Genomic DNA, 144179 nt, shown 5'->3' on the forward strand with positions numbered 1-144179 from the left:
ACTCACAGTATACAGCTTGCTAACTCAGTAGCACAAAGCACTTCAGCCCCTGAGCCAGAGAACAGAGCTGCAATGGCAGCAACAGCCCCATTTAGTGGCTAACCCAGTAGGCGCAAAGCACCCACCCACAGCAGTAGAGGATTTTTCATACCCTGACAACCGGATTCCCCCGGAAAGCAAAGTGTTTTTAAAAGTGGCTGCTGCCGCGGTCCAGGGCTGTGATGACAGGTTAGTGCTTCTGAAGACTTAATAACAACCAGATGCTTTTTTCCACCTGCTTATTTATTCGTTTTGTAAAGTATACATCCTTGCTAATCTTATATGTGCAGAAAATAAGTTGTGAGAAGATTTTGAAAGTCCTGTCGTGTGTATACAAGGAGCGGCAGCAGGACAATAACTGACATTACCAAAGATCCCTACATATTAGGCAACCAGTCATCCCTAGTTTGGTGGAAGTATTGTCCCATGCCCAGTTTTTCTTCAGGTTGTCCTTATACGAGGCTAGCCCCATGTTGTACAGCCCCGGGTACTCAGACACCATTATCAGCTCATCCATGTTTGCTATTTCCGCGATGCATGCTCCCAACGCCAGGCAGCTACCACCAGAAGTTCAGCATGGTGAACTGTGAGTGGCAGAGCAAAATCTGTGTGCATTCATGTGGGCGGCAACCACTTCTTAGTCCAACCACTGCTGTCCAAACCGTTTCTCCTCTGCTGCCCTTCCCTAATTGAAATGACCGGAGGCAGCGAGTTACTGTGCAGCGGTGAGAAAACCTCTTGACGAGTAACTGTCATTCATTCATACAACCTTTATTTAAATCTCAAACAATCATTGAGGGCAAGCCCTCATTTTCAAACTGTCCCTTTTTCAAACTGAGTTACGCTCATGTAGGCCATTTTGCTTGTGTTTATACAACAGTGGCATTTAACAGAGTTGTTCATTTACGTATTGACAGTAGCAAACTAGTTGCTACCACATCTCCCCGCTGGCCAGCGAGCGCTAGGAGGCTCACTGACAGGCGACGGATGTCAGTACAGTCAATCAGTGTGTGTTCATGTGATCTGGAGAAGTTGCTGTGGTCTTAAGGGAGGAGGTGGGATTTCTTTGGTTGTCTACAATCTTACCAACCTTAGCTTCATGATACCTTAGCTTCTGTCCTCACCAACCAGGCAGCTCCAGCACTGCACCGATGAGGACTTTGGTGAGGGTGTTCGTTTTGGTACATGAGTTCTTGCCAGCCCATATGAAGAACACCATAAACAACCTGCTTAATAAACACCTGCTGATTTTGACTGGAAATAGCAGCTGGAATGGCTGTGATTCTGACAGGCTGTGGCTCTGGGCGTAGAGACATGGGCTCCACTGTGGCGGTTATGATTACCTAAGCTGTGAGCAATCACTGTGAGAGCATCTGGTCATATTGGTCATGATTCATGCTCATTTGATAATTTCCTGGTTGTTTTTTTTATAAGTCCACTTTCCCCATCCAAGTTTCAGTTTTAGTTTTACGCTTGTCTTTGATGTTCTATTTTAGCCTGCCTGCTCATGTCTTTTGCTGCTGTTCAGTCATATTAAATGTCCGCAGGTTTAAATACATAAGCTGTTACTAAGCTTTGCTTCCTATGCTAAAAGACCAGACAAGTAGCATCATGCCAGCGCCCCCCCATCCCTCCTGTGCCACTGCAGTGAGATGTGAGGTGACAGCCAGTGACGCATTTGAAGCCTATAGATGGCAAAAGAAACAGGTTCCAACTTTGCAGCTAATAAATGTTACACAACCTTTTCTTCCCCTCCAAACTTAAATGACTCACATTTCAGCTGAGTCGGCATTTTGAGTTTGTCAAAGAGTTCCTTCTTTAGAAATGTGCAGAAAATAAGTGTGCAGAGGGAGCTCGGGCCTCTGCAGCTGCAGCGACTGATTCAGGCAAAAAAAAAAAAAAAGCCTCTGAGAGCACAGACCGCTCCAAGTTCACGCTGCTGGCAATTTGCAGCCGTCGCATGAATAGAAAGCAGCGGAGGGCATTCTTCATACAGCCATTCTGAACACATATTTAACATCTTTGTTCATGCGGGTCTTTAATCCCCCTTGAACTGAATATCAATTAACAGCCAACTCTATAGTCAGGTTTGAGAATAGCTGATGGTAAATTGCTGCCTGTTCACTTAGCACTTAATGGTGCTTTCTGAGAGCCCTGCCCTCGTTGGGCTGTGTTTTACGGTCAGATAAAAGTTGTGCAGGGAGAAAAATGCCATCTGGGCTCTGTGCCAGTGGCTGGTGTTTCACAGCAGCCACTGCCTCACACCGGGATGTGATGAGAAACTCGGTGGAAGAAGAGGTCTCTAAAGGTGCCACCTCCATGGAGACGCAGTTGGGCCAAACAAGACTTCCATCGGTGGACAAACAAAAGGTGAGGTAGCTGCCTGACTGCCTCATTACTGGAGGCCCAGCAGCCGCCACCAAACTGCTGAGATCTGCTTTTTCGTGCCGTCAGTGAGGGCAACGCTAATCAACATCTTGTGGTAGTGAGTGATGTCGAGCATAAATCTTTTCTCATGGGACTGGCTGTTGTTGTGGCTGCTGGCTCAGTTGCCTTGGAAATAAGCATCTCGCTGTCGGCAGCAGGCTGCAGTCTGTGTGCGCCTCTTCTCAAATGTTTTTCATTTTTGAGTCAACTCCAACCTCAAAACTGGGCATACTTTCTGTCACTTGCTTTTGTTTTGTTTAAACACATTTTCTTGCCTTGTTGACCTTCTGTCTCTGTCAGCTCAGCGCTGTCAGAGCGCTCTGTTTTCAGCATGCTTCTTTAGGCAAGCTTGAAGACAAGGCACTCAGGTCACCTCATACTTGACTGTCCCTCTCACCACTCCTACTTCTCTCTAATCATCAACATCGGGACTCTTGGAGTGTTGGCTGAAAAAGCAGAAAGTGCCACCAGTCTCCTTTCTAAACACACAGTGTGGCACTGTGTTCATGATCTGCATTCAATCAGCACATGTGGAAAGAACCCAGCATGTGTTTGCTCTGATAAGACTGCAACAGGATGAAGCATTGACATCACAAGATGGTCATGGGGGACTGTGGGATTGTGGTAGTATGTAGACTGTAAACCTGTTGTGACTCTTTATTTGATTATTGATGAACATGTCATAATATTTTTAATGCATAATCAATGAAGAGACACACATTATTTCTGATCTAAATAAATTGACAGCTAGTAACACAACCCTGCGACCAAACCCCTGAGCTGTTGTTTCCTAAATCGTATTTCATCAGTGACTTTGCAAAAAAGTACCTCGAAACTCGGCCTCCATTTTGATCTCAACTACACACTGTGAAGTTTCGTGACTGCCTTTTTGACACTTGTGATGCTGTCATGTTGACAATATCTGTCAACAGGCAGACAGACAGACGGACAAGGTGCAAACAATAACAGCTGCTCCAGAGTGAACGGGAATGGTTGGAACTGTGATACACTGATCTGCAACTAAAAACAAATGTGGGCCAGGGGCGTAAAGTTGGGGCCAATTGCCCCCATCCTACTTCCTACAGCACGGCACCTTGCTCAAACCCATTGACAGTAACAACAATGACCCATAGGTTTTTGAAGAGCCAGAATAAAGCTTAAAGTGGGTGATACTGGTCTGACTCCACCTCACTTCCAGCAGATCAAAAATGGGCAAAGAGGTGGAGCTAAAGCGAGCCTAGTTAAATAAACAAGCCCACCTAGCTGGATGCTACCTAGCTTGCTAAGGCTAACAAGCTAACTGTATTATTTTTCCCATCTTCGCCATGTACTTTCACGAAGTAGAGTACATCCCCCCTCCATTCAGCAGTCAAATAAGAGAGAATTACACTACATTTCATTTTCATCACACACCTTTAAAGTGACTTCATCCTGCACGACTGTGATGCTATTGGCTGACAAAATCTGTCCACAGACACACAAACAGACAGACAGACATATAAACACCTGCTACAGAAGGTGTCTCCAGAACCACACTATGCCATGATGTCACACACACACACACACACACACACACACACACACACACACACACACACACACACAGACTCACAAGGTGAAAACATTACTAGCCGATGCTGTCGCGGCGGGTAATAATGGCGTCCTTTTGCGTGTTTCTGAACATTTTCAGTGTGGTTTTATATCTGCAATAAAATGCATTACTGCCTCTTTGGTTGATCCTTTGTAATACGTTCTTAATTAGTGTTGATGAAGTAACTCCTAAGTGCTATTGAATACTTTTCTTTCAGAAGCAGCCAATAAGAAATGAAGTCATGGACACAGAGTGAAGGAAACGAAGCAGGAGCACTAAGCACTCGCATGAAAAGCACTCAAGACATTCAGCGTTCAATTTCCCATTTGGGCAAAGTCACAATCAGCAAAAAGAGTGTCTTGGCATCCAGTCAATGAGGAAAAGGACTGATGCATTTAATATATGAAGAAACATTCACTGAAACCCAAGGCCATGAATCATTACCTTAAGTCCTTTCAGCCCGCAGTTTTCTTCTTTAATTTGCACCCCACCACCACCACCAGCCCCCTACCTCGTGGCCCAGATCACTGAGGAACAGCATTGTTCCTCCTGCCAGCTCACTTGGCATAACTAGTTTTATTTAGAACCCTCTGGCTGTTTGGCAGGAGGAGGGAATAAGCGGTGTTAAAGGTATTTATGAGGTTGTCCTTAAAGAACCTTCCTTTATATCAACAGTTTGACTAATGCATGTGACAGTAAACTTGATGCTGGCAGCAGCTATGAAGAAGTTGTCTGCATGACTGATGGTGGTTGCGGTAGCTGCCAAGCCAACATGTATAAATTATAGAAGCTTTTAAACAGTCAGATTTTCATGAAAGACAATGTTTGGGGACTATCTTAATGACCTGGCTGTTAATGATTACAATTCTCCAAAATGTATAACTGGAAATCCATATTCTTAAGATGGATTACTGTCAGCAGCAAGTAGTTGAACCAAGTCTCAGATGGGAGCAGGACTAAAAGCGTTAAAGAGTGTCCTCGTGGGCCAGTGCTCTGGGACATACCACATGCCGGCCTAACACGGTCTATGCTGCATGTTGTTCCCTTTTTTAAACAGTGATGAATTCATGTATTTTTGTTGGATTTCTTTTTCATTTTCTTTTTCTCAATGAAGAAAGTAAAACAAAGAGAAAAAAAACAGTGCAACGTGTCAGTTTTTTTGTAGTCCACAAAACATTTCTTGACATTCACAGCAAAACAGTGTTGCAGCATTCTCCTGAACAACTGAGGAGTGTGGGACCCCAGATTTATTTGAAAAGACATGATTAACAATGTTTTTTAAGCCAATATCTTTCAAAACTGTAGCTGCTAAGTTAAAAGCATTAGCAAGCACCCTGTCTGAAGTGGGAGGGCAAACCTGCTGCACGTCGAGGGTGTAAATAATGACGTCTTTTCAAATTAATTTGGGATCTTGAGGCTTCTGGAGACTTGGGTTATTGTTGCATTTTTTCTCGGCTGTTTTGTGACGTTTTCAAACAAATCCTCATCGAGGCTACTTCAGTTGTTCAGGAGAATGCTGCAACGCTTACAGAAATGTTTTATGATCATAGAAACTTCACCCGACTTTCCATCAGCATGGGGGACAGTAGATAATGACTGAATTTTGATTCTTGGGTGAACTTTCCCTTTAAAACATAATGAAGTTCATAATGAAGTTCTTTGCCATCGTTCTCCTCAATGTTCCTGCTAGTTAAACCAAGCTTAATAGCCAATAGCATCCATTTTCAAATTTAATCCACTGTGGGAAACACTTTGTTTTCAATATTTCCTGCCATCAAAAACTCAGTAGAGTCAATGATGACATGAGGAAAAAATCCAACTTAAAACTGAAATTGGAACTCTTGAAACTTCAGTCTGCCAGGAGACCAATTTAAGGCACGCAAACCAAATGTCATGCAAATCGATCAAAAGTTGAGAACATTACTGCCACAGTGCCTGGTCCAGTAGAATGCCTGTCACAATGTAAACTGCTGCAGCTCTGAATCTTAACATTCCCACGCTGACGTCTGTCTACTTGGATAAAGTCTCACTGACGACCTTCGAGATGGAGCCATGCAAAAATCACAGGAAAAGGAGGCTATCAGTAAATCCTTGGGATGAAGTCAAACTGTGGCTTTAACCGTGAAGACGTAACTTGGTAGACATGCAGGAGGTCTATCTGATGAGAATGAGGAATGTCAGAGTAATAACTACCAGCTTTACAGATACCTCAGACATTTATTTTAACATTTTGAACAATTCCCCACAAAAAACTATCCCACAATGCATTGCGTTTCCGTGCAGTTACAACTATTGGCACCTGGCGGGACATCTTTCCATCAAGGCTCTCTGTGTAGCCCTCAGACTGATGTTCGGACACAGTTTACACCGCGTTCAACTGCTTTTACCCTCATTTTCTTGCATGCAATTATGACATGCCTGTCAGTAGTTTATGTTTCTTAGGTTTGCTTTTATTAACGGTAAAATTAACGATTATGTTTATTATTATTATTATTATTATTATTATTATTACTATATGTTTATATGCGTCGTTCTATATGAATTTTAACGTTAACTTTTTAATTCGCCTCATTTGGTTGTGATGAACTTGCTAGCTAGCTTAGTTATAAGAGCTTGTAAGCTAACGTTAGCTGACGCAGTTGTTATTCAGGAAAATGAACACTAACCGTTCTCTCATTTGGTTTAATTTAAACTACAGTAATATAGAAAAGGGTTAAAATACAGTCAGTTGTATACATTGTTATCGCCCTGTTTTTCTTTTGACAGAAAAAATCCAGTAGCCAGGAAAATTTTCGTCTCAGCCAACAAAGTTTTGGATTGTTCCTCTCTCCCTCATTTGGAGCTGACATCCCACTAAAACAACAGAGGAAACCACAGGGTGAGTCCAGTCAAGCATCCGCTAGCAATTGAACCTCATTTTCATCAGAGGACTAAGATTCAGGCGTTTTCCATTTTTCTGCCATTCCCTTCTTTTTAAAGAGCCTTTCGGTGGATTCCTCTTTTGCTTTTCCTTTCTGTTTTTAACCAGCTATAGAGTTATTCAAACACTGACTGGCTGCTTTAAGCTATTTTTTCGTGTGTAAGATGAATTGCCTTGTTTTTCTGGCCATTAACAGAGCACTAAACATACCAACAATAATGTGTGCCCCAGTAGAGGTTTCTCCTGTTGTGTGTGTGCGTGTGTGTGTTTGCTTCAGGTGTTCTCAGTCATTTTCATGTCATATCGACTACTCTTCTTGGGCCACAGAAATCCTAATAATATTGATAATATTTCAATAATGTAAATACACTCTTTGACAAAGATTAATGAGAGCCAAACCTCAGATTGTAGAAGTTCCTGTCATACACTGTTAACTGGGGGCGACCTCTTAGGTTTTAAATCAGAGTGGAAAACTAACCTTAGGAAAAGGGAATCCCCATTGAATATGCCTGTGGCCATTTTGTTTCTTTCTATGAAATGTAATATGCTTATATTAAAACTGGATACTGTACAGCGTGAATAATGAAATCTTTTTCTGATTGGCAAGTTGTCAATCAGCAAGTTGACGACTTAACAAGCTAATTAACTAACTAAACAAAGAAGCTAGAAATCATGATAAGTATGTGCTCATGATGCCACTTCTTTGACCTTGAATCATATTTTCTTGTTTCTGTTTCTTCCTCAGTCCGTGTGGAGGGAGGGAGTGCAACATTGGGATATTGGTAAGTGTATTGTATCTCTGCTGTATCATAATAACTAATTCAATGTAAGTTTTGAATTTGGTGGCATTAGGTATTTTTCCATTGCTTTTACTTAAGAGAGTTGATATGCTGGGCCTCACGTACTCAGTGTGATGATGGAGTCTTTTAATCACGTACTTTCTGAACTTGAGAACATTGCTTATATTAATATATCACAGTGTGCATAGTAAGTGTGTGTTTGTGAGAAGGCAGGGGGTGGGAGGCAGAATCTGTGAGGGAATCCAGACTCCATGGCACTCATGTCTCATGTGTTTACACACTCCTCTGACTGTTTTGTGAGTGTAGCCTTGCTGTGCATGTAGTATTAAAACATGCAATTTCCCATCAGTGCTGGGAACGTTATCAAAGCTTTGAAGATCTGTAATCTGCCATTAAATCGAGCAGTCGTGGCGTCACACATTGAGAATCAAGTAAACAAATGCTGTGACACCTTTCCTGTCCATTAATTCACAGGAAATATTTTTTATGTTCCACAGAAAAAGATGATATGATGATAAAAAAAAACAATACAAATCTGCCATTCTTTCTCTTGAAAATAAGCATATAATCGATCTAATAACATACTGAATCCCATTAATCATGAATCAAACATGAATGCAGCGTTAGTTTCTCTTACTAATGCAAGATCGTCCAATTATGAGTACAAACTTTTTTTTTCTCCCAAAACAGGTAATGTTGACTGAAGCTATTTCTTGCTGTTTTTAATAAAATGTAAAAATGCCAAGGAATTTCAACTGCTTTGATTTTCTCTCTCTTACTTCCACTGATCAGTAACTGAATAGGTATGTCTCATTATTACCTGTGGAGGGCAGCAGCAGGCTTGAGATGCAACTAGGCTGCTCCTTGTGTTAAAAGAAGAACAAGAATGGGAAGGAGAATAACAACAGTCCAGCCCATTTGAAAACCTTGTTGCATATGTACTGTACTTAAGCTAAGTCCTCACTGACCGGACCTTTAAAGTTAAACTCGTCAGTTTTCAAATTACTGCTAAAGCAGATCCATCTTGAGATGACTCAGCAGTGGCAACTTAAATTTAACACAAACATCTTGATCTAAATGCAGTTTAAAAGGTGTGGCAGAAAGAAACAACTTTTGGACCAGCGCTCAGTAAATAAAACAGTGTGAAAATAAAGTGACAAACTTAAAAGAGCAACTAAATAATCTTTTGTTTAGTTGTGATGGAACTGGACCTGGTCACATTCAGGTATAAAACATAATACAGCAACAACTGCTGATACTTTTGTATGTGAAAAAAATAGTTGTATGTATAACTCCCAACCCAGTTCAGATTGTAAATCGTTTGTCCTACCTGTAAAGTAATAATCTTAAAGATTTTCTTGTAAATAAATATCTGTTAAGTCACTAGCTATCACCATCTGAGGTAACACAATGATGATTGAGCCTGTGGCCCACTGATGAAAGCCCTTGCGTTTGCTGTAATACCAAAGATGTACACTGGCGATTTTCCCGGAAAATATCTCAGTGGCGCGTTCACCCAGCAGTGGCTGGTCAGCCAGAGGGAGTAGGTGGTTCGCACGCGACAACAGTTTTGTTTGTCCTGGTCTCTGCTAGCATTGGGAGTAAGCAGTAACGTTACTGTTAATGGCCATGGCCGGACAAACAAAGAAAAGACTGATAACAGCGGACGATGAAATTGAGGAATGAATGGAATTAAATGTTGTGGAGGCGTGACAAAGCTGGCAACTGCCAACTGACTGATGTCACACAAGGCAACACTGGATCTGGAAACCAGTGAGGTCCAAAAATACACTTGTAATTGCCGCTTCGGGAAATCTTCGAGTTTGCCACTCTAAGTAATTTTCACTGTCTTGCACGATGTGGTCAGTGACATCAAGTTTAAATGGCGACTGATGTATTTCGAAAGTACTGTAAAAATGTTTTTTTACTAAGGGTGATGAGAAAAACATATCGCAGTTATAACAATATTGAACAAAGTCATCAGTACATCAATATGAGGAATTATCAAATTTTAAGGGCTCTTGAATTTCTAATCTGTCAACATTAGACCTGGTTAGCCTCAGTTGATCAAAAGTAAGACTATATTAGAGACCATGTTACAATTTAAAGCAAAGACATATACATTAAACTACATTTATCCTTGATGCAATATTTACTGATATCAACTGACCATTTTTGCAGCTGACATTTTGATTTGTTATAACAGCAAAAGCACAGGTATAGCTAATAACATGGAAGATGTTACCATCAGTGTCCAAATCCATGCCACATATGCATTATTTAATATTTTTTTGATCTAATATTTTTTCACAACTGACATTTTGTCATGTCACAGTATGGAAAGCATGAGTTAATATTAAGATGAATAATTTCTGAATTCCATTTATCTTCTTCAGACTCATGGTCTGGGCTTTGTGCTTGCCCACTGCCACACTGTCATGGCTGACTGCTACACTGGAATAGAAAGGAGCCGTTGTCCTCTGATCCCTCTGGCTGAGGTAGGTTAGTTCACCCAATAATACTGGATTTTTGAGGCCGATAGTGATCAATATTTGGGAGTTTCAAAATCAACCAACCAGTAATGTTTTTACCATAAATACATAACATAAAAGACATTTTTTGTATGGATCCCTCAGATTAGTTTTGTCAAAGAATTGTGACTGAAATACATGCTTAAGTGACACCTTTTACAGCTGAATAGGGCTGCAACCAACAACTATTGACATTGTTGATTAATCTGGTGATTATTTTCTTGATTAATCAATTAAATCTATAAAATGTCTGACAATGTTGAGAAATCTTGTTTGAATTGTTTGTTTTGCATGAAGTCCAGACAAGTGGCTCTCTTTTCCAAAGGATTCCCCAGTGTGATCTGAGTGCAGCTTTCACTTAAAAGAAAACAAACACCATCATCTGAAACGTTGATATATCAGCTCATATTCTGCTTGAATGAGATATAATTTTTTAAGGCTTTAAGTTGGGTTTACCATGTGAATATGCTCATCTTTAACATTCTGAGGATTGTGGCAGCAAATAACAATTATTTTCATTTTCTATTAATCTGTCAATTATTTTCTCAATTAATTGATTAGGTGTTTTGTCTATAAAATGGTAAAATGTCAATCAGTGTTTCACAAAGACCAAGATGACATCCTCACAGTCTTGTTTTTTCCACAGCCAAAATATATTCAATTTACTGTCATTAGAGGAATAAATAAACCCGGAAATATTCACAGAAGAGGCTTGGATAAGAGAAATGTGACTTTTTTTCTTTAAAAAATACTCACATACATTCATCTATTATGGAAATAGTTGCCGATTAATTAAGTAGTTGACAACTAATTGGTTAATCGATGCAGCTCTAAAGCTAAAAAAATTGACCCGCTCTCTGGTGGACAAACTATGTAATGGTGACACTTCCGACAGGTCCTTATGCTTAATTTGGCATTTCTGTCCTACAATTTCTTGTTACTTATTGGTCAACATATATACACTGATACGGATATATCTGCAATAATGTAATTTTGGGCAGATGAAATGTCCTAGATGATTTTTCAATATAGCTCTATTACGGTCATATTATCCTATTTAAGGTGTAACGAATGCTGTTAATCACACCTGAACTTTCGTGTGATGACAGGTCAAAATTTCAGCAGTGAAAAAGGCCTATAGATGACAGGAGAAAAACTTGAAACTGAGCTGTTTCTAGCAATGCTTTTACAGTGAAATAGACCTAACGTTATATATTAGTGTGGTGAGGTCTATCCATAATATAGTGATAAAATAAATAGGGTGAACAGTATTGTTGTGGTCAGTTGTTTGCTCACATAGTTTGCAATCCAAGTTGTGAAGTATTTACATGCTGAAAAATCAGGAACTAAAGCTAGTGGCTTTCCTAATGACAAGTTTAAGAATAAGTAAGTTGGAGTTTTTTGTTTTTTTTTAAGATTTCCAGTAAGAAAATTTGCACTGTAACAAGCAAAGCATATTTGTAAAGACATTTCCATCTGTAGAGATCATTCCAAAGCCCTTTACCAGAAAGAATGCACAGCTTTGTTCTTGTTCAGTATAGGTATGAGAATCTGACCATTCATCCAGTGTCTATGGTTCATGGCTGTCAGTTTGGCTTATTGGGGAATAGAAGAGGCTGTCAGCAGGACAATACTGGAAAACACATGCTTTTTGTGAATAAAATAACCCAGAGGAAGCAGCTAAAGTCAGGACAGAAGGAGGCCCAAGATGGAGCCCTGAGGCATTCCGCCCTTCTCTTGTGCTAACTCGGGTACAAACATGGTTTCTAAATGAATTTGTAAAAGCTGATCTGGGAGATTCACTAAATTGGACATGTGAGCCAAAATATTCCAATTAATCCTTTTTGATCAAGAACGCATTAACTACTCGTAGAATATAGGTTTAAACGAAAAGGGCACGTGTATTTATTTGAAGAATTGGACATTTTTTTCTGAAATAATGATTAAACAGTTTTGAAGATTCATCAGCAGCTGTTCTTATAAAATTAAAGGAGTTTGTTCTTGCATCACTAATGGTAAGCTTACATTTATTACCTAAGTATGGCCACAGACTTATTCAGCATGACAAGTCTTCATGGTTTTGACAACTGGTAGAAGAGTGTAGTGTGTTTAATATCTGTTATAAACTCTATGGGTAATCAGATAATTACTTATATTCAAAGACTCGAGTGGTGATAAGAGCAGGCTGTTCATTTTTACCAAAGAGATCACTCAGATTGTAGTGGGATATGATAAATCATACTAACATTGCTCTTAGAACCAATGAATTTTGAAATTTCATTATAATTAAAAGAACAGTTATTAATTTACTGACAAGCAGCCCTCTGTAACTAATATCAGAGATTCTTTTTATTCCCTCTCACTCCTCTTTCTAAGTCATGAATGTCTTGAGAGAGGTCAAAAACATGAAAATACATTTGTTTGGTATAATTTTAGAAGCTCTGAATCAAGTGTTTTGTATTTTTTGAATACTAAAAAGACATATTTAAACCATTTTCCTAATCTCCATCACAAAAACAACGTCTTACTCACTGTGTTATGCCAGCTTAATTAAAAATGCAAATATATGGGACTTGAGTATTACATAAGCAGTTGAGTGCCCAACTCGGCAAGGTATTATCTTTTATGTGGAATCTATAACCTCATTATAACTTGCTTCATGATATAAGCCCAGCTGGGTCCTGGGAGTGGCTGCATAATGTATATTATTCCTTTAACAGGATCTTCCTGTCAGGACTGCCCTGCTAGCTGCAGCAGAAATATGAACTTCTGTCTGGTAAGTGATCTGGTCTTTCTGTTTGCTTTTTACTGTCATGTTGTTGACCTTTCAACATGTATGTGAGAGGGTGTTTCTGTTTTGCTAAGGTTATTTTTTGTCACAGAATCCATGCCTTTCAGTGATGTCAAAATGCCTATATAATTGCTCATAATATTTCAAATACTGGTAAGAGAAAAACTGTCCATAAGTCAGGCTGTACTGTTTGTACCTCAGTATAACTGTTAGTGAACTTGTCCTTGCTGAAAGGTATGCACTGATGGGGAGTTTGTGTGTGTGAGGGGGTGAGACAGAGAGACAGACAGACAGAGGGAGTGAGGGCAGGAGGGACCCGTATTAGCTGGGACACTTGAATGAATTTGAAGAATAGGTTTTTACATGCAGAACAGCCACAATAGTGGGCCCTGACTGGCAGAAAGTACCAGCTTCTCCGATTCAAATGACGCAAACCTGCCTGATTGGAGGGATTTAAAAACTTGTTTCAGCAGAGCGTCCAAACAAAACAGTCCAGTTGTCTAACTTTTACCGCCACTAATCTGAAATCTGACAAAAAAGAAAACGTTGGAGAGCTTTGTAACATCAGTTCTAGCTGTGTAATTTTGCTAAAATGGACCCCATAAAAGTTCTGAGAAATTCCATCCATCTATAAGTTAAATTCCATAAATAGTTGCAAATAAAACTCCTAAACAAAGCAGCACAGTTATTGTTATTTTCAATTAATCTGACTAATATTTTCTTGATTAATCAATTGGTTGTTTGGTCTATAAAATGTTAAAAAGGTAAAAAATGGCGGTCTGCCAAAGCCCAAGATGACGTCCTCAAATCACTTGTTTGTCCATGTCCCAAAGATATCGGAGTGAAATAATTTTTACTTTTTTTCCTTCAAAAATTACTCAAACTGATAAATTGTTTATCAGAATAGTTACTTGAGAATAATCGATTAATCGTTGCAGCTTTAGTTGTCATACTAATTGGAGATGCTTCTATAATGTGATTGTGGATTACACATATAACAACTTCTGCAAATTCAGTAAATTAAACATCTGATTTAGCAAATCAGACAAAATAAATCTCCTCAAGCCACAAAAACTGCAAAAACAATTTAAAAAGTGAAGAATAATGTTCAGTAGTGTGATATTCTTTCCACATATAAACCAGCTAAATACAATTACTCTTGCAGAGTGAAGGCAGCTATTGTGTGCATATAACAACAGTCAGTGTTACATTGATTGTGACTTACTACAGCGGTGTAAATGTCCGACAGTATTATCTCTGTCAAGTGGCTGTCCGGGTACGGTTATGTGATCTCGTGAGGCAAAGCTGGCCCCACGAATTTAAGCATACACAGACACAACTAAAGCTCCCCAGCCCCTCCTGCACACACACACACACACACACACACACACACACACGCACACACACATACACAGTGCGTCTGACCCGGGGGTCAAGGTGCAGTGACTCTGAGGGTTGTCTAACTGGGCCTCTTGAAACTCTTGCCTTGCATTCCAAAGCCCGGAGGAGGGGGTTGTTGCAGCCAGGCTTATTACCAGAGAGAGAGAAAGAGTGATAGAGAGTGAGAGAAAAGAGAGAGAGAGAGAGAGGGAGGGAGGGTAGGAGGGAGAAGTGGGGGTAGAAAGAAGCTGGAAGGTATTATGCACTATTTCCTCGGCTTCCTAGAAGCTATTCCCTCCCACTCGGCCGGCAGAGTTCTACGACACAGTAGAGGAAACGCTGCAAACTTGAACCTGCTATTCTTCAGCTGCCTCGGCCTTCTAGCTCACTTGTTTTCTTTCACCAACGTTTCCTCACTATGTTTCTCTCTCTCTCTCTCTCTGTCTCTCTCTCTCTCTCTCTCTGTCTTTCTCCCTCCCTCGCCCTCTCCCTCTCTCTCTTTCTCTGGGCTGTGTGTAAGAGGATCACTTTGTGTCCGTTGCCTTTTTCCGCGGTGCTGCAGACACACATGGAGGAGAGAATTGGATTTGAGGAGATACTGACGGGGGTGCACAGCTGCAACAGTCCCCTCCATCTCCACACCAGGACTAATGCTCCCCTCTCTCTCCCTCTCTTTCCCTGTGTGTTTGGCTCTCCCTCTGTCGCACTCTCTCTGCTTTCTGCCTCTCGGAGGGGTGGGGGGTGCCATATGTGAGCTCAGAAAAATGGAAGTGGATCGGAGATAGACAAGAGAGGAATCTGTCATTCTTGGGCTCGGATGTCGGGATCTATGTGGTAAGTGCTTTTCTCTTTCTCTTTCTTAGCACTTTTCTGAAGTTCTGTACTCCCCAAGAGTCTCCATATGCATGAATTCTCAGCAGTTTGTTTGATACCACTTTGCTTTTGATTCATATGTTTCCAACAGTTACCTATTTTATTCTTGGACTTGTGGTTTTGTGTTTGAGCTTCGAAACTGGGCCTAATTATTCTTCCACTTCATTTCAGTTTGTCCAAGTTCATGTTCCATTGTTACAATTAATTTGTGAGCTCTAGTGATAAGACGGGCTTTGTGCATTTGAATTTGGACCAAGTTTTGAGGGTCAAGGTAGAGTGAGAGGGGAGGTGGAGTGGAGGCCGACTGGGGGAAGGGAATTTGGAGGGGTCAAAGAGAATGGCACTTGGCCGAGGCAACACAATGGCTCTGAAAACTTTTTTAGTTACTTTTTTGACATTGTCACTATGAATCATGTGTCGGCCTGGAAACCTGTAAACTGCTGCATGTCTCAGCCGACTTGTAGGATATCTGTTGTATTCATTTAAGGATGAAATTGATCAATTGCTCAGAGTTTTCACTTTTCATGAGTATTTTTTATTTTTTAGTCAATGTTTAGTGCAGTTTTGAGACAATGAGTATTGAAGTTTTGATACACTCATCATCTGAACTTTTATGCATTGTTATGTCTTGTTGTATATTTCAAACTTAATCCTTTCATAGAAATGATGTTAAAAAAAGCATTGACTAACATTCAAAGATGAGAAGTGCATTTCTGACTTATTTTGGAAAAAGAAATCAGACAGAAACTTAAGATTTCAAGATCATTATGTCTCTTGTAGACTAAGCCATGTTACATATTTCATACACAATGCTTAATGAATCCAGATTGTGTTGATAGTGTTTGGGAAATGGAGGTTGTTGCAGATTATTTGCAGTTGGTTCACCTCCGTAGAATTTTGAGACAAGGTCACGGTGGATGTTGCTGCCAGAGCAAACTAATGCATTACTGCAGGCTGACTGAATAACTCCATTATGTGATAAATGGAAGTGATACCTCTGGAGCACTGGGCTTCCACATAGCTGTTAAAACTACAATTTGACATTTGTTTCTGTTTAAATATTTATACTAGATTTGACAGTCATGTTGGTGATGAGCAATTTTTGCAAGTAACATTCTCCATTAATCAGATAGTTAATAGTATTGATTCAGCAATGTTATTTAATATCTTTATAACATAATGATTTTGACAAGGTTTGTATAGATCATTGCCTGAGATAAAACTAGGCAATAGAAAACAACGTGCTGAAATAACCGACCAGTCTGCTTGTCCTTTACTTAATTTCAGACAAATCTTTAACATGAAATATAATCATCTTGACTTCAAATATATTATTATATTTCTGAGGGGCAAAGGTTCTGTACAAGTAAGTGGTACTAACTCTGAGAAACTATGAATAGTTCTCTGACTTCAAAGTATAACATATTTGCACTCTAAAAGAACTTGTGTGTGTGTGTGTGTGTGTGTGTGTGTGTAAGTCTGGGAATGAGCTGAGTTGAGTAAGTGAGTGAGTGAACTCTTTTCAGAAAGCTATTGAACTTGAGAGCTGTGATTTATGTGTCTCACCTTGATGGTTCATTGGCAGTTTGGGGTTCTGACCTCACTCCCTTCATGCCGGTCTCTTTGAGGAAATCAGAAGCCGTCTCTCTGACTGACTCATTCTAATCCTCCCTCGCTCCCTCCGTTCATTAGACATCTTAGTAACATGGGAATGAAGTGTCTCGACCGGCACCTCTTAAAGGTGGTATTAAGGCAAGATTTTGAAGTTCACTTGTGTCTTTATGAAATTATTTTTGGTCTGCTCTTTCTGCAGCATAATGTCTGTTTAACTTATACAGTAGTATACTGGAAAGCTTTGCTGGACTTTTGCACTACTACTGCTCTTTTATGAATAAATATAAACTGTGTCTGCTGCAGAATCTAGTTCTCTATTTTTGGCATGTGGGTCACAATCTAATGAAGCAGCACTGCAACCCCACTTAATGAGGACTCATAAAGTAACTGTCAAAAAGTTGTATTCTTGGTTGAAGTGGCCACTGCATCAGTCTCAACCATGTAAAGTACAGAAACATAAATCGCTTGCTCAGCACTGGGAAATAGAACATTTGTGGATAGGTATCTTGTTGATCAAGAGCTTTTTATTGAGTTTTGAATCTTTTCTGTCACAAACACAACAAATCTAACCGGAAGATTTAAATTGAAGTTCGGAACATATTTGTGTTCTCTGCCATCCCAAAGCTTTCTGTGCTTTGATCAGGTGTGTTTTGTGCCAGGTAATTTTGTTGGTTTTTGAAGCACCAGAATTTGCTTTTATGTACAGCATATTATTTATATATTTCTGTTGTGGTGATATTCATCCATTATATTTCTAAAAATCATACAGCACGATTGTTAACTGAGCCTTAGTAAAAAAACACATTTTAGGTGACTTAAAATGTTTCTGAATTCACAGGAGTGCAGGTGCTTAAAGAATAAAGGCTGCAGTGGCTTACTTTAAGCCAGTTGGTATGGTACAGTTAGTCCTCTCACCAAGGAGGCTGGATTATTTGAATCTGGGTGGTATTTAGTATTTAATTTATTAATAGTGCTCATCTGGTGTATGTCTATAGCTGTTCTTAGTTGTTTGTTGTCTTTTATGCCAGGTGAAGACATGTCGTCAGATAACCTGCCTGACCTCTACAGCCAATTTTAGCCTCTCCCTCATGCCTCCTCCGGTTATAAATTAGCTCGGTTGTTTGCAAGCAGTGAAAGGAAAAGCTCACTTAGTAGAAGTGATTTATTAGTTGTTAGCCTGCTGCTGCCATGTGAATGACAGAGGTGCCATTGAGGATGAAAACAGAAACTCAGAAAGCAGGCAGGATCTGACTGCTTCAGGAAATAGGAGGTGGTTTCCTTTTCTGCCACTCAACCAAGAGAGAATTTGCATGATTTAGCTTTTAGTATTCCTTCCAATAATGTTTTTAGTCGTGCAGAACTTGTTAAAAGTTCCACAATGTAATTCATGTAGTATTTCCCGTGATTTTAATTTTAAGGAACACATTTTTACCACTCCCTGAATGTACATGAATTAAAATTAGTGCACTTTTGTGTTGATTCGTAATCGAATCAATTTAATACATCCTTATGTTATACGCACTGGTACTTTCATATGCAAATCCATTTGCTGTTACCCCGAAAAGCATTTTTTATTTTTCCATGGGTGAATCTTTCCTCAAAAGACTCTGCTTTTCATCTGGTTCATGCTGGGACTTTTATGGCACGTGTACGAATTCAAATAAGAGAGATAAACCAGGCTATATGGTGTATACTGTGCATGTCGAGAGTCATTTGAAAGATCGATGAGTAATCCATCTCTGTAAATTGAGTTGCGCTTACTCCGATTACAACCTTAATGCAAGTAAGATAACTTTGTTAAGATGTTTGTATGACAGTTGCAGTAATCTCAGTATTACCTTACTCGGGTTGTGATCAAATTACTAAAGTGCATGTAAACACAATAAGTGACAACCCTGTTGACCTCTCCTGTTCTGTCTCCCACATAAGTATTCAGGGAGAAAACCACAGTTTTCCCTCTTGAACAAGAAATATTTTGAGAAAGAAACTCAGCATCTCAGGTCAACAATAGGATTTTATCTGAGAGGCTATTTCTGCAGGGAATGTGAAGAAAAGTTGTGGTACCCTAAATGATACACCTCAGTTCTTTACTGACAGTAGACCAATGGCAGACACAACTTAAAAGTCTTGAAACTGGACGAAAGGGTAGGCCTCTAGTGAACATTGCTGACTAATGTGGATACACAGTGTGTGAATGTGAATCCATGCTGTTCCAGGGAGGAATATGACGTGACTAGTTATGAGAAAAACTTTTTCAACAATGCAGCTGCTCAGGCAACTGAAGGAGTTGATAACCCTGGATGCCAAGAAAACAGAGAGCTGACTGACTACATCTTGTCCCAGCACCCTTGTCTCTTTTCAGTGCTTTGACTGATCTGAGTGGTACAACCATTGCTTCCTGAGAGAGACCTCTTCAGGTAGTTGCTCCTTCATTATACTCACCACAAAGCTGAGGGTTCCCAACATAATCATCCATATAATCCTCAAGCAAGAGGTCCTGCTAAATTTGGATGGAAAACTTAAAATGAATGGCAAACTGTGTCCTTCATGAGGCAGGAGTGCGTTGAAGGAGAGGCATTATGCTGTGGGGGCCACCTTCACAGTTTATCAGCATGATGTGCCATTGCAGGGTTTATTCTGCTCAAAGCTTGAATCATCTTCTCTAGTTTAGATCATTTACAGTAGCTGTGAAGGCCACATATCCGTTGATCAAAGATCACATCATCATGCTTCTGAGAGGGTTTTCTTCCTGGCAAGCTGTGCAGTTTGCAAACTGAGTAAACTATGTATCATCCCTGTGGTTAATTAGGTGGAAAACTGGTGTGGAAAAATACTGTGAAACTGTGCAAGAAAGTTTAAAAATAGTAATGCTCAACTAGTGCCCACTCATAACTCTTTTTCTCATTGACTTATTACCATGTTTACTAGTTTATGTTTTTTAAGACCCTGCAGCTCTGAGCAAGCTTTGGCTGACTTCACCAGGATGGACGCCTCTTTGTGTACCGAGAGGATTCTCAGTAGATCTAACAAACTGTACATGCAGCCTCTGGGTTAATCACGAAAGGCCCTTCACCTGGTAAACAAAGTTAATGTGGCACCATCATTGAGCTGCCGCAATTTGAATTCAGATGGTAAATGATACTCTAAAGACAGAGACATACATTTTAATTCATCACCCTGTGGGCAGTGATTATATAAAGATGGTACCATAGTGATAGTCCCAAGAGACCCAAGTGTGAGCAACACCATGATTTGTCACTGAATGTTTCTAGGTATTCCATAGTTGTTAAACTTTATTCATGGGATGAAAGACAGATATGACAGTATGGGTCATTAGCGTGATTTCTTTCTTTGATTAATAGTATCAAGGACAGATGGATGCAAGATGTCATTCAGCACTTAGATAATGATGACAGATGATATGCATCATAAGTCAAATTCTTATTGAATTATTAATGACATGAGCCAAGTCTTGTGCCTTGCCAGAGGAAAATAATGCAGATGTTTAGTTTTCATTCTTTTCTGTAATAAATTAATACCCATGTCTATATGTTCAGTTAAACTTATTATTACCATATGAATAAGAAAAGTGGAACAGCATGTTGGTCTTTGAACTTATAGTGATATAAAAAAAGATATTTCAGCCACAACTAATAGGGCGGTCACACAAACACACACACACAGCATTGCATTCTGGCACAAATGGCCCCCAATGGGTTGGTTATAAAGGGGGTGATGTCATGTCTGTGATGGAGACTGTGTGTCCCTTTACCAGTGATCCATTTCTTATCCAGCTGTCCTTCCTGACTCAAAGCAGAGAAAAGGAAAGGAAGAACAAAGAAAGGCAGAAAGAAAGTGGCCTTTTATTTGTTATCCTGTACCCCACCCACCTCCAGCCAACTTTATATCTGCCATTGAAATGTCCCTATTAGAAGTGAAAGAATGGTAAAACCAAATTTGCTACTGGATCTTGGTCATTTAAACACACGAAAAGTGCTGATCATTGTGCTTTGATGCATCAAATTTACATTATATGCATTAAAGTTAGTCTTATTTTGTGTCCTGTCAATTTTAGAGACGTTTATTTTCGACAGTTGTCTTGGGTCAAGAGATCATAGGCAATTTGTCTGCTTGTCTTTGAGCTGACAGGAGCTCGTCCTCCTTGTTTGCAAGCGAAGGGGGTGCAGGACCTCTTTGTAGCATCAGTTGGATGCATGTGCGTGTTCATGCATGTATGTCGGCCCCAATGTTTCTAACCACATGACTCTCTACTCCATTTTAAACTGCTCGGCTTCTTTAACCATCGCAGCCTCTCGGTGGTCACACAGACATGGTGGGGGGTGGGGTCCACGGAGGAGGGGAGCCCATACAGGGCTCAGAGGCACACTGGGAAATGGCTTCCATACATTTAGTGTTTCCTCTTTGACAGCGGTCCAGTGTGGTGCAGTGGGGTTGTCGCGTCAAAGCTGTGCTGCAAGGAGGGGTGGAGGTGCTGGATAATGCAGACACAATGGGCTAAGGCAAACATTAGGAGTGAGACAAAGGACACTCCAGTCAGGTCACAGGGGGGGCAACTCTTCCCATTATCTGAGGGAAGTGATCTTAACTGAGGGACTTTTTAAACCCATCAGCAAATTAGGGGCTGTGCTGAGTTGATGTGTGCGTTGGGTCGTGATCAAAGCCTTGAGAGTGCATCTGTTTATAGAGGAAGGCTGTAAAGCATGGGACAGCAGTCACAACACGACACAACATGGGGAAGGGGTAGCACTGAACATGCTATCATGACCATGTTTTCATTGTCATAGCCAGGGTATTTACTCATGGGAAGCAGAGGATAAGTTCTTTCTCATCTACACTAAAAACACCATAAGCACCATATGTCATAGGGTCAGCTGAGGGTTCCTACACCATATGCATCCTCTTCTGCTTTTCTAAATAGCCTAAATATTATCCATCTCTGGATGCAGTATTAGGGTCTATGTTTGAGGAATCGATTATCTGTTTTCTCCTTCACAGAAAAATTGTCTAATATTTTTTAAAGAATGAGCTTTCATTTAATTTCCCTTTTGTTAATTGTTCATTGATATCATTCAGAACTGCAGCAATTAACGATTAACGATTTGTTGTCAACTATTAAATTAACTGCCAACTATTTGATTTGATAATCATTTAACAGGTTTGAGTAATTTCCAGCTTCCGAACTGTGAATATTTTCTGGTTTCTTAACTCCTCTATGACAGTAAACTGGATATCTCTGGGTTATGGACAAAATAAAACATTTGAGGACATCATCTTAGTCTTTGAGAAACACTGATCAACATTTTTCACCATTTTATATACGAAACACCTAATTGTTTAATCAAGAAAATAATCAACAGATTGATAGAAAATAAAAATAATTGTCATTTGCAGCCATAATCCTCAGAATGTTGAAGATGAGTATACTCACATGGTTAACGCAACTTTTTTTCACCATTTTCTGATATTTTTTTTAGACCAAACAATTAATTGATTAATCAAGAATTAAAATAATAGTTAGTTGCAGCCCTAGTATTGTTGGCATTGTGTTTAAAACAAATCAAGTTCTACCTGATAGGCATGACTTTTTGAATTTGCTTTCCAATAGTATTAGTCCTCATAGTAGTAACCACCAGGACTGCAACTCGAATTGGGTACCATTTAAATCTGATCCAATACCAATTCCTGGAATTCGGTAGTCGTACTACATCCTATCCATTTTTTTGGTACTTGTAAATAGTACTCAATTCACATACTATTGGTTTCATACTGATGTTATGAGCATACTAAAAACAACCCCACATATCTGTTTTAGCAAGCTAAATAGCATGTTGGTCAGGAATTTTGGACACAGCCGGTGGCTTACTATTGATAGTAAAAGTGCTCAGTCAACGTCAACCAGACATCAGAAAAGCCCAGTTATCTCCAATAAGAACTTATTCTGCTAGCTAATGAATTACATGAAGATGTTGATAAACTTGTTAATGGCTCACGTTGAGTTTAGTGCGTACTGTATTACGAAATACTTCAGTCCTTACTCTTAAGACACCGAGTTTGGTACCCAACCCTAGCTCAACTAAGACTGAATTTTTTTCTGGTTAATTGCTTAATAACTTGGATCACAAAATGTCCACACCCATTGTTGTTACGTAAATCCCAAGGTAATGTCTTCAATGAGTCCAGAATCCAAAGATATTCAGTTAAGAATAATGTGAAGCAGGACATCAGCAAACCTTGACATTAGAGAGGCAGGAAAAAATATATTTTTGTTAAAAAATGACTTCAATGAGGAATTGATTATCAGAATAGTTGCTGATTAATTTTCTGTCAAATAAGTAACTGATTTATTGACTGCTCATTTCAGCTCCACTAACCACTTTAGTGCTCAGATGTCCGTCAGCTTTTAGCATTTTTTATTAGCTAAACAGCCTGTCAAGTTGTGCTCTAATTTATTACTTGAAAACAAGGCGTCAATTACATGGTAATTACACGCTCTTAAAGCTACTGCTTAACTGCTAGACATTATCAACATTTATGTTGTTGTCTCTCAGTAAACATGCAATTTACTTTTGTTTAGCCACTAGGAAACAATACAATCAGAACAATTAACCGTTGAGCATCAAAGTAAGGGAATTCACTTAAGAAACCAAAAAAAGAGGAAAACTAGCAAACAAATTGTGGCAAGCAAAACTCGATTTTAGGAATCTTAAAAATGGCTCAAGTGAATATATATTCACATGTGGTTGTCCAACTGTGTGTGCTTTTTTTGTATGAAACCCTATGCGTGTTTGTGTGACTGAAGGGCCATTATGGGACAGGCTTTTAAGGGAGATCTGGGAAGTGGAAACCTAATACTGCCTGACTGCTGCTCTTGTGTACATGAACCCCACAGCTGCTGGAGAGAGAGAGGCAAGAGGGAGAGAAAGAGGGAGGGAGGAGGGGGTAGAGGAGAGCGTGGTGCGCTCAGTAATTAGTTGTCTGGTTTTGTATTGACCAGTCTGGTGCTTGGGCCTTGGGGACTGTTAAATTTGCTATTGAAACTGAAAGGATTATGCACCCAAAAGAAATTAAACGGGAGCAATGAATAGATTGTGGGCCACATGGTGGACTACTGTTTTTTTTCTTTCTCTTTCTCTTTCTCCTTCTTCTTCCACCTCTGCTTCAGTCAGACAAGGTTGTATTTTTCCTGTCAAAAACTGCTGTTTTTCATGTTATAGATAAATTGAAAATGCACTACATGGTCATGACATTTTTATGTTGTGATAATGACACCTCATTTTGAGACTGACCCATTAAAAAACTATATTCTTGTTTGCCCTTTGCCAACTGTCAAATCTGGAGTCTTGGTTTAGGTCTGTTTATTAAATGGAGACAAAATCCAAAATCATTTCCGCATGTTAGCTGTTGAAGGGTGTGATGTCGCAAGGGTGTAATGAAATCTCTTTGAATGTAGACGTGGTGATTGCAAGGGGGAATTGATGTCTCCTGCCTGGGCCGCCCAGAGGGAAGGGAGATTTGCGTCTCTGTTTACTCCTGCTGAGGCTGGTCGTACTTATTACAGCAGGCACAGTCAGGAGGGAACACCCTCCACATGCCTGCTGAGGCTTACGGCCCAGAGAGACTGTATTCCCTTTACATCAACATCCAGCATGGCCACACTGTTGTCTTTCTGCCTCTCTCTCCACTTTAGTAGGGACAGAGAAAATCTGCTTCAGACCAAACTGTAACACCATCTCCTTGTAATGACTTCCAGTGTCTGTTAAGCAGGCCAGCGCTTTGGGGGAAAGTTTAAAAATGGTGGCGGTGATAGTAGGATAATGGTGAAAAGAAGGCATTTACGTAAGACGTTTCGACCATAACAGACAAAGCAGTTCACAATTTTTGCCCAGGCTGCACAGGCTCACATTCTGATGGACATGTGTACAGGAGGAGTCTCGGGTTGAACCGTCAACGACGACCTGTTCTGCCTCCTGAAGCAAAGATCTCTTGCTTCAGTGGGTTAACATTAGCCTCCATCTGCATGGAGCATTTGAACCTGCTGAACTGTGAGCCTCGAGTGTATCTAGTGAATGATAGAGGGGTGATGTCATGTTCTCTCTCACTGTTTGTGTAGCTGGCAGAGGCCGGCGTGCTGCTGGAGAAGGTCGCACACTATGACTCAGTCGAGACCAGAGCAGCCCAGTAGGACATTGTCCAAAATGTAGGATCAAATCTGCGGCAACAAAAATTTCTTGTCTTTTTTCTTTCAGTTTCTGTTTTTTATCTTTGATTCTATTTGGACAAGATGATATAAAATCTTGGACCAACATTCCATGTTTTTAATCTGTTTAAGGTCTCTTGTAACTTTCTGATCCGGACAGGAGTGTGCACTCTTTGTAGATAAGACACAAAATGTGGTCGAGATCACTCTTTATGATTATCAAAACGTAAATACAGGAGGGCCTGTGCACAGGTGGCTGGCGCTGGGCTGATGGTAACCAGACCAGACTGATGTCTGCACGCAGAAAATAAATCACTGCTGTAATATTACAGAAAGCACAGGTCTATTTTTTTAACTATGTCAGGGTCACTGGAACATCATCCCACAGACGTTTTGTGGGACTCCACCATTGCAGCACAATCAAATAAGTTAAATATCATCAGGTTGTGGACGGTGTAAAGAGTGGGGAGGTCTTACAGCATCTGTGTCTTACAAGGGGCGACCAAAGGAGGCAAAATCCATCTGATTGGCTCTTTCTAAAAAAAACATGAACATACACATTCGGTTGTAGCCGAGTGATTAGCAATGACAGATATTTCTGAGTAGCATTATACACCGATCTTGAGACCCCAACTGTTGTGAAATGGAGCCTAAAGTTAGTCCTCACAAGAGGAGAATCATCACTCTGTTGGGGACTTGGGACTGAGTCTCGCTGACTGAATTTACATTAATGCAGTTACTTGCACATGGGATGGTTATAATTACATTACTCTGTAATGTTGTTGCAGTATAGCTGGCTGTTTGCCTTCCTCTGTGTCGCAGTTAGGGTTAGAGTTTGTTTGTGGTGCTGTGTTTATGATTGCTGCACTGCGGCCAGCAATGCATGCTGCCCCATGGCATTAGTAAAACAGGTTTCAGCTATTTGTTTTTCAAAACCTACACAAGTAGGCATTTTACATACACTTTACTGTAATAAGTATGGACTGAAACACATTTCTTTGTCTTTTCTTCTATCAACATTGCTGTGACTCCTATAAATGGTGCATGATGGCATCCACACTGGATACAAAAAAATTACATATCCTCTGAAATGTTCTTTTTTTTTTTGCCTTGTTATTGCCTTTAAGCCTGAAAATAAATAAATAAAAATTAAGTCAGACTTGAGGTCCTCTTGCAAAATGAGCAATGCTGAACTCTTCTGCCAAGAAGCACGAGAGAAAAGCTAAATCAATATAAACTAAATTGGTAGATGTTTTTTCATTTGGACTGCTGTTATAAAAAGTGAAAGGTGCTTCTACTAATTAAACAAATGAATGATGAATGTATGAAACCAGTTTATTTTTTTCTTACTTTAATTCCTTGTTTGATTTACTGAGGGTACTTGTTTTATCCACACTTTGCTGGTTACTATTATAAGTTGTAACTACCACATAAATTATATATAATCACAAGGCAGAGAATGAACAATAAGAACACAATATATATAACATCTGCTAGATTTTCCTTGTTTTTCTGACTTACATTAGTTTGATCCATGTTGTAGTTCAATCAATGTCTCCACATGTACTAAATTAACATCAGGGATATTTCTGATACCTTCAAAAGGTGGGTCAAACCTATTCTGATAGTATAAAAGGTAATTGTTGGTTCGTTCTCCTTTTGTATTCCTTGAATGAAAGAGAGAATATGTAATTTATGTTTTATTTCAGGTGTCTGTGGTAAAAAGCAGTCAATCTGAATAAAGGTGTCTTGATGTTCATTGTATATGTGTGTAGCCGAATGCGGCGGCAGGCTTTGGGCTCCCTGTGCTCACCGGCAGATATAAACCTAGCTGAGTGAGCTTTCCCCCTATTTAGGGGTCTCTGTCTCCCCTCCCCTCATCCCTCCTGGTAATAGATGGCCTCATCGCTCTGGGTTTGAGCCCACCTTTAAACAGCTAGACAGGACTGGGGTTTGTCTCCGGCCAAACGATGGAGTGGAACAATAGGAGCGTGTGACATTGTCTGTGTGTATTAGGAGGCCCACGTCTATCTGAAACACATGTATAAACACGTGACGGCGAGGTGTTGATGCTGCCTGGCTTCAGCCTGGGCCTGTCAGGTAGCAGAGGGAGGATACGGGATGTCCAGGGTATGCAGATCTGTGTTTTTTGTTCATTTTTTACTCTTATGTCTTTTCAGTCCACTGCTGTTTCTCCAACATAGCTTCGTACTTGTGGGGGTTGCTTGATGCGATCGTCTGTGCATCACGTTCATTGCCGTTTCCGTGTTTCCTGCTGTTTGTCTTTCAGGACAAACCCCTTTGTCTGGTTAAACCCTTTATATAGAGTGGCGGGGATGAAGCCTGCATGGAGCTGTTCTTGTGTATATGTGTGTGCGCTGATGTTTGTCCATTCATGATAAAGCCTTTCTAAATATGTGTATGCAGTTGTGTTTTGATTCATAAGCTGCTAGGCTGACAGCAGCGTTGACCTTGGCTGGCTTTGAATGTGTGTGGAGAGGAGATAGAGAGGAAGAGTTTGTGTGTGTGTGTGAAATCTGTTTTTTCCTCTTTTTTATTATTCCATCTAAATGTGCTTATGATGCCAATATTTCTGTTATTTGCCATGGGGGAGGATGTAGAGTGTTTTCTCACCCTGTGGTGGCTCCCTGGGACAAGGATCTTGCTTGTTTTTCTTCTTTAGCATATTCCACATTCATATGGAAATGGAGGGCAGAGGAGGGACAGAATCTCACATCAACTTGATCTGGTCATGAATAGCTGCCAGTGTTTGGACTGACCTAGAGCCGGCTTAAAGGCACTGCCCAGCCTCTGCCCTCAGACCACAGAGCTGAGAGCCGAGCACATTTTCAGCTGCAACACACACACGCGTTTGTGTGAGCTCACGTACATTCGCTTACACTAAAGATGAAAAAAGCAGATGCTCATAATTGCACTCACACAATTAGATACACTTGAGCACTTGGGAACACTGAGCACCGTCTCATTCTCATTCTCTGTCACTGTCTCTGTCTTACACATACACAGACAGCCATGCTAAATCCCAGGGAGACGCCACTGTTGCAATACACTCTTTTTTTTTTCTCTCAATCCTTTCTTTATTTCATTAACCCTCACTTCGCTCTTTTGCCCACCCAAACTATCCCCACATACAGATGATTTTACTCCTTAGCAGTAAGAAAGAAGTTTGTTTGTTATAATTTATTTATGTTGTTTTTTCTTAAATACATATTTATTGTTGAAGTGGCCAGAAAATGATGTAATCCATAAATCACAAAGTATTTAAAATTTAAAGAGCAGTTTCATTGTATTAGATTGTTTCATTGAATTTATCAATTTAATTTGACTATTAGATGTTTATCTGCATTTGGAGAATAATATGAAATGATTTTATCAGGATAGCTGCTTTAAAATAGAGATATACATTTAATTGGGAAAAATCTAAAATGTTTAATATTAATAGAAATTCAAAATATTCAAAAACATTTACAAATCTTGAAGCTTTTTTGTGATTAGATAAATACTGAAACAATTGAATTAAAATTGTACTGAAATGCATGAAGCTTGGTTGGATTAAGATAATTTGCTTTTACCATGCTGTCTTTGAATTAATATGGTATTTGAGGAGCCCCGTTTCTAATAAATTTTGAGTGTGTTTCCTTCTCGAGCATCTCTGATACAATGGGCCTCCCAGACCGGACTATTGCGGTTGGATCTAGCAGCAGGGATCCATCAAACAAGATTTGTCTCGGTGGATATTCTGGTTTTGTCCTTCAGGATTAGAGCCCACCACCCATATTCAGCCACAGTCTCACTTACTTTGTCTTGTATATTTCTAGACAGTTGCCAAAAGTGTGCCTGTAGAGTTTTAATTGTTTTAGGAACAAACCAGCCTTTTTTTGTTTTGTTTCGAAACATTTGAAACATTATCTCTTTATACATCTTACATCTCTATTTACTAATTTTAGTGATCCAAACATTTTACAAAATTAAAAATACATAATTTGATGAAGTGAATATAAAATGCAAAACCGCTTTTCTTATTTAATTTAATTAAATACCAAACTTGAAAAAAGAAAGGATTAAACAAAGCAGATTTTCATTTATTTCATAAAGGTTGTAAAACTTTGATATAAATTACAGTAACATTTATTTGCATTTTAACACTGGTTTGCATTTTTTATTTAGTTTTGAATACTTAATAATAATACAAAATATTGAAATCAGCAGTATTTTTCAATCAAGTTTCCCCTCATACAATTGTCAAAGACAGTATTTTCATTTTATTTGAAAGTTTAAACTTTCAAAATTATTCTGGTGCCTGTTTTGTTCCATTTTCAGAGTTCATGGTTCGATTCAGTCGGAGCAGCCTGTCTGACAAGCTGATGCATGGTATGTCCCTCAACTTATAGGCACAAGTGTTGAGTCTCTATAAAAAGAGCAGCGCATTGCAGGAGGGCCTCAGTGTGTGTGTGTGCTGTTTTGTCTCTCCATTAGCACCCATTCAAGAGACAATGAGTTAGAGAAGCAGACGATGGGCTTGTTAACACACAGGCATTAGTGAATCAGTGTGTGTCTTTGTGAGGGAGGGGACACTCCTCTAGTGTTATGACGGGAGTCTTTCACCGTCGATACACTCCACTCCAACACCACAAGTGTCCGGCCACTGAATAGGGAGGATTTGTTGCTCTACACCTAATTAAACCGTGCTTTGACTAGTGGTTATGGCGAGGGGCCCTTTGTTCCAATTCACCTTCTAAAGCACCTTCGAAAGCTTAATGTTTGACTTTGGTGACAGTGATGGTGCGCCGGCCTCGCTGTGACAAACACAGGGACTGCCTTCAGACACAATGATCACAGCCCCTAACACTGTTTGTGATCTACAGGGGTGTCCAACGGTGTATTTCATCTCATAAATTAACGCAAGTTTTCATGTAGTGAGTGTTTCGTTTTGTAAAGATGTCCCCTCACGTCCAGAGTCGTTATCAAAACTGACCTTTTTAATTATGTTTCATGCTGCAAAACAACATTTTGGTCATTAGTAATAATTGAAATGTGAAGATTTTTAACACAGAAGCCAAACGCAGGACAATCTTATGAGCCACACAATATAGTGAAGATGTTGTGGATGTGCTTAGCATTGTGGATTGTGAGCAGCGTAGACTCCAGGGGGTTGAGGAGATTATGATGCCCTCTGTTTTTTGTGCAGCAGCCTATGGGCTTGACCTGAGGGATGGAGACACATGCCTTTGTGGCCCCTGGGAAGGGACAACACATCGTGAGTAATGGTGTCTAAGTTAGTTCAACTCAGATTTTTTTTGTGTGTGTGTCAGTGAGGTTAGCAGCAGTGTTAACACTGATCTGTTGGTGTGGGGATAGGCGAGGTTGACTTCTGCCTTTCATTAAAAATTACATTTCAGCCTGTCATCTTATCCAGGGGCTCCTTGACCACAAGCGTTGTTCCTCAAGAATGCATCGAAATTTGATTTTATTATTTTGTTTAATTATTAATTTTGGTAATTAATTCTTTATTTAAAGGCGTAATGTCTCCCAGGATTTTCACGCCTTTAAATTGATGTAGTTCGTCACCCTGACAACCCTAAAAGAATTTCATTAGTTTGGATTTCAGGGGAGTTGTAGTGTCTCACAATGGTCTAAATGCTGTTTGAGAGGCTTTTAGCATTTTAAAGACACTGACACTAATAGACTTCTGGTAAAGATGACTACATGGTAATACTTTATAATAACCAGCATTAGTAAATGGTACATTTATAGTTAATTATGCTTGAATTAATAGTTATTTCACTGTTAAGAAAAATGAAAGGATTTATAAACCATTTTTTAAGCAATTGCTTATTGTAAAGTTGCAAGTGATGTTTATAATACTTTGTTAAAAAATATTGTGTAGTTCATTTATAAACATTATTTGGATGGCCATTATAAATTTGCAGCTGATGTTTATAAACCTTTAAAATTGCTTTATAAATACTTTATAAAGCATTTTATTGTTTGTTCAGTCAAATAACTATTAACTAAAGTTTAAATAATTGTAAATTTACCATTTATTAATGAAGGTTATTACTAAGTGTTAATGACTACATACACTGTATATGTGTGTATATATTTTTTTAAACATAGGGATATTTCCAGAAATGTAACTGCTGACTTTAATGTGACTCTAGTGAACCCTCATATTCAATTACTAACAGTAGTAATCAACATTGTATCTTCTCCTAAGCACTGCTAACATTAAAATGAATGGCAGCTGTATAGATATGTTACATGTGAGCTTAAGTCTGACTGTTTGCCGTCTGCCTGATCCGCATCCAGGAAACGGGGACAGGATCAGTTTGGAGGTGAGAGGGGGGAAAAATCCGAAATCAGAGATGGGAGCTGTAACTTCTCATCCCTTGCTTGTATTTGGTTAGCTTGGCTGCCTTGTAATGATGCGTGCGTGCTGCTGACACCGGGTCGTGTCTTTGCGGCAGTGCGAGCAGACGTGCTGGAGCTGCACTTGGCATTCGGCTGCCACTGTTTCCAGGCAGGATGATGGTGATGATGGGATGCTGGTTCACTTGTATGTCCCAGGGAACATCTGCCAAAGCTGTGTGTGTGTGTGTGTGTGTGTGTGTGTGTGTGTGTGTGTGTGTGTGTGTGTGTGTGTGTGTGTGTGTCTGTGTGTCTGTGTGTGTGTGTTTGTGTGTGTGTCTGTGTCTGTGTGTGTGTCTGCGTGCGCAACTGTGTGTGTGATATGCAGAGAAATTCAACGCAGCTCTTTGTTATTTTTTAATAGATTTGTGCTCTGCCTGTCTTTAAGTTACAATGGAATTGTGATTGATACAATATGAACAAAACCAGATCAGTGAGTCTTTACTTTCAGATCCCCTCTTAGTAATCAGGGATCATTTAAGATAATGAAAAAAACACACACCTCAAAAGTCATTAGAATTGTTTTTGTTATTGTAATTCTGTATTTATTTAAGCATGCTGATAATTTCAACAAATAACAAAATTGGAAGTTGTTTAAAACTGCTGTGGGTATAAAAATGATTTCATCTTAAACTGGAAATATATAAAACGCTTCCTTATTGTGTTTTATTCCCTGTTGTCCACAAATCAAACTATTTATATTTAATTTTATTCTGTATATTGTGTCTCTGTGGGCTCGTGCTGGGGTGTAACATGAGACAGGAAGGTTGAGCGTGTCTTTGTGGCAGATTTGGCCGGCCTGTCCCTGTCGGTGTGTTGTATGTTGGTTCAGTCGAGACATTCCCCCTCACCCCCCTCAACCCCATCACCCCCCATCTCCGCCATTGTTCCTGCTCAAATCAGCCAGCTCTATTTCCAACATGCCACATCTGTTGTTAGTATATCACAGGTCTGTTTTATTTCTTAACTAAAATGTTTTTTTTGTACTTCTTTATAGGCTACTCTGTATTAATTTTTAGATATTCCCTCTTAAGTTAAAGACATTAATATATATATATATATATATATGTATGTATATATATAAATATATATATATAGAGACAGATAGATAGATAGATAGATAGATAATCACATACTTTGTGTCTTCCTTTTTAAGATTATATTATATATATTATCATTTTTGTTCAAATTAGGAATATAGAATGTTAAAAACTGTAGTAGCAGTTTCATGAATTTGCCAGTGTTATTGCTAATTGCTAAAACAAAAGTACTAAGCAGTCATTAGTATTATTTTGGTAAACATTTGTCAGAATTATTTATGTTTATAAAGATTTGTTACTCAGATTGCATCCTCATAATTTGAATCACATAAAGCTCAAAGTAATTAAATTCTAATGTTGAATTGTAGCACAGGGGTTTTTGCTGCTTGTTCGCGACGTTGCTTTTCCTTCTGTTTAATTACGTAATTTATTTTCACATAAAGCCACATTTCCTTAAAGCAGTAGCAGACGTCCTGCTGCAGCCCTTTGGTTTGGAGCTGTTTGGATGTGGCTTGTGGTAGTAGCAATATTTTCGGAGGCAGGTCTGGTACTCACTGTGGGAGCAGCCTTGATTGTTGTGCGAGCACAATGCCTTTGCCTTCTTACTTCACTGGTTCCTTTGCTTTCCTTCCTCTGCCTTTGAATTTGCTCATTTTCTGCCCTGTTTTGTTCCCCCTTCTGCCCCCTTTGATTGGCCCCTGCGTAGCAACTTGTCACTTGGAGCATGGAAGCTGCTCCTTTGCTTCGCAGGCTTTGCTTTCTAAATTTGATTCTAAGTAGTGTGTTAAAATATTTACAATTTGTTTTCCACCTCATCTGATTGTATGCTGTATTTTTAACTCTTTATGCATCAAAGCTCAGTTGAAATATATTTATCACCTCAGGCTGTTAGAATGCATTTGATCTATTAATAAGTAAATTCTTAAAAGATGTTTTCATGAAGGTAAATTCTTTCATATTAATCTATGAGATTATGTACTAATGTGTAAAATAACCGATGCAAACAAACCAGGAATTAATTTAGCTATTTTCTTTCTACTCCAACTTTAATGTTACAGAGAAAGTAGACGATGACGGTGTGTCAATTAAACAACAAAATGAGTTTTGGTTTATGAATCAGATTGAACAAATAGTCCCCTTATCCGTGGCCTTGTCCCTGATTGAACAATATTGATATGTTGACATTGATCGTCTCACCTTTTACTAAAGCTGTCATCGAAGCTCTCGCCTGCCTTGTCACTCTCTATCGCCCTGTCAAATGCAACTATACTCACCCATAACCATTTACTGCAAAAGGTCAATATATAAACACACATTTCATGTCAATATAAAGAAATAGAATTTTATCAGCCCTGAAATAATGATTATATTTAAGTAATTGTTGTTGATTGCCATGACTTGACAAATGTGTATTATACTGTCTTAATTTAAAATGAGTGTGGGCTTGATAACAATAGCAGTAATTTATATATTCATGTTAATTTTCTCTACATAAAAATTATGAAATGTTGTAAAGGAAAATATAAAAATAATTAGCTCCTTCAGAATTTCAACCCACAGCTTTTAGAAATCCAGCTTCAGTTGAATTTTTAGCCTTTTTGTCTCCCTATGAGTAGTATTATTTAATACAAAGGTTCCGAGTGTAGCAAATACCTCTGTTAGTTGCTGATTACTTGATTCATTATAACTTTAACATTTATGTGTTTCATTTTCTGCACTAATACATTATTTTAGTTGTATTGCTCACAAATAGAAATTTGTTTAATAAATAAATCCATTTATAAAAATCTACACTCAAAATAAAAAGTGATCAGTGAAGAATGATAAAAATCCACCAGACCTCATTTCTGCATTAATCACATATCAAAATAACAGGCAACATCAAAATTAAACTGATATACGACAGAAAAAATGTTGAAAATAAAAATAACATTCTTACAATTAGTGAGAAAATAAATCACAGCTCTGGGCCCACAACACAGACCCGAGAAGAGAGAGGGAAAAAAATGCTTGCTAAGCTATCCGTTTCACACACGCAGGGACAGAAGGTTCGATATTCATTCGATCGATGAATGAAAAGGCACAATGGCAAAATCGGACGGGCTCCTTTTCAAATCCACGTCTCCAATGTCCCCCCCGCCACCCCTCCACAGTCTGCAGTCGCTGGGCGGCTGGTGTGGCAGGCAGAGAGAGAAAGAGAGAGAGAGGAGAGCAAGGGTTACATCAAGGCTGCTCCCTGGACCGTGCAAACAAGTCTAGACCAGTGACCTGTTCAATGGCTCCTTTTGAGGAGTGGGGCAAGTTCGGTCAGAGCGAGGAGAAAGGCAGGCATAGCCTCTTTTCACTGCCGAAGCAGCTCACAGCCTGCGATCGACAGGAGGTAAGGAGGGCCGGGAGGGCAGGCATCTGCTTCCATGGTTACGGGCCGGGTATGGGGACCCTACTATTGAGGAAGCTCCGTTCTCATGCTCCCACAGAGGCAATGTCACGCATTTTAAAAATGCGTCAGGCCGGGGCGAGGACCATATCCACCAGCGGCAGAGTCGCTCTTTGAGAGGGGAAATAAAATGATAGCACGTCAGTTTGAGGATTGAAAAAAAGAGTAGGGGGAACGCTTTGGGATGGGGGTGGCAGCATGTGCTTGAGAAAGAAAGAAATGCGTCACATGATCGTGGCAAATCCTAATTCAAAGTAAGATGTTTTTTCGGTGAGCCCCAATGATGTTCTCAAATTTGCTGGGTCTAAATTTTGAGCTGCTTTTGTGGTGAAATTGTATTGTTCTGTGGAAGTCAGAGGCTCAGATGATTTATACTCGGAGAGAGCAAAGGTCAAGGTTTATGTGGTGAACTCCTTTGTTGAAAGCCGGAGATATCGTCTTAATGAGGATTCTCTCTAAGCAGCAACTTGCATGTTTTGAGCATAAACAGAGAAGGAGGGAAAGGATATTATCTGCTTTTCTATTCTAAAGCATTTGTTTTTATTTAGCAGAAAACTGTAACCTGGTAAAAATGTCAGCATTTATAGGCAGGTTTAACAGATCATTTGTAGAAAACTGTGCATAATTGTTACAATAACAGATTGTGCTTTGGATTGCAAATCTGTCGAATGTGAGGAGTCACATCTGACTGTTTGTGTGTTGATTTGTTTGTGTTTGGGCACAAGCTGTGTGTTTGTGTGTGTGTGTGTGTGTGTGTGTGTGTCTCGAGTTGAATGGATGCTTTGGGCTTTTCTTCATGAAGGAGGGGTGTGTTGGAACGTTGAATTTGGTCATGCAGCTGACGCTTTACCCCCTAACACACTCCAAACAGAACGGACAGATGGCCGGCCCTCAGGAAGGGCTCGGAGCGTTGGATTTGCTCTCAGACCGTGGGAAAGTCTTTGGCCGACTTCACCTGCTCAGGGAGCCGATGTGACTGGATTAAACAGCAATGAAAGAAGTGAGAAAAGAAAACTAACATAGACAACGGTGCACAAGGCTTTGTGCAAGTGCGAGCATTTTCTCGTATCTTGTTTTAGAAAAAAAATAGGACTAATGCAGCACCATGAGAAAGATTTACTATTTGAATTTATATTTATATTTAAAGAACAGCAAACATGCATTGTAAAATATTTTTTTTAGTGTGTGCAGAGGGAGACAGGGTGGATGGGTTCATTCTATTTTTTGCATGTGTCTTTGTAATCCTAATTGGAAACAGTTGATCCTCAGTTTGTTGGGACATTAGACATGATGTTTGGCCATCTCTCTCTCTGCTTTTGATTATCTCTGTCTCAGAGACACGGCAACGTGCACGCTTTGATTTATTGTTATTAAAAAAGAATGGGGCCGTTTGTCAGGCTTTCATCTGATTGATGCTAAGCTGCATGCACACTTCAAATTCATTTCTAATAAGAAACCACGGGCCGTGCGCTTAATGAGTCATTAATTATCTGTTTGAATGTGCAACAAAGTTAGGTGAATTAGTGGCACTGTAGTGTTTTTGCTTATATTATTTAGCATGTGGTTGTTGGAATTTATAAAGATGCCACTTAAAGGTGTGCTGACAAGTGTGAAACTCCATTTTAAACCATACAAATTAGTGATCGAAAACAAAAATCACTGTCATAACTGGAATAATGATCAGTGTAGCATGAAGTCCAGCAGACAGGTAGCTCTTTATTCCAGAGGACTCCCCTGTGTGATGTGAGTGCAGATTTCAGTTAAAGAAACAGAAAAACAAACACGTTCACGTTCAAACTCCATCACCTGGACTGTTCATATATCAGCTCATATTCTGCAGAGGAGAAGAAACCAGAAAATATCCACATCTAAGAAGCTTTTTAAAGAAGTTTATATTTTTTTCCCCAAAATGTACTCATATTTATTAATCGATTATCAAAATAGTTAGCGAGTAATTTAATAGTCGCTGCAGCTCTTCTGATGATGGTGTGTCTTTTCTCCCCGTGTTATCCAGTTCATTTTCACTTACTCTCTGATCTTTTGCACACTTTAGAAATTAGATTGTTATTTTTTTGTCGTTCTTTTAAACCATTCTTTCCCTGGCAGTGACATAGTGGAAAATACAGAAAATAAATTTGTCAAGTATCTTTATGAACTGGGAAATAATTGCATAGTTGTCATGTTTATGACACCAGTCCAGGCGTCTTCAAATGTTGATTCATAACCACAAGAATCTCTGATTGCTGTTACTTTGAGTGCAGTGCTCTCAGTCAAATACTCCAGTGCAGTTTGGCTACAAAAAGGCATTATCTTTCATACAAGTAGAGTGCATAAGAGTTCAATTTGGGTACGAGTCAAGTGCTCTCCATCTGAGAAGGGTGTGTGTTGGGTGGAGGGGGCTATGGAGAACTAATCAAATGTGGTTATGTGCAGAGCAGTGTAGTCAGTGTTTGACAAGAAATGTGAACTTGACTCTGCAGTGCTCAAGAGACCCTTCAGGAATTTTGCGTGGAGCCGTTTAGCTGTAGGTTTATTGTGCTCTTCAGATTTAGGCTGAGCTGCCTTATTTCTGGGAATGATTTGTGCCATAAGGAACAGGTCACACAGTTGTACATTTGATATTCATTTGCACCACATTCCCTCCCAGAGCAGTGATGATGGGACAATTTCAACAAGAATTTAGATGAAATTGTTCTTTCTCCCTCTGTCAACTATTAAGGCGTTAGTCACACTTGCGAAAAACTTAATTCAAAGACATGTGATTTCCCAACTTCATCTTATTTTTCTTTCTAGCTGTGTGACTGAGCTCATCTCAGGCACTCACAAATGTCTCCATGCAAAAACGCTAACAAAACACACTTCTTTGTATGACTGCAGAGCTGTGATGTCGATGGAGCTGGTCTCTGACAGTGGACGAACACTAATTGGGTTACTGGAGCTCATTCCCCATTCGCTCATACACTGTATATATATATACACACTAAGAGACATTTTGTGCTCTGGCCTCGCTGACCTGTTCACATCATGGTTTATTTTTATAGTGGTAATTTGCCATTGGCCCGATGGTTTGGTTTCAGAGGCCCACATCATTAATCATGGAGGGCATTACTGCAGTATAATTACACTTTCTCTGAGTGAACCCGCAACATTTCCCGCGTGTGCGCTCTCTATCTCTGTCTATAACACAAACACACGCACAGTTGGGATGTAGTCACCGACAAAGTATGCTTAACACAACAGCACAGGAGAGAGCCGAAGTGCCTGGTCTATACTGCTGAATTACTGCATACCAGTGTGCATCCAAGAAGTAATAAAAGGTATAATATCCTCATATAAAATGCATACGTCAATATCCTTCTTAACCACATGTGTGAAGAATGACTGAGAGTCGTTTTAACAGCTATGTTGGTGTGGATTGAACACTGGGAAATCCTCTTAAAGAACGTCGTTTGAAGGTGTTTGCAAGAACTTAAGACAAGAGTTGACAATAATTGAAACTGCAAACATCCCAGGAAACAATGAATGTTTGTGTCGGGGGGTAATGGGTGTGGGGGGGTTGGAATCAGTGGCAACGCTGTGTAACCCCTTTAAGATCATTATTCCACACAAAATGCACCCCCGGGGTGTGTGACACATTTCTGAATGGGCTCTTCCACGGGATTTAACGGGTTAACAGTAGACAAAGGGAGCTGGGACCATGTAGCCCAGCAGGGGAGACCCCAGTGGAAACACCAGGCTGCCTTATAATCCCTGCTCTGTCCCATCCCGTTTGCTCTGCCTGCAATCACGGCTGACTGACATGTGCTCTGTGAGGCTACATGGCTTTGGGCTGAGAAGAGCCACATGTTTTCAACTGCATCTCTGTAGAACTCCCCAAGCCACCTCGCACACATCAACACACGCACACACACAAACATCCCTCCAGGCCATGTGAGGATAGTTCATGCTTTTGCACAAGCCAACTAACGAAATTATAATTAAAGACAAATGGTTTAATTCCGAATGGATGGACATGAACTTTGGACAGATGCCGGGTTTTATTGTTCTGACCAGCTGCATGTGATTTCATGCTATAAGCCCTGGTCTATCATACATATCTACAAGTATCGTACAGTTTATGGACCTGGGTGTATGCTGGAGATCATAGCGGTTCAACAGAATAAATCCAGTACTTAATACAGTGTTACACAGTTGTCAGTTCCACTGATGTTTGTGGCATGGCTTTTGTCTGTGTTATGCTTTTTTTTTTTATAAAAGGGACAATCAGCAAAGGATCAATTTTCACTTTCCTCATAAGACTCTGGCAGTTTAGGCCAGCCATTTAAATTCTATATTGCTGTGAAAATGCAGTAAGTTATTCATGAAATCTAATAGATTTCTTCCAATTTTTTCCATTGATTCAGGCAGATCTTTATGAAAACACAGTACATCAAATATAACTTGATAATATTTGTAGGATGGCTGTCTTAACATCAGCATGTACAGATGTTTTAAGGTTCAGTTATTCATCTTCTACTTTTTGAGCTTGGAAATAAAAATATTTCTGGGTAAAGTGGAATGTCAGACATTAACCAAAACTAATGTGTATAATATCCTCTTAACAACAATAGTCATTATGACTGTTCCAAGCTCCTTGTCTTTTAAAGCTTGATTAGCACTAACACTGCCAGTTCATGGTTTGATTTCCACTTTGACTTGTTGGAATAAACTAAATGTGGATGTAAAAAGGCAATGAAACAATTTAAGGCAGTATTTTTAATGGAGAAAAGTAGTTTCTTTGCATATGTGTGTAGTTAAGTTGAAGGAATACCTAAATGATTATACCAAGTACCCAACTATTAATAGTAATGTTAGCTCATTTTTGAATTATCCTGACATTTCAGATAAATGGATGATAATGTGTCGTTTAGGATTATTAACACATCTAACAGGCTTACCAGGTCTTCTACTTGGAACAGTTCAGTCCCATAAAAAGTTTTATGTGAAAGTTGTTGTTTGACCCCCTTAAAATCCGTATGGCGCTTTGTGGACGTCTTAAGAATTCAGTGCATGTTTCTGGACCTACTCAGACGATGCTTAAGAAGTCAATTACAAGCTAATGGCCATTTTCATTGGCAGGCAGTGCTGATTCACCTGCTGATTTACCTGCAAGTCACCTGCTTTATTAGCCACAATAAGAGCTGTGGACACTTTCCACTGTCTAGTACCCAACTGTGAGTGAAAGGCATCTTAGCTCAAATAGCCATTTAAAAATCATCAAATATTAATTCATCTCTTCTTGCTTATGAGTTTTAGCTTATTGACTGGTACCTCCTAATTGTGTCTGATTGTTTTGCAAGAGCCTAATTAAAGCCTTGAATCGGCAATCATTTTTCCATAGTCCTACACTAATTCACATAATTTCCAGTGTTCTTCTTCCCATTGTCAGGAGATTGCTTTGATAATGAGAGGTTGTGCAGAGGGATTATCTTTGGGAAAGCATTTGGTAAGGACACGCAGAGAAAAGGTATCATTATGATAACTGCTTTCTCTGCCTCCTAAATGAGAAGTCATCCTTAATGTGGTCGATTACGGCCCCGCTCCTCTGGAGATGTGGAAAATTATTTGTGACACATAATGTTCTGACTTTGTTTGAAATTTACACACCTGTCGCTAAGATGTCAGGAATAAGCAGAAAGTTTGGCAGCGTTATTGATGTGGGATTATAACTGGAACACAGTATTGAATGTGTGCTGATTTCCTGAAGTAACCTTTAGAGTAGGGCTGCATGAGATGGTCAAACATCATACTGAAATTATTTTGACAGACATTGTGATTGTGATATGATTCACAATTGATTGGAATCATCCTTTTTACATCACAATTTTCATTTTCACAAAAAAAAAATCATTTTTTAATTATGATGATGTGACATCTGTTGGGGTCTGTACCAAACAAAATATGGAGAACAAGATTTTTGGGCCAGGGCACTGCAGCGCTACAGTACTTTACTGTATAATAATGCTGTTTGTCACACAGTTTACCTTTATCAAACAATTGCAGCTTCTGCGATTTGGATATTGCACTTGACCATATTGCGATCCAATTATATGTCCTATTAATTGTGCAGCCCTACTTCAAATATGTGCCAGCCTCTCTTGAACCTTTTTCATTGAATACTTGAGGCTGTTTAGAGAGTATTTTGAGTGTATACTTATACTTTAAGTGATAATAAAATCAGATTGTTTTATAAGGAATAATGGTGTCACCTTTTGTGTCTGTGAGTGTTTTGAATGTGTTATGTTCACAAACCCCTTGTGTTTAAGCCCACCTGTGCTAATGTGCTGTTTATCCTCTCCTGGTTTATTATTGTATGATATATCTAAAATGAACTATTAGCAGGAATAAATAGCTCTGTTTCAGCAGTCAGATTAAATGTTGTTTTGCTTTTTTCCAGCCACGATAATGTCAAGAGCATTTGTCAGTTATCTCTACAAGCGTCTCTTCTAATGGCAGACCACATAAATAACAGCAGATGTTAAAATCAAAACCATGCACCTAGCTACTCACATGACTTCTAATGAGCAAAACATCATCAGAGAATTTATCAAAATATCACAGATCTGTGGTCTCTTTGATGTTTGTCAACATTGCAAATTACAATTTTAAAGCACCTTAAAAAGAGTATATTATTTACTTTCACTAACCTAACCATGTAGGCAGTTCCTGAAGGGACAATTTTATCATTCAAATTTAAAAAAGAAAAAAGAATGAATATACATTTCTGAAAATGCAGCACATAAACAGTTGTAACTGTATCACACAAACACGTTAGATGTTGACTGAGATCCACAGTTTTCTATAGCATCTTTAGCTCCTTAACATTTTTGCACAGCAACTGTGTAATTTTTAATTACATTTGATTTGAGGACAGTGTTAACCTTATCTCTGTATAGTGCTAATTCCATCACTGTGCAAATGCTAAACTAAGCCTTTCATTTCTCCATTGTTTTTTGTCGTATTGCCTGAGCTGCCTGATAGCAGACAACGGTAATTAAAACACAAGGCCGGGTCAGGAGGTGAGGTGAACACACAATAAAAAGCTCTCCCAGATTCCAGGACCAAGGTGCCGCACAGTCCAATCCATTTTAATTGTCGTTTGAATTAATTTGAAAATGCTCAGGTCAATTAAGAAGATGCATTCCTCTGGCTGTGTGTAATGTCATATTCATCGATCCGCAGAGGTTACTTCATGCACTCATGTGTAGGATACATTTATGTTTCTGAAAGTCCGCCGTTTGGAATTCATTAGGTATTGATCCCCTCGAGCGACGGTAAAAGCACGGTCTGATAGCAGCCTCGTCTGAAGCCAAGTTATCAATTCAGAAACAGATGCCCTTTTACTTTGTTATTGTTATGGATTACATTTAATACCCCAGCAACAAACGCTTGTGTCTCTATAACCGAGTGTTTCTAAATGAAGATGCAGTATTTGTACATATTTAGCTCAAAAGAAACCCTTTGTGCTCAGTGATTGAAAATGATGAGATTTTTCTGCGTTAAAAGCGTCGACAGAAGAATTTGTCGTTTCTGCTCGGTGCAGGTTTTGTCTCGGCGTGCCTTCTGGTTCAGAGTTTGTATGAGGTTTGGTTGTCTCTGCACAACCTCTTCCTCTCCCTTCTATTCTCCTAGTCTGATTCTTGCCCTCCATCCATCCCTCCCTGCATGCTGATTGGCTGCCGGTTAGTCAGCTGCAGCCAATAAGCCTTGGTAAAAGTCTCAGTGTTTAGTCTGGTGCTAGGCAGCAGGATCAACAGACAGGTGGGTCAGGCAAAGTCATCGCCCCGGCTGGCTGCACGGCAAAGCTCTGTTAGCTTTTAAAGCAACATTACCCCCTGGGTTAGCAGTGGCAAAACATTACTGCTGTCATCCTAAACAGTTTAGTCAATATTTGGGAGGATCAACAACTCTCTTCTGAAGCTAATGTTGAGCTTTAGCTAACTGCTGAGAAGCATCGCTCTTTTTCTATAAAGATGCTCAACAAATAGAAACCGGAGCTGCTCTCCTGACTGACATTTCATTTTAGCTTCTGTAGTATTTTATTGTTCTTTTCACATACAGGTTACTACTTTACATACTTCGATTTGCTTGATGCTCATCAGAGGGCACAAGTACATTTCCTGACTGTCTGTTTATGTCTACAAATCATATTTGTTCTAATACTGAAGTTCTATTTTTTCCATGTGAATCCTGTTTGCAAGTGACTAAACACTGAGAAAGAGGGGCCAGACAAGGGCACAGTAAGACTAGGCCCCTCTACAAGGGAAGCTCTCTCACTCATTGCCAGTCATAGTCTAAAGGTTTTTTTCTGCTATGCAAAATAACTTGGGAAACAGAGTTATCCAAAATATTCCTCGCAGAATGTCAAATTTCAGCATTTGGGCTTTTTTATTGTGTTATTCTATCCTTGGCAAGTCGAGTCACATACTCAAACGCTATGAAATGGCTGGATGGGTATGTCTCTCATTAAACTGAACTGCATAAACTTCTGTCTGGATTAACCTGTTGACTGTTTTTCTGTCACGGCTTGAGGCAACATTAAATTAATGGAGATAAGAGCTTTGAGCCAAAAATAACACCCTGTCTCTGGTGAGCCTGTGGAGAATAAAATAGCACAAATTATCTTCCATCAGAGTTTTGGCTGCCAGTATGCAGGGTTTTGGTAAGGATAACAAAATGTGTAATGTGTTAGACGGTTAAAAATGCCAATTGTCAAGTGAACAGCTCCTGATTAATACAGCCTTTTTATACATATTTATTTTTGTTTTAGAAAGGGGGCCGACAGAAAAATACTGTGTGCAGTGTTTTTTCTTTCATACGAAACATCTCAGCTTTTTTGTCGATAAAAAAAGAATTATATCTCAGATTTGTTGGTGTTGTCCATTAATGATATGTTTCTGTTACTGTGCAGAGGTACATTGTTGTTGTAGGATACAGTGTATTAACAGGGCAGTTTTTAAAAACAACTACAGCTTTATATGATATAGCTTTTTATCTGTGCACAGACAATGTGTTTTTTATCTTCACCTCTATCTCGCCCTCCCCCGCTGACTATAGATTTTTCACATCGTATGTATTACCAGGTTGAGTAGTCTGTCTGATTTTTCCACCCCTGTCTGGTGTGCAATGGTATATCCCCGAGGGAAGTCCTTTGCCGCCCCCATTCTCATTTGAACTCTGACCCTGGCCTCCTGCCTTTCAGGATATGAAATGACCCTCTCAGTGGGAGAATGTTTTGGAACTGTTTTAGCCGAGTCTGTTTAATGAAGGTTGGAGCAGATGAGCAGCTCACAGGGTTGCGTGGCCATTTTGTTGTGAGCTCTAAGGGCTCTGTAATAACTGTGCAATGACAAGTCATGTGTCTTTAGACAAGGAGGATGTGGCTAAGTGGACTGTTTTCTTTTTTATGGTCTGGTGTGACAAAAGTGTGGTTTGATATGGAATATAAATAGGGCATAGTGGTTAATCATCATCTTCTCAGCCAGTCGTAGCACTCATCTCATGTATTTAATAAACAGATGTGTCAATCATGTAGCATAATTAAAAGGACTCATCAATGGAGAATGCGGTGCGGTTTCTCGAAGTAAAGAAATCCTTTTGTTGTTCGAGAGGTGCAGAGTGTCAGTGTGTCTCCAGGATGTCACTATTTCTTATGCACACTGGTTTGCAATAAATAGCTAATAAAACTGACCAGTTAGATGTGCAGAAGTTCATGGTTTTGCAGCTGCGATAATAAAATTGATGTAACATGCATGCATCTCGAATGTATCGGTTGGCAAATATTATCAGCGGCGGTTGGCTTATCACAGATATATCGTATCGGTGTATGTGGTTTCTGACCTGCACCAATGTCTTTTCTTTCAGAACATAATGCTGAAAAAGATGCTTGAGGTAATTTATTATTATTAAATTCCCAGTGAAGCTTAATGTTTAAGTGCACTGCACATAATCTTGGACAGTTGTTGTTTAACTATGAAATATCTTGCCTCTGTGTGTGTTTGATAGCCACATTTTAGGGATCACTGCAAAACATGTCTGTATGTTGGTCAATATATCAATATCTGAATTTTTTTATTCACTAACATCAGCATCGGGATCAGCACAGAAAATCGAGTATCGGTTGAGCTATAGTTGTAATGCAGTTTGACCCAGTCCTTTCACCACCATGACAAAGGGATCTCACTCTGTTTGCTCTGGCCACCACGCCAGTCTGTGGTCGACTACACTGGCTGCAGGACGGATAGACTTTGGATTAATATTTTGTGGTTATATTTTATTGCCTTCTCTAACGATTAGAATTCACCTTCTCTACTTTTTAATAAACCAAAGTGCCAGAACATACACAACAATCTGTTTTGAATTAGCATTTCTAGCAGCAGCCACAAGCTCTATAGCTCTTACCTTACTTTACTAACAGCCTTACTCACTTAAAATGAGAGAAGAGACACTAACATAACTTTGATAATATATAAAAAATAACTGTTCATATATGTACAATGAATATCTTAAATTTTGCTACTGTATGTACAGACTTGCAGTGTATTGCAGTGCCACCTTCTTTGTCTCAACACTTGCATTCAATAGTTGTATTTTGGTCATGTGATGGAAGTGCTTGCTATATTTTATTTAAATTTTGTTATGCTATCATTACATTAGCATCAATTGTGGAAGCAGAAAATATGATTTGATTCTGTTTAGAATTACAACAGTTTATTGGTTTATAAGATACATCATGGTATGACCATTGACAGTTTTCATACCGTGTACATTTGCTTATCTACAGTATTGAATTCTAGCGTTTTGTGTCATGACCTCCGCCAAGGAGGTTATGTTTTCACCCTTGTCTATTTGTTGGTTAGTTGGCTTGTGGCAGGATTAAACAAAAACCAGAGTATGGATATCCACAAAACGTTTCTAGCTGATTTAAATTTGTTTACCTTTTTCAAATTGGATTAAGTTTGATTGTATTAAAGGAGACTGTTGGGCCTTTTGTGTAGGTATGCGCTCTACTGAGTGTCATTTAAGTTAAAAAAACATATATTTCAAGTTTATATAGGGTGTCTGTCAGGACATGATATGCTGTGAAACTGTAATAAAGTGATTATTCAGCCAAAAAACCCTAACTGATAAAAAAAAATATTATATTTGTGTAATACCATATACCATAATTCCATGATATTTTGTGACATGGCTCTTGCCCTGTGAAAATCTAGGCGTTGCAACCCTAATTATGGGTGACCAACACCATTTCTACACACTATAAAGACTAAACAGACAAGGGACTAATAAAACACAGTGAGAAAAGAAATCATAAAAACAGGAGTAACACGAATATCAGACACCCCTGGAGTCATTTACTTATTTAACCATGAGCTGAGTTGAGTCAGTACGGCAGATGCTCTACAGTTTAATGTTGAGTTGAGTGAGAGAGCCGCTGTATGAGAGGCTCTCGGGGCAGAACTTTAATCTTGTCTCTGGCGGATACCTTTCTCTTTAGTGAGTCACAGGTCCATGACATATGCTTGTATTATTGTAACAAACCACCTGATTGTGTGTGGCTACTGTTCTGGCTAAACTGTTAAAAGTATGCAGCATGGGAAAACACCTTTGTCTGCTGCTGATACACGAGAGACTCGTACTAAGTCTTACTCAGTAAGAGCCTGTCTACTTGAAAATAATCTACCTGTCATATTCATTGACCCACTCAAGAAAGAACAGGAATTCAACAAGAAGTTAAATGTTCTGTGAAGTATTGCATACACAGGTTCCTTATATCTCTCAGTCTCCAACAAAGCCAAGTTAATTAATTGAGACGTTTGATATATTATGAATCTGATCTACTGAAAGAGCTAGCATGGTTTGGATGAATTGTGTTTTAAAGCAGAAACACATCAACTTTATTTCAGTCACCTCCAAATATATCCGAATCAGGAGGAATAGTACGAGCTTGTCATTAGTTTGTCGTGCATCCAGTCTTTTGTGTTTACTCTGTCAAAAAAATTCTGGCATCTGAACTGAAATCTTGAGCAACCAGCACGCCCATAGAGTTGACTTTGGAAGGCACTAAGCATTCCAGCTCCACACCATATTAGCCCCTACTTCTCCCCACCTCGGGGTGCTGGGCAGCCTGCCAGGTAGAGGTTGCCATGACTCCTAACACCACCCTTTTACACTGCCTTCCCCCCTTAGAAGGTGCCAGATTTTGGGAGGAGGCAGGCCGGGCTAACGTTTTGATTTAGACAAAAGATGTCTTCACAATGTCAGCAGAATACTTACTGGGAATGCTGTGGCTTTCTGGTAGGAAATCATGTGATCTTTCCAGCCAAGGTTTTGTTATTGTGCCAGGGGAGCGAGAGAGAGAAAGACACACAGAGGGAGAAAAGGGAGAAACTTTGAATAATGATGCCAGTTAATCATTCTTATCCAGTTTTTTCGTCTCTTGTTCTTGTTTGTTTCGGAGAAAATGGCGGACAGCATATCGCTGAACTGAACCCGTACTATCAGTAAGCTCAGTTCAGAAGTGCCCCTCGGTCTTCTCATCATTCCTCTCATTACCAAAAAAAAACCCCAAAACAGCGGTTGTATCGCTCGCTGCTCATTTCTCACACTCAGGTAGAAAGGGTAGATGGAAAAAGATAGAGATGATAAATCAAACAGGATAGTAGAAATCTGGGTAAGTCTAATTTTCACTCTCTTCTTACTTCAGACTTTCCTTTGTCGCACTGCGGCCGTAGGAATCTTCCGTTGTTTGTGGCTGTCTGGCACCGGCACAGTTAATGGTAGCCGGCCGTGGCATGCTTGATTACACTGGCATCCCTCTCAGGCTCTGCTCTCTGCTATCTGCGGTCTTGGCTAAGTTGAGCTAACCTCTCACCACAGCCACATTGCTGCCGGCCAGGAAGAGGACTGCTATGGCAATTCTGCGGGCTAGTTTGGGAAAGCAGTCCACAACAGAGTTATGATTGTTATTATTTTGGACTTAATTTCATATCTGGTAACTGCTGAGGCATGTGACGCTCCCAAACCGAGGCACAGCAACTTAAGACTATGCAGTCATTTGTGTTTGCATGTTTTTTCCCCGTGTGGATCTGATGTTGTCAGAACATTACTGGTATGTTTTGTAACGTAATACTCCTCTTTTTTCCTTCTCACCAGCACACTATTCATTGGTTTCTTTTGCAGTTTACTGATACTATTGCTAATATTTTATGAAGGACTGTAGCTGTCCATCCAGTGGCCTTAACAAAACAGCGGTTACATACCATTGTGTGGTATTTAAAAACAACTTTCTTTTTCCTGTTTTTAGAGAGCTGAACTAAAAATTGACCCGGGCAGCAAAACCCCTGAGAAAGACACTTCCATGAAGGGTAAGTTATCACAATCCTTTCACCATCTGTTTGATGAACTTTCATATTTTGGGGTGAATCTCAACAAAGGCTCTTGCTATGTTTTCTTTAAATGACAGCTGAACTGAACTTAAAACCCTTTTGCTCCAGACGTTCATCTCACTGTTTCGCTCACATGAACGCCTACACTGTCAAGTGATGTTCGGTACACAAGACGAGAAGTTTTGAGGTCGAGTCCTGTTGTTTGATTGGCATCTCTCACTGAATGACATCATCTCACACACACATACACTTCTATAGTTCTTCGTCACATTATCAGAGACTACAGTGCTCAGATTTCATGCTACATATTTAGTTCTTTATTCAGTTATTTTGATACTTTGGGCATAACCATTTGGCACAAACCCGTAGATCCGATCTTGTGGCAAATCTGACAGCACAAGCTCGCCTCTGTGGGTCTTTGTCATTGTGGTGTGAACGTCGTCTTTTAACCTTTTTTTCTTTTTGCTTTCAGAAGTTATATTTGGTGACTTGAACAGTATAGGTGATATGTAATATATGTATTAATCCCGTGGCAGTACATATTTAAAAACGATATTTCTATGACATCCCAGCAATGCTTAATATATCAGAAACATTACATTAACTTAAACCTGAAATATGATGATGGCGATGATGCTTTGTGTTAGAAAAATATACAAAATGTAATTTTGGCTAGAGGATGATATACTGCTTACCCTAGCTGAAAATGTGTGCATCCGGGTTGAGGTAGTAGGTTGTATGGTTTAGAATTACACCCTGGGAGTTAACTGTACAACCTTCTAGCTTTCCTTGGAGTACACGTATGACATCATTGTGTAGAGAAAATTGTATTGCTTGTAAGGCAGCATGCAGTGTGGAATTTTTTCAGTCCCATTGGGTTTTATAATGCCTCAATGCAGTGTTAATGGTCTTCGTATTAATGTAATTTTTGCCTATCTGAGTTTCTCATTTCATAGCTGACCTTAAGCCATGGTCATCCTGCCTGCTGCGGCTCAAAACCTTCATTTAGCGTTAGCTTGATATACGTACAGTAATGCATTGTGGTTAGTAGGAGTAACCACACTGCATCGATTACATTATGGTGTCCCTTTAACTGCAAAACACAAAGAACAAATACATGAGCAGTCTATTTCCTTCTACCTGTCTCCAAGTTCCCATACATGAGGTCCTGTTGATGAGAAATGTGGAGAATAAATGCAGTGTTATAGGCGAAATGACATGTTAGATTTTTGAACTAACATTGTGGCATTTTAATCTACAAAAAACTTTCTCAAGCTGCAGTTGAAATAATTACGGTGAAATTCAGTATGCAAAAGAGAATAGTGTAAAATGTTTAAAAATGCTTTATTTATTGTCTTGTTTGGAATTGCCGTTTACTCACTAAGGTGTCATTTTGTGGTGGAACCTATTTCACACAGTGATGGCTTCTCTTTTCAAACTGTTGCTGCATCTTTGCGGCCTGGTATTACACCTCAGCCTGTTTAACCAGCGTGGGGCCGTGGCGCCTTCTGAATCAGTCGCATGCGAGCTGTGTGCCAAATATTATGATGCACAGATGCTTCCATATAAACACGAAGTATCAGATATAATAATCATCATAAATCGGACTTGTTCTGTTTAACAGATCCTTCCTGGTGACTGCTATACCCTGTGGTTTTACAGCTTTGCCATTTGCACATTACATTTTAATATTTTTCAGCAGCTGACTCAGGTTAGATACATTTCTCAGGGATTTTGAGGTTTGATTATCATACCTAACAGTATTTCAAGCTGTTTGCCGCAAGCTGCCTCAGTGGACCTCAGTAATATTCCAGGTTTGCCAGCGTGGGAAATGCTGAATGTTTATCCGTTGTCTCTGGGCCTTGTGATATATAGTCCGCAGTTCCATACAATGATGCATTTGTGATATGAGGTCTAGTTTCAGGTTGAAGCTTGCCTCGGCGACACTGAAGTCTCTGTTTACTGTAGACTTGTCCACTAGGCTGAATGCGTCTGACTTCATCTCAGTCTGGCACTAAGCCACGGCTTGTAAAATGACTCCAAAGCACCACACAGGAGAGAAATGGCCCAGCAGATCAACTCAAGATTTACACAGTTTGTTACTCCTCAGGACGACTTGATTTGAAATGCAGCTTGAGAAGAGAGCCTTGTTGTAATTTCTGCTATAGTTCTTTATCATCATGACAGTGTTTTTGTCGGTATGATGGATGACACTGCTTTTGCTGTGTTTATGGCCAGTGCTGAGTGGACCACCTCTCTGCAACCTTTGTCATTTATCCAATTTATTTTTTTCGTTTCAAGTGGTTGAGACTGAATGTTTTTTCGTTGCTTTTGATGCTCAGAGTCTTGAACTGGGAATAGATATATTATCGGCCTGGTTGATTATCGGGCCGATATTTAGCATTTTTCTGATCATTGTTGTATGTGTTTTTTGTGCTGCTGTTTGCTGGTAAAATGAGAGAATTTAAATCCGTTACTTTGGCTCTGATGCAGCATTCTTTCTCTGTCTGTAGTCACATCAAATAAATGCAGTGGAGTGGAAGTATAAATTAACAAAAAAATGGAAAGTAAAGTACCTCAAAATTTTTACTTGTACTTGAGTAAACCGTATTCAGTAATCTTTATTCCATCACTGGTAATTATAAAACACTGAGATTTTAAGTTTAACTTCAAATGTATATCAGTTCCAAATATCGGGTTTCAGTCACCTTTATTCAGCTAATCAGTATCAATATTGGCCCTAAAAAACACACATATATCGGTCGATCCCTACTCTGAATTGTTGTTGTACTTGTATTTTAAATCGAACATGTAAACATTTACAACAGTCTGTAATGACTCTCTAAATTTTTTAAGATTCCCTTTGGCTAAATGATTGTGTATACCAGTTATAGTAATAGTGAGAAATGTAAGCCCCACTCCCAAAGCTTGGAAGGAAGGGACTGAATCAACAGACAGACTGGCTATTGAGTTTTTTGTTTTTACTTTACAAAGGTTCAATTCCTAAAAAGATTGTCTTGGACATATGGACAACCCTGGGAAACCCCTTACCCATTTCCTATTGTGTGGGATTAATTGGAAACAGCTATTTTTAGATCATCAGTAATTAAATCTGCAGTGATACTAACACCTCCATTGAAGCCCAGTGATCCTGCTCAGCCTCGCATCGCCAACAGAGTCATTGTCATCAAACAGGTTTCTGTGAGGGAATATGATCCTGGTAAATCCCTGGAAACCCAAGAACTCCTTTTATCTCCTATTGTGCAAGCCCGGTGTCAGGAAGATCACGCCTCTTCATTCAAGCAAACATCACCAGGGTTCACGTAACTGCTGCTCTGACCCACTCACAGGAAACATAGTCAGAATAACTGCTGAAAAGTAAAGAGTGTGTGGAGCGATCGTGCTAGTCAGCTTCAAATGAAGAACAAATGTAGCAGCTTTATTTAATCAGAAATATATACTTTATTTTACAGTTTAGCTTATTTCCTTTTCCTCAGCTCTCACTAATTTAACAGAGCATGGAGAGTTAGGATGTGCACTGCTAGAGTTTATTTAAAGAACTGTGATTTTCTCATCTTTCCTCACCTCTGGAACCCAAGCGTTCCACCAGATGTGTAGAGGAAAGCGTTGCTGCTGAGAATCATGCTGCCTCAGCACTCCCCTGTCCAGCTGCCCCAGCAGCACGGCTAAAAGTCATTGGTTCCAGCTGGGCCTTCATTTATAGGATGGTTGAACAAATAAATTATAGGATTAGATAGGGGCGGTCCGTGCTGCTGATTTTTTTTTTAAAAAAGGAAGAAAAAGAGTTTGTTCTCCACTGCTGTTACAGCTCCTTTGAGAAGTCAGTTGGCCAGCAGTCTCAAGGTTCAGCTGACTTTAAGAAATAATAAAATAAAGATTCTCTTTATCGAATTTGGTATGCTGCAGTCCAAATTATGTACAGCAGGAAGTGCTGGCCGTGATGCTCAACAATGACTCAGTGTCACATTTGCAGCAAATCCTATCAATGAGAAACAACAAAGGCAATCAACCATAGACCCAAATTGTGCATTTTGTTGGACAAGCAGTAATGATAGTATCCACAAAGTTATCATATCACATCAACCCTTGTCATTACTTTCTTGTTTTAGAAAACACAAAGCTGTACATTTATCATGTTAAATGCCTTTTCTTCATCCTTGTCCAATTCAATGCTTTCTTCAGCCTTAAAGTGTATTTACTGCTGTCTCTTACTACCAAAGCCAAAAGTTGATAGTCCCTTTGTTAGCTAAACTGAAAAAGACATTCAGAGCTCTTTACAGCTGCAGCGGAGAGAAATATCACAGTGTTAGAAAAGTAAGAAGTCACAAATTTGATTTTTTTCATAGTCAGTGGAGTGTATCCAGTGTATGCATGGTGATCACATTTCAGATCACACTTCTGCTTTTTCTTATGTAGAGACCTGGAAAACCATATCCAGGAATTAATCCAGCACACAAGGGTTATATACTTTGCGATACTTTCCCTTCCTCAGGTGTTCAAGAGCCATCCCAATCCATCACAAGGAGTGACACTCTGGCACAAAATACTCGTAAAATCAGCCAATTGCCATGTGCGCCTGTAACCGTCTACGAGCAGTGATTGGCTTCTTGTTCTTGACGTCACAGAGGAATGGAGACCTTAGTAACAAATCGTCTGAGACCAGAACACTGTCAGTTCTGGCCAGACCGGTACTTCAGCTCCCCAACTCATAAAATCTCACTTCCCTATAAAAGCGAGCAGCCTCAAGCACTATTTCTTCCCAAGGAAACATATTCCCTTAATGTGGTCGGGTTAATGGCAAATGAATAATCATAACACACCGATGGCAGACGGGGGGTGTCATTGATCTGTCTGGAGTCAGCCCCTCTCCGCCTGCTGCATCAGCCACTCTGCCCCTATTGATACGCTCTTGCCCCTTGACCCCTGGGACAGATCAATGGCATTGATTGGAGAAGGGCAGGGACAAGGGCAGGATCTGCTGACTGGCCCGACAGCTAGTGTGACAAGACATGATCGTCATTAATGTCCCGCTGGCTGGCTGGCTGGCTGGCAAGGCGCTGTGCATCACATATTCCCTGCCTCCCTCTACCCTCCCCCTCCACCCCCTTCCTCCTCCTCCTCCTCCTCCTCCTCCTCCGCTCTCCTCCTTCACCCCTCCTACTTCTGCTGCTCCATGTTCCCATTCTGTGCTGCTTGCACTGACTGAGATAAGTCCATTGTTTGGATACCTGTCTGATGCTTGCCTGGCATCTGTGGCACAGATATGCATCTCCAGGCTGCGTGGAGATATTTTGAGCTTATTGTAGAAAAACGAAGGGTGTCATTGCAAGTGTCTGCCGCATAATGTCTCTTGGCTCATTGTGTGTGCTACTTACCAATCACAATGGAGCCGCTCCTATTTTTGGGTGCTTTGAAAAGCTCTGTCTTGGTACAATTCAAAGCAAGTGAATTAGAATCTGCTTCAACTCTGTCACAACAACTTGGGTCTGTACTCTGTGATCGATGGCAAATCCCACCCTAATAAGATACCTACATGCTCCCCGATTCCGAGCGCTTCTCTGAAAATGTGTCATTGGTACGTAATAGCGACTGAATTGTATTCCTGCTATCATACGCCGCTTGCTCTTGTGGACCAATTTTATCACACCAATGGGCTATATTTCCAGTCTAGACTGGAAACGAAGCGTGCAATGTTTGTGTGTGTATGTGGAGGGGTGATGGGCGGGATGCGGCGACAGCTCCAGACTCTGCAGTGACACGGCTGTAATGGAGCTGATTGATCACCTATATGGCCGCCTGCTGGCCCCGCTGGCTTTAGCATACAGCAAAGTCCCAACCCCCCGTCTCTGCGTCACCAGCGTCATCACCGAGCCAATCTACGAAGACCCACCATCCCCCATAGACTTCAACCTGGCCACGGTTTTGACATTGGCTGCGGGATTCTACACCTCTTTAGCGTTTTGGCTTGCCCTGTTTCTGTATGTTTCTGTAGGATAGAAAGGTACCGACCCATTTGCTGTCGTTGATGAAGTGACATTTTCCAGTTCAGTCTTTTTCTGTGTTGGAGCCAAGTTGAAAAGCTGCTGTTTTCCATTTGAATTAAAGGGCATAATCAATCAATGATAACATTTGCAGATCTCTCTCCCTGTCCCCTCTATGTCACACAGGGTCATAACCCTAATTTATCCAGGGTGTTGAAGGTGATTAAGCTCTGAGATTAGAACAAGCTGTCAAGGGCAGATCTCACGCAGAGAATGAGAAAAAGACGCTTATTCTTTTAATGGTATTCTTTATTTATAATATCCCGTACTACAAAAATAAAAATATTTATCATATTTACAGTTTTGTAAAAGCCTCTTGGAAACAGATTTTTTGCTGTCCTGTAGTGGAGCAGTTGTTACATATTAAAACCTCCAAATGACAGTCCTTTGGTAATGTACATCTGAAGAAAAAAAAATGTAAGCCTGAAAAGAAATTAACTTTGAAATAAACATACTTCACTTACCTTTTTATGATTTTTGCTTCTGCAGGATCGTTTGGAAATCTTCAGATGCAAGTTTAAACAGTTCATCCTTACATTGTGTTTACAGAGCTCAACTGCATATTATATTTAGTAAATGTACATGTATGTATATATGAATATTCAGCTGGCAGTATGGTGACATGCTTTCTGTATGTGAAGGCCCTCGGTGTATTTCTGCTGACAGAGATGTATGTTTTCACATGTACGTAGTTTACAGGAAGACACTTTATAAATATGCACTTCTGCAAATGTTAAGCCTTAAAATCATTATTAAAAATGCGCTTTTTGACAAACAGAAAATAAAAGACTAGTTTCCAGTGATGGAGAAATTCCTTGACACAATATGCATTCCCCTCTAACTCGGACTGTCGTGTGCCTTACGCTGCTGCTTGCTGGTTTCAAGCCTCGGTCACAATATTGTGACAGTGACTGTTTGTGTTCATGCCCGCACTGACCACATCACTGTCTGTTTTGTGTGTGTGTGTGTGTGTGCGTGCGTCTGTGTGTTACTCTATGTCCCATGTCTTGCTTCTCTGTTCAAGCTGTGTTGGGTATCTCCATCTTTTTTGATGGGACGTGTTAGTTTGTTTGCAGTCGGACTTGCATGTGCTGCCAGTTCTGTCTGTGTGTGTGTCCCTGTTTGTGTGTCATCTGTCTTAGATGACTGTTTGCGCTCAGTTTTGTGTCACAGGCTATATCTGTTGATTAGTGTTTGCATGTAAGAGTGCAAGCCGCATTTATGTTACAAGACAGTTGGATCGCTACAGTGCATCCTCCGCCATAGCCAACCAGTTCTCTGCAGTGTGTGTATGTATGTGTGTATGTGTGTGTGTGTGTGTGTGTGTCTGTGCGCCGCTGGAAAAGAGAAGAAATTGATCAGCACAGGGAGGAACGTGTTCACCAGCAAAGGCTGGATGGAGGGTGTGTGAGAGAGAGAGAGGGGGAGAGAAAGAGCGAGGGCTGTCGCTGCAGACTCCTGCTGCAGTATCTCACTTTGGGCAAGCAGCTGCAGACAGGGAGTAACAGACAAGCGAGACAAGCAGACAGGTACAGACCTGGTGTGATGGGAGGGGATGGGTGGGGGTTGGGGGTGTGGAGATAGTGGTAGAGGGCAATAGATGCTGGAGAGGCAGGGCTTGGGGTGGAAGGGTCAAATGGGGGAGGGGGGTGGGTGAGTGAAAGGTGGCGGGTTGCGGCGGTGGCGGCGGCGGCAGCTGGAGGAAGCAAATGTTTTTGGCTATTTTTTTTTTTTTTCGGTTATGGCAGCACATCGTGTTGGACCTGTGACGATAGAGGAAGGAGGGAGAGGTGGAAAAATAAAAGTAGAGGGTGTAGATGACAGTGTCACGACATGGCTGATGTCCCAGTGTCTGGAGCAGGGAGGAGGAAGAGGAGGAGGAGGAGTGGTGGTGGTGGTGGGGGTTAAGATGCTGAGATGGAGCTGACAATGCAAGCGCTGGGATGGAGCAATGCTCTGTGCTGGGGGGTGGGGGGGGTGGGTGAGAGGGGAGTTTTACAGGCGTCCCACCTCACTGACCTGCGTCTGGCTGCAGCTTCCCGCGGACACCTCGGCTTCACCCCCCCTCCCCTCCATCTTTTCTTTCACCCCCTTTTCTCCCTTCTTTTACCGCTGCCCTTTTTTCCCTCTGTTCTTCCTCATCCTCAGCTCAGAGGCGGATAACAAAAGGCGTAGTTGGTGGCAGACAGAAGAGTGAGCGTGCGAGGCAACGCGTCGGGTGGCGCGGAGCATTCATTTCCGGAAGCCTCCACTTTGCCTGGCGTTCCCCAGAGAGAAGGAGACAGTCAGAGACATCTATCCGATTCTTTTTTTTTTTTTTTGTCTGAGGGGGAGGAGTTGTGAGGTGGGTGGCAGGATGGGGGGACGGGGTGGAGGGGGTGGGGGCAGATGGTGGTGTGTTTGGGTACATGACAGGCAAAAATGACATGGGAATGTTTTCAATATTACTTTGTTAATATTTACTGCAGTTTGGCATTTTATGGCAATTCACGTGTGGATTCTTTGGTTCCAACTGTGCCTGAAGCTTTTTTTTAGTTCAACTGAAGCTGTTTTATGTCTGACTGAAGCTTGTTGCTTCCTGACGCTGACAACTTATTGCGTGCCAAGCTTGCCGCCATGGCGCCAGAGTTCAGCAATAGGTGGTAGGGTCTGGCGTCGAGGGTGTCGGAGTTTTACCTGTGTTCTCATCAATGCTAAGCAGCCACAGTGCAGAGCCTCGATGCTTTCACTCGATATCTGAGCGTACACTATCATGCTTGCCCCTGTGATGGAAAGCCAGGGGCTGAGGCTGCTAGGTGGCTCTCTGCATCCATCAGTCACTGCAAACGGACCGACTGACAATCCAACAGACTGGTCCGGGTCCAGCCATCCTGGAAGAGAGAATTGTAGACTGATGATCAGTCGACGCTCTTTAGGACAAAGAGGCGAGTCTGGCTGCTTGGCTGGGGGGCTTTTCCTTTTCCAGCACAAAGGCTAGTTAGCACAGAGCAGGCAGTGCAGGCTCGTCTGTTTGTCTGAGCCTCTGCTTCTGCTTCTGTCTGGGTGCTGCGATGAAGAGAATTTGTCCAACAAATTTACCTCTTTGTCTTCCTTTGTCATCTCTGTTCTCTTTTGCTGCCGCTGATGTTATTTGATGTCTTGTGGTATTTAATGCGTGTAAGCATTTGTCTGAATTTTTTTCTACATTTGCATTTCTTTGTGTGCACAGGAACAAGCTGAACCTTCTGAGCAAAATAAGTTATCTGCTGCAGTGGAGGGAAGGAGGAACATGGTAACGTTTTTCTCTGTCCGGGCACACAGCTGTTTTGTTTTTTGAATGCATCCCGTGCCTCATAAAAGACAGACCCTTTGTGTGGGTACCATTGGGCAGAAATCGGGTACTTTTAAGTGGCAGTGGTTGAGATGTGTGTGTGTATGTGTGTGTGAGGGAGAGAGAGAGGGAAAGGTGTCAGTGCCTCTCAGTGCCCTGCAGCTGACTGCGGCTCCTCAGTAGACTCTGTCGTACTTCACCTGCTCCCTGAGACCCTAACTTGTGAGCTCTCTTGATAAAAAATCACGGGTTAGGCTCTTGGGACGCGGGCGGAGGGCACAATCGACTTTCTACCGAATGTTCCAAGGGTGGAGTCGGAATGAAGCACCAACTGATTTACCATTAAAAATGTATCTATGGTAGGGAAGAGATAGAGAAAGAAAGAAGAGTCGAAAAATGAAAAGGAAGTAGTTGAGTACAATAAAGGTTTGTCGGGTCCCGTTCGATCAGCTCCTCCGTCATATCATTTCGATAATGTAAGTAAGCTGTAGCCCTGATGGAAATGTATATGTAGGATTGTGCATGTTCGTTAAAACAAAAAATTTTTTGTTTTTCGAAAAAATCATCAAAAGCGGCTTTCACGATCGCAGTGCTATAAAACCGAAACACACGTCTACGCTGCACTGTGTCGTCAAGCGGCACTGTAATCTCTCTTTGTGTCAACATCTTTGTTTGAATGCCATTCGACTAACACATGATCTGATTAGAAATGACAGGACACCAACCACTCCAAACTACCACACCCCAGACTTGTGTTGATTAACCCCTGTCAGCACCACAGCACAGCATTGCAGAGACCCAGCCAATATATGTGATCCTCCATTACCAGGCAGTCGCTCCGAATTTGATCACTTCACTGAGACACTACAGGAGCAGAATGAGACTAAAGCCACATCTGCCGCTGCTGTTTTCCACATTGTAAAACTGAAGATTCTAATACACACCTTTTATAGTTTTGTTTATAGCAGTCTGCTAACTTATTCCTTTGCCAGCAGCTAACTCATTTATTTACTCCTCATTTCTTTTTTTACTCATTTTTTAATTTTCTAATAACTGCTTCATGATATCCAACATTTCTCAGCCTGCTATCAGAAAGTGATAGAATATTTTACAGTTAAAAATCCAAAATCAATAGGAATTTACATCTAATGAGAATTCCCTCAGAAGTAGAGTAATTTTAAAAAGCTAGTTTCAAGTTTTTACCCTCTAATCTATAAATGATTGAAATCCCCAGACACAAAAGCAAAATATGTAGTTTATTAAAATTGAATTATCACAATTAAAGAGCAGTTATTTGTTTTCAAAACAAATTAATTTTTAATAGTAAACGAAAGGCTTAAAAAATGTCACATGCATCATTGCTTATGATTAAAGAAACATAATGTCAGTGACATTAGACAGCGAGGTCTTTTTATACATCAAGTTGCTGACTGTGTTAAGATCAGAGAACAGCAGACCGACATCCTTCAGTATGGTACATAAAAATCAATCAGCACACATTTAAATGTTTAATCAGTTTCACAGGAATTTTGTTGCTTTCTTAATTTGATCATTTTTGTCAAAATTTGCCATTGTCATGATATCTCACAACCAAATTGGTTAATGGTCTAAATCGATTTAAACTGGAGGCGTACGACGACTCACAGAGACATTGTAATTCAGCAAGACAGGCTGGCAAAAAGACAAGATTGAACACTGAAAAGAAAATGAAAATATTGGACTGGTCTCTTATGAACACGACTATAGAAGTGCAATTACAATAAATTAGGCCTGCTAGAAAAAATAGTTCTTTTCCTTTATGCTATTCAAAGGTGTGACTCCATTCACAATTACAGCTTGACCTGGTTTTTAAACTTTCAATTTTTCCCAAGGCAGCATGCTTTTCTGAAAACCTAATTTCTGCTAAATTACCCATATTAGGAATGCAGTTCAAAACAATTGATTTTCTCTCTAATACCCTCCTCTCCATCTCTCTCCCAGTCTCCAGTCTCCCTCTCTCCCTAATTATGTTTTTTTTCTGCCCGTCTCCCCATTTGGTTTCATAGTGAACAATGCCGATGCCAACTAATCAGTCTGTGCCTATGCCACAGAGCCCCCAGCAACAGCTGAAGGAGTGCCATGCCCCATGAATACCAAACAGCCAGGCACAGTGCGACAAGTGCTGAGCAGTCAGACGCAGCACAGCCAGAGCGGAGCTGGTGCCCACAAAACAGCCAGACAGTTTTATTAGGGTCTGTCTGACACGCAGCAAAGTCTGGCAGCACCCGAGCCCACTGATGAAATCCTCACCGCTCCCCCAACAGTAACAAAGCAGCACGCTCAGAGCAATCCGCCAAGGATCCAATAAATATCACCCCGTAAAAATCAGCTCCCGGCTAGTTTGTAACTCCGCTGAATGGGGAATACAAACTTTGTTCAAAGTCAAACTAGTTCTCAGTGAGCAAGTACATTTTTTTTTGTGCCGTCTAAACATTACACTGCCTCTGACACAACAGGGAATAGGGAAAATCTCCTTTAGGGACATTCTGCAAAAGCTTTCTCTGTAAATACTGCTCTTTTATTGACTTGGTAAAAAGGCAATTTAATTCACTTGTGCATGTTTGACCTTTTGCGCATTATGTTTATGTAACGGGTTAATGTTAAAGTTAACTTTTATGTTTGCATTTCTACTGGATTGAGCTCCTAATGTTCTTTTAGAGGAAACGCTGAATTATAAACCTGCTTCATTTAATTAAGGCCTGTCGGCTATGAATTACTGATGTGTATGAAATGTGAATATATTTGACATTAGAATGGGTTTGTTTAAAATAAGAGCTGAGCTTGTTGATTATAGAAATATTCTTTTTAAAGTATATCTTTTATTTTGATATACTAAGATGCAGTCATAGTAAATACTGAAGTGGTTGTCAAGGTCAAATTACTGAACAGCAGAATGCGATATTAGATTTTTTGAAAAGCATTTATTTACTGTATTTACACCCAGTCACCCAACTGTTTTTCTGAAATAAAAATGATAAATCAGTGACAATTGAGACGAATACATCTGATTGAGAATTTCTGCATAGACACTGAATTCATGAAAGAAAATCCATTTTGTGCACAATTCACTAAACATAGCAAAATAGAAATAATATAATATGGCGTCAAATGCTTTTGTCCTAAATAAACAACATTCACGGTGTGGTTTCGATACTCATCTCGTCTTCAAGTTTCTGCAGGAAAGATTGATTCAGACCTTGAATAGGTGTAGATAAACCAAAGGCTCCAGCTGATGGACCCGAGTGTGTGCAAGAGATTACACTCCATTGTTCAGAGGTGGTCATGTAACACACTGCGCCGCCACATCGCTCCCAGATAAAAGTAATAAGGACAGATTAACATTTATCCCCCACATTTGGATTTGGGCTCGAGCTGACATGGAAATCAGATGGATTTAGTGAATTAGAGTTTTTTTTTTTTATTATTTGCATTGATTGTCAGCTTGTGTTGTCTAGTGAAGCAGCTTAGTGTTCAGTGGATCTCTTATCGCAGCGGGGTGGGGGAGGAGGTGCAGGTGGTGGTGGTGGGGGGGTGTCAGGTATTCCTGATAGAGGAGCAGCGTGGAATGGAGGGGGGCAGGGCTGGGGGACGTCTGAGTTTCCAGACACTGCGGCAGGAGGCCAGACAGTCACCTGAACACACACACACACACACGTGCCCATGACACCATACACACATAAAAATATGGAGACACACATTTTATACACTAAGCTCCCCCCCTTTAAATCTGCACTAAAGCCAATTCAATTTTGTTTTTAATTCAATCAAGGGTATGAATTGTAGTGCCACTCGTAATGTAATTATCCCTGTGCATCGAAAGCACAAAAGTTTCTCTATTATTCTCTGGGCGACAGGGATGAGAGATAAACTCCATTAACTTTTTTCAGATTACAGTAAGTGCTGTGGGAGGTGGGGGTGTGTGTTGAAAGGACAGTGAAGCTGCACTGAGACTGGAGGATTTTCACGGTGGGCCTGTGGGCGCAGAGCAGGAGTCTGGAAAGTGGGCTGATGATTGAAAACCAAACAACAAAGCTCAGAGGGAGCAGACTGACGGCCTGGCAGGCCAGAGGTCTCAGCACAGCCTACTCAGACCTGGTGTGTGTGTGTGTGTGTGTGTGTGTGTGTGTGTGTGTGTGTGTGTGTGCATATGCGTGTGTGTGTATGTGTGTGTGTGTCAGCATTACTCATGTGTGTTCATATTGTCCAAAGGACCACAGTATTAGAGGGTGTTTCCCCCTTCGGTCCTCCCTGCCCCGCTCCCTCCATGGGTCCGGTCTTATCTCCCATTCTCTCTCTGATCTGCGATTCACTTCGGAGGCGTTGCCAGGGAAACCTGGTATCTGGCTAGCAGCTGGATGGAGTTATTGAACTGTAACTGGCTGGGATAATTATGCTCTGTCTTGCAGGTTGACTATCCACTGGCTGGGACTTGAATGTGACCTATAGCTGGCCTAGCATTGTCGCCACAGGCAAAAGCTTTTAACCCTTCAGCCACCAGACAGTAGAACTGTTTTAACTTTGGCAGAGATGACCAATCAGAGTTGACATAGATGCTGCATTAGGGCTGCAGTCAGTTATTTTGTGAACCAAAGATTTAAAGATTTTTGAGTAGACTTCTGCGTAGAAATAAAACTTCACACTGGAAGCCTTGCAGACACACACACATACACACATGTTCAGCCGGCCTAGTCACATTCTGCTGGTTTGCTTTGTGTCCCATAAACAGGTCACGGCCACAAATTCCTTGTGTGTCCTCGAGTGCATCCGTTGAGCTCCTGTGCAGGTGGACACTCGGATAATAACAGCGTGTTTACTTTGATCGTCATTGATATTCCACCACAAAGAGCTGGTGTTTTACAGATACATTCTGCTGTATTTTGCTCACAGTTTCATGTTTTGACCATGCTTACTGCCTGTACGTGGAGGGTTTTCCCCTCCACGTACAGGCAGTAAGCATGGTCAACCCTCCTGCATTCTCCATTTTCCCTCACTCATTCTAAATTGCTGTCATTATCTCTTCTTGTCTAGGAGCCCTGGCAATTGTCTGTCTTTCTCCGTGCTCAAAGGTAAGACTCATTACAACTTGCAACAAAACAACTAAAGTCTTTTTTCTGTGTGATCCATTTTGTTAGTAGACAACAGTGGAGGATAGTGTTTGGGTGTGTGGCTGCCTTGTTTTGCTTGCGCACTTGCAGTAGTGGAGTGAGTCAGTAAAAGTGTCAGACTGCTGTAACAGACGGCCTGCGCGAGATAATTAGCCTGGAGTCATTTGGAAGCTGCTCTGCTCTGCCCAGGTGCCCACTGTGCACAGAACGAGACCAGACGACCTTTTACTCAGCTCCGTCCCACTGCAGTCACTTAAAACAGTGATGGATGTTTCCCTTAACACCCCGCTCCCTACCAGGCCTTGCTCTGCTTTCCTCTCCAACCTCCCTCTCTCTCTCTCTCTCTCTCATCTCACCATTACTCCTCTCTTCTCGCCTTATTTGTCCCTTCTTCTTCTTGTTTTTCTTCCATACTTCGCCTTTTACAGCCCCCCAATTTCTCTGTTCTTCCACAGTGATGAGGAGGACGAGGAAGAAGAAAGGTGCAGGGGGAGTGAAGTGGAGGGGGCGTTTCCTGCCAGAACAGAGCAGATTCAAGCCCTCCCCTCCCCTCGGCTCCTCGTTAGTATGCAGCGGCTGTCGCTCAGGTGACATGGCCGCTGGATTCAGTCCCGACTGCGGGAACATCAGCAGCGTGGCGAGGAGCGGGATAGCAGGTAAGGACAATGAGAACAGGCGGGAGGGAAGGAGGAGGGAGGGGGAGGATGAGAGAGGGACAGAAGGCAAGGGATGGACTTCTTTTAAGGACATAACACACACACACATACACTTTACACTGCTGTAATGCTTACACACATATTTCCAATCCAGCCTCCCTGCCAAAGCCGTATCTACTGTGAAGGACAGTAAAAGTGTGTGTTGTCTTAAATTAAAACAGCTAACGCTACCTGCCGAGTTATGCTAGTTGGGTTATTGTGGTATTGAAGTATCTGGGACGATGCTGTTTTGTCTGTGTGAATAAAATATTCTGTATTTTACTTGCAGTATATGTCCAGAATGCATTAATTTACAAATATTTCTTGTATTTTATTTGGCAGAAAATGTAATAATTGTAACTGTTACAATTTCATACTGTAAAAAAGATGATTTAAATAAATGTCAATAAATACTATGATGCGTGTCTGGTTATTTAGAAATGTAATGTTTTATTTCATGTAAGCAAACAATGAAGGAATCCTGCCGTTTCACTGTTTTCACTTGTGAGGTTTTCATTCCCCTTGATATGTAGGATATTGGTTTTGTTGCCAAAGGCAACAAAGAGAGTGGTGTATTAGACAAATACTCATACACTCTCTAAGTGTGTGTGTGAGCGTGTGTGTGTGTCAGAGGAAAAGAGAATACGAGCGTAAAAAAGGGAGGAAAAAGAGTGTGTAGGTGTATTTTTGTTTGCTCTGTTTGTGTGTGTTAGAACTAGAGACAGACTGTTTGTGTGTGTGTGTGTGTGTGTGTGTGTGTGTGTGTCTGTGTCTGTGTGTGTGTGTTTGTGTGCATTGGGGGAGCAGTGCGGCCAGGCTGCAGATATCATCCATCTCCCTGTCACCGGCCCAAGGGCTGCTGGGAAAGTGGCAGACAGCTCCCCGGCTCTGACAACAGAGGCTGCATCCTAATTTTCCGACACAGAATGCTTGAAAAACCTGCGCTGCTCCTCCCTCACCACCCAATACGGAAAACCATTAACCCCGCGATCAGGGAACAAAGCACGGAGCTCAGCCCAGGCCACCGCTGGTTGCGAGTCTTATCAGCTCCCATCATCCACCGGCAGACTCTGAGCTGCAGCATTTTGCATGAAGTCCACTACTTTATGATGCTATGAAACATGAATGCCAGACTGCTGCGTTAAGGCTCCACATACGCACCAACACCACAAAATTAGTTAAACAAGTCACATCTAACTAGGCAGTCACACTACTGACTGATACTTGACAATGCAGTGATTTCAGTTGTGAAGTGCATTTTCAAAATAAAAGTCCTCATGACAATAGCTGTTATAACTGGATTACATGCGTTCTGGTTAGCCATGACTAATTGTATTATAAAGCTGTTGTCAGACATTCTATAGCTTTTGTTACATGTGCCAGCACTTCTTATTCCCATCTCAAGTGTTTCACTTCCTCTGGTCTCTGGTTGTGGACATCTAATAAACACTAGCATGAGGATTCAGTTATTACTAGTACCGGTATATTAATGTGTCAAGGTTTTAGCTGTTTGTTTGTTTTTTTTCTAGATATGTGATTTTGTTCTTACTCTAAGGTAAGTAAGTAAAATTGCCTTCAGAAATCTTTAAGGCATGAAGCTCTCAAATAGACATGAAGTCAAAAGTGCACACACTTCATGTCATAATTTGAAGTCTAATTAACACAATGAATGGTAAGTCTCATGAGCAATTATCCAAGTCCAACACGAATTTGTAATATTAAGAAATAGTGTTAATATATGAATACTGATAAATATTTCTTGTATCAGGAATAGTAGAAAATATTCTTTGTGTTAAACAGGGTTTTTGTTGTGTTACAATACATTAATCCACATAAATACATACAGAAACATGGCATATAAGCACACTTTCATATACTATATGAGTGGATGTAGTTAGGACTAATACAGCTTTTTATATCAATATCAGCTATTTTAATTCATTAAACTTAAAATCACGAGACTTTTAAAACTGAGCTGATACTTCAGTGACACTGTCCCCTTTTCAAGAAGTTTCTGGCAGAGAACTACATTTCAATTCTGCTTCCCAACTGCAATACAATACAAACATTGGCTCTTTGTTAATGATGTAATTGTTGGAACATTTCATGAATAAAAAGACTTAACTGATTTCCTTCTTAGAAATTGTCTGTGGAATAAAACTATCACCAACTAAGAAGGAGATTTATGTTTGCCTTTCTACATTTTATATAAGTGCAGAATTGGATTTTTCCAATAAGGTGATAAGGTTTAGTCAATCATGCATTTAGCTTTCAGAGGTATAATCTATTGAATAAAGCAGATTAGATCACAAGAATGATCTGCTCTGTCATGAATCATGTTGATCTACTTATGCTGCCAAAATATTAAAGTCTAAATATAAACATTTTTAAAGTTTATGATAAGATATGACCAAACATTGCAATTCAGATGTAGGTTCACAGTGTAGGATTTGAGACAATTCTGCACTTTTCATTCAAACTGTCGTGACAGTGGGAGTTTCATTTATTCTCAGGTTAGGGCTGATACGGGACAGACTGCTGTCAGGGCTTTAAAAGCCATGAATCTCTGATCAAAGCCGGGAGAACGGGGCCTGCTTTAGATCTTTGATTATTGTTCGCAAATCAGTAGAACACGCTGGTGGGATCAAACACACACCATCCACATGTTGGGTAGGTGGTAATGTATGTTAGCCAGCTTCTTGAGCTTACACAGGGGAATTACACTCCTCTGCATACCTATGTTTACAGTGAAGCAGAGCACAATACATGAACCTGTGCTGCACATTATAATGTCTGGAATGCACAGGCTGAATACATGTAAAGGTGGAACAGTAACACAACATCACTGTTTCTGATATAACTGAGTGCTACCAGACAATATTATCACATATTTCAACACAGAATAATGTTGCTTAATTATTCACCAAATGGTAACACTACATTATTACCCTCTTATTTAGCATTTATGAGTGGTTGTTAAATGATTTATAGCACACTATAATGCATTTGGAGGTAGATATAAGGCCTTGTGTATAAACAAAGACAAATACCAAACGATTGACGATGTTGGATAATAAAATATGTGTTCATATTTAATAGACAAATGAAATGTATGGTTTTGATGTATAATGTTCACTTATTGTATTTATTTATGAATGCTTCTTGACTCTCCATGACAACTAAGCAAACCCCATCTGCTGATGAAGGATACAACTGGGAGGTCCAGAAGAAATGAAGTAAGTGGTCCTTGAGTAGGTTTACTGTCAAACTGCTATTTGGAGTTCAATGTGACTTCATGAATATTGAACACATTTTAAAACATTTTCATACATACCAGCCACCTCAGTTCTTCTGATTTTTTTTTTTAGTCAAGATCCATGCATTATTCCCTGAGAAAATGAACCAAAATGTAGAAAAAACACATCTCACAATATAAAAATAAATGTTAAAGAAAGTGGGGGAAAATTCCTGTATCCAACTCTTTGTCTGGATCCACTCCAAAAGTTAATGATGGCTATTCTGGGCCGACACCCTTCCTCTGTCCAAGTTTTGTGGAAATCTGTCCAAGTTTTAATGTAATTCTGCTGACAAACCAACCAACAAATGGACACAGGTGAAAACATAACCTCCTCGGCGGAGGTAACAACACAGATAAGTGGATTATTGCAGGATCTCCTCAGCAATGACGCTGCGTTCAGGTCATATGGGTTAGAGAGTAAATAAGAGCCTCCGACAGCAGCTGAGCTTTTGGGTCATCAGAAATGAGGCCAGTGATTGATGTGCCTGAATCCTCTGTCACTAACAAGGAAAGGCACAAAATGATACCTTCAGCTTTACATAAACCAAAAGAACTCAGTGAACTCAGTCATTTTTTGCTGACATGAAAAAAAAATCTCACGAGAACATGCAACTAGCTGGATTTGTCATTTGTGGTTTACATGTCTATGTTTGGCTTTCTGTAAAACATGAACTCGGTAACCAAGTGCACATGTGAGAGCGCTTAAGAGGAGAAACCAGAATCTACAGACAAGTGCAACCACTGTTTAAACCTTCAGAGGGCTTCAAATACGAACACTTCTGAGCTTTTTTACCGAGACATCATTTCCTCGGTGATTCCCACATGTCATGAACGCAGCATGAGCCTTTTGTTTTGGAGCATTATTGCACACAGGAATAATTGTGCAAGATGTGGTGTCTTCATGTCAACACGTTGATGAAACAAATAATCAAAAGCATTGTACTCCTGCCTTTTTAAAGAAAAGTTAAAGAATATCCAACACAAACTCTTAATAAATGACCTGCAGGCAAAATCAAAATGACAACAGTTTACAGCACTTTAGGATGAGATAACCTGCTTCCTCTTGATTAACAGTTTCCACATGATAACCCCTTTCCTTCAGCTCTGCTGAGGTGCATCACTGCAGCATTGTGCAGAGGCTTCTGGGTGAAGCTTTCCAGCTGTTTTGAAATCTCTGTGACCGTGATTCAACCACAGCTTGCAAACGCGGCGCTGAGCTCAAAGAGGCTTCTCTGAAGCCTGGGAATCCAACCCTGACTGGGCACAAAGACGACTTTGATTTCTGATGAGTAAAATAAACATCATGCTCGTACATGTTAGCAGAATCTGCTGACTGTGTTTGTGTGAGAGGCCTCCGGGAATCTCACATTAAAAAAACACAAAAACACAAGCTTCTAAAATGCTACGAATGAGGCTTGAAAACACATAAACTCAGCCACAGATTATGACTAAAAGTATGTCTGTCTCTCTCTCTCTCTCTCTCTCTCTCTCTGTATGTGTGTGTGTGTGTGTGTGTGTGTGTGTTTCCTACCACTGAAATGGTCCATACCACATGGGATTACATGGCACACGATAAACCACATGTAAACAAAGACCTCCAGTAGCTGATATTCATGCTCCAAAGAGAAAAAATAACAAGTCATTGTTCATATACTCATATATACTTTATTGGTTCCTAAACCAAAAAAACAGGATGTTTTAGAAAAACACTATAAAAGCTACTTTTCTGCACATTTTAGCTGTGCTAGCAGCACGGCTCTGTGGACGGTGTTCTGTCTGTCAGCTGTTCCACTGTTGGATGGATTGCCATGAAATTTTGTACAGACAATCGTTGTGCCCTCAAGATAAATTCTAACTACTTTCGTGATTAGAGATACACTGTATGGATTAATTTCAGCTGATATGATAATAGTTAACTAGCTGCTTCTCATGTCCACTACTGATATGATAACTGATGGTTTCACATTTTGGTATTTAAAGAAGTTCCTAAGTTGCAGTTTATGCACATCTGAGGGTGTGAAAGGTGTAGTGAGCAAACATGGATGATTAATATTCCATAGCTCTAAAGGGATTTGTTGTGTTAAACCTTTAGACCCTGCAGTTGTTGTAGTCAATGGATATATATTTCACATCCCTCGTCTCAATTCAATGCTGACGCCTCTATATGACTTACATATAAGCAATGTTCTCATAACATTAACAGGGAACGTTAATGACTTTAGCATTCACAACAAAATCACCAGGCAACTGAATCTGTTAGCTGTAGGCTACATGTAGGCTACGCTAGACGTATGAAGGGCACCAACACAAAGTTAACTTTGTTTAACCATCATCACATTACACGTATTAATCTTACATTGCCACAAATAGAAACATTACCTCATTGTGATGCATCCTGCAAACACCTATGCTTAGAAAAGAAAAATAGAAAAGTACCTTTCACTCACTTCAAAAAACAAAGACACGAGCTAACCGGATCTTTATTTACTCCAGGAGACAGCGGTGCTCATACCCATTCTGTCCACATGGGCTGTAAAATTTAGCAAAAAATAGAAGTTACTTGTTGCTGCTTTACTTTTTCATCGAGCACCATGATAAGGTCAACATTTCAATTTGTCCAATACTTTGGTTTAAAAACCTGCAAAATGAATAACAACTTACTTTCCCATCAGCCTCAGCTGTACTTTATGTTTAATGCTAATTAGCTAAATTTAGCTAAAAAGATAAACTAAGATGGTGAACATGTTAAACACTGAAAAAAACAAAACATCATCACTGTGAGCATCTTAGCAAGAAGATGTTAGCATTTAGCTCAAAGCAGCACTGTGCCCAAGTCCAGCCTCACAGAGCTGCTAGCATCACTGTAGACTCTACATCATGTTTCTTAAATGACGTGATTTCTGCCACTCACTGTGGCCGCTCTCTTAACCTAAACAAACCCAAAGATGTCAGTAGTGCTGGATTATGGGAGTTGTCTCCTTCATTGTTAAACAACCAGCATTGCTGATTAAAATCAATCTGATATGACTGAAGAAGTGAAATGTGTGTTACATTTGGTCAAGTTCGCCGACTTCCTTTCTTACTCTCTGACGTATCATCTGGCGTTTACCTGGAAGTTATAGTGACACACGACGGAATGAAACACACCGTTACTTCATTAAAATGACCCATTTCTCCGGGTCTTTGGATAATGTCAGTACAGAACTTAACAACACTGTACAGTATGTAACACTGATAGTTTTAGATATCTTAAATGCAGAAATGTTACGTATCGTATCTTTTTTAGTTCTGCTGACTCACCTCATTCTTTGGTCATGATTTAAATTACAATATAAAACAAAATGCATTTCATTGTCTTTTTCATTGAACTCACATAGCATACAGTATCTTGGCCATGAAGACCAATGTAACGCCTCATTTCAACACAGCAAAGATACGACATCTCTGTGGGCACTCACACATCTTTTCATTCATTCCACATTATTCTCAGGGCTAAACTCAGTTTTGATTAAACCATATGTTCTTAGTTCCTTTCAAATCTCAGTAGCCATTTTCTTCTTTTTACAGCTGAAAATATTAATATAATCTGAAATCAAACCAATGTGTCCTCTTTTTTCTGAACATCCCAAGGACAACTTGAGGATTTTCTTTACACAGCTCACATCCAGTCATATGAGTCAGCTTCATGGTCTGCTCATATAAACAACCCAATGTACTTTACAGGATCCTGCTCCTCTGTCACAGCTATGGTTGGAGGGAACCTATTTATTCCCAAAAAGTATTTCAAAGCAATATTTTGAACCTGTTCACATCCTTTGGAAGCTTTAAATCCTGAAAGCTTTTTTGAGTTTGATGTAAGTGAAGAAACCAATTCAATGAATTTAGTTTCCTTGTGACTTCACCTACATGACTCCCTATATGTGCCTCCTCTGTGTGTCTGCATGGCTATGTGCCACTTCTACTACCACTCACTAGTGATAGAAAACATGCATGAGTTTTTTAAACTGTCCTGATCACTTCTCATGTAATCCTACTTCTGAAAATCAACAAGAAAAGATCAAATTTCCTCATGTTTTCGGCCTGTGTACGCCCTGACGCAATGCACCACACACAGTCTATAGGCCTCTACACTCAACACACACATACATACATACATATCTCTTCAGTTATTGATTCATCTTTATTTCACAGTCTCACACAACAATCATGGCGCCACGGCTCGCCACGCAGCTAGGCGAGCGTGCACCTCCTCGTGTCCTGCCATGCACACTGAGCAGCACATTGCAGGAGTAGAAAACTTGAATATACAGATGTCTCCGTCCCTCACAGGCTCACTGGTGCCTGCACACGAGACAGCAAACACACAGCAGTGCTGCTGCTGCTGTCAGACACACATCCGTCAGTGCAGAGACGGAGGATACAGCCGTTTCACTGCGGCTCCGTCTCAGTGATGTAAATAAATGGAGAGGACAGACCTGTGTCAGAATTAGCTGCTGGAACACAGAAGACAGAGCTGCTGCTGTGTTCAAGTGTGTTAAAGAGACGTTGTATCATCTGTGAGGAGCCTCAACACAGAGATGGAAACATTCCAGGCTGGAGGAGTGACTGGCAGCTCTTCAAACCAGAGGCCTATATGATTACTAAACCAATGCACAGCTGTAAACCTCTGAAAGTAGATTTTTTAGAAAAGACTACATTCACTGGCCTGTCCAGATGTTCCTCACATTCATACAATAAAGCAATGACTCAGTGATATTATATCAGTGTGGTCTACTGTCCTCAGGTCCAACACTCCTGTGCAGACCTCACTGCCAGTTGATTGGACGAAAGAGCTGCAGTGCTGCCTCATGTCCAGAGAGAGCTCTGGTGCCATCTCGTGGAGAATGAGGGGACATCAACAGAGAAATGCGACATTTCCTTTTACCAATATCATGATCGCCAAAGCAACATCCACCATCCAGCCTCCATTACAGCATTGATTCTCTGCTTTTAATACATAGCCTCACTACTATCAGAGGCTTTTAAAAATGAAGGTCATCAGAACATTACAGAAGATACTGTACATCATGGAGGCTGTCCAAATCATTTCTTTTGAATAGAAAAGAAAACTAAATCATTTGTCCTTGTTCTGTAAAAGTTGACTTTTTACTAAAGGTTTTCTTTTTTTTAAATGAATTACCTATTTGTTGATTCAGTTTAAAGGAGTAGTTCAACATTTTAGTTCAACACTTATTCATTAATTACATGTGTAATCAGATAGACATGCGTAGACCGTTGTAACATTCTCATTCTTATCTATTGCAGCAGTTTTTTGACCACAAAAAAAAAAGAAAAAAAAGAAAGGAAAATGGGAACATGACATGTCCAGTGTTGTCAAGAAACAACACAACAAGAAAAGCAACTGGAATGTGGTGTAACTGTCTTGTTTCGAACAGAAAATGAACAACAGCTTAAAACATTTACAGGGAAAACACCGTACCCAGGACTGATAACTGCGTCTGGGAATTTGCTTGTGCATTGTAACTGATATTAAGACCACATGTATCCTTGTGGATGTGTCTGTCTGTTAAATAAGCTACCTTTAGTGTAAGGACTGGAAACAGCAAGAAATGCACAGGAGTTAAAACAGATAAAACATCTCGGAATCAAATAAAATCCAACAATCAAAGTACATCTGACTCAAACACAGAACAGTAATAAACAAAGAAAAAAAGGGTAAGGCACATTTAAACAACTTATAAAGGTGATTAAGTTGCAAAGCTGTGACATACTAATAGATACTGAAAATATAATAACAGCGGAGTGAGGAAGATCTAAATTAAACACATCTGTCTACACCCACGAGGTCCTGAGAACAGTGGCAGAAGAAGTATTCAGATCCTTTAATTAAAGCAACACTTGTATATAATAAATATAGTGTGTAAACTTTTAAAGGGATTCTGGGGACAGATGGTTGATTGTTGGCTCTCATTCCCAGATCATCAATTGCTGATGCTTTGGGTGGCCCAAAGCGTCAGACTCAAGGTCAACTTTCTTCCTCAATAAAGTTACATAGTGATGCTTTAAAGCTGCTACAAGGAACTTTTATTTTTTGTTTGATTCTGGTGGACAAAGGATGACCATAAAACAGGGCCGCACCAGCAGACTATAGAGCTGCTTCTTTCCTCAGGCTGAGACTCCTCAGTACTCTGCATTGATAAATAGTTTTAGTTTTATGACTTTTCAACCTGGATGTGATCAGAATCTGACCTTGTGAAAAGCACGAGGAAATAACCAACTTTCCCACCGCAGGTCCTGCACTGTAGAGGCATCAGTAATGTATTGTAACCAGTTACAGTTTAACACATTAACCAGATTAATGAATCAAGTTTAGTTTTTTTGGACTGAATCTTTGCTTTTATTTGAAATATTTGATCATTTTACCTCTTTGGGCCTCAACAATTATGTGACTGAAACCATCTGAGAAGTTTAAAGGGGAAATGCAGAAGTCTACTTATACTATATAGGCCTAATGGAAATACACAAAGCACAGTGACCTTAAAATTGTTCTTAAGTACAGTACTTGAGTAAAAGCACTTAATTCCACTGCTGCCTGAGGGGAGCTCTAATCAGGCACAACGGGGGGTTAACTGTTGTTCAGTGTTGTGAGCTACTGACACAAGTCTGTTTACTTTTTTACGTTTTATGATGAGAGTAGAAATGACCTCAAAATCAAACCAACCAAAGGCGTCTGCACAGCTTCAACACTGGAGCTGAGTGAGAAAATGTTTCCCTGTGATATGTGAGCCGCTGCATATGTCAGACATGCTCCTCCTTAAATATCAGCAGTGCTGACAAGCTGACAGCCATTTCTCTTATATAAATCAAGCGACATTATTATACAGCAAGCTATTCCTTTAGTTATTACGGGACTCCTGCTGAAGTTCCATGATTGCCATACAGAAAATGCAACACATCCCAGTATTAACAGTGGCAGGGAGAGTAAACAGACATGGTGGGATTGTGGCCAGCTGTGGGCTGAAGTGACGACCACAACAGCTTAAAGCTGTGAATGATGTTAATTTGCAGAACCACTGTGTTTACAAGTTCAGAAGAAGAAGGAGCTCCTGTGACTGCCATGCTGTCAGGATGAATCAGTCCGACACTGCTCCTACCCACAGAGATCCACCAGCAGGTGACACTAATACACATTTTTACATCTTGACAGACTGCAGTGGGGTTTTCTGTCACTGCAGCTGGCTTTGGTAAGTTGCTTTATGCAAATATGTTCGTGAAGAGCCCATCCTCTCCACAGCCTGATGGAGTGTGTTTGCTCTTATTGAGATGTGTCCCATTAACTTTGTGTGAAATCACTGATTTATTTCCAATACCAGCCTGTCAGGTGGCTGTCTGAGAATCAGCACGCAATCAACACAGCCCCATTGCACAGTGTATGGAGTGTGTGTCTGCACTTGTGTGCACGTGTGTGTGTGTGTGTGTGTGCCGTACTTCAATGATTACTGAGTATTTACCCAAAGATATAGAGCAAATAGCTGTTCAAAGTTAGATCACACAGTGAACCACTGCAAGGGAATTCACAACACACAGTATATCTGCAGTGTGTGTGTGTGTGTGTGTGTGTGTGTGTGTGTGTGTGTGTGTGTGTGCATATTCAAACTGACAAAACAGCATTTTTGAATCCTGTGGTGATTGTCAGGCATTTTCTCAGGTCAAAGATTTCACACTTCTGAACATCTACTGGATGGACTGCCACTAAACTGGGTAAAGAAATGGATTGTTCCCAGATGGGAAGTCCTAATGGTGATCCCATGACCTTTCCTCTGGTGCCCCCGTGAGGTTGACATTTGTTGTTTCAAGTGCAACGTCTCAGCTATTGTGTCAGATGTCATGAAATTTGGTACAAAAGGAGGAACTTGTGATATCTGATGGCTGCATCAGATAAAATGTTTGGCTTATGACCAAATACCAAACGTAAGATAATAAGATTTTGTGAAGATTTGTTTTGTCCATCACCTTTATTTTCTTTGAAACTATAATTTAGTTTATTGGAATGATTTAAAGCAACATTATGTAACTTTTTACCTAAAAGTAAAAGCTACAAAATCATTTTGAGGGTACAGTGTCTTGTAATGGGATGAATGGTGTCTCTGTCTCAGCCACTCCGCCCCCCTTCACTTGTTTCTGCACTGTCTAACTTCAGTGAGAGAGTAGGATCACATGTTTACTTCAACATACACGTTTTCAACACATCTCCTTTTTATAGACCCGGGTATTTATGACAGTGGCGTTGCACTCAGAGACAGTCAGGGGCGCCAAATCACACGAAATGCCAATTTCTACATAGTGTTGCTTTAATAAATTCTAATACAAATAGGCCTACAGCCAATATTTCATATTTTATTAAATATTTTACATGGGAACTATTTAATCACCTCAATCACCTCATCTGTGGTATTAAAGATATAATGTGTAAGAATTCTGCATTAAAATGAAATGAGACCTCTGTCATATATTTTGTTGAATTGTGTACTTATATGATCCCAAATCTTTCCAGCAATGTTCAAATGGTGCATTTCATTTCGTTGCCTGCTGCTTTAACTTCCAGGCTAGAGTCAGAGGGTGAGCAAGGAAGTTGGCAAATTCCTTTGTATAAATATTCCTTTTACGATACATAAATTATTGGCCCGATAATGGAAAATGTACATGATCGGTTAGATAATGAAATTATAGCGATAAATGGAACCAATAATACAAAGCCAAATTGCTTTAGCTGACTAAACAAGTGCAGCATTTGCACACAGTATGTGGTGGTATACACCTTTAAAGTTGGTTTGCCAGCTGCCAATAAACACAGAGAAGGAGAAGAAGAAGAAGAAGAAGAAGAAGAAGAAGAAGAAGAACAACAACAACAACAACAACAACAACGTCGTTGTCACGTTCATGACATAAAATACAAAAATGTGAGATAATTGGTATCGGTATAGGCCGTGATTTGAAAAATCCCATATCGTGCATCCATATGGCAAATGAGACTAAACGTAATGTGAATAAAACTAAAACATTACCTTGTGTGTTTACATTTGTGCCTGACAGACTGATTTTAATCAGCAGATGTAACAGCATGCACTGAAGGTGTGTGTGTTTGAATTCAGGTCAGCCTCTCACTCAGCGCAGCACTCACCAGTGATTCCGGTTCTGTTTCTTCTTTGTCCCCTCTCCTCTCTGTAACGTTACGTTAATGAAGTTAAGTACTTTCCCCCTCCAGCTCCAGTCAGCAGTCATCATCACAGTACATCAACACGCAACAATGAGGTCACCTCCACAGATCGCTGCTGCAGTCAGGTTGATAAATAGGAGCAAAAATAAATCCACCTTTAACCCCAAAAAGGTAAAGTAATCTCTGAGCTCTCCTCCCGTTGGTAAATGGCCCGGATCAGAGCAGAATCTGATGTGACGTGACAATGTGATACTGTTGAGGTGCACATTCAAGTGGATGAAGTAACACACAAGAAGCTGTCCCAGTGTTTGACTAAGATTATCCAGTGTTGCATGAATAGTAGAGCTAATTAGCAAATGTGAGCATGCTAACATGCTAAACTAAATGGTGAACCATTATACCTGCTAAGCATGGTAGATTTGGTGTTTGGGCATGTTAGCTGCTAGCATGGCTTGTCGCTGGCCTGAAACCCTACAGGTAATGACTATAAAGGTGAATCATACTAAGTGTTGATAGCTTGTGCAGGGATTACATATGACCAGAGTGAATCACTATTTAGGCCTAAACTCAAATAGGGCCTCTTTCTTTTCACAGATAATTACTGCAAAACAACTGGAGTAGGCTTTGTGCCGAGTTTGATGAACTCTGAGCTATGCATCACTGTCATAACTATTAAAATGCGTCATTACTTACATTTCTTTGGTAACAAGCCAAATGCTGCTAATATCAACTGTAGTGTCTGTGGAGCAGCACTTCCTCTGCTCTGAGTAACTCTTCTATGAGAGAGGTCACCTCTAACAACCTTCAGACTGGCTCTCCGTATGGATGATGTTAAGTCGGGTTTTACAATAATGATAAATCATATCTGAAAGTCAGTCATTTAATATGTGTGGTGCACCTTCTCCGTGCAGCACGTCTTAAGCCTTTACACATGCTGGAGGGATGCTGGGGGGAATAAAAGGCAGAGGGATTTCCATTTAAACAGGAGGACTTGAGCCTTCCCTTTTTTATCAATGAGTGAAATGTGGAAGTGACCATGGCAGCGCTGCTACCCTGCTCACAGGAGGAAGAGTGTACAGCTCGGTGCCCATCTAGACATGTTATCATAAAGTATTATATTACCAGTACAGCTGGGAGATGATACTCCAAGCTACAACACCCAGGATCTAGTCAACATCTGAAGGTTTTATGGCTTATGTGTCTTTTTTCGTGGCTTATCTTTCCTGTAGCTCCTGCTGATTTATCTTCACAGCATAAAAGAAACCATAAAAGGAAAGGTCGGACGGCTGGGGAACAGCGGCGACAAGCAACACAGCATCGTCTCTCCATGGCCTCTGTCTCTGTTTGTCCTATAACCTGGCTCTGCTGTTGGCTATCATATATTTTACAAAGGCTCGTAAATTTGAGGAAGGGCCAGCCAGAACAGAAACTGCCTTGTTTCATGAACATTTGAAGAGCAGTGTTTTCATTTTCATTGAGATATGTGTGAACTTGATGTGAGCTGGTGTCAGTGGAAAACCTCCTGCTGATGAGAACAGGTGGAGTGAATGGCTGCCGTGTGCTAAAGGTACAACTGCTTAGACGTGAGGTAATACTTCACCTCAGAGGAATCAGTGCAGCGTTTGGTTGGAGTACAAACTGTGGGACATGGTTTGATATACCGTGTAGATCTAGCAGTAGTTGTGGCGAGCTGACTTGTGGGGGCAAGTCATTTATACCTACAGTACACTCACATTGTCAGCATGTACTATATAAACCTTCGAAAAAATGGTCCAAGGAGTGGTACTAGACTTTGAATTATTCTTTGTGCTGCAAACGTAAGAATTTTAGTTTTAAAAATTCAAAAAATAACTAAAACTTTCAACATTATGTCAAAGACTAACACTGAATACTGATACTGAAGTTAGCATGCTAAGCAGCTAACCTCTTCTTTCTCATTAAACCGCTCCGAGCTCCCAGTCTGGACCTCTTACTGCACAGCTAACTGAGCTAACTAGCTAACGGCAGCTACAGTTAGCAGCAGTTAGTATATATAAAGTTGTCATTTATATGGTTGATAATTCATCGTCTTTCAAAAAACACCCACCAGAATCTTTTGATTAGTGAAACATTAGTATCATCTGATTGTATTTATGCTGACTTCATCATGTTTAATGCTGTACAGGAGTGTCACACTTATATCTTTTATCCACCTCTGGAGCTGTCTGACATAATTGGGATGACACATTTATACAGTACATGACACTGATTCTTAATCATAAGAGCAAGAGAAAAATGACTTTACTTGACTCAGTTTGGCCTCATAAACCTTTCAACATCAGTTCATCCACAATAGCATGTACACAATGAAGCAGTGTAGTATTCAGAGTAGTATTCTGTCCCAGTCATATTAAACCTCAGTGTTCACCAGGAGATGAGGAGCTGACCTGTAGAGACGTGTTTTCTTCTCATATCGCAATGAATTCACAAAATACAATAAGCGCAAACAGTCTAATTTTCATAATAGTCTAATTCATTTAAAAGTTCAACTGGTCAACACACAGAGAGCAAGCTGCTCTTTAATCTCTCTTGTGATTTTTAATCAGTTTGTCTGATTAAAACACCTGCACATGAACAGAGGGGCCCGTGCTTCCTGACACTGACCCATTCATGTGCCTGAGCCTGCAGCCAGTTTGATTGAGAAAGGTCACCTTCACTCCTGACATTATCTCTTTTCATTCTGATTTCTCTTTGTGTGGCGAAAATTAAAATCCTGGCAAAGCTGAGTGCTGTACATCATGAAACTACCAGAGTCAAACTACTGACAGCAGAAGTGCTCACACTCTGGAATAATACAAGACATGTTTAAGTAATGTTTAACTAATGTGTAAGTCGTGATGATTTCAAACATGAATTAATGCAGATGTATCATGAATTCCAACAGCTCACTATTAAAGGAAAGGTTCACCAAAAAATGAAAATCCAGTCGTTACCTCCTCCCCCCATGCTGGTAGTCCACAAAACATTTCTGGAGCTTTACAGGAAAAACAGCGTTGCAGCATTCTCCTGAAAAATTGAAGTAGATGGTGACTTGTTTTAAAACATAAAAAATAAAAGAATAACATAAAACTGCTCCATACATGATTCAAATCTCTAAAAGCCCAGACATCACAAATTGATTTGAAAAGACATTATTTAAACCATTTTGTAAGCTGAACATCTGTAAGCTAAATGCTTCAGCGTGCACCCTGTCCGAAGTGGATGCACGAGCTTGACCGTGCAGTGATGGTGTAAGTAACATCTTTGGAAATGAAATTATTATAGGATCTCAGGGCTTCCAGAGACGTGGGTCACTCCTATACTTGGGTACTTTTTTGCTAATTTGCTTCAGTCATTGAGGAGAATGCTGCGACGCTGTTTTGCTGTGAAGCTCCAGAAATGTTTCGTGGGCTGCAAAACCTGACTCCACTTTCCGGCAGCATGAGGTCAGAATACATAATGAGAGAAGTTTTCATTTTTGGGTGAACTTTTCCTTTAAGAAATGATCAAGTCACTCTGAGTTGTGATTAGTCAACGCTTAATGGATGATCAATTACTGAATATTATATTAAATCACAGTTACTTTATACCTTTATTGATTTATTTGCTGTCAGATCAGCTGCAGTCCAGTCAGACAATTCAGGTCCATCTGATCAGTCTCTCTGAAAGCTGCCTGCTGCAGCTGGAAGCATGAAAGCTGAGAAGATACTCCTCTCTGTGCATTACTACTGTACATACATCTCCTCATGTGATCCATTGTTAGAATGAAAATCATTGATTAAAGCCACTTGGTTTGTTCCATTATCATACATTGTTGTAAGCTGTTCAGGGTGTGGAGAAGTTTTGGAGGCATTGTTTTGTTGCACTCCCTGATGTTGTTGCAGCACGCTGAGATTCAAGGACTACATGACTGATTACTGCTCACACGAGCGTCGTTCAAACGTTTTCTTTCATTTAGGCTCATCACTCGCAAGCTGCAGATGTTTATGGGTATGTTCGATCTGTACCAGCTAAAACCACCAGCCTGCTGATGTGATATCATGCAACTCTGCATCACTGGGGCCAAACCAACTGAAATAATGAGTTTTATCAGTTAGCAACCACATCACATTCTAGTGTATGAACAAGATACTATTTAAAACCTATATTCTTTATTTTTATAATCGCACAGATCCCTCAGTTATGTAAATATTGCAGTCATTCTATAATTAAGTTAAGTGCAGTTTCCCCTCACTCATTATCCTCATGATTACAAACCACCAAAACCTATGCAACTCAAGCCAAATGAGGAAGTGAAATGGAAATGGGTGATAGCTGTGTTGTTGTTGTTGTTGTTGGTATAGTTTTCATAATCTGTGTCATTATTACTGCACTGGGACCTTGCGAAGCTACAATTGTCAAAATGGCTCTCTCTCAGTGAGGAGCACTGGGACTACAGTACCATTAGTCCAGTCTCAATGACCGATTCCAAATACCATCTACTTCTCATTAGAGGCATCAGCAGCTGTTATCTGTTTTCTCCCAGCATGCACTGGGTCTAATTTTACTGGTGAGAGCAGAGGACCGCCAGCTCACTCTGAAGGACAGCATGAATTCTACTGATCACTCACTTTCTCATTGTGGAGAATTGATTCAACAATATTCAGTTTGGCCACATAATCTCAGATGAGGGACAGGATGACGAACACGTTATATAACATCAACTGTTTACGTTACATGGAACAAAATTTGAGCTTAACTAACTGGGTGTTAGAAAACACTCCTAAATAGACCTAATGTGTGATCATCTCCACTTTCTGTTCCCTAACATTTTAATTTAGAGGAAAAGACAGAGAGAAAATAAATGACAAAGTGGGAACACTAACTAGATGAACGCAATAATACTGTACAGTAGATTTAATGTAATGCTGCTAAAGACCAGTAACAGCTAGCCAGCAGTAAATATTTCAAACAACTGCTCAAACTAAAAAGTTCCAGTCCCCAGTTTGTCCTCATCAATCAGAGACTAAAAAATGTAAATGTATCTGCTACAAGTTGTTCAGACGTCAATAATCAGTGCTCTCCACAACCCATCGAACATTTTACTGACACATTTAAGGAGTACAGTTTATTATGTGCAGTGCGTCTGTGCTTTCAGCTTTGAATTGAGCAGCTGTGGCAGCGTCCTCAGTGTGTGGTCACACACTGATGAGAGCAGAGAGCTACAGATGAGGAAAACAACCTGTGTCTGATCTGTGTGGGTGCTTGTTAAGGACTGGGGTCAGTGTGCTATTCTGGTAACACAATATACCAGACTTTATCACAGGGGGGCACTGTCACCTCGCACACACTAAGTTACACCATAAATGGAGTAGAGCAGAGACACATTACACAATATACACATTTTACATGCTGAGCTCCTCCAATGCAATCACGGCACTCAGTAGAGTGCATACCTCCGCCAAGGCCCAGCAGCCCCCTTTATTTCAATCAAGCCTAATCCAATATCAAACTTGAATGCTCTGTATCACTCTGAATTTTAAACCACCCGTAACTGCTGAACCATCATTTAAACTAACCAGATCTAAGGTCTGCATTGAAAATGTACTCACTCACAGATACCAGACACATAAATATGCCCTTTTTTCCAGAATCAGAATGAAAATATGGAAAAATGCAGTATCTCGCTATGTTAAAGACAAACATTCCTGCACGAGTCCCTTCAGCTGGAGCTGCACCAAAATTAAATGGTGTCTAATGTCTATTCTTAGCCGAGACCTGTCCTCCATCCAAGTTTCATGGAAATCATTTCAGTAGTTTCTGTGTAATTCCGCTGACAAACAACTACTGTGACAAACAAACAGACTGACTCAGGCTAAAACATAACCTCCTTGGCAAAGCTAATAATTTCAATCAAAGAGCGGTTGTGTTAGATTTTGGACACCAGCTGTGCTCAGTGAAAAATCATTTCTAATCATTCATGCCGACTAGTCCAGGCAGTGGTGGGCGAAGTTTTCTTTACTCAAGTGAAAGTAGCAAGTCAAATCTGTTATTACTTGAAATTGCAACAGGTATTATCAGCAGAATATCCGGAGTAAAGAGTGACAACGTTATGGTTTCAAAATATATCGTTTCAGCATCAACATTGCGACGTCGACATGCAAAATACTCAATTCACCAGCCGAGTAAGGAAAATGAACTCAAACACGTCCTGCTACAGCTTTCTGCTGTTTGATACAAAAGGAAAACTCAGGCAGTTGTCACGTTCCATGATTAATCTACAAGAGCAGTCTGCTGAATAGTACATAATTCAGTCTGATTAGATTCTTGACTACATGGGAGTTTTGTTGTTTGTTTGTGAGGGACATGCAGGCGCAGCATGAGCAGCGAACCACCAATAACAATCATTTCTTTACAGGTGATCAAACATGAAGTGCCTGCTTTGATTATTTGATAAAATGCACCCCCATGAATCACTCCAGTCCTTCTAGAAAGATTCATTATTTCCAAACAGTTATTCTAGTTATCTGGTGAACATTCTTGAAATGATTCATTTTGAAACATCTATTCAAAATATCACAATGTCAGTTTTTTTCCCCAATATCATGCAGCCCTAGTTACATTTCATACTATTACATTATTATTACTTATGTATTAATGTGTAAGCAGCATTTGTTGTTGTAGTTCATTACGATGGACCTCATTTTAAGTATGTTATACTGCATCAATACTGTTACAATGCATCCTATGATCTAATCATGTAATTTATATATAAATATATTTTATAAATATATATAAAGTCTTTATCTGCATAGCCAGTAATAACTCTAGTTGTCAGATGAATGCAGTAGTAATAGAAACTAATTAGAGAGAAGTCTAAAGTAGCATAAAATGGACATTCCCCCCCGTGTGATTGGACTGAAGCCTCACTGATACTGACATTGTGTGTCCTTTCAGATTCCTCCTGAGCTGTCAGGACTGGCTCATCTCACTGTCTGTGCTGCTCAAGTAACAAGCTTGACTCGTGTCCATGTGACAGGAGGGAGAGGAGGCTGAACATCATCTGCAGTCTGGCTGCATCCTCCTCCTCTCTGCCTTCCTCTGCTCTCTTCCACTGAACTTTATCCTTGCAGTAAAATGTATTTTCTCCTTTTCTCCATGTTTAATTACTTTCTGTTTGTAAATCAACAGGAGGAAAAGCCAGTGAAGACATCACTTTTGACATCACGTATTTCTGAAGCAGATGGTGTCGGGCGTCTTAATATAACCCAGACTAGCTGTCAGTCCATTCAGCGTTTGTGACAGACACCTGACTGTGAGGCCTTATGGCACTGCATCACTAATTAAGCCTCGTCTCAAACACATTTGAGCCTATGGGAACATGTCGGACACGGAACATGGGGACAATCGACATGATGAGCCTGCATGATTGTCAGATAGCCTCCACTGAAATAGTTGTTGGTTCTTTTCCATTTGATTCATTTATAACTGAAAGATTGTTACTGTTTGCATGGAAGCTTCCACATATATGATCAGGCTACAAGGAGCTTTGAAATGGTTATGAAACAGTCTCAGTTTAGTAATGATGCCTCTATATGACCTACATAAGCAAACAGACCATCAGTGAGATCAATGTTTTTGTATTCTCACTGCCTGTCACTGGGTTGGATAAGTCATAAAATGAAAATACTTTTTTTTGGCAGCGTGCTGAGGATGAGCTGAGTCCACAGCCTGATGCAATAAGCTGCTCTGTAGTCTAGTCGCACAGTACAGGCTTTTGTCCACAGGGGTCATTAGAATCAACACAAAATGAAAGTATCTTGTAGCTGCTTTAAGCTGGAAGGACAATGTCCGCTCATGTCACACCTGTGGCTAAAGGATAAATATAGGCAAATATTTTCAAGTCTGCCTAAAACAATAATCACATGCCCTTATGTGCACTGGAACAGTCTGAGGTAGTCTTCCTCCTGTCCATGTTCATGAAGTGGCATTTCACGTCCACTGAAGCTAATGTGAGGACTTCCAAGTCCAAGTTATACAAATCATGTCGGTATTGTCCAAAGTTTTTACTAAGAGAGTTTGTCTTCGTGTCACTCTCTCCACTGCAGCTCAGCAGGGAAATACAGAGATTTTTTTTTTTTTTACTAAAAAGCCTCAGACTGCTGAATCCTCATATAAACCTCAGCTGAACTTTGTATCAAAGACTGTGGATGTGGTCGCCCATCACATCCATTTAATAAGCTTTAGAAAGAGATCTCTTCACACTCAAGGCCAGTGTGTCAAGAGGAACGATCACAGCAGCCAGAAACTTCCTGTGTCCGTGTGAGAATGGTTCAAATAGAGACGTGAAAAATATGAACCCATCCTTTAACCAGTGTCAGGCTGATTTTAGAAATTCATATATTCCCACCTGCTGGACGTGATGCACTGTCATGTTTACAGCTTAATGAGCACCTTCATCCAAACTACCTGTCTCGGGAAGTGTCTTAGATTCACATATTCTTAGACTCAGTAACTATACATTTGACCATGACGGCCACAAATAAATAAACAAGCACAAGAATTTAGATTTTCCCCATCAGAGGTAGCATGGAAAGGTAAAAATAAAAATACATTTCTTAAAAGACCTCACATAAAATGTTCAGAGTTATGGGAAGAAATGCATTTCATGGTGATATAGTATTTTCTATATTTTCTATAGGCGTTTATTTGTACCTCCAGCATTAACAAGGTCAAGGTTGTCTGCTTCAGTAAAGCATTGTTCTTCACAATAAGCATTCACACATGAAAAAGTGAATGAAGCAAAGATGTTTGTGAACTGTGTGGATACGAGCAGTGTTGGACTTAGACTGTCTGAGGGGCAGGGCTGAAAAAATAAAAAGGGCACCAAAAAAGAGACTGGCCTAAATATCTTGTATTTTCACATGAGAGAAAACATGGAAGATGATGAGAAAAGCTAGAGGGTACTCTAATTTTGCATGCATGTATTAAATGAAACAGTTTTGTGACACCAGAAAGTTAAGTTAAGCCCCAAAACAGCTGGATAACCCACTGATCTCACTGAGCGATATGTGCCCAGACCAACGTGTGTTCTGTAACAACACAGTAAGTGATACAAATGGGGTCTGTTGGAGGGGTGCAGGTGTCCAACTGGACTCCACACTTAACCTTATATACCTCATATATTGTTAGTTTCACGACAGACTGACCAGAAGAAGTCTCATCTTCTTGCAAAAGAAGACTTACCACTGACCTCTAGCACACTGTCTTCAGTCTGATTCCCCCTGAAAGTAGGAGTTTTGAAAATCACTCACAATGACTGGACGTGGAATACACATCTGCATGCTGCAGTAGCAGTCGATGAGAAGGTGGAAAATAAATAAATAAAATATATCAAAATAATCAATGCTCCTGCACAGCCCTCTGTCAGCTGGCAAACTTTCCCTCCACTGCCCGACTGTCTGTAGTCGAGGTCAGCGTGGATAAAGCCGTCCGCGTACTCCTCCATCATCTCATCTCGCTGTTTGCCACAATCTGCTAACGGCCTCCTTCAGCCCCTCCTGCAACCGGAGAAGCTGAGTCCTTCTCGCCTGCTTATACATGTAATATGCATGTGATCCTCCTCTGCAGTGAGAGCCTGGACGAGGCCCCTCCACTCCTCTTCAGTCTTCAGACAGTTCATCAGAACTTGTTTATGACCTCCTTGAGCTCCTCCTACACCGTACCTTCTGCCTCTGCAGCCCCAGGAGCTACAGCTCCTCCATTCTGTTGATTCCTGATCTTCAGCTAACTTAGCCTTGAAAATGGCTCGCTGCGATTCAATATCCTCCTTTTGCATCTACCATAACACCATCAAACCCTGATTATCAGTTTCTCCCTCCCTCCTGCTCGTACTCTGAAGCCTCCTGTCTTAGTTAGGTTTTTCTCCCTGACTGTGCGATGTTCCTCCTGCCCTGATAAATCCTTTTTGCTCCACTGTCATGCTGTCAAGGCACTCCTGATTTATCCACAAGGATGGACAAAACTTCCAACAAGCCCTCCAGCTCTGCCTTGTCCTTCAAATATTCTATCCAAACCTGGTTATATTTTCAGTCCGGGTCAAACTTGGGAAAAGAAATCCTCCTTAAGTTAACTTAAGTTTAAGTCCCACACTGTCCTCATCCCTCTTCGAGTCCTGGTGTGCTGGTCCACGTGTCAACGGTTCTCCTCCTCTGCTGAGATCAGCCTGGAAGGGCCACTGCTGATGACCTACCTGAACCTGGTTGTTGCCTCCTTGTCCTCCATCCAGAACCCAACCACAGACACTACAGTCCTTCTGCTCTGATGTCAGTAGGTCTTAAATAGTCCTACTGCCTCATGTTCATCAGTTTCCTCCCCTGCTGTCATCTGGCTGGACAAACTGGTGCCTCCCACTCCTCAGTCATCTGACAGTTTGTCAGAACATGTTTATCTTTAACTCCTCCAACACTTCAGGTTTCTTCTGCAACCACAGAAGCTACAGATCTTCCAGTATGTTGATATGTGTCTGTCAGTCGTTCTCTGCTGTGGAAAGCCATGCCCTTGTTACTAAGTATTCTGACTGACTGTAGACTTGTCGTATTCCTCCCAACCCCAGCAGAAGCTGCTGTCCCTCAAGCCTGCAAAAAACATGAAACAGAAGTCTGCTTGGATTTTGATCCTCCCTGATTTTCTTCAGATAATTTATGGAAAAGCAAAAGTCGAGACAGCCCTGTGTCTCCATCAAAGAACACATTTGACGGTGGGAAGGGCGGGCAAAAAGAAAGTAGATTAACTTTCATGGCATAACCTGATAATGAATGTTCTATTCTTCAGTCCTGTCTCCTCTATGAAATGTTAAACTTGGAGATTCTCCTGAACACAGAATCACATGTTGCTCATTAGTCCTCTGCCATGCTATCAATACACTCAATACACTGACTGCTTGCAACATCAGTGACCTTTAACAAAGATGGGCAAAACTTCCCAGGAGCCCTCGAGCTCTGACTCGTCCACAGAAAACAAATGCTCCTTTTAATCCCTGATTATATCTTTGGACTGGGTCAGTAGTTCTTCTCTGCTGTGAACAGCCTGGGGGGGGAATAGAGATAACTAAGGAAGGAAGGAAACTAACTTAGGGACCGACAACCTGGGGACTTGCACCCCAGGATATGAAAACCAAAATAAACCAGGATGATGCAAAAAATATATAAGGGCACAGGGTCGAGACCCTAGAGTCCTTCTGGTCTGCTGATCCATGTATGTGAATAATGCTCCTCCTGTGGATCAGCTTGGAACACTATAGTTTGAACAGACAGATCCAGACCATTGCCAAACCTTCACTGACACCTGCTGCTGTTTGTTGAAGCCTCCTCTGAGAAGAGGTCAAATGTTGACACTTCCTCAGTGACCACTGCCAGAGCCAACTATTGAGTCTTTTAACTCTTATTCACAGAGGACATGTTAGTGTTTTGAATGTCCCTTCAGCCACTACCATGCTCCACCACACTACACCACACTACACCATGCTCCACCACACTACACCACACTACACCATGCTACACCACACTACACCACACTACACCATGCTCCACCACACTACACCACACTACACCATGCTACACCACACTACACCATGCTCCACCACACTACACCACACTACACCATGCTACACCACACTACACCACACTACACCATGCTCCACCACACTACACCACACTACACCATGCTACACCACACTACACCATGCTCCACCACACTACACCACACTACACCATGCTACACCACACTACACCACGCTACACCACACTACACCATGCTGCACCACACTACACCACACTACACCATGCTGCACCACACTACACCATGCTGCACCACACTACACCACACTACACCATGCTACACCACACTACACCATGCTACACCACACTACACCACGCTACACCACACTACACCATGCTGCACCACACTACACCACACTACACCATGCTACACCACACTACACCACGCTACACCACACTACACCATGCTGCACCACACTACACCACACTACACCATGCTACACCACACTACACCACACTACACCATGCTACACCATGCTACACCACACTACAGGAGCCTCTGTTAGTAGCAGTAGACCTGCAGCTGCTACATTTAATTTATATCACTGACTTATTTTTGGGTTATATTTCATGATGATGATTGACAAAATTGTATTATTGTTCACTTTTATTGATTCAAATCTGTGAATGTAAAGGGTGTTAACTCTTTATCATATAAGAAACAGTTTATAATACTTGTTGTCTGTAAAACTGCATTCAGTTTAAAGTTTAAAATTAAACTGAATTTTTATAAATCTAATTCATACAGTCATATACAGACTGGTGATGAATAAAACAAAAATTAAAATATCAAATCAAATCAAATCAAATTTTATTTGTATAGCCCAAATTCACAAATCACAGTTTGCCTCAGAGGGCTTCACAATCTGTACAGAGACGACACCCTCTGTCCTTCGACCCTCGATTCGAGTGAGGAAAAACTTGCCCCAAAAAAAAGCCCTTTTAACAGGGAAAAAAAATGCGGAAGAAACCTCAGGAAGAGCCACAGAGGAGGGATCCCTCTCCCAGGACGGACAGACGTGCAATAGATGTCGCATGTACAGAGCAGATCAACAAGATCACAATGTATACAATTATAATGGATGGTTGACAGGAATGAAAGCACATAAAGAGGCATCACAGCAACAACAATGAAATGCACATGGAAATGTGATTACTAGTGATAACAGTAGTAGTGGTTAACGGTAAGGATAGTATGTAGTAATGCATTACAATAATAGTAGTGGAACGTATGTAACAGAGATATGACTAATATTAGCAACAGTAGTGGTGGGAGTCAGGCAGGGCCATAGCAGTGGGCGCATCCACGATCCACGACCCGGGCGCGGCCAGGATCCATGGGAGCCTGTAGGACTAGTAAGCACAAGGACTCTGGGGAAGAAGTGAAGTCAGTGACATGCAGAGATGGGGCATGTATACAGGCATAATGTATACAGATGGAGAGGAGAGGAGGAGAGAGAAGCTCAGTGTGTCATTTGTCCCCCAGACTAGGCCTATAGCAGCATAACTAAGAGCTGGTCCAAGACAGGACTGGGCCAGCCCTAACTATAAGCTCTATCGAAGAGGAAGGTCTTAAGTCTACTCTTAAAGGTAGAGAGGGTGTCCGCCTCCCGGACCAAAACAGGAAGATGGTTCCACAGAAGAGGAGCTTGATAACTGAAGGCTCTGGCTCCCATTCTGCTTTTGGAGACTTTAGGAACTACAAGTAATCCTGCGTTCTGGGAGCGTAATGCTCTAGTTGGGTGATAGGGTAGTATGAGCTCCTGGAGATATGATGGTGCCTGACCATTAACAGCTTTGTAAGTGAGGAGAAGGATTTTAAACTCTATTCTTGATTTTACAGGGAGCCAGTGCAGACAGGCCAATACAGGAGTAATATGATCTCTTTTCTCTTTTATGGTATATATCTACATGCCTCCATACAGAGCATGATTTTAACCCTGCTCATCGGTTGGCAGGTTCTCCACCACCACAGACACCAAACACAGAGTATTTGATTCTTATATAAAATACCAATATCACAAGGTAGAAATACTGTATGAAAATTAAAAGTTGCTTGAGTAAATGTGGTATTACATGATCAGAAGTATTATCAGAAATATCGACTTCTGTCTTTAAAAGCAATTCTTTATGTCTTCTTTTAGAGTGTAAAAGATTATATGTAAAATTTTGAAACTGAATCAGCATGTAAGCAGCATTTTGATATTGATGGAGCTCATCTTGCCTCCTTTAATCTAACAATACATTATATTTTATACCTTTGTAAAGTCTTTAATGTAGTCAACTGAAGAGAATAAATAATATATGGTCCATAATATGTGGTCCATAATATATAATAAATATCTTAAAATGGAAATATTTACATGATACTCAATTTGTACCTGAGTACACTACTTAAAGGTGCAGTTTGTAGAATTTGTCCAGAATTCAAAGGTAGCTCCAAAACATAGTAGTATTAGACTCTCACACTAGTATCACACTCTGTTTATAATGTTACTAAAATCCCTCCCATATCTTAATATGATAACATTTGATATACTATAAACACAGCAGGCAGAAGTCATTAAATAAAGAGAACCTGGCATCTAAGTAACATCTTACCAATACAACACAAAAGCTGCCCAGACTTAAGTTTCTATGTTGTCCCTCCAAAGGAACAATTTGGGGAACCATTTTGTAGACTGACACCAACGTTGGAATTTCCATTAAAACTATTTCAGGTGAAGGTCTAATCAACTCCTAACCCTACTGCCATTTCAGTCGTAAGATAGATCATAGTGAGAAAATACCCAGACATCTATATCAATCATACCTATACCAGCATACGCCACAATGACAGCAACAGGTTCATTCAAAGAATTTATTGCACGTCATCTGGGTGTAGTCAGATCTGCTGCTTTCTACTGTTCCCCGAGAGTATTTATGAAGGTAGAACATTTCAGGGTGATGCTGCCTGCTACATGAATCTGCTCAAGACACTAAGAAACTCTGATCACATCCATGTTTCTATTTCAGCCAGAGGAGCTAACAGCACTTGCCCAATGTCCTTGTTCAACCTGAGTTCTATGTTTTGAATCTTGACCTTTTGCTTTTTTCAAATCATTGCTGTAAGAAAAGGCTGAAGTTTCAGTTTGAAACACTGCCCCTGACTTCATTCTCTTTGCATTCGAGTGATAAGAGTCAGTGCTCTGTTTCAAAGATCAGCATGCAAACCTGAAGCCTCAACAACGTTGCAGTTGTATACGTGTGTGTTATAAGGATCGGGCTCACAAGAAGGATGTTAAACCAGCTCATAAATCCAGGGATTGGGGCTATTTCCAGTGATGGGCTTTTGGTCCAACATTCAATCTTGGTTCTATAGCTCAGGAAGGACTTCAAGATTGTGTCTGGTAGCTGAAATCTTGCCTGCGACAGTAGACACAATAGCATTAAAACCTGTGCAGCCCAATATGACAGCCCTGCAATGAATCCCAGCTCTGTGAAACTTAGATGTTCTGTTTTGTTGACACTGTGTCAAAGAGGTATTAACTTACCCAGACGGTACATTTTGAAACAAGGTTAAGAATAAAGCCCTGAAGGCCAAATAAATCAATGAAAATCTACTTCACAGTTGGCAGGTTTGTTGCTGAGGATCCAAAGAAGTGCAGAGGCTCTGCAGAACTTCTGTGTTGTGTTGGAAGACGGTCGTTATTTTATGTTATGGGGCTTCATTTCTAAACTAACGTTAGCTATTGTTGCTGTCCGTTAGCGGAGCGTAGAGAGGCACTGAGACGAGTCAAATCCTTTGGACTGTCGTGGAAAGTCTGTCACAAAGAAATCCACAGTCCAGCAGCATTAAACAACTCAAACAAATTGTCCACAGGCTTCTATAGACATTCAAGAGAGACGGGGATGGTCTCAATTTTTAACATGGTGTTACAATCCATTCAAATATGGCCAAGAAAAAAGTGATTAATACATTTAAATTGATACAGTAGATGCAGATAAGATTTTCGTACCAGAGGGAGCAATGCACCACCTCACGTGATCCCTCTCACGTGATCTCATGGGGAAGCAGACGTAAACAAAATATTGATCAGCATAGTGCAACAACTTGCTAAAGAAACACGTTAGAGTGAAAAAAACAAACAAAGGTTGAAGGGGTCTGGATAAGTGGAGAGAAGTGGTCAACACAGGTTTTCTATTCTTCAGTGAGAACTGGAGGTGAGATTTTAAGTTTCTGTCAACAGCAGTATGCTAGCTAACATTAGCGTCAAGGGCTACAATGTTTACCGTTGCATGGCAGCACCGTCAGCTGCTCCAGGATGCCTCTCTCATGGGTTGTTGTGGTCCGGCTTGAAAAGTACCGACGTAATCATCCAGATTTAAAATCGTCAATATCAGACATGTTTGACATTATCGGGGCAGCCCTGAAGAATCTGTCAGCCCTTCAAGAGGCTTCAGACTGGATCTATAACCCCCTCACATTATCAGATCATCTGTGTGGAACCATGGTACCCAGATACTCCTCAGTACAGAACAGCTAGGAGATGCAACTATGTCATGGCAGGTGTATTGCTTTGGAAAGTGTAATATTTCTCAAAAGCTTCAAGCATCAAAACCCCAGACCAGCCAATGTGTCCCTCCTGAACAGCATGTTTTGAACCGGCACGGCACTAGTTATATTAAAGTGTCCTTGATATTTTCTATTATAAAATCTGATCCAATTAAACAGTCTATCTAACAGTAAATCTGAGCTTCAAAAGGAAGCATTCATTGCAGACTACTGCACTGAATTTGTTCTTCCAAGTGTTTTTGACACTGTGTCTCTCCTCACACAGTGACGTACTTTACATCTCTGTGTTCTCTTTATTGTTCCTGAATAACATCCACACGTACAGCATCTGACTCATGAACATATTCTGAAGCCCGGTCACAACATTATGGATGTCAAGACTCTACGAAGTACACATAACAAGCCAGATTGAGGCGTGCATAACTCATTCTGAAATGTTGCTGCTTGTTTTACTGTGGTGTCAGGAATCCAGCCAGCAGGGGGCACTTTTCTTCCAATCTACATCTGAAATGGTCAATGCACATACTGTGTACTAGTGGTGACATTCACATTGTTTACTTCAGTAAAAGTACTGATAAAAATACTCCACTACAAGCAAAATTATAATATTGGAAGCAAAAGTACTCACTGTACAGTAAAGTGTTCCCTTTCAGTGTTTTACTGTTACGTCTGATGTTTTTGGATAATTATTCCTGCTGCATTAATGTGTATGTTGCAATTTACTGCTGTAGATATGGGATCATCCCTATGTTCCCCGCTTTGTATGTGACCGGGGAACATAGGACCCTTTTTCTAAAAAAAGGGTCCCATGTTCCCCGCTGTTCACCCAAAGGGTCCTATGTTCCCCGCTGTGTATGTGACCGGGGAACATAGGACCTTTTTTTTGAAAAAGGGTCCTATGTTCCCCGCTGTTAGGGTTAGGGTTAGGTTAGGGATAGGGTTCCCCGATCCCCCGGGTCCTATGTTCCCCCGGGGGACATAGGACCCGGGGAACACAGGTACGCTCTCGTAGATATTTAAGGTTGAGCTCATTTGAACTCCTTTATATACTGTTGGCTAGTTCACTCTGCAGCATTGCATCATATTCTATAGGATCATTGTGTTTGTCACGTGGCTGTCCTGTCAGAACCCCGCATCTCTAAAAAATCAGTTTTAGTTTTCATTAGCTCAAAATATTCTCAACACTTGAAGGAACAACTATTTTGCCTTAAAATAACTGCTTCAAAATCAGTTGATGGTACAGTGACTTGTCTTTCCCCCTATTGCTTGTTTCTGCACAATGTAACTTCATTGAGACTCTCTTCACAGCAGTACGTCACACACATCACCAACTATCACTGACTTTGGTACAACAGGATCATAATTTATACAGAATATGTTTTCTGGGTTCTGTAACTAATGCATGTTAGCCAAGGAGTGTTGGTGTTTACACCGCTATTGCAGCTGCTTTAGACCGCCAGGGAGAGGAGGTTTTAGGTGTGGGGTTGGAACGGGCACCAGAAGCAGAGCCAGGCGAGTGGGCGGCGGAGCCAGCCATCATGACAGAGGTGAAGAGACTGAAGAGGATGCTGATGATGGAAGCCAAGAGGGAAAAAACACAGTGACCGAGTAAGAGACAAGAGCGAAACTCGGGGGCGGCTGTAGCTCAGGAGGGGGTGGTCTAGTAAACGGAAGGTCGCTGGTTTGAATCCCCGGCTCCCCCAGCTGCATGTCGAGTGTCCTTGAGCAAGATACTGAACCCCAAATTGCACCTGATGAGCAGCTGGCACCCTGCCATCAGTGTGTGAATGTGTGTGTAAATGGGTGAATGTGGCAACTGTTGTGAAGTGCTTTGAGCGGTCAGTAGACTGGAAAAGCGCTATAGAAATGCCAGAAAAATCCATTTACCAAATCTCAGACTGGGTTTTTGTTGCTGGTGACAGCTTCGCTAAATAAAACACTGCAGACAGACACAGAGCTGGACTTATACTTGTGTTGTTGCACTGGCTTGATCTTTGGCTGTTAGCAAAGTATTTAACTAGTAGCATGTGACAGCCAGGTGTTACTGTCTCTAATATAGGTGAGGTTAGATGCTGTTACTGCTCTGAGTTGTGTGCGGCGCTTGTGTAAACTTTGACTGTCGGATGGCAAAAAAATGCCTGAGCATTCATGATGACTTCAATACATTCGTTTTTAAAGATTTGTTGTTAGACGTGCCGAGTTTTTTTTGTAGTTAGCATGTGACGTTTCATTACATCTGACAAAATGTTACAGAAACCTTGGATTTGTGTTTACATGCGAGACAGTTGTGTTGAACTCAAAAACATTGAGGGCACCAAATCACATTAAATATAAATTACTACGTATTGTTGTTTAATCCTTCAAACTATCATGAGAATTCCAATCCAAAACCACCAAATTTGGAGACACGTGGTTTTCAAAAAAAGATATGAAGAGGATATGAAAAATTGTAATCTGAAAAGTAACTAGTAACTATACTGTAGCTGTCAAAGAAATGTAGTGGCGTAGAAAATACAATAACTGCCTCTAGAATGAAGTGGAATAGAAGTATCAGGTAGTATAAAATGGAAATACTCAAGTAAGTACATGTACCTTGAATTTGTACTTCAGTGCAGCACAAAAATGTACTTAGTTACATTCTACCACCGACACGCACGATATCTGAGTCAGAACAGGGTTCTTTCGCTCAGATTTGTACAGTGAACGTGAATGTTTGCTTTCTTTTAGCCTCTGTTTGTGGTTACAGGCCGCACACTGTGTACACAAACCATCTGAACATCATCTTTACATTGGAAGTGTTCTGACAAAGTGCCTAACAGCTAAATACACAAACCTGCTGAGATAGTGCTGTAGTGCATCAACCTGTCCAGCAAAGTAAAAAACAGTTCAAGTGTTAACAAGTGAAAGTATTTAATGAAATGAAATACTCATAGAAACAGCTGGATCTCTTTACAGTTAAAGCATAAAGCACAAAACATCTGTCTGAGTCCATGTGCAGTCGGTCCTCACAGCCACATGTAGCGGCTTTGAGGCTTTTATCCATCATGAGGATTTCCACAGAAAATCAGAGGAACCTGGGTAATGCTAATGCTGTGGTTGTCATCTATGTTAGTATGACTTGTAATTTTCATTAAGATGGCTTTACTGTATGCTAAAAACACAATATATGTACTAAAGTGAAATTATAAAGCCACAGAAAACCCTCTTCAACCCAAAAATGAGTCCATCCTGGATTTAAACAGTCATATTTGTGCAGTCGGGCACTTTGCTAGATAATCCAAACTCTGCAGGCCGACAAATCACGTCAAATCCTCTCTGAGTATTCGTCGTATTTGCGGCTATCGGAGAGGCAGTCCCTGCCCCGAGGCTTTCATCACTGCTCACCCTTGGATTTCACATTGAATTGTCATGTTTTCTCCAGTGACCTTCGCTGTGTTTCCATAACTCTGACTCTTCACAGTGCGTCTGGCTTATCTAAGAGTCAGGTGGTCCACTTACATCAACCAGTCTGTTCCCCACAGAGCCCTCTGTTAAGAACTTGTCTCTCTCAGACCCCTGCTGGACCAGTCATTTAAAGGACTAATGTTATGACCTTTTCAGATCATCATCTGGGGAGGTACTCCTGTGGAAGTCTGCTAAGGTTTCTGCTCTGCAGCGCCTGGTCAACAGTACGAATGAAGGGGTCAATCATCTGTCTCATGTCAGTGGTGAATGGGTCAAAGGAGGGCCGCTGAGCCCCCGAGCGTTTGAAATGGCCGTCCTGGTTGCTCTGGGCACAAAGCAGCCTCTCCTCTGTCATAGTGACGTTCAGAAAGTCCGTGATGAGACGCAGCTGTGGGAGGAGAGTCCTCTGCAGCTCCTCGTAATGCACCACCAGCAGGCGGCGCCCAAACTTCAGCCAGCACAGAGCATGGGAGGCCCACCAGGGGGCGTAGCTGGAGACAAACTCTGGCCATTCTGCAGGTGAAAGAGACGACAGTTGTTCAATTTAGACATTTCATCAAACAGTATGTGTAAATATAATTGTTAGAGCTTATGCTAACTGTTGAATTGAGTGATAGCATTCCCTCTGGGGAATACTGCTCATATTGAGAATGTCTTTCTTTACATCTCAGACTTCCAGAGGTTGATTTAGTAGCAGACATTAAACAGTAAAGAATGTTACATAGGTACAGCTCTGGAGCACAGAAAGTAGCCACAGTGAATCTTAAATGGACACTTCACAAATCCTGGAACATATCCAGGATCCTGCCCATACTGTGAGGTATAATCAGTAGTACAATCTATGTCTATATGTCTATCTATAGTAGTACACTATGTACCAAAGCTAAAATGAATGAATGAAATAAACAAATGAATGAATGAAATAAATATGATATTGCCAGCGCTGGATGCTGAATTGATGTGGCTCTTGACATTTATATGAAAAGTCTCCTCATGTTATTGGAGGTGAAGGCCACCGATGAAACCCACTTGATCCGTATGAATTAAAGATGACACCACTCTCTCAAGACAGATTGCAGGCATCTTTGTAAACACTTTATAATCAGTATGTCACAGACAAAAATGTTTCATCCGCAAACGGTCGTTGCCTGGTCCTCGCAACAGAGACATCACAGGAGAACTCGTACTGTGCAGCATTGACTGACTATAGCAAAGTGAGGAAGAGGATCAGTGCATCTTGAAACATGAAACTAAATACTGTAATCATCCTCCCTGTTGCTGCTTTACCAGAAGACAACATTTTGATTGCAGCCTTTGCTTCTGACTCTGAGACTCCTCTTTCTAAACGTTCTGTCTCACTTTCTTTAAACACAGGCAAAACAAAGTGTTGAGTCATCAACTTCCTTTGAGCTGTATTTACATTCAGACTTGTCAAGATTTGAATAATACTTTTTGAAATGTCAAATTTATTTGATTACGTTAAAACAGTAGAGAGCCCCTGTCATCATGGCAGGAATGGAGGACCTACTCTCCATTTGTTTCAGTCATAGAGAGAATATTTTGCCTGCCTTATCATCCTTCTCATAGTCAAAGTCTTTTAGTGGAAATATTTCTTTACATGCTGCTGTTCTTCTGATTTCTTCAGTTAAGCCAATTGTGTTATCTTTCACACCTCTCCCTATTCTTGGCTACAGCCTTCGTGTTCCTCATAATCCAGCCTCTACATGTTTAAAAGCCTCCTATACCATCTGAATAGATAAAACCAAATTCAAGTTACAACATGAAAGTGTGATATTGTGTTCTTTGACAATGAAACAATTTATCCTCTACTGACGAGTTATTTTGTTTCAGTTAAAGTGGATATCAGAAATGTCCAAAGTGACAAATGACAAATGTCCAAAGTGTGGAGCGAATATGCTAACAAAAGCATTGTTTTTTATTTTCAAGAAATCCAGAAACTATAATTTACCTCCCTTTATTATCTGCAAGGCTGTTCAAATTTAAATGAAACTTTTTCAAAAAACAAGATACCGAGAGTCCTAGAAAATCTGTTACTTGGGGCAGAAAACGCTCGGCCCAGCCATCTTTGCTTAAATGTCTGTGTTTCAAGCTCATTCAAGTGGGTTTACTGAAACATTGCAACACCATGTGCTAACGACTTTAAATATCAGATTTTTCTATAAATCTCTTTACTTTGTTTGGGACCATTTACATTCCATGATATCATTTTAATAGAGCTGGGAACTCATTTAAAAGGCTGATTTTGTGACAGCATTCATTCTCTGGTTAACAGCCTGCATCTCAGAGGGGGAATATTTACAGAAAACAAAACACACAAGACACACAGCATCCATGCCACTGGACAGACCAAGAAAAAACAACAACCTACAGTAAGAAAAAGGATGTTTACCCCTCCACTGACTGGGTAAAGTTAATTGTGAGCACCACATGCCCAGAACTATCAAGAGATGAAATAACATTAACAGCCCCTTCAGCACAACCAGACACAGAAAAACAGCCAAGTAGACCACAGTAAAGGACCTACAGTGAGGTTTGCAACTGGTAATTCATCAGCAACCAAACGTGAAAATGACTTTGTAATCTGCTGATGCAGAGTAACTGGGACGCAGTGGAAAGCCAAGTCCTTATAGTTTCATTTTCTGAATATAATTTTTCTCTGCCCTGAGCACCACAAAAACAGTTCCCTTCACCTTCATTTTGATACAAATGTCAAAACCTGGACTAATAAAACCCAAACTATCTGCCTGGTGAGATATCACTAGAGGCAGAGTAAGTGAGAAAATGTTTATTCTTTAAATACAATCCAGTTCCCAGCATGTAATGTTTCTGCAAAGGACACATATGTTCACCATAGTTACATTTCAACAGTATGGGTCATATCACATTCACATTACGTGTATAAGAGCTGCTTTCTAGGGATGCGACGATCCATCGATACAGACCAATCCATTGATTTTATTATTAATGATCAATTGAAAACATCAACTGATCTGTTTCAACAGTTCATGCAGGCTGACACAGAGTTGTGGGGTTCAGTCAGGAGAGGCAGTGAGTCAAACCAACGGTGAGTAAGAAAAAGTAGAAATAAAGAAGACACGTCATTTGTTAAAGCTGTGAGTAGAGAAACAGTCTGCTAGCCGCTAGGCTAATTTATGCAATGTAAAATGCCATAGGCTTAAGCTAATAATGATGACTAGCAAAAAACATTTGTCTCTTAGACTTACTGCACGTAGCTGGTTACAATTATTTACAACTTCTTTTGTTCTTTATGGCCAAAAGCAGAAAAGACGAGCTGGCAGCTTCTTCTGTAACTGATGTGCAGTGGGCAGATGATATGTCTCATGTTGATCACAGGCCCCAGAACTGAATCCAGCCAAAAATAAATAGAATTGTGGCAAATGTTGTGATATCTGTAAATTTGATATTGTTGTCCAAACAATCTATATAATACCATATCGTGTTGAAACAGGTGATTTACGCACCTACTGCTTTCATGTCACGAGGCAGAGGAGACTGTAGTGGCCAACTGCTGGATATTTTTAGATACTGGCAACAAAACCAGACATTTTGATGAGACTTTGGGACAATTTCCAGATGGCGACTCATAAAACATGCTCTCTTCCTAACCTGTACCAAATGGTTTTTGTGTCTAAACCTAAAGAGACCATAAGCATTGTCACAACTTAAAAATTAACCTGAAGAAAACTCTTCTGACTGCTGATGTGATTTCTGTGTAGGAATGACTGAATGTGTATGAACTACTCTATAGAAAAGCTTTCAGAGAGCGTGTGTACAGTATGTTACTGACCATGGTGTAAAAGCTGTAATACTGTAAAGATGAGAACTTAACTGCTCCATGATGCACTCAGAGTCACAGTGACAGAGAGCTCTGTGGTGTACTGTTGCTCTGACATCAACAGCAGGACATTATGCAGCAGTAACTACAGTATCCTTCAGCACAGTCATAAACTACTCCACTCTTACGTCGTATTGGATTGGACTGTATTACCTTTGCTTTTCCACTGTGCATCTGTGGCGTGTCCTAAATGTCCGGCACACTTGCGGTTGAACTCGGCCATGAGGGAGCGGTAAGGGTTTCGAATGAGCAGGATGGCAGAATCGAACATCTCAATCTCTTTCTGACCGCTCTCGTGGGTCTTTACGCAGATGCTGCGGCCACTCTTCCAGTAGTCCTTCTCTCCTTTGAAACCTGGTACCAATGAATAAATGAATGAATAACGGTGAGCTCCGAGGCAATATTTCAACGAGCGCTCACTCAAACAGCTCGTTCGAACAGAGTTGAAGTGGCCTCCCTCACCTCTGTTGTACAGTGTGCCGTCGAAATAGAAGCTGCCAGTGTAGTAGCCGGTCACGAGCTCGATCAGGTGCCGTACCCAGGTGTTGCCTGCACCAGGAAAACTAGAAAGAGCCACCAGGGAGCTGGATCTCTGAGGCAGAAACATCCTCTCTTTGCACCTGGAGTCTAGAAGGACAGAGTTGTTGTTGCCAGTTTTTGCCATAAAAAGAAGCCGATCAGAATGTATCAGAGAGTGTGGCTGCAGAGATCCCAAAATGGATTCACTTTCACACAGAACAAGTTCTATTTGACACAGTGTGAGGCGTGAAAGTAAATATGGACCAGCGATGAGATTTTGGCTCTGAACCAGTTTTTGAGGTGCATTCAGGAGCAACTTCTTCCACAGTCATGCACTAACTGTTCCCCCAAGCAAACGACAAAATATTCATGGACAGGGTCAGTGAATGCACCGGCTTTATCAGAGGTTATTTTTACAGGCCCGTTTTACAGGAGGAGAGAGGCTGGAACTTTTAGTGCTGTGCGTGATCCATAAAAATTACTGACATGGCAGAATAAAAATACAGACACGGTCTAATTATTACATTGTCCCATCTCCCTCTGCTGAACCAATTAGAACGAGGCTTTACATGATTGGAGCTTTAAAGGAGATTTCTGCTCTTTTTAAAAAAACCTGGGCCCTATATTTACATATGTGGGGGCGTAAATGATTGATTTAACCAAAAGTTTTGAAATCGGTCCAGTTGATCACTTCAGCAGTGACACGGCTGCAGTGAAATCCTTGGGGGCAACTGCGACCATCAAAGTTAAGCCCACTGAAAGTGCTGAGGTTATTATTCTGAGTGAATGATAACTTTCCAACCTTTTTTGTGAGATAATAAGATCTTTTTGCCAGAAACACAAGTCCTCATTCAAGGAGAGGTCTCATTGAAATGAAATCTTGCAAAAAGGTGATTTGCTGCAGGAAGACGACGGTGAGACGTGAGTCGGAGTTGGAGAGAGGAGTTTAGAGTATAGCGAGAGGATTTATTTACAAAGTCATGGCTTGGGTCTGCTTCTGCTCAAGTGTCATGAGATGACTTTTGCTGTGAGCGCTTTACACATAAAGATTGATTGAGTGAGTGATTGATTCAATATTTAACTGGTTTTGACGATCTAGATGAAGCAAAAACTGTGACAGCTCACCTCACAGTATTTCAGAGCGAGACTTCTGGTTACGAAAAGGATCTTATTATATAACAACACAGTCCATGTCTGTAGGAACTGTTTCTGTAATGTCGTCAGTCACTTAGAATAACAACCTCGGCCTGTCAGTGGCAAAGACAAGCATTTTTAATGGATGTAACTTTGACAGTCGGAGTTGCCCCTAAGGATTATGTTGCAGCCATTTCAGCTGTTTCGGAGCTGCCAGCTTAAGAGATCTACTGGACTGATTCCAAAACTAAGTATGAATCATTTACACACCAAAACATGTAGTTAAAGCAGTATAGGGGTTTATAAATACCAGAATTCTCCTTTATCAGACCCTGTCGCATGCAGCTGATTGACACAGCGTTGTATCTGTATAACAAGACTCACCAAGCACAGGTGTGTGATACACTTGGAAGTGTTCATGCTCAGCGGAGGCTGGTGGCGTAGAGGCGCTGGTGTAGTTCCCCACACACTGCTGGTTGTCAGACTGCTGGTTGAGACTGAAAAGAGAAGATGTCCACGTACAGAAACAGTGGGGCTTCCTGAACACAGCCAGCGGGAGCTCCTACAAACCAAAAGCACAAATGTTCTCCGTGTTTTTCTGTGACTCATCACACTTGTTTTTCTCTCCTAAGACTTCTCTTCTACTCAGGGGTGATGTGTCAGCTCAGTTCAGCAGGAGAGTCTGCATCACATCCCCCTCTCCACACTTCGTTCTGTTCATTATTTTTTCTCACTTTTCCAGTGACAGAAGGTCAAAATGATCAATGTCAACGCAGAGACAGACACTGCAGGGAGAATTACTTAAAAAGTTATGCATAATCACACACACAAGCACACACACCACACTGTGAATTAATCACAATGTAGTAACCACCAAACGATGTGCACTATCTCCACCAGACATTTCAGTTTTGGGAGGAGACGCTGCTGCATCCAGTAAGGTCTCAGTGCAGGATCCAGACTGTCTACTTCTCATTAGAGGCACATTAAACCTAAAATATTCTGCAAAATCCAAGGAACACTCTGCTCCCACGTGTGAAAACTGCCAGTACACTACAGAGATCATCAGGCCTGTAATTTGAGAGAACTGATTCAAACCTTATCTGTGCATGTCTCGATGCAGGACTGTGTGGTTAGGTTGGGCTGAAAGGAGTAGATGGGGAAGGTGCTGATGGTGTTCTTCGGCATCTTGAAGCAGCCGCGGTAGTGAACGTTTCTGACTGGAAGGAGAAAAATACAAATGAGAAAAAAAGTTGCGCACCAGTGGCAGAAAAACAGAGACAGATGTTGTAGGATTCAGCTGCATTAACCAGCATTAGGACGTATTTTCATTTATTCTCTGATGAGAGCAAATCAAGGCTTTTCTGAGAAATAAATGATCAGATTTTCAAAAACAACGTTATACAACATCAGGTTGGATTTAAATTACCAATCTTTATCTCTGCCCTAATTACATTCCCACACTCAGCTGAATTCTGGCATATAATACATTTGCAATTCAGCTGCAATTCTCCAGAGACACTGAACCGTTCAATCATGAATATTAATACTGTATATGATATAAACTCCTTACACATTGACCTTGCCAACAGCAATAATTAGATGCATATCTAAAAAAAAAAATTTAAAAAACAGAAACATTTTCCTTTGAAGAGAAATGTTGATGTATAATCAGTATTGCTTCGTGTAGCTATTAGGCAGTTTTCTGGATCATAAAGGCAAACACACAACAACAACAACAACAGTGGAGTCACAACAGCTATACTGACATGTTTATCTTATATATCTTGTTCTTTTCAATGGAAATCACAAGCTTTCTGTGACATTCCCAGTGCAAAAGAAGGCCGACAAGCAGACAGTGTGTATCCTGACATGCACACTCGCCTCAGAGGACATTCTTCAACAAATGTCATCAATCAAATGTAAAGTTGCACTTAGCAGGATTTTAGGCAAAAATGCACCTGTTAAATTGGCCAAAATCATGATGTGGGAGTACAATACAGCAAGCCTCATAACTCAGACTGACAGCTCCACTTGTCCTTTTTCTGTAATCATTTCATATTAGGAACATCTTTGTCATAAAAATCTTAGAAGTAATGTAGCTCGACACATCAAAGATTGGTGAAGCACAGGGCTGGAGATTCTCTGTATGTCTGTGGCACTTTGCTCTGAGCTCATGATTCATTATAATGAATATATATACACACAATATTTATCATGTATATTGAAGACAACATTAAACATTAAATGAGTCTTGTTTTCATTTTAAAGAAAGGCTGGGAACTGTACTTTTGAGCAGTATGGAATAGTACATTGTTGGGGACTATTTTCAGCTGTGCATTAATACACACTTAGTGCTCTTTTTCTTTTTCAGTGTGATTTGAGAATAGGCCAATATCATTTACTAACAAGTGTTGTCATTTCATATGTACCTTATTTTACATCAACCCGGAAACAATGTTTGTGTTGAGTGTTTTTTTCCATGGTGATTACCAAAGTGAACGGGAAGAAACATACTTAACACCACGCAAAGCACTGTACAGTAGTATAATATATACTGTAAAACACTAAACAGGGACAAATACAATAAAATCAATGGAAGGATGCTGTGGTAAAAACTGTGAGGACCCCCCTCCGCTGGTCAGTATTTCTGACAGCAGCAGGTGTGTGTGGGATTGAGTCAAAATAAACTATAGTGTGTGTGTTCACAGTAATAAAACATGTCACCTACTGCAACAGTGTGACTCATTGATGTGTTATTAATAGGTTTTGCGCAACAATGGAGCTCTATAGCACAAAGGAATAAGATATATCAGGCTTTGGTTTTACAGCTGATACTTGTTAGGAGGATTAATTAGGGTTTAAGCAGTGACGCTGCTGAAACCCTTTCATATTTCTGAAGATTATCCTTCCTCTTATGCCCTTAAAGTACCTGGGTCTCAGCAACCATCACAGCAACTACAGTTAAAAACAAACAAACAAATAGACCGATTGTTCAGATGTAGGAACAAACTTATGTTTTGGCCCATGACTTTTGAACCTCAGAACTATTCTAAAAAACACAACTCTTTCCTGGATTCTGTTTGTCCAGACAAATGTATCCATATAAGACACATCCATTTGATCCTGGATAATGTTCCTGCATTTTGAATTTAGTCCAAATATGTACTACAAATTTTAAGGGTCATTTTTGTGTAGAATATTTTTTTTAAATAATACAAATCAAGCGTACAGTAGCATTAGTTCTGGCAGGCCACGACGTCAAGCTCTAAATCAACATCAACAGCGTAGCTGTCAACACCAACAGATCAGCTAATGGCTCAGCTGACTCCCCTTGCCCGCTTCCTATTGGGAAATTGCATTCAGAGCGCTCTAGCCCGACCTCCCTTGCTGCTTCCTCTGCTGGCTTTTTTGCAACCCACCTCCACCCCAGCTCCTCCCGTCATCTGTCTGGGTTTTTCTTTGTTGCTGCGCTCCCTGTTTAAGCCGTTCATGATGGCTCATGAAGGGCAGGAAGGTGTGCTCTTCCTGCCTCAGGCTTTCCACGCAAGCGCGTGGAAGAGCAGGGGGTCCCAGAACAGTACCATACTACCAAATGAAACTTGTGCAAGTAAATCTAGATTATTTTGTTAGGTGGTCCTGACTGAACGGGAGCATGCCTATGTTCCCACAGCCCTATGCTCCTACCCTAACCACTTCCCTAACCCTAACCTCTTCCCCTTCCCTAACCCAAAAAGTGTGGGAACATAGGGCTGTGGGACCATTGGGCTGTGGGAACATAGGCATGACCCCGACTGAACTACAGATCTTGTGGAAAAAGTGCAGAATAAAAGTGTCTCTTCTCCTTAAAAACATCATGATTGTGAATCAATAATAATAAAACATTTGTTGGATCCAAAATGATTGTTTTGTTTATCTCTGTGTAAGAATTCAGACATTTGGTTCCAGCGTCTAACAAGGTTTGTCAGCTAATAGTATAAGGCTGTTGGTATCACATGGTATCCAGGTCTTGGTAGTTGCCGGTGGACTGTACTGCCTGACCTTAGCTAGCATTAGCGATTAGTGTAAGCAACGTTATCGTTAGCTAGCTAACATTAGCAACGTTCATTTTAGCAAACATTGGCAACATCAATGTTAGCTAGCTGGTGTTAGCAACGTTAGCAAATGCAACAAACTGGCAACCACTTAAGGGGGCAGATGATGCGAACGACAGGGATGTTGTGGCGTGAATGCAATTGAAGTGGGAAAAGAATGTTATCAAGAGCACTTGTCACTCATCAGAATGAACACGTAGAATTTATGGACCGATCTGGACCAGGGTGGTCCAGTCCCTGTCAACTCTTCGAGCTAGTCAAGCTCTCTTGTTCTGTTTACAGTGCTTGGGCCCGTTAATGGCAGCTTGCAGCTATACTTCTACACTGGTCTTGGTCTTTTTTGAGCACACTCACCCTTTGATATTGTTAGTCATTCTGCTGTGCTGAGTGAACTATTTTTACTGATCACATTCTACTGATTTATTGTTTGAGAATTTCAGTTGCAGTATTTCAGTCATTTCTTCACTCGCCTGTGAAGTCCCCTACAGAGCAGCTTGTGCAGAGAATAAATAGCCTACAGTCCTGTTTGTTTCCTGAGGGAAGTCGACTCACATTTTCTGTGACCTGGCAGCTGCTCCTCCACCTTGTAAATGGAGAGGCGGCCCACGCCGCCACAGGGAGACCCCCTCTCACCCCGACACACCAGACTACAATCCTCCTCAGGAGCCCGTGGGCTACTGATCCGGTTCCCACAGTGGCATTCCGCTCCATACTCCAGACCTGCAAACTGGTACCCACTAACCACACACACACACACACACACACACACACACACACACACACACACACACACACAGATAGACAAAGTTATTGCCCTGGCCGAGGGCAATCCATAACCTCAAGCCATTGCCCTCGGGCTGAGCCATCCCATCAGGACGTTAGCTAACATTTCAAACTTATCACTTAACTCAAACTTCCCTGCATTAAATCTACAGTGCGCTGTAGCTATCCCCTGTGATATTTGTCAGTACTGCTCCTTCTGCACTTGTCTGACTGTGTAATGCCTTTTTCCAGCTGAACTGCAGTCACCTCTGATCTGTACTTTACATATCAAGGCTGTTGTGAGTCATCCTCTTTCTTTATCCTCCCTCCTTGGGACAGACAGAGACCTCATCAAAATTGACCTTTTCATATGTGTCCTTTGAAGCTTCTTCATAAATTGCCTTGACTTTTTACTTTAAGTCATCGCGGTAATTGGCCCGCTCAGGTAACGAGCACGGCTGCTTTCCATGCGGGTGGGGGGGGTGGGGGATGGTGCGGGCTCTGTGGGCTTGAGATGTGAGCTCCGACTCTCAGTCTGACTGCATCCATCTGTCCTCTGCTGCTCTGTTTCAGCGGGGCTACTCTGAGGATATTAAAAGGAATAATTTAAGCGGGTCACTCCTTGATTTTTCTTTGAAAAATCCACCTGCCTTTCCACGTTTTCTTGCAGCGTCATTTCAGCGCTGCAAATCTGGCTAACACTTACCCAATCAGACGTTTTCACCCCACAGCCACAGGAAGGCACAGATCTAACCTCTGACTTATTCACCAACTGCTCTAGTCAGCTCATTAAGCTTTCTCACACATACACACCTCCCCTCCTTCCTTTCAAGCCTTCTGTCCTGGCCTGCTCTTCACTCTCCCCTCTCTCTCACCACCCCCTCATCTTTTACTGTCATCCAGCCACCTGGCTCTCCGCTGGCTGCGAACACAGGAGGCATTCATGGAGGAGACTGAGATCCAAAGCTTTTACTCAAACAGCAGGCCTTCTGTGGTCCCTTCACAGGAGTCCGCCGCAAATGCATTACCTTTCTGAGCAGGTGTCTTGACACAGAGAACTGGTCATTTTGCGCAGGTCATAAAGCATGGTTCCTCCCAGGGCTCGATCGCTGGCGTTGTGCAGGAAGCAGCCGATGTAGGTTCCTGCAAGTGTCAAGAAAATCCAGACAGAAAACCAATCAGACTGAAAAGTCCCCTGGACAGGAGCTCAGAAAATGCCATCAAGACTGAAAAGTGTGTTTCTGTTGCAATAACATTTCATTTCATTAGTCAATGAATCAACTAGTTGGCAATTTAGATAACCAGTTAATCATTTAAGTCATTTTTCAAGCAAAGATATTAAACATTCTTTGTTTCTAGCTTCTCAAATGAGGAACTACTTCTTTTTCCAGGGTTGCCAAGTCTGCTTATTATGACAAACTGGCTTATAAATATTGGTAATCGCAAATTAAAATAAACTTATGGTGGTTTATGTTGGTATTTGTAATTTTTGTGGTGTGAATAGTTTCAAACATAAGTGGATGTAACATTTAATGACCATGCTGGCATTTCCCCCCACTCCTGTCACCCACTGGCAGAAGTGAGGCGCGTGGATTCTCAAATAAAACATTTTCACAGGTGATAATGAGGAACCTGATATAGTAAGTTTAATATTGTAGAAGTCTCAATAGTAATGGGCCATATTGCTTTGTTACTGTTAAAAGTAATATATTACTGTTACCTCAAGTTCATTATAGAAATGTTATACTTACATACAGTATATTCATACATATACTGTACATCCAGTATAAATTGATCACATGGCGTCTCTCTCTCCCTCTAAATCAGCTAAAGTTGCCTGTTTTGGCCTTTTTTTTTTTTTTTAGAGCCAAGTCACTTGTTTTTGGCTGGTTTCCATAGACCTGGTTGCTTCTTTCTCTCAGCAGTTCTGGCAACACTGTCCCTTTCCTTTGTTTTATTTGATTGTAAAGTAAATATCTTTGGGGGTTTTGGATCGTTAGCTGGACAAAATACAGCAATTTGAAAGTGTCACCTTGAGCGCTGAGAGGTAGTAATGGGCCTTTTTATCGACTAAATCATTCATCAATCAAACTAATTGGCATTTTAATTGATTATGAAAATAATCATCACTTACAGCCCTAATAACATGAATTACTCTGAATAAGGGGATGATTTTCTGGCTAATTCTTTAAAGGGGCTCTGTGGAACTTGTGTGTTGAGCTAATAGCCCATCGTAAGTTTATGTTAACAGACTCCACTTCCAAACTAACATTAGCTACTGTTGCTCTCTATTAGCAGAGCGGAGAGAGGCACTGAAACAAGGCACTCCTCTAGACTGAGAGATGGGGAAGGTCTCATTCTTCACGCCACGTTACAATCTGCTCACATATAGCCGATAAAAAACTGATTAATACATGTAAACTGCTACAGATTGTTACATAGAGCCTCTTTAAGCTAGATTCTGAGCATATTTACACAAAAAGAAAGAAATGAAATGACTTCTAGAAAAACTTACAATAAATCTGACTGGGCTTGGTTCAGAGATATCACAGTGCACACTGCACACAGTTAGCTGTAAATGGATGTTGACACTCTCCTCTTTAACTTGATTTGGACATAAACCAGATTTCCTCTGTCTTTAGTCTGGCACTGGCATCGTCCCCAAACAGTGCCAAAGCAGTCTTTGCGTCATCACTTACTCACACTAATTACACACACCAGCATGTATTGTGAGCCATAATATCCAACTAATTTATAACATGATGAAGCCTAATTTATCACCCAGTGTAGATTATTCTTAGTCCTGCGTTACACTGAATCTTATTTACTTGAGCTAGAATAAAATCAGCCCTGTAGAAAGAAGGATGTAATGCATAATAGAGTACGACAGACTATTATGATGTGCTGACAAGATTAAAGCTCCATATAAAATGTCACCCAAATTCACTCTTTGATGTTATCCTTGTCTACGCCACATTGCGACATCAAACTCTGCTCAGCTGACACATAAAAGTCTTCTTTATAAATACCAGTCTCAGCGGGGAGGGAAGCATATGCATTTCTTTTGTGTGCAGACTTCATTTACATCTCGCCCCTTGGGTCTGAGACAGTTATATTTTTAGGTTATATGCTCCATGTTCCTTCTCATTCAGGAGTGTTATGCTCTGAACTGGTATGTTTAAGTCTGTCTTTTGGTGCATGGAGTGCATACAGACAATCCCTCAGTGTTGGTTTTTCAAGTTTATTTCACAAACCTTTTGTATCTGCAGATGTTGTAAAGGCTTCAAGGACACTGAGGGTTTTTTGATGCTTGCTACCAGCAAAATAAAGACTGATGCCAACTGGCCAAAGACAGGATTTATACAGTGTTGGAGGAGAAACATGCCACGAGGATTGAAGAGATGTGGCAGCAAGGTGCACAGACAAGATGGAAGAAAGCAATGGACTGTGAAATCTCTGGCAGGCCAAGCATCACCATATCGAATTCGTGATTCAATCAGTCTACGATGTCCTCTGAAGCCCGTCCAGCCTGTTGTGCTGGGGCGAGGCTGAGTCACCGGCCGCCTGTGCCTCAGGAGACAAACGCTGGAGAGCAGCAGCAGCTGCCTAAAAGCACCAAGAGACTGAGGCTGCCAAAGTTGGTGGCAGGAAGCACCTCAAGAGGCATCACCCAAGGTGAGGCACCCCGCCCCCCTCACCCGCCCAGAGGGGCAGGTCATTGCTTTAATCAAAGTGAAGGAGAGGCCCCAGGCGGCCGAGCTGAGGGTTAATGGAGGGAAGCAGCCCGGATTCCCAGACATGATAGAAATGACTGCACTTAGGTCTGACACTGTCGCTTTCTTAAACACTGAGACAGATGGCTGTGCTGGAGCTGATTGTTCCCCGCAGGATTGGATGGAGTAGGCTAATGACATGATGACCAAGTATGAGGACATGTGCTTCAGCCGCAGGCAGCATGTGCACCGTGTGTGTCCATTAAAGTGGGCTGAGGAGGGTTCACAGTCTCGCTGCGGGGTCTGTAATGTCTTCACAGATGTGAGGAGAGTCATCAACACCACTGCACAGAGGGTCTCAAGACCTATAGAGTGACCCAAGCCGGGGTCAGAGGGTCATCTCAACAGAGTTTTTCATACTGAGAAACCCTAAATACCAAGTGACTACACATCTCTCTGAGTCTGTCAGAAGATATACAATGGCCAGGGGCAAAGGTTTGGTTTCAGAAGCGGGGACACACGGAGAAGGATGGAGAATATTTAAATCCCTTAATATTTGCATGATACATAAAGAAATTCAGAGATTCAAAGATGCAGCAAACCTCCCTAAACCTCAAAGGCTAATGTGCATTAATAATAATTATGATGATGAAATATAAAGGAAAGCATTTCAAAGATTTAAAAAATCCACTTTTTGAAATATAAACACATCCAACAAACTGTGATAAAACGGTTTATTGTGATTTCCATGTAGTGTAACGAAACAATAGAAAATGCTGCATTGTTAAAGGAGCTCTGTGGAACCTCTGCGTTGTGCTCGAAGACGGTCGTTAGTTTATGTTGGTGCCGACTTCAACTAACGTTAGCTACTGTCAATAAAAAAGTGATTTAAACATGTAAACTGCAACAAATCTGCAACATCTGATATGTTCTGATAATGTTGTATTTGCCAACAAAGAAGAGATTTACTGGTTTATCACGGACGGATGTTCAGTTCCAGTGTCTTTTTCAGGAGCGTAATGAAAGTGCTCTACACTACATATTTTCGGGAAAGAAATTTTTGTCTGAAGGGAAAAATCTTTATTGATTGATTTTCATGACTGAATAAACAAACTGGCCTCCAAGGACAACACAATGTCCTCCTCTTTAATATTTTATATTTGATGGAACCTTCTAAGCAGCCGTCTTTCTGGCTTCAGACATTGTTCCAGGGACCGTCCTCCCCTCTGAGGACATCTCGTTTGTTCAGTTATGGAAAAATATCAAATAATTGAGTTTGTATTGTTACCTTCTTATACATTTTACCTTTCTGAGTTTTAATTTATCTCCAAAACCAAACAAAGCACTCTATGTAAAAATAAAGATGTATTATTTTTTTACTCAGGAATTATTGTCTTGTCAGTGTCAGGACTGAGCAGTATCTGCAGGTAATCTGTGTACAGCCTCAACAACCTTCACCAATAAGGTAGGGCAACATTTATGTAGCCTGAGAGGCATCACCCAGGGGAAAAGAAGTCTGCCAAGCACTCGCCACAACACTGTCTGCTGCTTGTTAAGCTCACTGCTGTGGCCGTACGGGAGTAAGTGAAGGTGACTCAGATGAGTGTATCTGCATTTTTATCAACTCAGGTCGTCTCATCTGGACTGTAGTGGCTGTGCAGTCAGAGGACAATATTCAGACAGGCCTCGGTAAGAAAACCTCAAACAATAAAGTGATAACCACCTCTTTTTTACACTAAAACTTTGCAGGGGAATCAACAGAAACTTCACAAAACTATGAAGAGGGAGAATGTGGCTCCTACTGTGTCCCCCCTGTAATATTTCTCACTTCTGATCCCTCTGCTCTTCTCAGGGCGTGTAATACTACTGAAATGTACTTTACATATCAAGGAATTTGTGACTCATCCCTGCGAGGCACAAAGTTTCCAGCCGAAGTGGTATGCATCTCACACTTTTACTATAAAATGTTTAAATAGGTAGGCCTCCTGGATCTATGAATATCTGGAACTGGAAATGAGTGTGCAAACCTTCCCACCAAGAAATGTAATACTGTATAACTGCTTCATACTGTGTCAAAGTATAAAGATGGAATGAAGATGAAATAATACAAATAAAACATAAAGACTGAATATTAAACTACACAACTAAAGATATTATTTTTCAAACACAGAGCAAGATACTTGAGCTGTGATTCTTTAGTTTAGCATATTATGATTTTCTCATTCTTACTTTTGCTTTCTTTTGAACCCCGTTATAGTGCAGGGTAGATTCATCAGCACATCATAGTTATACAGTATGTATCAGCTAATAATTATAGAAGAACTGCAGTACAGAATACCAAAGACATGTTTAGGATATGTTTGGCTATAGTGTTGCTATGTCCACCAGAGAGCACTAATGAGTATATTTTGACACAATTTTTGTCCTGCTTTTTATATAGTGATCCCAGTTCTTTAGGGGCCAGTGTGTAGGATTAAGTGGCATCTAGATGAGGTTGTAGATTGCGACCAGCTGAACACTCCTCGTCTCTCCCTCCCCTACTGTGGCCGCTAAGAATACACGGCAACATAGCGTACTCCGTGTAAGAGGACCTCCTTCTGTAGATATGAAAGGCTCAATCTAAACTGACAAAAGCACAGTGATTACACACTACTGAAAACATAATTATGAATATTATATTCTATTTCTGCCAAGGAAGATAGAAGATAAAAGATCACCCTCAATCCTACACACTGGACCTTTAAGGGATTCTTTGCAGAAATGTTTGTCTATTTCATGTAGTTATGTTAAAAAACTGTAGAGAATTATTTGTTACCAGATTTTTAAAACTCTCAAATATTAAATTGGTATTAGACTCAAGCACTCTATCAGTTGGGCTGCAGTCCTGAGATTTCAGCTGCGAGATCTGGATCTGGACTCCAAACCTACCCAACTACTGGTAAGATGTGTCTACTGACTGTGTGAGTAAGTGCTTCTTCAACCACTTAAAACTGTGGATGTGTGGTTCTGACGCATCAGAAATCATATGTGACATTTGTGTCAACGTTGAAGCTATGACTGCAGCTATTACTTTCATTAATCCACGGACAGGCTTATACAGTGTGTTTTGATTAAATGTTGAAAAATGCCTCTCACAATTTCTCAGAGACCAAGATGACGACTTCAGATTGTTTTTGATCGACAATAAAAAAACAAGAATATTTGATTTACAGTAATATAAAACAGAGAAAAGCAGCAAATCCTCACATTTGAGAAATTGGAACCAGCAGATTCACCTGATTTTGACTTAAATGTCCAATGTGTAGGTTTAAGTGGCATCTAGTCGTGTGGATGCTTAATACTGAAAACTAAATACCCCTCACTTTATACTCCCCTATGGTGGCAAATAAAACATGAAAAGTGTCTCCCTAAAGCAAGTGTTTGGTTTGTCTTTTCTGGGTTACTGTAGAAACATGGTGGACTCTGTAAGAGCACCGTCTCCCTCTGTAGATATTAAAGGCTCATTCTAAAGGCAAAGGAAAACACAATGATTCTTAGTTTCTAGTGATTATACACTAACACACTACACTAATGACTACATTATTATATTATATTCCAGTTCTGTGAGTAGATCCCCTTAAATCCTCCACACTGGACCTTTAAAGGAAAACTGTGACATTTTGGAAATACAAGTATTCGCTTTATTTCTTGCCGAGAGATTGGTGAGAAAACTGATACCAGTCTCATGTCTGTACTGAAGTATGAAGCTTCAGTCAGCAGGCGGTTAGCTTAGTTTAGCATAAAGACAAGAAACGGCCTGGCTCCGTCTAAAGGCAACAAACCTCTGAAGCTAACATGTGACATCCTTATTGTTTAAAACGTGCAGAATCTGAAGTGTCAAAATGCCACTCGGTGGTTTTATCTGGGGTTATACAGTGGAGAAGTGTACAGTACAGTCAAGGCTAGGAGCAGTGCTTCCAATACATGGATAAACCAAACAAGATATAATGTGTTACTACTGAGCTTTAGAGGTACTGATCAAACTTTGGACAGAACCAGGTCAGCTGTGCTGTTTTCTCAAAGTGTCTATCAAAACATGAGTGAATAGAACAGAAACAGAACAATTCCTGATTAAGTCTGTGTCAACGTAATGAACAAATTGGCTGATCTTTTCTTTTTGAAACTGACAAATGCACACACCTCTTGTTTAAATGTGTGCTTTATGAATGACATCACCAACAGTTGGTCCTGGCTTTTCTTTGAAACCTTCAACCAGTTCCTCCTCCTGGCCGTGTGGTACAGTAGACCTCGGTAATTTAATTCAGAGTCCTGGGTAATACTTTTTAAAAGGAACCTCTGCCAGATGGCTGTTGCTGAAACTGATCTCCTTCCTGCCTCCAACATTTTTCATCTGTATGAGCCTACTTAGTGACTGAGCAGTTATGTAGTGTCTGTTTAAAAAAGGGATTAAGAGCTCTTGTAGGATGCTTTTCAAGAATGAGCTGGAAGAACAAATGTTCCACTGGAGGTAATTCCATTGTATTTATGAATTCAACAAAAGGCTGCGAAGGCACTGACAGGCCTCTTCAACAATACACTAAATCTCCATGGATCTTCAAGTGCTCAAGTAATAGTGAAGACTCCTTAACAGAGAGCAAGTCAGAAATTATATCATTTTTATCTCCATAATTACTAATTTATTTCCTAGAACTACTTTGGTTCCTGCTTGCCTTTTCCTCCTCTGGTTTTCAGAGGATCAGTGAGCACTATCCCTCATCTACAAGATCTGAAGCACCCACACGTAAAATGTCATATAAATGTATAATGAAGCTCTTCTAAATGTTCTAAGGTCATGATTATCTGTTCATAAATGTACAATGAAGCCTGTTGTGAGTGGAGAGCCCCGTGCAGAATGTAATACCTGGGCTCCAGGCCATCTGAGCTGAAAAAGTAAGTCACAAAATAGAAAATAAACGTGTATATTTGCGGCTTCATATATTATTCACCAGAAAAGCCGCCGTCTCAGTCAACACATCTTCACCAGGATATTTCAATCCCTCATATCCTCCCTTCCACAGCTCTGTGTCTGACAGCACGGCAGTGTTGTAGCCGAGAGCTTTTCCCTGACTAATGATATCTGCTTTTGTTTAATGGCGATAGAAGTGCACAACCTTGGCTACACATATACAAGGTCAGCGAATGAATTGAAGAACCACATTAGATGTTGTGATGAGGCCACAGTCTGCCAGGTAACATATCTTTTGGCAGCCATATTGGAGGTCCGTGTGTTTTGGAAAAGCAAACAAGTAGCTGGATGAATTAGTTAAAGCACTTTACTGTCTCATCAGACTTCATTAGACGTGATCCATCTCTGATTTATTACAGTCTGTGGTGAAGAATAACATTAATTTTGCATCACATCATACTGGTCAGCTAGTTGAAAACAGTATAGCGCAGACTATCACTTTCATGTTGTAACGCCTCTCTGGCACACTAATTGATGTAAATAGGCCAAGCAGTGGCCAGTGGTCACGTATTAACATTAACAGCCCTCGCTTTACTTCTTTCGCCTGCTGGCTATAAGAAAAGCTGATGTTAATGAAGCTACAAGTAAGAGTGTTTAAGAGCAGCGGCCTGTGGCCTCATTTATAAAACAGACTCATGATCAATTTTGATCTTAAAACCACATATAAGTAGTTATTTATGAACATTACCTTTGATGTGGAAATGATCTTATCTCTAATCATTTTCCTGCTGGTTATGAAGGCTGTTACAGTCTCGGATGTTGATTTTTGGTCGATCCACTATTTAGTGCACCAATATTACACACTGCCTGGCATCAATCTCCTCTACAATCGCCCTGATCTGTCTTCAACAATGTTTGACTATTCTGACCTTTTAGTCCAAGTTATTCCTGACTGAACCCTCATTTGTGCTGCATTATATAAGAGGAAATCACAACACACATGCCGTCAGTTTATATTGATTTGAGAGTTATAGATCGAGGTGTTTAAGACTAAGTACAGGTGACTCTTTAACTGTTTTTGGTTGGTTGGTTGGTTTGTCAGCAGGATTACACAAAAACTACAGAACTGATTTCCACAAAACTTGGATGGAGGATGGGTCTCCAGTGTAAAGGCTGTAAAAAAAATAAAAATGGCACAATCTGCGTATAAATTCTCAACCTCACTTTCACCACACTATTCAGTCTGCTGCTGAGGTAGATTTTCCCACAAGAAACAAAGGACATATTAGGGCACAAAAGGAGGATATCTGCTATTGTTATTGAAGCATCATTTTCCCTGGTCACTATCCCCAGGTAATGGTGGAACAACTGGGATGACTGTGGAAACTCTACACTGCAAAAGAAAAAGATGGAGGCTGATGGAGGAGGCAGAGAAGGTGAAGAGTGAGAGTGATAGAAACTGAGATGAAACAAGAGTGAACAGGCGGGCGTTTACTCAATGAAGAGCTCCGGTGTTGTGTCAAAGTCTGTTCCCTGGCTGATGTGTTTCCCCTCACCACTTGAGATGGTTCAAAACCAGAATTCTTTCTACTAGATCAGTAAGTAACAAAGCCTGCCTTGTGTTTTACTCTGCCTTTTCATAGTATTGATTTTCACAGTTGTTTTTTGCTTTGGACAGTAGCCAGGTCGTAAGCGGTTGCTAACGCTGTCTTTTTGACAGCAACGGCAACAGCAATGGCCAAAAGCAACAGTAATACGACAGGGAAACACTAATAAGAGGGAATTTAAAAAAGTTGTCTATTTATTCTTTCTTTTGATGCAGACCTGGACGAAGGGACTGATCCAGGAATTACTTCTCACTTTTCGCACAAATCTTGATGGCTGGTATTTATGAGTGACTACAACAACAATAAAACATCTGGATGTAAGGGATTTAAATAGGGTTAATTTGGTATTGGATTAGGCTTGCTTGAATTAAAGGGGACTGTTGAGCCTTTGCAGAGGTAAGTTACTGACTGACAGTGCCATCTCGTGTGGAGACAAATCTAACTCATTATGCTGACTTTTAAGTTGTATTCATTGAGTGTGTTCACAGAAAGAGCTGTATGTGTGTGCAGTTATTTACCTTTATGTCTGCTGCTCCTGTGGAGGGACACTCTCTGCTCTGGACTCTCTGGCAGCAGACTGTGAAACCAGCGACGATGCAAGTGTTGGACCCCGAGGCTTTGGGAAGCGGGCCAGTGTCGCCCTGCCTTGGCTCCCCCTCCGGACACTGGCTGAATGGCGGCCCATCTGGAGCGTGCCCTCACGCCTAGGCCTGTGGTCCTGAGGGCGGTAGGCGGTGCTGCGAGGGACAGCAGCGGCGGCAGGCTGGCCAGGTTTGGCTGGGCTACTCTGATGCTGGAGCGCTGCAGGAGCAGGATGCTGCCTGCCATCAGATAGGCGATGCCCAGGCAGAGTAGCAGCATCTGAGCCCGCTTCAAGAGGCAGTGAAGTCTGTAGAGGGGCGCCACCATTCTGCTTCCTGTCTGTCACCTTAGTGGAAGGCCATTTCATGGATTAGGAGTGAGGAGATCTGTAACCTACTTACAACTTCATAATCTTGGAAAGACCTGCAGCATCTGGCAATGTTGCAGACATTGTGTCTTGGTCCTTGGTCAATACAGTCCAATAGCAGCAGTGGAACAATGGATGTGTCACAACAGAGGGATTTAATATCCAAGGCTGCGGCCACTGACTCCAGGATGATCCTTGGGGGGAGAGCTGAGGCACAAAAACAGAAAAAAAAAAAACACAAGCAGCTGGATTTAAAGCACAAGTGTATTTCTCTCCATGCGAACACAATCAAAGGGAGGGAAGTAGGCTATATGCCTGGCGGATTAGATGCACAGCTCATGTTGACATATGGGCTCGTGTTTCTGTCTTGCAGCATCTTGCAACACATCCCTCGGTGTCTGCTGCTTCGCTGCCTTCATTCCTGCCATTTGTTTTTAATTCTGAACTCTGCCTCAAGTTGCGTTCTGCAATTCCTGTAATTCCTGTAACAGCTGCGCACTGGGGATTGTGTCTCCTGTCACATTAATCTGTTTTTAAAAAGGGGGTGAACTCAGAAAATACAACCACCTTCACTGATATGGCTTTTAAATTGGATTCCATTTCAATGCAGAGATTTTCTTCAATGCCTGCACTGTAAGACTGTGAGGCTGGCAGATATTACCGGTGTTAAAATAAATATGACCTAATCTAATAAGTGTCACAGTTATCACAGTGAAATGACATCATGTGATTAAAAAGAAAAACTGTCTGGAGAGAGCGCATTATGGGTGCTTATGGAAAGGGGATTATCATGGCAGTATGCAGACCATCTCTCTCATCTGTGGGGAGATGAATAAGTGATGAGTGAAAGAAAAAACACGCAAAGATGAGATGTTGAAGATGTCTGAGTGACTGGGTTGTAAAACACCTAAGTGCTCCAAGTGTTTCATGGAGCCTGACACTTTGACTGTGGAGGAGCAGTGAGGTGACCCGCTCTGCTGTGTGCTCTGTCTCTCCGGGTGTTCTGTCACGGTGGTGTGTGTCCTGTAAGAGCCCCTCTCTGATGGTTTCACTCAGTCTACAGGTCCCCATGTGTGCGCACAGCCTGAGTAGCTCTCCCTTCACATCCGATGATACCCGTTAATGCCCGGTTGTCTCGGTGGCCGTCACACACCGTCATGCCCTTCAGCTCCACTTTTCATCTCAGGCCTCCCGTTCCAGTCTTGTGAAGCACACTGTACCCCCCCTTTTAAAAAAAAAGTAGGGGTGCGGTAGTGCTCCCGAGGATAGAAGCAACAGTTTGCACAATGAACAGCCTCAGATCAAGTCCGAGTGCCCAAGTTGTGCTCAACTCCGATTTTTTACGCATAAAAATCACTCCCGATCACGTCGAAACGGTCCTGAAATACCCTCGCCTGTCTGTTTTTTTTTTTTTTTGTGATGTGGCGGGATGGATGCGAGGCTGGGAGATAAATGAATCAACAGCGAGAGTAAACACGAGTCACCTATTTAAGAATCCGAGGTCTTCCATCTTAAAAGCCCTCTCTCTGCCTCCACCATTTACAGTAGCGGGTGTGTGGACGTGCGCCTTACCTTCAGCGGCGGAGCGGTGCGCCCGGCATCCTTGTGTCGCGCCGTCACTTATCAGTTTATGGCCGATATGATCGCTGTTTTCCCCGCTTACTGTCCAGTGAAGGTCTCCTCGGCTCTCCAGCATTTCCCAGAGCTGGTGTTATATAAGCTCTCTCTCTCTCTCTCTCTCTCTGCTCTCTCTCTCTCCGTCGCTCTGAAAGGCTGGCACGGCGATATAAAGCACAGACAGTATGTGTGAGTGTTTTGGTGAGAGAGAGAGAGAGAGAGAGAGAGAGAGAGAGAGAGAGAGAGAGGTGATGGGGAGGAGGAGGAGGAGGGAGTCAGTCTCATTTGCATTGGTGATCTGAACGCGTCACAGCTCTGTGCAAACGGCAGAATCGTGTCCAGCAGTCCACACCGCGCACTGCACTCACGGTGGCCTTATAATAAACAGGCAGGCGGCTTCTCCGTACATATATATATATATCTATATATATATATGCACTGTCACATATATGCCGACACACATGCCATGCAGCCTTCATCGCTGAATGCACCCCGCATTTTGTCGCTGCGGCTCATGTTCTTCAGAAAACATCAGCTGTATTGTGTAAATCAGACATCTGAGGGACGTTTGGCTTTGTGCGTTTTTCCAGGAAAGAAAGCACGAGTTCAACCAAATGTGACACTGCAAGGTTGTCATTGTAATGGAGGGCAAGGACCAAGAGCAATATGGGAGGACATCTATCTCGCAGCCATGTCTCCAGACTACAGATCCTGATAGCAGCTGATAGTTTGCAGATCCACAACTCAAATCATTTGTCCTCTGGATTTAGCCCTGCACGTTGGTTCAGTTGAAGCACTTAATGAATGGACCTCTGCCATGAGTCATGGATGATGCATCAGTCAGCCTGGTCCAACCTGTTGTCCTCCCTGTGTTTCAGCACCACGAACAGCGCCTCGTCTGTGCCCCTGTCATGAACAAGAGAAATTAAAGGATAAGTTTAACCCAGAAATGAAAATTCAGTCATTATCTACTCACCCTCATGCTGATGGAAAGTCAGGCGAAGTTTTGTAGTCCACAAAAAATTTCTGGAGCTTCACAGGAAAACAGAGTTGCATCATTCCGCTAATCAACTGAAGTGGATGGGGACTTGTTTTGAAACCTATAAAAAAACAACAACAACCAAAACAAAATGTAAAATGGCTCCACACAGTTTGGCCGGCATTATCCAAGTCTCCAGAATCCCTGAGATCCCGAATTAATTTGAAAGGATGTTATTTACACCATTTTTCACCGTGGCCGCTAAGCTAAATGCTTTGCCACGGCTGATTGACCTTCAAATTCAGACCTTCACATACTGTCCATAGCCTGGATACAAGTGCTGGTGTGGTGCCCAAGTCTTGAGTCTTAAAATGTTAATTTGTTCTGCAGTCTCAAAATGTTAAAAGGTTCTATTCAATAAAACATCTGAAGAAATCTGGGAGTTGAACTGCTTCACTTTGTAAGTGTGAATCAAGTGGTTAGAAGAAATTCTAAATGTAGGGAAGATGGGACGCTGAGGCAGAAAAGATCACCATTTGAAAACACACAGTAGGGACACTACAGGTATCTATACTGTAGGTACATGCTGTGTAGGTCACTTTTCAGGCTTGTTCTATTTCTACTCTCCTTGCTATTAAATCAAAATAATTGGCCTCCCATCTTACATGTTATTTGAAGTTATTTGAGGATGTCAAGGCAGCAGCACTGCTACATATTATGAGATAAGTGGTTTATTTGTACCGCAGATGCATACAAGAAGTAATCCACAACAAAACATCAAGTGTCAATGTCCTTGAATTTCTTGAGAGAAAGAAAACACAAAGCATTTGCAAGATAATAAAACAATATTCCGCCAAAATAAGCAGAAAGTCTCGTGCTTGGTCCAGATATTTCTGGCAGCGGAATATGCATAACTCATCAGGTAGGAACTGTAAAGATGAGCAATCATGGATGAATCTGTTCAGTCTGCTGAAATAATGATCAGAAAAGTAGAAACAGTCTTGTGGCTGACAGCAGATGACAAAAGAAGAATAATTGGCCAGAGTTCAGTGTTGGAGCAAAGCTTGAGTGAATACACTGCATTTTTTAGAGAGCGTGGTAACCTGTTGGATATATAGAGCCGTGAGGACATCATCAGTCCTTTTCATTTGTCTGTCGGACTGATGGGTTAGCAGCAGTCCTGAGTGCTGCCACATTAAGAGGCCACAGCAGCTCAGCTCTGCTACAGCTCTGCACTGCACTGACATTTTACACTACTGGCAGTTTTTTTTGTATCGTCACACTCCTCAATTTTCCCACTAAAATGTAACTGTTCTTTCAGAGGGCAAACATTTTCTGCTGGAGTAAGTTTAGCAGGTTGATGCGGTGGCTCAGCAGCCCAGTCACCAGAATTGGCTTTGTACGCTTCTGCGCACCACTGATATGTTAAATGTGTACGTCTCATTGGTATCATGTCAACATTTCGTCAATATGCGTCATATCACATCCAGATCATATGTATATGAGCTGACTTTCATGTCAGGTGAAGGGCATGGTGGTGGTGTGGCAGTATATGAGACGGCTGCCAAGTGAGAAACCACTGTTCGATATGCCGTGTAAACATTTATAAACGGGTAACCACTTTTAACGAGACTTTGAGACATTTTCCAGCCATGTTTGATGGCGGAACCAAACCATGATCTTTTCCTAACCCTAACCATGTATTTTTGTTCCTAAAAGAGACAATAAGCACTGTGTTGTCACAACACAAAACATAAAGAAACAGCACGTCTTCATTCCTAAATGACTGAATAGATGAATATGACACCCAAAACAACATGACTGCTGCAGCATAATGGTGACAAGCGTACCATCGCGTGCTCGCAGCTTTGTTTGGTTTATGCAAGACAACTACTTAGTTAGGTTTAGGAAAACATCATGGTTTGACTTAAAAGAACAACGTTACTGATGTGACTTCAGTTATGAAAGTACCTCCACAAAGGTTTATGTTAAGTTTATGTATTGAGTGTTTTTAGCATTTTTGATCATTAGGATAATCACATTTTGTGATTATTATTATGTTTTCTAACTAGTGAGGTTGGACTGTCAGCTAGCCTAGCCGGCTTTATAAAACCAGTCACCCCTCTCTCTGATTTGTGACTTAAATCCCTTATGCAGCAATGAGGTCAGAGCTATACAAGACGGTGTACATCAGTCACTTTAATTTTTGGCAACTCTTCCAAGCACAGAGTGTAAAAAAGAGCTGTAGTGATCTAACGTTAGCGTGTGGCTGCTAACGTCACTAGCGGTTATCTGTCTATTCAAAGGATTAAAAATGTTAAAAACAGTAAATACAAGAACAAATGCTAAACTATTGAATATATACAAAGCAAGAATGTGGTTCTTTCACTTGTGAGGATGGCCAGCAAAAAAACGTAACACTGTACCATAAAGAAAAGTGAAGTTTCAACATATCCATGGTTTGCAGAAATGCACACTGCCAACATTTATTCTGGGGGCTGAGTTGAGCTAAGTCCGCCATGTGTTTTGGTTTGAGAAACAGTCTTAATCAACCCCAAATTTATGTCAAATCATTCCTACTCAGTGGATGATTTTTGACGTCTATCTTCGGACTGTTGGTTCAGTCTAACCCGCAGATTCCTCAGCTGCGATCTGCTCCGGTGACCATATCGCAGCCATTCTAGACAACGCTTGTGTGTTTGCGTCTTTTAGGGGCTGGGTGGTTGTCAGTGTTGTTTGTTCTTGTATGTTATTTATACTCTCATGCCACTTGTTGCCACATGCACTTGAGCGTAAAACACATTGAGTTTACCTCTAATAAAATGTGATCTTGCCTTTAAACTATCATGAGCTGTCTGGGCTTGGTATGTGGCCTAGTGGGAGTAAGCTGTAGTAAGCTGTTACCTTGCTGTTACCCTCCGTTGACAGGTGCCTCGCTGTGGGCTTGTTTCACATCCAGTTTACAAAGAGTGACACTGCCTCCCCCACTGAGCTTAACACTCCTGTTATTATTCCAATCAGCATTAATACTGCCTGGCCTCAGCTTTTCCTCCTGTGGTTATACTGTAGAGTTGCAGCCATGTGTAACTCACCCCTCTTTGCACGGACAGCTGCACAAAAACAAGGGAGCTTATCCACAGGAGTCCGTCAGGGAAGGACAAAGTAAATCCACGGCAGTCTGCCTATTTGTTTTTATTACTTTTCCCTTCACTGTATCCTCATCTATCTCTCTTTTCACCCCCCCCCCGCTTGCTCTTTCAGACGATGGGGCCATCTGTCCCTAAGAATGCAGTTCATTTAACCTTATTCAACCCTTGAGGTCAGCTCGTGCTCAGGCCATTGCAGAGACACGAAACTGGGGCTGTCAGTCAGTCAGCAGTGCAGCGACAGAGCTCATCTCTCCTGTCTCTGCCTTTCTGTGCTGCCTCACAGACATTGATCACCCCAGACAAGACAGAAACACTTGCTGCTGTCTCTGTGCAGCACAATTCTTCACTCTCTCCTCCGTCCTATTTTTCTGCTCCTCACTATTGTCATTCCTCCTCTTTTTTTCAATTAGAGAGCAGGAAAATCTGATTTTGAAAGAGCTGGCTTTTAATCAGGATCCAACACCTGAGCCACAGTCTTAATACAGAATAAATAGTCCACTTAAATTGTAGTGGAATAGAGAGGCAACGTCCCAGAATAATGAAGAGTAGTCAATGAGAGAGACAAATGAATTTTTGATCACATTTGGATAATGGCATTAGTTACACAAATGATGTGTGGCAATTTAAAAGATGATTTTGCAAGTAAAGAAAGACACAGTTTGTCATAAAAGTAGTAAAATACCATTTAGTTTGGTGTGAAATCCCCCAGGGAACAACATCGACTCGCTCAATATACGCCACCAACACAAACATGGCTGTCACCTCGGCTGCTGTCAACTGCAGTTATGCAAAAGGTGGGTTAGTCAGATCTGGGAGCTAGCTGTTATTCGAGACCAGCTCTAGAAGGTTTCAGTTATAGGTTTTGTTGAGCATTGAACGAGACAAGGCCACTGAGGGGACTGTTGGGTTTGTATTTCTAATTCCGTATTTTCCCTTCTGATACTTGATTAGTCTCAAGACAAACTGTGACTTTCTCGGGTTGAAAAACGATCTATTAAAGTGACAAACATCATACGTGTAATTGGCAACACTTCATTTTACAGGTCCGCAAATTTCATGGTAAGTGATTATATCAACTAACATGTTTGAAATGTCTTTGAAATTACCCACCAATTACACAATAATTACCTAAAGACTATTGAAATTAAACCCAACATGATAGAATAATAACATTCTGCAGTTTACAAGAAACTGTTAATAAAAATTTGGTCATTTCTTTAATACATTTTCAGAATCAATAATAAAGAAGTTTAGTAAATCATCCCAAAGCTGGACTGACATGCTGAAGTGATAGAAAATTACTTCAATTTACTGCATGCAGAAGTGAGACAGAAGCTAGAAATTATAATGGCATGATCAGCAAAAACAAATGAGCAGCTATTTATTAACTTCTTCTGAGAAAATGCCAGAATGCAGAATTTTATTACTGAATAATATTTTCAATACATTTTGATTATTATTGTGGTGATTTGGAGGTAACTTCAAAGAAATTTTAAATACGTTGCTCAGTAATTACAACCTACTACCATTAAACCTCCAGATCTGTAAAATGAAGCGCATCATATAATTCATGGGACAATTTAAATGGGATCAAGACACGATCAGTCTCTCAACATCAGCTACCATACAGTAGCTATGTTTTCTGAAATAAGGTCACATGGTGGTCCACTAGAGAAGGGGGGACTTGTTATTAGGTTATATGAGACTTATAAAGTCCATTTCATGTTTATTGTTTATCATATGATAATTTCAGGGGTATACTTTTTACTACAATGTCTTTCATTTCTGAGGAGTTCTGGATAGACATTTATATATATTTAAAAAACACCTTGTGTTTTTTCATGGGAAGTTGCATTTGTAGAGCATGGGACAGAAAGGAACATCTTTTTGCATTGTGATGTCATATGTCATTGCTGTATGCCAGTTTGTTGCAAATGTCAACCTCATCGCCAGAATACATTTTAGCTGTGCACATTTCTGCAAACCACACATATGTTGTAACCTTCATTTCTTTATGTTCAGTTTTCAATTTTATGATGTGGCAGTGCTGTACCTACGCTCTGGTTAGGTTAAGGCACAAAAAACACTCGGTTAGGGTCAGGAAAAGATCTTGTTTTGTCTTCAAATACATGTTTTGGTCACCACTAGCACATCTGGAAATTGTCCCAAGGACACCTTAAAAATGTCCAGTGGTGTTACTCTTACAAATGTTGAAACCCCATTCTCAGATTGCAGTCAGTCCACCACCATCCCCTCCACCTCCTTACATGAAAGTCATAAACATGAAACATGAACATGATATGACAGGTATTCTATAAATGTCAAGATGGTACGTAGCCTGTGATGCAAAAACAGATCAGTGGTTAGCAAAAATGTTAACTGCCAACATTCATCATGGAAACTGGGCTGTTTTAAGTCTATAACTGGTGTGGTATACCCTGCTCCTACAGCTACCACCCCTTAGTGGCTTTAATAATAAGCTGATAAACATGATAAATCCCTGCTGACCTCAACATCCCGACAAAGTAGTTGAATTCTCTCATTTTTCATCACTATTTGTCCTCTGTATTCCTGTCTCGACTTTCCCTTTTAATCTGGTTTTACTGTTTCACTTCACACTATCACTGCTAAGCAGAATCTGCAGTCAGCAATATTCCTCTCTAACTCTGTAGACTGTTCGCTCCTCCAGCAGCTGTCCTCTGTTCTTCTTTGACCTTCACTGTCATGGTTTCCTCCTACAGCTTGGCTGTCTGAAAACCTCGCAAAAATTAATTGTAAAAGCTTCACTGATGACACAAAGTAGCAGAAAGCTGTCTTGTTTGAATTAATCTTGCACTTTTAATTGCTCCTCTTCCTGTTGTGTTTTACATCTGTCTCAGCTGAAAAGTCAGCAAAACAACCCTCTGAAATCAAGTCTTTTCCGTCAAAGGAGCCTCTGTCTCTTCCAAGGTTCTCCCCCTCCATTAGTATTGTGCCGTCTGTTCGATTCAATCAAAAGAATAAATCTTTTGAGGTAACAGTCAGTTCAGCTGAGGTCTCAATCAGTTGCAAGCAAACCAGGGATACACTCTCTCACTGAGCGAGTGATTTGTTTGCAGGAGGCATGGGCTGTGTTCAGGACAGCGAATACACAGATGACTCATGATGCTAACATTTAGCTCCAGTGATTCAGCAACAGTGGTCTTGGACTGCAATCCAGAGGACATTATCTAGATTTATTGCATGTAAGCTAACATTTACTACAGTGAGCAGTGTCAGACACACACACACACACACACACACACACACACACACGAGCCACAAACAAAAAAATCGAAAAAGTCAAAAGTTTATTGTCCATAACTATTATGTAATGGTGGCAGGATTTAGACTTTTTTTTAATCCAGTATCTTTGTTGTTTGTTGCTTTGTTGTGACAGATGGGAAAGTATCATAGAGTGCATAAACAAAATTGCTGCATCTTAACTCAACCTTTTATATGGACTAGATTACATTTGACAATGCTTTAATATAATAAAAAACTCACTATTTTTCATAGTTTACATTGAAACCTGCAATATGAAAAACTGGGCGTCTTGAAGTCTTAAAGTAGGAAGTAATGTTGTTTAATATAGTTATTTTAAAAAATATGTGTTATGAAAATATACCTGCTGTATATAACAGGGTAGGACTTTACAACGGCAGCTTTGAGTTTGCAAAGCGTATCATAATCCGACTGAATTCTCAGTTCACTGGCGTTCATGAGACTGTTCTCAGTTCACTACAGTGAACTGAGCGTTCAGTCGTGTTTCAGTTCAGCGAGTACGACTACACAGTCGGAGCACTGAACAAATGAAGAATAAATATTTTAAAACAATCTTTGTAATGAAAAGATTCTAATGATTTAGCACGCTGAAAATAACTACTTCAGCCCATCACTGCTGTCCAGCCGTGCCTTCTGCCCTGCCCTAATCAAAATGTTATCCACTGTACATCAGCTGTTCCTCCTTACAACTAGCCACTGTCCCATCCTTTTATCCTCCTCCGACTCCACTGAATCAAATTATAAATGACATTCTCTTTTGTCTGCCAAGTTAAGGCCTTGAAATCTTTTTCCACCATCAGGGGTAGCAGCTGCTCTCTTGACCTCATCCAGCCCTTCAGACTATTGCAGCTCATCGAGCTTTCTACCTTTCCATCAGCTCTCATTCCTTCACAGTATGAAGAGACATGAAATCAACCTAAAGGTCACCTGCAGCTCCTCCTCTCCTCTACTGTGTGAAGGAAGGGGAGGAGGATCGATCATTCAAATCCCTCAATTGATTTCAGGTATGACCTCAGTTGTTTGATTGGTGCAGTAACTCAACAATAGTGTGTAATATTCATGTGTCAGAATTCATATAATAATAATAATAATAATAATAATAATAATAATAATAATAACAATAAGAAACACTTTATTTAAAGAGCACTTATGAGACCAAAGTCCAAAGTCTTATAAGTAAAAATAAAATACAAAATAAGGACAGATAAAAATAATAATCTGAAATAATAAACAATAAACAACAAGTTAACACCAATAAAATAAGCAGGCAAATTAGATAGAATCTGCATATGCTATCCGTTAAGGAAAGACAGCCTTATTTCTTCAGGATATCGGGGGCAGGCAGCATATGACCAGAGTAACTGACAACAGCTGCTCACTAACTCTTTGCCGTAGCAATATTTGGATTTAATTAGTTGCTATTAGCTAATTAGCTCAGTTAGCCTCGGAGCTAGTGCCTTATTAGCTGACTGGACTTTGCCTGGAATGACACCTTGAAAGCTGCTCAGATTTAGACGTCTTTGAAATTATGTCAAAACTTTTATTTCTCTGCATTCTGTTGATGATGTTCATTACTTAAATCTTTTAAAAATGACAGACCCCTGAGGAGTTAGGTAAGTTTGTATGTAGCAGTTATACCTATGTTAGCTAGCTAGTGGGTTTTATGAGATCTCAGCAGAAATTCACTTGTTCTGTTTGATAGTAAGTCCATAACTCAATATGAAATGACTTGAGTTTTGGGGGGAAGTTAACAAAAGTTGAAATTGTTGCACAGGAAACATTTTTTTTACTAGATATTTCTATTACTTCTATTACTATTTTTTTTTTTTTAATTGCTTTCTCAGATATTATCAGAGCCAACGTTATTGTATGTATTTTGAAAGTCTCTATAACTTGCAGGTATCATCTAACCACCATCCTACAGTAAGCTAGTGTTGCTACTTGTTAAGGGAGTGGTGACATCAAGTAATAAATTCTCATCTGTTTATCTCATAGATAAATCAATTGGTTTATTGATCAACGCTTTCTTTACTGTAATGTTTCAAAGCCAGACCTCTACCTGGTCAGCCTCATGGAGGTCTGAAGAAAATGTCATCTGAAAAAATCAATAGCTGTCTGTCCATTGTGTGGGAGGTCTGCCTTGCAGAGATAACCTCTGTGCAGACAGTTTTTTGCTTTGAACCCTATCAACCTCAAACGCTCCTTGCCATGTTTGCTCTCCAAAGAATCTCTAGTGATTCATCTCCTAACTGATACACATTTCTGCCCTTACCAGGGTCTCGGCAGGTCACGTACATCCTCAGGGCTGCAGTGCCACTGCTGCTCCTCTTCTCCACCCTGCTATCACATCCTGATAGTATTCCTACTATTGTTAATGCTGACAACACTAAACTCTTCTTCTCTCCTATCGACACGCATATTGAGGCTTGCACCTCCGCTTGCCGAGCTGACATCTGCAGTTGGATGCCTGCCAGCCACATCAATCTCAACAGTTTTTTTTCTTCTTCAGCAGTTCCTACCTTTTGTAGAAGGAAGCCCTGGGTTTCACTGACAACACCACACCTACTTCTGTCCAGACTACCAAGAATCTCGGTGTGAAGTGACACACAATACAACCACACTCACCTCCCCCGTCTATTCTTTTCCTGTTGTCCAAATTCTAGTCGTTGCTTGTCTGTACTACAACTCCCTCCTGGCTGGGCTCCCAACAGACCTTTATCCAGCCTCTACAACTCATACAGAAGGCTGCAGCCTGTCTCATTTTCATCCACACTAAATTCTTTCATTTCATCCCCTTCTCACTGGCCCTCTGGCTCCTCATATTGAATTCAAAACCTCAGCTGTCTTCTCCCTGTGCTCCCAGTGGTGCGATGACCTTCCCAACCCTGACAGGACTACACAGACACTCCCTATCTCCAAGTACCAACTAAAAATTCTGTCCTGCCAAAACATTTCATGTCCACCTTTCCCCCTATCTTCTGAGTGTACTTGCATCTGATCTCCATCTTCTCATGTTGAAACCCATTCACGCGTGACTTTATTTTTACCCCTCCATTTCTTTGCCGATGCAATTCTCTGTACACGAACAGTCAGCATACATGAATATCAATGTGTGGGTTGAGCTCCAGCTTTAAACATAATATATCTAGTTTCCACAGTGACCAGACTTTTCAAACAGCACTTCAATAAATTGTAGCATATGGATTTGTTTCTGTGTCTGATTAATGTGGGACTTGAAACAAGCAAAAGAACAAACCTCACAGCAAACATGAATGAAATCATGAGACTGTTCCCACAACATACTCCAGTGCAAATCATTCTGCACAAAGCTGCTTTGTTGTTTCTCATGGACGCCATTACGGCCATTTGCACTGTGGGAGAGGTCTGAGCGTATTGTAATAATTGCCTTGAGGCATGCTAATAGAAACCCAGGACATATTTAAAGTCAGACTTCCTCTAATTGCCCGTGCTGTTTCACTTCTTCATCAAAATGAACACACCCGATATTCTTCATGTTTAATTCTACTGATCCCGATTAGCAGTTTTCAGATCCAGAAGAGCAGAATTCCCATTTGAAAGAACCAGTGACACAAAACACAGCCGTGATTACGGTTTTAGCTGCCTATAGCTTCCTGCTCGATGTTGAATTAATTATTGACCTGCCAATATATTCAGCACACCCTACCAGAGAAATGTAATGCTGAATCAGACCATAGCCGAAAGCAAGATTAGATATGTGCAGAGAGTGATTGCTACATAAAGCATCAATGTCAAATTCAAAGGCTGTAAATATGAAGGGGGATTATTGAGACGTGCTAATCCCTAATGTTTAAATATTTTATTTGATGAGCATTTTCAGTTGAGGGAATCTCGTAAGCTTATGAATGTGTCTTAGACTGTTGATTTTAAATGTAATGTGCAGCAAACACAATACATTTATGGAGACTTCAATATCGTAACATTATCCTTCTGCTGATGCTTTTGTATGTAATTTAAAGGAACAGTCTGACATTTTGGGAAATCTGCTTGTTTGCTTCCTGCAGAGAGTTACAGGAGAAGACTGATGCTATATCTGCCTGTACAGTAGTTAGCATAAAACTGCTTGCTACCTAGAGTTTTGCCATCGCTGTGGAGTTGCCAGGCAGAGTCTCCAGGACGTCACTGCTCCCAGCCAAGATATCATTGGGTGCATAACTGTAAAACCCTTATTAATTTATTATATTATATATATTTATATTTAAGATATAAAGTAAATTATTGCGCTTTAGAGCAGGTGGTAGGTGGATGTTTTTTTACCTTTGGACAGAGACAGGCTGTCTCCCTGTTTCCAATTGTTATGCTAAGCTAGGTAGATAGTTAGCCTTATGCTAAACTTCATGTTGACCACACACACCTGAGTGTTTAAATCTCAGGTTAAATCAGCTGTAAGTATCTCTCCTCTTTACGTCAACACACTTGCGTCACTCCTTTCTTTTTTGAGGGTGTTTTTTGAGGGTGTTCACCGAGCAGACAGGACCGCCTCTTTATAGAGATCTCTGTACTGACTGGATAAAGTGGGCAGGGAATATAGAGCTATTTAACACTTATTTTAATAATAATAATAATAATAATAATAATAATAATAATAATATGAGAAAATAACACTTACAGCAGCTTTAAAGGTTCTAGACCACAGAGCAGCTTCTTTCCCCAGGCTATAAGACTCCTCAATTCATCATCCAGACTCCATCTCTAAAATAGATGCAACACCACTAAAAAATGTACCTTGTACTTCATTTAACAGTCTTTTACAACACCAGGGTTACGGAACGAAATTTGTGTCTATAAAGTCCCTTTATGCTACATAAAAAAAAAAGATTCATAGTGGAGTGACGAGGGGAAGCTGCTCTGTAGTCTGGTGGTACAGCAGCAGATACTTCTGTATCTGTTGTCAGGTGGCAGCAGGGTGAACACACTGTAGCTGGGTGGGTGTTGTCTTTTAGTATCTTTGGGCTCTGTGCAGACATCTCTCTTCACTGATTTCACTGATGGTCTGTAGATGGTACCAGTGATGTTCTGGGCAGTTTTAATCAGCCGCTGTAGAGCCTTCCTGTCCTGGGCCATGAACGAACCATGCCAGTTTGTTTCCAGTCAGCTGCTCCACCTCAGCTCCACTGATGTAGACAGGGGTGTGTGTCTTTGCCTACTTTATTTCTAAATTTCTAAAATCAGCAATCAGCTCCTCAGAGTGGTATCAATCTCTTCATAAGCCTAACAGGCATATTTTCCAAAATGTTGAACTGATGATAATTACTATTTGGTGGTGTCATCACACAAGCCAGGTTTCCAACCAAATATAGCAGAGTTTTCATATCATTTCAATAAAATCTTCAAAAGAAAATGCAAATTATGCATATTTCTATTCATATCTTTGAAGTAGGAGTAGGAGTTGATTCATCAAAATAAATGGTTAGTGGGGCTACTTAACCAGTTGGGTGCCATTAAATCATTGCAGAAGAAGAGGGGACAACAAGATGATGATTGAAGGATGCTAATAAAACTTCAAATGGTGAATAAGTCAAAAAAGGCAGTCAAGTCTAATCCAATCCAAACTCCATAGACCCGTATAACTTTTAATCTAAGATCACCAGATCCAGGATCCACGTCAGATTGTACTCATTCATGGATATCTGCCCCTACATATGTTTTCCATCAAGGTTCATGCATAATTCCCTGAGAAATTCACAAAAATAATCCTCCATCTAAATTTTGTGTAAAACTGTTTATTAGTTTTTTGTGTAATCCTGCTGAAAAATCAACCAACCAACAAACAAACGGACACAGGTGAAAACATAAATATAAATAAATGTAATTATGACATTTCTGTCAGAAGTCAAGCTTGACTGGCCATTCAAGTCCCTCTTTTAAGATGCTTCATGTACCTCTGAGTCTGTTTCCATAGCACTTTGTTGCTATGGAAAGTTTTCTCACATTTTTGGCATTTCCATTTTTTTTTTCCCACTATGCGCATAAAAATAAGTGGATGGAAGACAGAAAGCACTTCCTCTATCAGCTCATGCACATTACAAAATCCTGTCATGGCTCCAGTAACATTTTAGTTGTGGCACACAGACATTGTATGCAGAAGCCAGCATGTTTACTGATTGAATGTTTGGCGAGGCCTGGTCTCCTTGGGGTTGTAGCTGGACAGGGAGGAATCCAACCCCGCCTCCATCTCCCCTGCATGGGCCTCAGACCGGTCGCAGCAGAGAGACAGAGGGGCGCTGAAGCTTGAAACGACGGAGAATGAACTGTGGAGTGCCATGCTTTTCAAGTTGCAGACTAATTGGAGAATAATTATCCATCAGCAGTACTTCAGCTTACGAATAAGCTCTCCGCGTTAAAGTATCTGAGAAAAGATTTCAGGGCATTGAAATCGACTGTAAAAAAATGACATAAAATTCCCCACAAAGAACACTTTTGCTTTGCATATTTTATCAGTGATTTTAAACTCATCTGTTTATGTCGAGATGGTACATTACACCAATGCTCTCACGATATAGAGTATTTGTTCACCAGAAGAGACTAGCCTGCAACTCCTGTGCAGAGAGAGCAGAGCAATAAACTGAAGAGATGAAACACTTTGCAGTAACACTGCATTTACGCTCCCACCTATTTACCATGCCAGCATCTCATCTGAGCCTCTCTGCTACAACTTGCTTTGGCATTCTTGTTTGTGGGCAGAATGTGCCTCTGTAAAGCTAAACCAGCATTGGCAAGTTCTTCATGCAGATGGTTCCCCCATCTTTCTACTGTTCACTGTGTTATTAACTCTGCCAAGAGCTCTCCTTTTCTTTGACTGAGAATGAGTCATTGAAGAAGGAATGCATTTTGATTTTCTCACCATTTTGTTTAACGGCTGAATGAGCATTCCTCACATATAGGACACATTTACAAGCTCTTCCTTGCACTTCACCACTCCCTGACATTGTGAAAACTGAAAAGAGTTAATATGGATGAACAACAAGAGTGCATTTATTAGAGTGCAGATCTTGTCTAGGTGTGTCTGAGGACCAACTGAAGCAGTTGTTGATCATTTGAGGCCGGTCAGTTAAAAGAAGTGACACGACTAAGCAGTCAATGGCGGTATAAAACAGAGCAGTCAATAACTTAGGCTTTTCAAAAATAGTGAATCCAACATTCAGCATACAATCATTAATGTGCACAAAGAATATAAAGCTGATGGGTCCAGTATTATGCAAGATTAGCTGCGACAGATACACACACGGACACAAGGAGACAGGAAAACCACACACAGCGCGGAAATAATGACTGAAATGTTTTAAGCGTTCTACATATTCTCAGTAAATAAAGCTGTTCTTTATGTGTTTGTTCTACAGTGCAGCTCTTCGTTCACATTCAGGTTAAGTTGCTGGTTTTCTTGCATACTGCAATACAACACTTCCAGTGTAATTAATGAAACTGGCTACTCCAGGCATGAGAGCAGCGCATTAGTGGCGTGTAAGTGCCACGGAGCTCTGCTCTACAAGTGTATAAATAGACTAGGTGAGATGTGCTTGGCCTTTCTACACAAAAATGGGTCATTAAGTGTCAATATTTGGTTTAAATTGAACTACCTATATACAGGAAGTTACTCCAGCTGACACTTTGAAATAACACTTTGACACTTGATCACCATGGCATTTAACCAGCAGGGAGCTGCTTGGCATCTTCTTGCTTCCTGGTATCTGGTTATCTTACCTCACTTATATTACACGAACTCGAGAAGCTCATTATCTTGTTTTGACACATACTGTACGTAAGCTATACGTGCGCTGCAGGCGTAGCCAGTAAAAAATATATTCAGCTACACATCAGCTTTGTGAACGGTCCGCATGTGTGATGTAGTGTGAGTATAATGTAAGTCTAATTGTATGTGTCCACTGGACCCATCATTTCCATGCCTCCCATTCATTGTCTATATAAGAAGCTGTGCAGTACATTCTGGTAGCACTGCATTGTGTTTAGGAGGTAGTTGCATTGCCCACTCCTCATTTGCATAACGTTGAGATCTCGGCTATTAATGCAAATCAGGGGTGTCCAGCATGACTCACCGCCTCTGGAAAATGATACACAATAACCATTGTCAAGCTAGAATGAAGACAGTTTTGGCAACTGCATGCCTTATGTCTCACATACAATGTCTTCAGAAACACATGTGGGCAAGCTATTTTAGAAATATAAGAGAAAGTTTCTAAATGAGCCGCCATGCCGCCAAATCCTGGAGCAGACGGGCCATGAGCGGCATTTGTCCAGTCAGGTGTAGTCAGGAGTGTTTGCGTGGTTGTAGGAGGGTGTTGGTCAAGCATCCCATGCTGGGAAGCGCTTGTGTCCATATACGCCCCTGTGGACATGTACCATAAAGCCACACTGTCAAGGGTAGCAGGCAAACTGTACTATGAAATCAATGCTAACTTCAGCGTGCTAAGATTTTAATAATGACAAGGCTAACATGCTAATGCAAAGTAGGTACCATGTTCATAATTGTAATTTAGCCAGTGAGTAAGCTAATTTGCTTATTAGCACTAATCAGCTGAACTGTGTCTGTAAATGTCACAATCCATCAGTTAGTTGAGAAGAAATGTTAGCCTGGACCAAAGAGGACTTACAGACAGTCATTGCCATCCCTAGAGCCACTGCCGCTTATGTGGCTAAAAACATTCTCTCTTCCACTTGCATGCCTGCACACAAATTAACAAGCTAATTATTATGTTTATATGTCACAATACTTTGCTGCTGTCTTGTTTTAATATCTTTTTACATCTATCTTGCCTTGGGATGCACAGCGACTCAGGCTCCTGCCCCTTTCTGCCTCCTCTCTGATCTAATCTGCGGGCTTTAATTTTAATGAGATAGTCGTTTTTTTCCTCAGGTGTCCATCTCTTTGACATGGCCCTTCCAAACGATGGCCTATCCTAACGGACCACTCTTATTATTTGCTTGCTCAAGGTCAGTGAACAATCAAGAGATTGACTATGAGCAAGCTCGCTGTTTCTGCCTCAGAGGGATAAACTGGATTAAGGTATTGGGAGGGCCGCGCAGTTAAAGCTTTGGAGATGGCAAACACAATCAGCATGTCTCTACATGCCTTGCCTCTTTCAATCATCCACAAGCAATCATGGCACGAATGGAAACCCCCGTCCCCTTTGCAAATCAGACGGAGAGGCAACGGCATAAGATATGATCCATGTAATGCATGACTTATAGGCTTCACGTGCGTGAGTATTCACATCTGTTCTGCTCAGTTTGCATACTGATACTAGATGTGTACATAAAGCATAACAGAGTGGGGCAGAGGAGTCTGTATACTGTAAATATTAAAGGTAAGATTTACCTCAAACCTTGTTTCCTGTATGCAAATGTTGGATCTAATTGAGTGATTTGACACCATTCATGGATCATTATGTGATCGGATTGCATATTTTGGACCACTACAGCACACCCAACTCAATGCACTGCTTCATCTATTCTTTTTTTTAATGCCTTTTTAAGGAGCTTCCTTTTAGTTATTGCTCAGCATGAATGAAAACATGTCAGCAGATGAGGCCTTTGCAAAATTAATTTTCATGATTGTATATGCTGTTGCAAAATTTACATCCAGGCAAACACACATTCACATTCATGGTTTGGTGTAGCTGCAGCTTGACAAATGTAACCGGATGTAATTAGCTTGTAAGTTCCCAAGGGGGGGATCCAGTTGGTTTGCCCACCAAGAACAAGCCAGTCATAAAAAGTGCAGAGGCTCGCTCATACAACCTCAGGGTGCCCTCGTGGCTCATTCATCTGTCCTTGTATGTGAGCTGGGAAAACATTTTCTTCCCAGCAGTGACCCATTAATTTTTTATCTGTTGCACCAGTGTCGAAATGCCACTCTTCATGTCATGTCAAACATGTTTGGACTCACAATAGAGAACAGTCATACACACACTACAATATGACTGAGAGGCCTCTCGGTCCACAGCTGTATCAAAGTAGTCTGTATCCTGCATATCCTGATCGAAGTTATCACATCTTTATGAGACTTTACCTATTTAAACATGTATTTCTACAAAACCCTTTTATTAATTGACAAAAAGAAGCACCAAGTTGAAAATGTCTTAACACAAGAGTCAGTACAAGAACTTAAATAACTAAATATCAGACTAAACTTTTTCGTCAGTTATGTTTCAATAATGTTTTTAGTCTGGCGAGCAGTGTGGCTCAATTGGTGGCATTGTTGGTCTGTTGGTTGGCCACTCCACCACTTTCATCCACGCTGATATATACCAACAATTATTGGATGGATTGCCATGAAATTTCGCACTCATGTTGCCCTGAGGATAAAATAACTTAGGTGATTCTCATTGAAATCCAGCAGTTGAATTGTACTGATTTTGGTGATTTCCCCTGACTTTTTCTCCTGCACCACCATGAGTTTTGTATCAAAATATCTCAACAACTATCGAATGGATTGCCATAAATTTTCACATTGATATCCATGTTGCCCAGACCTCGGTCCTAATGGTTTTGGTTATCATTCACTTTTTCCCTAGCACCACCAACAGGTCAGAGTTTTCACTTATTCAGCTAAATCTTTCTCAATATTTTATAATCTAATATATTGGATGGATGGCCACAACATTTTGTACTGTGATATTCACGGTTCTCAGATGAATCCCGTTGACTTGAGGAACTACCTGGCTTGTCACCATAAGGTGAAGTCAGATTTTCATCTAGTGCTATCATCAGGTCACAGTTTTGATGTCAAATCAAATCAAATCAAATCAAATTTTATTTGTATAGCCCAAATTCACAAATCACAGTTTGCCTCAGAGGGCTTTACAATCTGTACAGAGACGACACCCTCTGTCCTTCGACCCTCGATTCGAGTGAGGAAAAACTTGCCCCAAAAAAAGGCCCTTTTAACAGGGAAAAAATGCGGAAGAAACCTCAGGGAGAGCCACAGAGGAGGGATCCCTCTCCCAGGACGGACAGACGTGCAATAGATGTCGCATGTACAGAGCAGATCAACGAGATCACAATGTATTCAATTATAAGCGATGGTTGACAGGAGTTAAAGTACACAAAGATGTATTACAGCAATAATGATGAAATGCACATGGAAATGTGATTACTAGTGATAACAGTAGTAATGATCAATGGCAAGGATGGTATGTAGCAATGCAGTACGATAATAGTAGTGGTATGTCCAATCCTTTTGTTTTCTGACCAAACACCTCCAAAACTATCTACAGTAACTAATATCATTCCAAGCAGTCTCGACTGCACTTTGCTTTTCGTGCTGATTATCAAATGTTAGCATGCAAACACATTAAACTAAAATGATAAACTTATAAGAACAGTCTCACAGAGATGGTAGCATTGGTGCAGACTCTTTGTCTTGTTATATTGCATGCACACATAAAAAAGAAACATTTATCACTTTGACACTCTGAGTATGTAACAGTAATTCATTTAACTACCCAAGTATCCCTTAAATTGTTGTGATGGTTTTCAGAGTTAATAACTCATGAAATAAATTAAAGAGTTGTGGTTTCAGAGGAGAGTTTCTCACAATAGTCTAGTGCTTCACCGGTTTGACTATTGCCATTTCCAGTATAAGGATATTGAGGGATATTCAGAGACACCAAACCATACTCAAGTTTGCAATCTCATGGTTATCAATCAAACACCCAGGGTAACAAGAAAGTGTGTATTTAATTATGATTAACATGTTTATCCCCAAAGGAAGCAATGATTGGAGAATCCTACCAGACTTTACAGAATATTGAAGGACTGTTTTATCTCGTATGACATAAAACAGTAGCACCAGAACTGTAGCACAATTGTGCTCCTCATAGTTTTGGCAACATATAGGACTTGAAGTTCATAAAGTAAAACTGGAATAACAATATTTTTATTTCACAGATACTTTAAACAGCCTTCTCTTTGGAGTGATGACAGAGGGACCTGTTTGGCTTTCTGAGTCATGCCTTGACCTCTTGGGATGAATGCTGAAGGACATGTTTTGAAGCATGAGGTTACATCTCTCTCTGTAAGGCCTTTGCTCTTTCATCCTTGCCTCACTATCCTCCTCAGCCCGTCTCTCATGCTTTCCACAGCTGCAGTGATAGCCCCCAGTGTTTACTCGTCATACTGCATGACTTATACATGAAGAGTCTGCTCTTTATTCATCTTCGGGACTCCCACTGCACCGTCTGTATCACTTCAGCTACTGTGTCTTCTCTAACCTTTTCATCTTCTGGCACGCACAGACGTTCATGCTGCGTTCATTCAGACCTGGGATCCTCAGGGAGTCCCATGGAAGTGAAAAGGACAGATAAAGCAGGCCCTGTGTTTAGCTACCTCATATACTCTGCAGTTTGCATTAGTGTGAACCTGAATGTTGAGGGTAAATAAACTAACTCTGTTGTTGCCTTTCATCATGGTGTTGTAGGAAAATGCACTTACAAAAAGATTTCATCTTTTTAGCTGTGCTAGCAGCATGTGGATCAGTCTTTCTACTGCTTGGGTCCAGCATTAAATGGCACTGAGCAAAAGGATTGGCAGGTAATTTTGTACATATGTTCATTGACATTATAAAGACTTTTGTGATCCTCTGACTTTTCCTCTTGCTTCACTAGCAGGTTACATTCATTGCTTATCTAGTAAAATAATTCATCATCTACTAAATGGCTTGGTACAAAATGTTGCACAGATACAGTATTCATAGTTCACAGATGTGTGAACCACTTTGGTGATCCCCTGCCCTTTCCTCGAGCACCACCATGAGGTTGGCATTTATGGCTTTACAGGAAATGTCTTGATAACTGCTGGATGGATTGCAGTTAGACATCCTTGTTCCATCAAGCTGAAATCTAATTGTTTTGGCGATCCAGTCACCTCACGCCATCACCAGGTCAAATTTTTTATTGGTCCAGTATTTTGGTTTATGGCTAGATACTTGCAAAACTGCAAAGCTGTACTTTCTGTTTAGCGATAAGCTAATTTTAGCATGCTAACATGCTAAAGTACGATGGCAATCATAGTGAATATTATACCTTCTCTGTTCCATGCAGATGCAGCAGCCGGAGCGCAGGTTTTGGATTAAGAGTCATTGATGCTTGGTGCTCAAACACAGTCAAAGTTGATGGACTGTGTTTCCCAGATGTTGAACTTTTAATGTGAATGTGCCGACCATGTTATTATCACCATCTTATTGCTGCTGTTTAAATTCATCCCAATGCAAATCCAAAAAATGCAGGTTTATGTATGTTTATGTGTATGTGTATGTGTATATAAGTAACTGTATATATGTTCTGTTTGTGCAGCATAAGTTTGCCTACAGTAAGTCAGCATTTAGCTCAAGGCACCATTGTGCCTACAGTCTGACAGAGACTGACTGTAGATTCTTTGTCTTGTTACTTTACTTTTATCCCTTTTCCTCAAAACATAGATGATATTTTACAAATCAGTGCATTTTGTCTTGTTTTTCTTAGTCTCCCCAGGAAGATCGAAATGTCTGATCTAAATCAAGTAATGAATATCTAATATTTTCACTCGCCCACTAGCTTTTTATTATAAGAACTAGACTATTGATGAAGACGGCATTTAAAACATTTTCTTCCACAAGGACCAAAGACTAGTCTTTTATCAATAATTCATTATTGTGATTTCTGTGCAAGTTTGATCAACAGGGTAGCTTTAGATCTTAAGTCATGAGATTTTCACTCACTTACGGTTTATTGTCCTTCTTGAGAGGAAACAGAGCTAAATAACAGTCAATCACACTGAATTTGTCATGTGATTTTTGTTCACACTCGTCCATTTTGTCCGTGAGATATGAAAAGGAAACTGTTAGACTGCTCTACTGTGAGTAGGTGTATCTTTGGGGATCCTGCTGGTGTAATGGACTGAAATTATTTCAACGACTCAAAATACTGTTACAGCTCCAAACTTAAAAATAATGTATTCTCTTTAAACTGCTCAAATAGCATAAAGTACACTGGTAATATCCTCAGTTAGAATTAAGGACTTCACTTACGTACATTCAAAACATGTATCGGCCTATTCATCTTTATTTCATGTTAGGTAGTTTGAGCTGTGAGTTTGTCTCATGTGTATCAATTAAGATCTATTTCAGATAGTGCTGACTCACCAAAGCACTAGGATGTAAAACAATTCAAACCCTAACACTGCATGATTTTCTTTTCTCTCTGCTGAAATACACCCATAGTGATACTATAACTGAAGTAACAAGACATTTGACATGAGATAAATGTATAATGACGTGATAAAAAAACACTTTCTAGAATATAAATATACAGTCAGCTGTTGAGGTTACACATCTTTGCCATCGCGTTTTTGCTCAGTTATATCATATTTTATTTTGCAAGTTCTCTCTTTGTGTGTCAAGTTTTGCTTTACACTTCCTGTCTTTGTCTTTTTCCTGCCTTTTTCCCTGTTTACCTGAGTTTATTTGTTAATTATTCCCTATGTATTTTAGCCTGTGTTTTCCCCTTACTCTTTCATCAGTTTGTCTGTTTTTTTTTTACCTGGTGTTTCGTGTGGCTGTTCCCCAGCAGTGGAGGCTCTGGTACTGCTGGGCAGCTGGGGCTCAGGGCCGCTGGGCAGCGGGACCTCAACAGTGCTGCCCAGTGAGGCTGAAGTACTGGTTAGGTGTGAGGACGAAGAGCTGGTCAGGGGTGAGGCATGATGTGCACTGGGGCCTCACTTTCGAGTGGGGGCTGTCCTAAATGCCAGCCAGGTCCCCCAGAAAGGAGACCCACGAGAAATATCTGAGGTGGAAGTAGACTGGGGGCTAGCAGGTTGGTGGTTAGCCAACTCAAGGCAGGAAGGCTGGAAGCTCACAAGTTCGAGCTTGACTGACCGGGATGCAGGCTTGTAGCTAGCAGACTGTGGCTGATATCTAGGGACCGGAAACTGAGGCTTGAGCTGAGAGCTGGCAACCTGGGGCTGAGGCTTGGCAGGCTCCATGCTAAGCCCAGCATGATCCAGAATGGCCTTTTTTTAGATTTTTAGATTTTAGCTGAGCCTGGAGTTCCCAGAAACCAGGGCTTAGAGTTCAGTTATTTTAAAAACAATTATGGCCCTCAGCTCATCCATAATGTCCAAGTTACTGTCCATACATAAGGTGAACTGACCTAGCGTTTCTCACCTGTTCCAGTTGTCCACTGGATCCATTTTGTGCTCCTGGTTCTCCATCAGCAGCCTGGCCGACATCTGCCCCTGGTTCTCCATCGGTGGTCAGGCCGACTCCTGAGGGTTTTCATCTGAGTCGCACGCTTCCAGCAAGGCCCCTGGAGAGGTCACGCCAATCTGCTCAGCCTCCTGGTTGCCCCCTATACCTGCTTCCCCCTTTGGCCCTGCCTCCTGGTCACCCTCCGGTCCTGCTCCGCCCTTCTCCCCTGCCCTCTGGTCAACTTCCGGACCTACTCGATCCATATGTCCTGTCCTCAAGCAGCCTTCCCCTGATGTTCAGCCCCAGGGCTCTCTGCCAAAGACCTCTGGTTTCCCTGCTCTCCAGCCCCCAGGCTATCAGCTCCACATCCCCAGTCCCCCCTGTTTCCCAACCATTGGGTGGTCCACCAGGGATTTCTGCTTCTCTTACCCAAGTTCTTCTGGTGCTTTCTCCTCATGTGCCCTCAGTGTTCCTTCATTTGTTCGCCATAGCTCTCTGTTTTTTTCTCTTGTATTCTCTTTAGTCTGGTTTTGTTGCTTTTTGTCACAAGCTATTTATTGCCTGCATTTTGATTTTTTGGATTCCAGCTTTGTTAGTAAAGTTTGCCTTTTGTATTTTAACCTGCCTACCTCTGGTTCTGCATTTGCTCCTCACCTTTTTGATAAACCCTACTCTTGACATATGCTGACTACTTCCTCTCCTGTGAGTTCATTGTTATTCCATGGTTACCATTATTAAAAATAGTGTCATACTGGACAGAGCCACCACAGTTTGTTTACTTTTTGCAGATAAAACATTTTAAGTGGTAGTGTGAGAAAATTGGTAGAATACAGCAACTCCCTGTGCTTTTGGCCCATATCTGTTCCATCTGACATGTTTGTTTACCACAAATACACTGTGATTAATTGCAATCCCTCTTGCCGAGAGCTTAATGAGTCTTCTGATGGAAAAATTAGTGATGCTCTGTAGGAGGCATCATTCTTTAACTCCCGATTGTTATATAATTGATACTGTAAGCTGTTTGAACGTTGCCACAACACTAAAGGTGAGGTTCAGATCAGTAAACCAAATGCATGCGAAATCTATTGTCCAAGGCCCTTTTGTGTTGTTCCCTCTCAGGGAATTCATTTTCTGTCAGAATAATAGATAGAAATCAAGCTCAATTCAATTGATATCGTGATGTGGAATTTTGCTATTGAGCTAATGAGGACGTACAGATTCTAGTATACATCATCAGTGCCATCTAATTAGTCAACCCACAAGTAGCTAGACTATGATCACAGACAGTAAAATGTAATCAGACTCAACCTTCTCCTCCCCCAACATGCCATTACCCTGCTCTAATGGGCTTGTGGTCACATAAAGACAGCAAAGGTGCTCAAAGGCTGAAAATGTTTCCGAGCAAAAGGTGCAGTTTTAGCTTTGAATTTCAAAAGTCTTCAAAGCAGAGCCCAATTCAACAGCAGAAGCAGCAAAGACTAAGTTGTTATTTCATACAGCTCTGAAAATAAAGAGCTAGTATCCAGTCAGATAAGTGCAAGAACGGATATTTGTCCCAGTGTCTCATTTCCTGAACATCCGCAGTTATTTTCTGATAAACTCACAGCACTCGCAGTGTTTTTGTGCTGAGCCAAAGAGTCCCTTCACTGCTTGGTCTGATGGTAGCCTTATTATATTGTGCCTATGAAAACCACATACTGAATTTCCCTTGACGTGTTGGGAGAGGCTGGGCTCAAAATGTACTCCATTTTCATGTCACTTTCATCACTGTTTGTCATTATTTGCCTTGTGCGAATTGCTTTCACACCTGTGTCTGGAGCTCATGCGTGATATGAGCCTGGCTATTTTTATCAGCAGGTTTCCTGTCATGAATACCAGATGATATACCTGATGGGGCCACGGCCTGAGCGAGAGAGGGGTTATTTAGGTCTTCTAAATCAGAAGTCTGGTTCATGCCTTGGGTAAGGAATATAACAATGATACACAGCAGATTCAATGAATCGTTACCGGTACGTTTCAGGTCACAAAAAGACTTAGTGAGGATTCAGTCAGAACACAATGCAAACTGATTGATATCTTCTGCTTTGCAAGATGATTAGATGTTTTTGTAACCGATTTTCCACACTATGTAGTTTTCACCTTTTGATCTGAGAATGGCTATGAGGGAAAATTTATTTTGCTTCAAAAGTGAATGAAAAAAAGAAAACGCTCCACTCTTTGCTTTTTTAGATTGGTAGCAGTTATTAGAGCAGAGGCATCATTGTGAGGGAAAAAGTGGAACTAAGTACACAGGGCCCCAAAATTTGGGCTGGGCCTTCAAAAGCCTGGAAGTATCAGGAAGAAGAGACATTAAGAGGAAGTAAGTTTGTTTCTATCTGCATTTCATGAAATTTTGTCGACAGCGTAATGAGTAAACTGTTTTTTGATACTGCGCTGATGCTGCTGAGCTGAACT

General features: G+C 40.8%; 2 protein-coding genes across 6 annotated transcripts; one reads left to right on the top strand and one right to left on the bottom strand.

The window, feature by feature from the left end:
- Positions 1 to 6434: 6434 nt before the first annotated feature.
- LOC311269436 (uncharacterized protein) lies at positions 6435 to 64109 on the top strand. Of its 5 annotated transcripts, XR_014624092.1 has the most exons (10): positions 6435 to 6516; positions 6824 to 6935; positions 7723 to 7759; positions 10174 to 10275; positions 13029 to 13084; positions 15212 to 15313; positions 30394 to 30462; positions 48436 to 48496; positions 62957 to 62994; positions 63489 to 64109. XR_014624092.1 is itself a non-coding variant. In XM_084373576.1 (8 exons), the coding sequence occupies exons 5-8, from the start codon at positions 13070 to 13072 to the stop codon at positions 63622 to 63624; spliced, it is 291 nt and encodes a 96-aa protein (XP_084229702.1). In that variant the 5' UTR covers positions 6435 to 6516; positions 6824 to 6935; positions 7723 to 7759; positions 10174 to 10275; positions 13029 to 13069; the 3' UTR covers positions 63625 to 64109. The 5 variants fall into 5 exon arrangements, 2 of the variants coding, with proteins under 2 accessions (XP_084229702.1, XP_084229701.1); XR_014624093.1 differs by lacking the exon at positions 30394 to 30462; XR_014624094.1 differs by lacking the exons at positions 15212 to 15313; positions 30394 to 30462.
- A 31197-nt stretch (positions 64110 to 95306) lies between these two features.
- wscd1b (WSC domain containing 1b) lies at positions 95307 to 119276 on the bottom strand. Its single transcript, XM_084373312.1, has 9 exons — positions 119030 to 119276; positions 117027 to 117664; positions 107272 to 107386; positions 106034 to 106218; positions 102486 to 102607; positions 101772 to 101949; positions 100197 to 100361; positions 99888 to 100088; positions 95307 to 96370 (listed from the first exon to the last, which is right to left on the bottom strand). The coding sequence occupies exons 2-9, from the start codon at positions 117415 to 117417 to the stop codon at positions 96018 to 96020; spliced, it is 1710 nt and encodes a 569-aa protein (XP_084229438.1). The 5' UTR covers positions 117418 to 117664; positions 119030 to 119276; the 3' UTR covers positions 95307 to 96017.
- Between the last annotated feature and the right edge of the window lie 24903 nt (positions 119277 to 144179).

This window comes from Pagrus pagrus, assembly GCF_965226575.1.
Source record: "Pagrus pagrus genome assembly, chromosome: 14".
Lineage (NCBI taxonomy): Eukaryota > Metazoa > Chordata > Actinopteri > Spariformes > Sparidae > Pagrus > Pagrus pagrus.

Coding starts and splice junctions, on each gene's coding strand:
- LOC311269436 (XM_084373575.1), top strand. Junction 62,995..63,488: donor GTCTTTCTCCGTGCTCAAAG/GTAAGACTCATT, acceptor GTTCTTCCACAG/TGATGAGGAGGACGAGGAAG.
- wscd1b (XM_084373312.1), bottom strand. CDS start 117,417: ATGGTGGCGCCCCTCTACAGACTTCACTGCCTCTTGAAGCGGGCTCAG. Junction 107,387..117,026: donor CAGGAGCAGCAGACATAAAG/GTAAATAACTGC, acceptor TGACACTTGCAG/GAACCTACATCGGCTGCTTC. Junction 101,950..102,485: donor TCGAGACATGCACAGATAAG/GTTTGAATCAGT, acceptor TTTGGTTTGTAG/GAGCTCCCGCTGGCTGTGTT.